The sequence below is a fragment of the Tachysurus vachellii genome, chromosome 14 (genome assembly GCF_030014155.1).
Source record: "Tachysurus vachellii isolate PV-2020 chromosome 14, HZAU_Pvac_v1, whole genome shotgun sequence".
Taxonomy (NCBI): Eukaryota; Metazoa; Chordata; class Actinopteri; order Siluriformes; family Bagridae; genus Tachysurus; species Tachysurus vachellii.
Genome location: NC_083473.1, coordinates 22,337,407 through 22,464,817, shown reverse-complemented (window position 1 = coordinate 22,464,817; position 127,411 = coordinate 22,337,407). Strand labels below are relative to the sequence as shown.

Here is a 127,411-nt window from a genome sequence, read left to right as displayed (position 1 = left end):
CATTGTTGAATATTAATTATATCTAAAATATTTAGAATATAAATTAAAATTCGAGGTTGACGCAAGCAGAAATGCTACCATTCGCATGCTTGCTAAAAAAAAATAACCTTCGATGTTTCACTACGCATTGCATTTTCTGACATTCTCCCATAAACCAATACATTGCTCTAATTGCCAAACAGTTTAGAGCACAAACCTCTGACCATTACAATTTTTTCAGTGATACGTGAGTGAGTGATCGAAGGCAAGTTTTCTTACACTATTTTTCCACCGAACACAGAAATGCAAATGATTTCTTTCCTGACATGAGCAGGAAACTCATATATCATATATGTATGTATATATATATTTATATGTATGTATAAACTCATACTTTATATAAGAGTTGTTTTGCTTTTAGAATTTTATACAAAACTACTATTTTGAAGGTAACTTGTGTGTACACGTCTTCACGAGGATCGCTAAGCTGGAGTTTACCCGCTGTACGCCTTCGTTATGGTGATCCGGACAACTAGAACACGAGCTCTGTCGTTTATTTTCATCAATGATTTATTTTTATATTGTTTAGACATGTTTAGATACACACACACAGACACACACATACACACACAGACACACACACATACACATCCACATACACACATACACACACAGACACACACACAGACACACACACACACGCACAGAGACACACACAGACACACACACAGACACACACAGACACACACACAGACACGCACACGGACACACACACGGACACACACACACGCACACAGACACACACACACACGCACACAGACACACACACAGACACAGGCACACATACAGTACGCACACACTTGCACACACATGCACGCACACACACAGGCACACACACAGACACACACACTTGCACGCACACGCACGCACACACACAGACACACACACACGCACACAGACACACACACACTTGCACACAGACACACATGCACACACACACATACAAACACAAACACACACGCACATATACACACCACACACAAACACACACACACCAGCTAATCTGGTATCTGAAAGAAACCTTCAAGTGCCTTTTATTTTTGCTTCACCTCTGTAAACTTAAAAACCATCATGTGTAAAAATCCTGTAAAAAAGATAAGAAGTCTCTAAAATACACAAACCAGCCCATATTCCACAAATAACCATAACATGGTCAAAGTCACTGAGATCACAATTTTCCTTGTTGTGATATTTTCTATGTTCCTGATTAAGTTGTAGGTGAAAACTACAGACTCAAATTTGGCTCATCAAATAATGTTAAAAGAAATATGTTAAAACACTATAAATGTGGTATGATGATATAATTATCAGTTATAACGGAGGTGCTTTTGCTGTAACTTTTAGTCCATGCGCTTTTCCTCTCCATCAATTACAGGTCTTCATGGAGCTTGTGCTTGAGTTGGATTCTGCCTCAACTGTATATGTATGTTTAAGATTTTATATAAGAAAAATCACACACACACACACACACACACACACACACACACACACACACACACACACACACACACACACACATATACACAGCATCAATGTTAAAGAACCTGTTCAGCATCAATGTTACAGCATCAATGTTAAATAACTTCAGTGAGATGTCATGTTGTGATCATGCAGCTATGATACAGCGCCCCTGGAGCAGGGAGGGTTGAGGGCCTTGCTCAAGGGCCCAGCAGTGGCAGCTTGGCTGTGCTGGGCCTTGAACCCCGATCAACAACCCAGAGCCTTAAACAGTTGAGCCACCACTACCCATGTGAATTCGCATCATGATACGGTGCTGCGTGTTTATTTCTTGATATTATTAAGGATGTGATGTCAGGAATACGTGGTTTAACAGTTAGCGCGAACAAAGTGATGTGAACGTCAGTAGGTTGCGCTTACTTTGTTCTTGAGTCTTAAAAACTAATAAAACAATCGAAAGGTAGAACAGAACTGGAATGAAAACACATACACACCGTACTAATGTAATAAAACAGAATTTCAGTAGTGTTTGTTGAATTTTAGTTTTAGTTAGACTTTAACGTGCTCTAAAATACTTAAATGAGCCTAATTTTATTATATGAAATGCTACTAATATTCCGAAATACCACAACAAGAAAGACTTTTGAATATGAATGTAACACTACATCTAATAATAATTCCTGGAAATTATTAATATTCCTTTGAAAGACACTCCCATTGTACTCCAAGAACCACTTGTGCCTTTCTCCTCCTCCTCCTCCTCCTCCTCCTCCTCCGTCGTCTCACGCACCGTCTCCGTGGCAACGGCTCAGTTCGTCACAGCCTCGTAGGCCCGAGGCTCTTATTCTCCTGCTGGTCACCCGATATCCAGGAAACCTGCTTACAGCATATTGAAGTAGCTCTCTTTCTTCACTGTGATTTCTCTAATGATGTTAACTGTTGCTCAAACATGAACGAGTCCCTGTTTCCTTCAGTAAGCACATTAGTGAAATTTTACTCTATTGCAAGCACAGATCCCATCTACTACAATCACATCACCTTGAAGAACAGGCTACCGATCAATCCACTGCTAACGCTTGTGTATTTTAAAATGAACTCGCTTCGAGTCACTCAGGTTATTGCAGGTCATGTCTGAGAGATGGCCAAATGCTCAAGCTGTTTGGAGAGAAGAAAAGCTGCAAGAGCGGGTGAGTAACTTTTTGTTCGTAGTTTCTCTGTTTTGACAGAACAAGTAAAATTGTGTATGTGTGTAAGTGTGTGTGTGTGTGTGTGAGAGCAGGTGGTACAGTAAATGAAAAAAGATATTATATAGTGTATGTATGGTGAAGTGCTTTTCCACCAGCGACGGAGCACAACATGGCCTTTATCCCAAATAAATCTTAGCTCTATATTAAACCTTCCCAGCTCTGATTGGTCAATCGACTCGTTCGTCCACTGACACCACCGCAGGACATCCTTCAATCCCAAACTGCAATATTCACTTTTCTTGTGCCCTACAAAGGGTACAACATAATGGATCTGAATAGATTATGGATCTCTAGTGCAAAGAAACATCGCTTACGTTATGTCATTTATAGCGTAGGACATCGGTTAAGCCTCAGCATTAACTTAACACATGCTCCTTGTATTATTATTGGATTTCAATAACAATGTGTGAAAGATTTATGATATACCTGACCGTATTAATTTATTCAGATATTTAACATCCAAGATTTTAAAAATGACCACGAATTTACGTTTAAAAGCACGTTCGCCTCACACCTCCAGGGTTGGAGGTTCCATTCCCACCTCCGCCTTGTGTGTGTGTGGAGTTTGCATGTTCTCCCCGTGCCTCGGGGGTTTCCTCCGGGTACTCCGGTTTCCTCCCCTGGTCCAAAGACATGCATGGTAGGTTGATTGGCATCTCTGGAAAATTGTCCGTAGTGTGTGATTGTGTGAGTGAAAGGGAGTGTGTGTGTGTGCCCTGTGATGGGTTGGCACTCTGTCCAGGGTGTATCCTGCCTTGATGCCCGATGACGCCTGAGATAGGCACAGGCTCCCCGTGACCCGAGGTAGTTCGAATACTGTAAGCGGTAGAAAATGAATGAATGAATGAAACTTTCTTATAAAAGCGAAATACAGCAGAGGCCCATGATCAGCTTACATGGTTGTGTAACCAAATAAACACCTTAAATTTTTAGATCCTTATGAACAAACACTTGAAGCATCTCAGAGAGCAGAAATTTGCTTGATTTCAACATATCGTCGCTGTCGGGCGAAAACCTCGTATCTCCAAAACCGTTATTTTTCAGGAAATAAAAAAAACGCCGTACCTTATCTGCAGTACACAGGGTTTAGTCCGCGTTGCAGTGGATTGTCTTGCGCTAAGTTCCTGTCCTCAGACGAGCACCAGAACTAGCGGGGGTCAAGATTTTTTTTTCTTTGAGCCCAGTGTTTTGAAGACATTTACCTCAGAAGACGTGTTGATTCGTTGCGACTCTTCTTGAGGAGAAATATGCCGTGAAGCTCTCCCACGGAGTGAGGAAGAGGTGGACAGTTGAAGTGTCCAATGGAGTTATGAGATTTGTGCTCAAGCTATTTTCAAGACTTTAGATTGGTTAATAACTTGTAAAAATAACAGACCCACGTGGGGACTGACCAATAGCATCGATATGTGAAAAAATATGAAATTGACCAAATTTGGACATACGAGGTTTCCGCCCGACAGCGACGATTTACTTTGAGGATAACTTAACATTTCTGTGAAAATATCGTCCCAAGTAGGTTAGGTAAAAAAAAAAAAAAATTAGTATAATACTTATGTACTAATGTACTATAAAACTACAAATTCTTAATTAAAGATCTCTACTTTCATACGAGGCATTAATCTGAAAATTCAATGCTGAACACGAACACGACCAAAACAGGTGGAAATCGAATTGTTTTGGCAACAGGTAGAGAGTTCTCAGATCTCTGGTCTAACATCTCAACATACCGTATGTTTGATTCAACACAGGTTGTTAAATCGTCAAACATCACAGAAAAACGTTGAACCTTCTCTTTGTCCTGAGATGCTGAACATTTAGAGTCTCTAACGTCTGAGCTTAAAAGCTTCTCAAGCAAAGGCGGAGTAATCGGTTCTAAAAAGCTGTATCAGGACATTAACTATCTGCCAGACTGCACAAAGTCTAATTAGAAAATTAATACAGCTTCCTGCGTGCAGCCGTCGTGCAACATTTCCTGAGATAAATATGGCACTTGAAAGGGGATGAATCAAATTGTTAGGAGCCTGAAAGCACAGATTTCACTGAAACGAAGCAGAAGCGCGGACACACAAGCGCTACATCCGTCATCCAGAGTTTATAGCTTGTTAGTTTGATTTACAAAAATATTCTTTACTGAAATCCAACCTGGAACCTTGGAGAATGATCTAGAACCCGTATACGAGGCCTTATAATAAATAAAACTTTAAACATTTCTTCAAATCACGTTCCTGTTACTATGATACGGTGACGTCATAGAAGTAATTTAAAATAAAAAAAACAACAACAAACTTTTTACCAGGGCATTCATATGTAAAAATATGACCATGTTGATGGTGTTTATCACATTTTATTGTATTAATATCGACCATTTACATTCCGTTAAAACATTTACTTTGCTTTTAAATGTATTTACAACTTCATAACACTCAGTATGTACATTTACATTTATTCAGTCGCCTTTTTTTTTTTTTTTGTATTTTTTTTTTTTAAATCTCAAACGAGAGAGAGAGAGAAAATACAGTCCAGGTCTCTAGCTGAGCAGGTGAGGGTTAACGGGCACAGCAGTGAGTGAGCTTTGAAAAGTGGACGAAGACAATGATGCTCCAAAAATAACTGAACTAAAATTGAATAAAAGTACAGATGAGGCAGAGCTACAGGAGTGATTGTCTCATAAAAAGATTTATTTTCTGCCTAAATGTACAAAGGCAAGTTAGAATATTGTATAAAAAAAAGACAATGTGGCAATGTACACTTTACATACGACAATCCCAGGAAAAAAAAAAAAAAAGAGTGAGGGACAGAAGGTAGAGAAAGAATGATGAAGAGACAGAGGAACAGGGACAGACAGGATTACAAGAGAAATGCATCCGAAACACAGAAAATGAACAAAAGCTGTAAACATCTTTCTTTCAAGTACCGATAACTGAGAAACGGAGGGGGTTACCATGGGAACGATAATCCGTAGGGACCGAATATACCAGGAAGTTAAAACAGGGAGCGGAGGATAGAGCGTCGTGACGTCGAGGACCGGGCATCGTAGCACCTTATGAGACACGTGTGAACATCTGCGAAAGCTTCGAAACAAAAAGCGACCGACTCGACTCGACTCGCTCGGGTTCGACAAGTACTGAAATCGCCTCAGAAATAACTTATCACAAGCGCTTTTTTTCACCAGACAGCACGTTAACTGGTTATTAAAGATAAAACAGTTTACTACTACTTATGTAAAATCGGTCCCTATTTCCCCCCCCAAGGATTCTTCTTTCGTGTAAATCAGCACAGTTTGGATTTGGATACGAGGAAAAACAGTCATACCTCAGCTTAAAAAAAAAAAAAAAAGAAAGAAAAAAAACGAGTGTTTAGGGTGAAAAATTTGTGTTGGAATTTTGTGTCGGTGTGATGTGTTCAGGAACCCGAGAGAAAACCATGATTCTCCTGATTCATGAGGAAACGGGAAGTTCGAACGCGGCTCCGGTTCTAAAGCTGCAGGTCTGTTAGTGTTTAAACTGGGACTATAGAGTGATGATGTGCAGGTCGGACGATTCAGTCAGTCAGGGGTGTGATACGTGTGATATGTTCACCTTTTGTGTTTAGTGTTGAATAAACCTCCTACTGAATCAATGGCTTTTTTTTTTTAATTTTTTTTTTTTATTTAGAAACCTCATGTGAATAATATGGAAGCGGATAAATGTCATACAGGGAAGTAAAGGGAGCTGGTTTTACCCTTGAAACTTATCAGCAGACCACATTTAAATTTCCTCACTCATCTTTCCTGTTTAGTCATAAATCATACGCTTTAAGGGGAAATAACTCACCGACACGTTAAGACGTGAAGGGATTCACCGTACCGCCCCTGACGGCACGGGTAAAATAAAATGGCGCAAGGGCGAATTTGACGGGAGCGAGAAAACTAACCTGTATTAATTTATTTATTTATCGTACGTTAGCACAAATCCGTCAGGACAAAGTCTTTTAATACAATCTCACCACAGTTGCTGGCATTCATATATTACGTAAACAACCGTGGACAACTAAAACTGAACACTGAAGTTGTGACATGCTTAGCAAACATGAGATCGCGAAAAAGAAAAAGAAAAAGAAAAGAAAAAAAAAAAAAACGGGTAGAAGGAGAGGGGCAAGCTGAAAATTTAATATATATTTATATATATATATAACACTTCAATTATAAAGCCGTTACACCAGCTACGTATTCATATCAACAATAGTAGAAAAAATGCTAACAGACCAAAAAAAAAATAAAGGAAAAAAAAAAAAAAAAAAAGTAGGAAAATCCAATAGCATCCAACAAACTCTTTAAAATAATTCCTCTGTACAATATATACAGAAAGCACATCTTGAGTGCATGTGTGAGAGAGTGGGGGAGGGGGCAACAGGAAGTGAGGCAAACAAACGTGTACAGTGTAGGATGATATTTTTTCTAGTGCTATGCTACACCACGGAGATACACGTGACAGAGCGGGAAGGAAGGAAGGAAGGAAGGAGATGGACCTGGGGGCTTCTCCGGGGGAAAAAAAAACCCGTCTCCGAACACGGGGGGGAAAAAAAAAAAGCACATGTACTCCACTGTCAGGTATACAGTAACTCTGCACATCGGCGTATTCGGAGAAATCCGTGTACAGTACCGATCCGACTACGGACCTCACATAGTGGGTCTAGTGCTCCCTGTTTAGTCACAGCGCACAGACGTGAACATCCGGCACGAGACGACTTCTTTAAGCTCTCCGTGCGTTCGTGAAGGCGCGTCCCCCCCCCCAGGTAAGACACTCTGGTCATGCAGTTTGGCATGAGACTCTCGAGCAGCAGCATCGTGAACAACAGAGACGCTTTACAACCAGGCCGGAAAAAAAAAAACGTCTGGTCAAATCCCATGTCACGCGGGCACACGTGACCTCGTCGCAGAAAGACCGGCTCGGTTAGAAAAGCCTGGACATGGAGAAGAAAAAGAGTATGAATGCCTTCCTCCTAAGCAGGGCTGCTCAGAGGTGCTGGTTGTGCTGCCACAAAGGAAGGAAGGCACTACTCCAGGTACAGGCTCCTAGTGGCCCCCCCTCCCACTCCCCCTCCTTTACATATGGAGTCCTTTGCAGCATGTTTGAGCACCTTATCTAAAGCAGCCAAAGGTCAGTAGTCCCAAACTGTTGATTTGAATACAGAGCAGATGCACTGGAGTATTGTGGAGCCCTAGAAGGAAAAAAAAAAAAACTACTACTGGCAGCCAGTCTAGCATTCGAGCATAGCAAACGGGCAAAGATTTGTTCATCTCCTTAAAAGAAATACGTGATCAACACAGGCTGATTTAGAAGAGAGTGGTGTTGTAAAATGTCTTAACAAAACTACAAAAGGCTCATTTCTACGAACTCCTGTTAGCTGACATAAAACTTTCCCCTAACAGGAACGGTATTATATCCCCTGAATCTAAACTGGATGAGAGAAGTGAGCATCGATTGCTTGCATAGAGTCCAGCCGGTGTTTGTGTCTGGACAGGAAACGAGAGAAGAGACGGTTGTTAGAGGACGATGATTGTTCTTTTTCAAAAAAGGACGCGGAAAACGCAAAAGAAAAGGAATATCCGTCGATTCGTGTGTCCTTGGGGCACTTGAGGAACAGATCCATCGAGTTTTTTTGAATCTCCAAGGCCCAGGCTAGTAAACAAAGCAAAGTAGTCACACGGTATTTCCATACTGTCCGTTTCCTGCTCCTTCTGCCCCCCCCGTGTTCCTCAAAGGTACGTTTTTTTTTTTAAGAGCTACAGTACAGTACCACATCATGACTCTGTGCAGAAGGCACCGTGTCTCATCCTTCATAAGAACCTCATTAGTGTGACAGAAGGGACGTGTGACAGAGCTCTTCCAAATGGCCATAGGCAAACCCCCCCCCTTATCCGTCTCCATTGATTGGGGGGGAGGTCAATGATACCGGGATATCCAGGAAGAACAAACAAACCGGGAGGAAAAAAAAAAAAAAAAAAATTCAGGAACACCATTGAACTGATGTCATAAAATCCAAAGTCTTTCCTCATGTGATCTCTTCACATGGCTGCAGGGAAGCTTAAGGTTCACAAGTCACCATCTGGAGGTGCCGGAGCAAAATTCAGGTGACAGGACTGACGTTGTCAAGTGTGCCTACAAGTAAGACGAGAAAGAGAATTTCCTGTTACAGCGAGCAATAAAATAAACAAAAAAAATAAAAATAAAAAGCTCTTAAACGGTTCTGATATATTGTACTCCACTAGAGGGCAACACAGACTGCATACTACAACCATTACTCGTAAACTGTATACACTGACATTTTATAAAGCACCCAACAGAATATCTTACCATTCTCACCTCCGTGCAGGGGGGTACAGTGAAGGGCCAGAGGCTTGCTGACTCGCAACAATGGCTGAAGATGAGACACATGCATGAAAAAAGGAGCACATTTGTCAGGATTCATATTAACTTAACATTAACATAAATCACACTAAATAAACATAGCCAGTACGTCACCTGCAACATGTTCTAAAGACCCGTTAAACTTTCTGTACTGACCTGCAAATTTCTCACTGTGGTTTCGCAAAGAAACGTGATGAAACAACAGAAAAACACCCAGCAATTTCGCTGCTTGTCAAGAAATCCCCATTCTATGAATATGCAAATGAGAAATTCTCTAATCCCTACAGCTCTGTTTGTGATGTTTGCATAGCCGACATTTGCATATTGTCACTTTAGCAAAGGATGTAAATACAAACTTCAACGAGATCTTCGGCTTCCCGCGTTTCTCGTAAAATGCGTTAACCTTTTGTACGCTACCATAAGGACTTGTCCGTGCAAAACATTAGTAACGTTTCAAAACGCTATTGTTATGGAGCGATTTTCTAAACCGATTGTTAACGTCTCTTTTCCACCTTCTTTTCTACTAAGCAGACAGAACAGCAAACCTGTACACAAGCAAATTCTTTACTCACTCACCAGGGGCATAAGACAAATCATACTGTCCAGAGATAAGAGAATAACTCAGGTGGTGATGTGAAGGCATTATTCTCTGTGACGGAGAGGATCGTGGTCGATCACCTTCACGCTCTCTTTCGCCTCCACCTCGCTCTCGGTCGTGAGACGCTTTGTCACCCACTGTGGGCGATTTGCTTTTGTACTGGTTTGCATGCTGATGCAGAATATCCAAGGCTTTGGAATCCGGAGCCGATTTGCCGGTAACCGTCGGACTGGCACGAGCTTTGTCACCTTCGTCGCCCGGTGAAATCTTAGTGCTGTACGGTGAGAATGAGTAACCTGCTGGCAGGTAAGACCCTGTAAAGTACATCCAACATAAACGGCGGAAAGAAAGAAGAGGATAATTGTTACCTGAAGATTACGAAAGGTAAACATTTAAATAAGAATACAAAAAAAAAAAAAAAAATCTGTTTTCACTAGTATCACTAGTATCTTACCTGCATAGTTCTGCATCATGACAGACGGCATCCCTCTGTATCCTGGGTGACCTGTGTCATAGCCCTGGCTGTAGGGGTATCCGTGCATGTATGGCATATAAGACTGGTGTTGAGGCAAAGCTGAAGAGAACTGCATATGGGCTCTGGGGTCTTTACTGATCCCTCTATGCTCCTCAGAGGCTGTTGAGGTTCGTGGCTCGAGCCCATCCTTGCCATCATCTTTAGGAGTATCTTTGGGACGAGGTCTCTCCTCTTTACTTTTCCTGTCTCTCTCTCGATCTCTATCCCTGTCTCGATCTCTTTCGCGATCTCGTTCTCGTTCGCGCTCTCGATCTCGCTCTCGCTCTCGCTCTCGTTCTCGCTCTCGTTCTCGCTCTTCCTTCCACCTCTCCTCATCTAGCTGTTTCTGTGTTTCGGCGTACTTGCTGGGATAAACATACGGCCATAATCGGGAATCGGGCTCCTGGAAGGAAAAAAAGGTACTTTAGAATTTCTTTTCAAGAAAACACAAAGAAAATAAATTATACCGATTGTGCCGTTTTACCATCAAATCCGAAACGTCGGAATTCGGCACAGTATTTTGACATATATTATTTGTATTTGACTATAAAAACGAACGAAAAACACAAAATTTCCCTAACCTGTCTGTACATGTACATGGCCTGTTCCATAGCTGATGGCCTTCCGGAGTCAATGCTGAGTTTCTGGTCCTCTTTTCCATGGTGTCCACCATCAGTCATTTTCATCTTTAGCCCTTCTGGTGGCTGGGCCGGTGGCTTCCCATCTTCCGCCTTTGGGATGATGACGGATTTGGACGTCTCCGAGGTCAGCTCTTTGGGCTTGCTCTGGGGTGAAGGCTTACCGAGGTCAGAGATGCTTGGTGCTTTAGACAAAGTCGGAGGAACTGATGGTTTTTGTTTCCACTCCTCTGACTTCACAGAAACATCCCTGTCCTTCTGAACAGCCTCAGATTTCTTCTCTCCCACTCTATGTTGCTCGGCAGCCTGCCTCTGCCGTTCCTCGCACTGCTGCCTGTAGGCTGGATTAGTGTTCATCAAATGATTATGATAAGCCTGGTCAGGTGAATAACCATAGGCATAGGTGTACTGATTATAGTAGAGAGGCTGCATATACATATTAGACCGCTGCTGGATAACAGATGGCTGTTGTTGCTGTTGATTAGACGTGCTAATGTCTGTCTTGCGATCTTCAGGCTGCTCTAATTTGCCTTTTTCTTCCCCTATGTCACTCTCTTCCTCTTTTTTTACCTTCACAGGGCTATCCTGCAAATGAACACCGGTATTTGAAACCCCTGGGCTGGGATTTGGATTGGCATAGTTAGGCGAGTAGTAGGACTCATAGTTGGGATAGTAGGGAGACTCTTTGTTTGGAGGCTGTGAGGCAAAAAGAGCCTTTTTAGCACCTTCTCTGGGTGCCTGATCCTCAGACTTTACCTTCATACCTTCTACTTTGCCCTCCCCATCTTCACCAGCATCTGAAATGTCAGAGTAAGCTGGGCTGTTGGTTTTCACTGAGGAGTTATCTGCTCCATTTTGAGTGACTACATGGAGTGGGGTGAGAGGTTGAGGCATACCGCCACTATCTATCCGACTGGCTACGCCAATTGATGGACTGGGAGCGTTATCAGTGAAGCTATAGATTTTATCAGCTTCAGCCTTGATACTGGCCAAGCGACTCTGGTGGGGATCTGTTGAACCATTGAGAAGACAATCACTCTTACTGCCTGGGTCTGAGGATTCAGAGTAAGGACTTTTTCCTTCCTCTGACTTCCCGCCCTTTCCAAGGGCTTTGGGACTGTCACCATCCTTTACACCTTCTTTCTTTTTCTTGTCTTTCTTCTTTTTGTCCTTGGAACCACTTAAAGCCGGGTTCATGGAAGGGTCTCCGCTTACTACAGGCTTAGGCTGGATGGCTTTCAGCTGTGGGCTTTTGGGAACTGACTGTACCACCGTGCTCATGCTCATAGACGAACTAGAGTTGGGCGCGGGGAAGCTTGATGCTTGCAAGCCATAGAGCTGTTGTGGTGGCATGGATGGTACAATTGGTCTTGCAGACTTGACAGACTTCTGAGACAGCTTATCTGCTTTGGAACCAGATTTCTTAGCCTTGTCTAAACTTTTCTTGTCATCAATGCCATCGTTGCTAGCCTCATCTGTCAGGCACGGGCCATCTTCACAGCCATCTAAATGCACTCCAGAATCGTGGTCAGCCTCAGCCTTCTTTTTGCTGGACTGTTTGGAGGCATACTTGCCCGATGAAGGCGATGGGCTCTGAGCATCAAAACCCCTGCCTTTAGGGGTAACCGATCGAGCCGGAGAGACGCAGCCTTTCTGCGAAATCGAGGCTCCATTGCAGCTGCCTGGTTCCGGATGCAATGTAGAATCCTCCCCGTATTCACTGTCCCCATCCATTTCCAGTTTGATATCATCATCATTGTGGGCACGAGCCTGGTGGTACTTCAGGCCATTTATGTGCTTGTATTTCTTGTTGCAGTTGGGATGAGGGCAGTCAATAAACACTGGAGAGGGGCAACTGCGATCTAGTGAAGGAGGCAGTGGCTCTGCTTTGATAATGGGAATGGGAAGGACAGAATGAGGCATTCCACTGTTTGAGCTGGTGCGCATACGCTTGTTACCTTTTGTGTCCTCTGAGCTAGAATTTGGCTCCATGTCCGAAGCCGGCTTGCTCTTGCGTTTGTTTATAGATGATGGGCTGGCCTTGATGTCCTCCGTATTACTATTGGGTGGTGTACGGCGCTCTGACGAGTTTTGACTGCCCCGCCTTCCTTTGTTGTTGGATGCCGCCCGTGTCTTGCTGCTATTGCTCCCCTTGTTGTCAGACGAGTTGCTATTCTCGTTAACCGGAGTGTTGCTGTTGGGTCTCATTCTTTTCCCTCTGCCTCGGCCATTTTTTATCTCCATATCGCTGGTGGGTGATTCACAAAATCTGTGAGAACAAGAAGAGAAATGATTAGCTTGGCGGAAACGTCACTTGGACAACGGAGCCAGCAAGAATTGCTATAATTGACACATCAAACCAACCGGACACAGCAGACCTGCTGGAAGGAAGGCCCTTTAGAGTATGCTAAATTCTCTGACTAAATCTTCATGTACCGTACAGGACACTAACAGTACTAGGAATACACTCGGTGGAATGGCATCTTCTCTGAATCATCTCCATTTTGTGTCAGGAAGTGGCACTTTGGCAGCCTCAGGAGAGATGGGCAGAGATTTTTTTTTAGCCTCTTGTTATCCCTGATCTTGACAGCAGCGCTTGTTCTGACGGACGGCTTGCTGCAGCACACTGCTATAGGATTAGGTTGGAGTGACCTGTCCACCGATTAAGATGTGTGATGATAATCCTGTAATAGACAGGGCACGGGCTTGGGCAACGCCAAAGAGCTCATATAAATAGCATGCCTCATTCTTTTTTGGTGGCTCAGAAAAACAAACAGACGAGTGAGAGAATACCCACGAACTTGTACGGTTTTGCTTAATCAGAAATATCGACACTCCGACTTATAACCAGAGCTCGACCGAGTTAAAAATAAAAATTATTTTATGATAAGTTTTTTTGGTAAATGCAGTGAGAATCATAGTCTGAGGAATAACTTCATCAAAAACTTTGATATGCTGTTACACCCTGCTGCTATGAACCTGAAAAGTAGGTCAAACCTAAATGTGCAAAGCACTTGGACTGAACAATGGCAGGATCAAACAGTGAAATCCTAACATGGTGAAAGCTTCAGCTTTTGATGCTTTGGATCAATGAAGAGGAGAAAGAAAAGAAAAGGGAAAAAAAAAAAAAAAAAAAATCAATTCCACCCTGATGATGCATTCCAAAAGCGCATAGTTCTGAGACAACAACCACTGACAGAATGCTGAAAGGACAGTCTACCACATGCTGTTATTGCTTGCTCTCTCTTTCAGTCGAATCAGTACACACTGATTTGGAACGTATTAAGTATATATATGATAAATGATCTGTTCAGGGGGGGGCACGGAGGCTTAGTGGTTAGCACGTTCGCCTCACACCTACAGGGTTGGGGGTTCGATTCCTGCCTCTGCCTTGTGTGTGTGAGTTTGCATGTTCTCCCTGTGCCTCGGGGGTTTCCTCCGGGTACTCCGGTTTCCTCCCCCGGTCCAAAGACGTGCATGGTAGGTTGATTGGCATCTCTGGAAAATTGTCCATAGTGTGTGATTGTGTGAGTGAATGAGAGTGTGTGTGTGCCCTGCGATGGGTTGGCAGTCCGTCCAGGGTGTATCCTGCCTTGATGCCCGATGACGCCTGAGACAGGCACAGGCTCCCCGTGACCCGAGGTAGTTCGGATAAGCGGTAGAAGATGTGAGTGAGTGTAACTGGTGTTATATGACGTACGCATCACGGTAGATGATTTTTTTTGTCATGCTGGTAATTTTTCTCCTTGCTGGTAATTCTATTACAGAATGTGTTTTGTTACCGTGGAGGAGCCCAGTCATGCCTGGTGCAGTCCAGAAGAGTTCCCACATAGGTTTTATTCCTCCAGGTGACATTCACAACCAGCATACCTGCAACACAAACACACAAAAAAAAAATACAATTAAAAATCACGGTGCAGGAAAACCTTTAAAACTCGGTTCTTCAATACGAGCTCCTCCGTTCCACTCTTTTGTTAAAGCCTATTATTCCAAGAAAAAAGATTCTCTTGTGCAAATTTGGAATCTTAAAATGTCTGCCACGTTATTTTGTATTCAGGATGTGCGCATGATTGTCTCAGTATGAGAAGCACATACTCCACTCAGGTCCATTTCTCATTTAGCACTGAGCAGCTACCCGGAATACGCTAGCAGGAAAAAAAAAACCCAACCAGCCATTAGTATGCTAGCAAGAGTGGGAGTGAGAGAGAGAGAGAGAGAGAGAGAGAGAGAGAGAGAGAGAAAACACTGGTGGGTAAATGTCCTTCACCTGACATTGCTGCAGCTCAGAAAAAGCCTGATTTTTGCATTAGGCAGGAAACACCTGAAGCATGTAAAAGAGTTCTCCCTGTTCTCGAGTGCCTGAGCGCAAATAGTCTCTCCGGTGATTTGTACATCGTACCGTTGACACCGGTGTTTGCACACAGCATAAGTGACTGCGAAAAGTCTTGGAGAAAAGAAGAAGAATTTACAAATGTAAAAAAAAAAAAATAAAATAAAATAATAAGGAGATAGAAAGAGAAAACTGGATGTGCAAGTCATGTTTACCCCCTGCATACTTAACACAAGGGGGCAGCAGCCATCACCGTTACGTGTCAATTTCCAAACATTTGGGTCCTATTGCTTGTAATCATTTCATTCCTGACACGAACAGAACCTAAAGGAAAAAAAAATCTGTGCGTTTTAAAAGACCTTGCTCCAACCTCAAATTTCTTCCTTCCTCGTTGCTTGTCAGTGATTTATATTATAGAAGTAGCAATGCATGCTTGAGATAACTGCTTTAACTGCTAAAGCAGCAAGGTGCACCATAAAAAGGCACAAACAGGCTGCTTTTGAACAGCTTATCTAAAGTGTGCCAGCAAACAGAATCGCTTTGCTCTCACAAGCGTTGGACCAATTCATCCCCTGTTTGGCTCAGCCTTTCATACCATGTTTCCTTGACAACCAGAAATGTCTGAGCCATTCCGATGAACCTCGCTCCATTTCGGCGAAAACGAGTGGGTAAATTGAACAGAACAGAACGCTCGAATCACGCATGCGGAAAAAAGGAAGCCGTCGTTAATTTGACTGCATGGAGCGGACGCGTACAGAGAGAACACGTTACATCTGCAAACAATTAGCATGACATCAGATGTTGCTGGAACGGTAACTGTTAGTACTGAAATAATACACGGGACCACCGACCAGGCAAGGTGCAGGGGCGGGGGTGTCGTGTGTGTGTGTGTGTGGGGTGGGGGATGTGTCGGAAGCAGCCTGCCAATTCTGTGTCATTTCCGAAAGCTCGGTGGTATTTACAGTGGGACGCGAGTCATGAGCTGAAACTTCATGGCTCATAAAGGAAGTCAAAATCTGAGCCAAAGCATTTTAGAGTTTTTAGGACTCAAGTCCATTTCAAAGCCCATTAAAAGCCACTCAAATTGTTCCAAAAGAATCCGGTACCATAAAGACGGGGAAAAGACCGTGTACTTCCAGGAAAAAAAACATGCAATGGACTGCTGCATTGACGTATGGTCTGAAGACGGCGGCGTTAGTTAGCATTAACCATTGAGCAACATTATTTCATTAACTAGCTTTCACAGACCTTGACCTCGGTGTCAGCCGAACCCTTAGGGCTAACCAGAATTCAAGTCATCTGCTCTGACATGACATTTGCACTACAGAGCAGAAGTGCTGCATCCTGCAGCAGACTAATTCATAAGTCAAGAGGGAGCACAACAGGCCTCTCAGCTTTCCTGCCAGAAAACACCACCCTCCTCTCTCTCTCTCTCTCTCTCTCTCTCTCTCACACACACTCATCCATGCAGAGAAGAGCAGAAGCTTTGCTATTGTGCTGCAGTGCTGTTAAATCGCTTTCCCCTTAGCTTTGATTTCCACAGTGAATAGTGCCGAATCTCGACATGATCAAACCAGCTGTGCCCTCGTGTCTGTTTTGTTCTTTTTTTTTTTTTATATGTATATATATATACACATATATACTCAAGCCACAGTTTGTATCACAAAGAAAATGAGATCCTAATGCATAATACAGGAAATCCATCCAATCCGATAAAGCGTCGCTTCCATAATAAACCATGCTCTCTCTGGTCTTTATGCATTTTCTGGCTGTCAGCGTTAACCTATCCGTCGGATACGTTTCCGTACAGGCTTAGACACATTAGGAGTGTTTTCTTCATGGAGGTGATGGTGACAACAAGGTGGGGATTGGGGGCGTTGGCTGCTGGCAGCGTGCAAGATAGTGAGATATAAACCAAAGCTTGCTTCCATCTGCTCAGGAGGCAGGCTTGTACTCTGCTCGAAAAATTGCCCCATCATTAACAAAGCTTCCTTTTCCCCCTGGGGCGTTAAAGAAAATGTTACACACTTCCAGTGGTCTTTGCAAAACTTAAAGCCATCTGTAAGTGAGGAAACGATACGCCATGAGGGCTATTTAGCTATTTTATAAACACAGAAATAGAAACTAATACATTACACTCACTATTAAAAAATCGGCGATTTCGTTGCTGGTTCTGATTTCGGTTAAACAATTGTTCGGCTCCGTTCGTGTGAATTTCACAAATCACGTGACGGAAATTTTTTTTCCCAAAACTACAAAATTTATGAATCTCAGCCTCATTTCAATCTTTTTTTTTTTAATGAAACGGGCTAACACACTTGCTTAGTAAATCCCAGAGTAGCTCATTGTGCTAGTGTCGGCTGTTTTTCATGCTTGCGGTGTGGGACTCTCCACGGCTGTTTTGCATACCTCTATGCAGCCTGGCTGCCAAGAACAGCAAATTGGTGCAGCAGACAAGCCCAAACGTAGACAAAGCTTAGGCACAGGGCTCAAAGAAGAACTAAGCAGCACACAGCATTTGGCAGCAAGCTTTTCTCATCTCCTTTCCTTCAAAACGACACGTAGCGTTGCTTCGCTTCTAACACAAGTGTTATACAAGTGTTTTACGTATTCTCGTTAAACAAAGTCAAAGGCGTTTTTCATACACAAAGTCACATATACTGTAATTCTACTATTACTTTAATTATTGATAAAGCTTAAAAGAGAAAATAAGGAGTTTGGATGTTAACAAAATGCCTGTTGTTAAGCCCTCTTGAAACCGGTCACACTTGTCACAACTAGTGACTCATGCTGGAAAATAAAAGAATCCATCCGTACGCCGGCGTATTAGACCAGCCATCTCACAGCCCTAATATTCCACCCACTGCCCTTGCACCTCTGAGTAACAAAGAGGGCCACCTCAATCGCCATGGGGCCTTTAGTTCATCTTTCCCCCGAACCCCATCAAAGAATACCTTAATGGCAACAAAGGCCTGACAACTGACAAGCACCATAGAAAACGGGGGCAGGTGCCTCCCTCCCTGCCTGGGTCACCAGTTCAGTTTTCACCACTGAAGAGCTGCATTAATGGGCAAGCAAACCCTCTTTAATCTTCCCCCTGGGGGACGAGTCCCGCAGGACTAAGGGGGCCCCAGACATTGACCTTGCGTCTCAAGAGCATTCTCATTTAACTTGTCTTTTCTCGCACAGACATTCAATCAGGATAAAGGATAAGATAATTAGGACTTGTTTACAAATCACCTCGATACACAGGCTTTCAATATTATGCATTCTAGGATTATGGAAATACATAGACTTATTCTTAAATTCTACATAAACGATTTCCTACAGTACAGTATTTCCTACAGTATTTCCTACTGTTGCCGTTCTGTTCTTTCGGCTGCTCCGTCTTCGGAGTCGCGACGTCGGATCAGAACATTTGTTTTGGCACAGGTTTTATACCTGATGCCTTTCCTGACACAACCCTCCCCTTTTATCTGGGCTCGGGGCTGGCACTGAGAGCTAATCTCTCGGTGGCCGTGTTAGTTCCCCTGCCTGGGAATCAAACCCATGCTACAGCATCGAGAGTGTGGAATCCTGCCGCTGGCCCCAAGAAGGACAAAAACTATTTCATAATAGTAAGTTATTTAAAAGTCATTTCAGTTTTAATCCCTTGCTTGTATACAGACTGCCCTGTATGGTCATTATAGGAGAAAAAAAAAACAAAACAAAGAGAAAACTGGTGGTTAGAGATATGAATTTTATGGGACTCGATCTTCCAACCTGCTCACTCTGGTGGCCGCCTCTTCTGATTATACGGGTCACGCAACCAAGGTGAGGACGTCCTCTGGGAACGAGAGGGGACGGGAAGGAAAGGGAAGGGAGGTAGAAGGCTTCTAGTTTGTAATAACCACACTGGTGATTTAGCACAGCTGAGTACATCATGGTCAATGGAAGAGGTGACATACTGTATGCACCCCAACCCCCAGGCCATTTTCTTTCGATTTCTAGTGGAAGTGTTATGGCAGGAGGAGTCAGGCACATAAACCCGAACGTGTGGTGAGAAAGTTTGAATATTCTTTAGAATATTCACACAAAAATAAAGTCGTGTTAGCCTATAAAGAAAAAAGAGAGACGGATGGGTGGACTGGAAGTGAGCTGGAGCAGCAGCTTAAATGAGGATCGATGAAGCTGAAATGGCTTAATAAAAATTCGTTAATAAAAATCGGTGAAATAACGATGACTTCAAACACGCGTTCTCTGAGCAAGTGCCATCGATGTTTACCGGCTGTACTTCACATTTTCGCTGGAAATGCACCAGAAAAACATGTGTTCACACCGCAGCGTATATTTCACACAAATCTATTGCTGCACTGTTGCTTAAATTCTACTCTAGTAGATGTTCTCGAGACATACAGTATGTTTGTGCACTGAATCACATCAGGCGGATTACCCGAAGGTGTCCGTGTCCGCGATACGCCGTGCTGAACTTCGATGGTTTTGCAAATCAGATTTTTTTTTTTTTGTATTTGCCAGTTAGATTTTGTGTCGCTAAAAGAACCTGTGACATTCACAGGGAAATCAGTTGGACTGAAACTGCACTACAATCTTCATGCACTTGAAGCTCGTGGACTAAAAACCGTACAGATGATGTAGAATGGACGGAGTATCTCAGGGCTCCTATTACTACTGAGATAATATCTATCTTAACTCATTTCTCAAAAGGATGAAAAACTTGAACGGCTGTATTTATTTCTTCTTGATAATTGCTAATCTTTCTGAATAAGGTATATGTGAGATTAAGGTTTTTTTTTTAGGAATTGGCTACAGGATTAAAGGTGGGGTCTCCGTCGTTTGGGAAATGCTTCAGAAAACTGCGTTGGGGCGCCAAACAAAACAAAAACAAAACTAACGTGTAGCCAATGAGCAGAAAGGGGCGTGTCTTGACAATATGCGGCGGAGAGAGTGTTCAGTGCGCATGTGTGACATTAGCAGAAAGCGGTTTTAACATTGACATGGAGGGTAAAAACAAAGAAAGAAAGTGAAGAAAGGCTTACGATAAGGTAAGAAGTAGGACGTGTTAATATAGGATCAGCTTTCCAGCGCTGGAGAGAACTGAAGGAGCAGGAAGGCCTGCGATGGGACGCCGAGGTGCTTTTTTCCTTCTCGATAGGTGAGTAACGTTGGTTTTGCTTTGTTACACAGAACTAATATATGCCTTTGTCCTTTACATGATTATGCTTGTGTGTCATTTTTGCTTGTTTGTTTATCTACAATCGTATTGTTCTTCCCTTCAGCTATGATAAAGACACGTTTCTTTCCATTAGTTGCCTGGGTTACGTACGTATGTGTGGGCGGAGCTATCAATACAGGGGTGGGACCCATTTGGGTTAGGGGCGTGTTTGTTTTGGTGATTTCAAATGTCGACATTGGCTTTCAAACAACGGAGACCCCACCTTTAAGGCCAAAAATCAAAGAAACTGTAGATAGACTGAGACTCTGATCTGTTGTAAAGACAAGAAATCAAGGACTCTGTTCCTCATCTAGTAAAATTCTATTGAGTATTTGGAAAGAAAACAAACAATTATGAATTATGAATGAACAACTGGCGTGGCTATGCTATTATTAGTAGTAATAGTTTTATTACTATTAAAGCACAACATTACAGACATCACAGCAGCTTGTGAGTGACAGCCAGAACAAAATGGACACTCGTGATTCTTCACCAGAAAGCAATTTTGATCCACATTCGCTTTGCCTCAAAACAAAAGGAGTCTAAAAGCAGCCTTTGCTTGAGCAGGTCTTTCATCAGGGCGCTGGCACAAAAAAAGCGTTGGCACGGCCTTCACCGTCTCAGCCAGGGAGCATCGCGCCAGCCTGCAATGGGGAAGGATTTTCTGGGGCGACACTTCAGCAGCAATAAACTTTCAGAGGATTTGGAGCTGACATTTCCAACTGTCAGCATGTGGTGCCTGTGAGAGCTGAGGCTCTGCTGGCCCAACCCCAGGGTCACTGCAGTATCACCGACGAGAGATTTGTGTCCTTATGCCACCTTCAAAATACCACTTTCCAAATGTATCTCGCTTTTCTTTAACGCCGCTCTCGAATCGAAGTCTCTTTCTCCGTCTTGTCATCCTTCAGCTTCTCAGTCCTGCTCCTTTCAACAAATCCTCTCGTCACTATTGTGGCTCCCAGTGTGAGCATGGGGAGCTGTCAGGCGTCCTGGGCTACTGATTGAAAGAGGTCATAGATGGTAGGTCACGATTTCCTCTCCCCCCCACTCTTTGCACTTCACTGTGATGGCCCAGCATGAGGGCGCTCATTGATCCACACATCTCTCTAAATACTCCGTGGCGAAAGGTCAGCATTTGGTAGTCAAATTCTGCAGTGAAAGGTTGCTCAGCCTTTGGGTGAAGATGAACATGACTTCAATTAAGGAGAAAAGAACATGAGGTGGCGAGCTGCGTTCTAGAAATGGACCGTATCTCCAACTTGTTAGTGATCTGTGAAATGATAACCTCAAAGCATTTCATGTATCGAATCGTCGGTTACAAAAATGACGTGGATTTTCACGCAATTGCAGTTATGACGCGTTTAATTTATTATTACGCAGCAGGCCACGGTTTATAGTAAATAAATAAATAAATCAGTAATCCTTTCTCTACCGTATTCATCGTTTCTATTAAGTCACCATATATCTCAGTGCATCCATTTAGCTGTTTTGTAAAATGTGCCGTTCGTTATACGTTTACGCTGCGAGTGCCAGGACCGGTTAACCGTCTAGCATCGACTCATTATATAACCCTCGACGAGAGTCGAAGCTAAGATGGTTTCAGCGTCCCTGACAGCCCCGTCTCGAGCAGCCCCGTAATTCCAGCAATGAAATGCCACTGACAGCACCAACACACTCTCTGGCTATTGCTCATCTCTTCAGTGCTCTCCGGAGGCAGCTTTAGACTTTTCTCTGGCTTATTTTCCACATTTGTCAAGCGGAGGTTGCTGCGCCATGATGAGACCTCTGGGGCTCAGGCACTGCTAACACTGCATGAGAGGTACTGAAGTGCTAGAAACGAGGTGGTGAATCACCAAGGGGATGCCGAGCAGAGTCCTAGAGCAGTGGAACCAACTGGCAGAAGATGGAGAAAGCAAAGTAGTCGTACATCCTCGCTGTCCTCCTGTCGGGTTAGCCCAGAGAGACTGAAACGTAGCGGCGCACTGCGGTTAATGGGATGCGTGGGAGCCGTCGAGTACGTGGGTTGGCTCGTGTTTGAAATTGCTGCAATTTTGAATACTGCACTGCAATTTAATCAGTCATTAGTGGGATTCGAAATACAAATTTGAGGAAAAGATTTGATGGTAAACAGCACCACGGTTTACGTAGGTCACCGTAATTAGATTGTTTTTTCCTTGGCAAACGGTCGACTGGATGACAGTAGGTAAAAAATTTTCGCCGCTTGATATCCAGAACCGCTGCCTTCGAGGTTGACTGTAAACAAAAGGTGTTTACGCTTTTCTTTATCGGTAGCGCTCGTCTCAGACTCTCACGGAGTTGAAACAAATTAACACCCCTGCGGTGGATTCGTGCCTCAGCATGCACATGTGACACAAAAGCCAGCTTTATTGCCAGCTACCTAACAGCATCAAATCGAGGATAAAACAGCAGTCGTTTCGAGGTTTACTGGACGTTTTGAAGCATTTTCGTCCGGACGCTTACTTTTTTTTACCTATAATAGAAACTAATGAAATGCAAATGCCCTTAAATACAGAAAAAACAGCATTCGTTCCAGAGCTATTTCTGAGCTGGCGGCGCAGCAACCGTCCGCCTCGCCCCAGACAAATCATACTCTGTTACGGAAAGATGAAAACGGGCTGTGTGACAAACTGATATTATTTTTGTAAACCTGTGCGTTCTCTGCGCTCCTGCCAAGTTACTGAACTACACTGATCTACCAAATAGATTTGTGCGTGTGTGTGGTGAAAATCATTCCCTTAGTAACAAATTGTAGATTTTTTATAACAAGGTCTGTTTAAAAAGTCTCAAGAGAGGAAAAAATAAATAGGGAAAAATTCCATTCTATCTGCAGCATCGCAGACATTCTGACAGCCGGGAAATCTGATTACGAACGGAACTGAATGCTTTGTTTCATCAAAAAAAAACATAAAAAAATAAAAAGATCAATGTGTATGAGAAAATGATCAGAGGTGGGAGTAAGTCACACGTGTGCAAGTCACAAGTCATGAATGTCAAGTCAAAGTCGAGTCTTTTTTTTAATATTTGTCAAGCAAGTCTCAAGTCTCAAATTTGCGTCTTAAGTCTGACTCGAGTCAAGTCGAGTCCCCCATCTCTGAGTCATTTAACTCAAGTCACAAGTAAATCTCAAGTCATGAATGTCAAGTCAAAGTCAAGTCGAGTCTTTTTTTTTAAATATTTGTCAAGCCAGAATTCAGGCAGAATGATATCCAAAGGGTTTTCTCCAACCGCCACACATTTCCTATATATTCAAGTAGGTCAATAAATAAATAAATAAATAAATAAATTAAACGAAGCCTGAACGACTCGAAGTGTTCTCTGAATTTTCTTACCATCTTCTGTTTCTTGCCATACGATGCCTTCCAGATTGACGCTGGTGCCAGGCTCACAGGGGCCCAGACACTCTGGCTCTGTGGCAAGAGCTACGTCGGTCGTATTGACGGCGACTGAGCGCGTGCGGACCATGATCTGTTCACATGGAGAGGAGATATCGGTGCTGCCAACTGGAGCGAGGAGATGAAGAGGTGGTGGGGCCGGCGTCGACACCGGGGAATCCATCTGTACAAAGACAGAAGGGGAAACAAGCTGGATTAAGCTTTGGGAAAGAAAGAAAGAAAGAAAGAAAGAAAGAAAGAAAGAAAGAAAGAAAGAAAGAAAGAAAAACAGGCAATAAAACACAGTCAGAGCCTGCTACTGCACACACACACATTAGTAACCAGAGAGGAGAGGAGAGGAGGAGGAAGAGGAAGAGGAAATGGAAATGAGGAAGAGGAAAAGAGTAAGGGAAAAGAAGGGGAAGGAGGAAAGAAAGAAAGAAAGAAAGAAAGAAAGAAAGAAAGAAAGAAAGAAGGAAAGAAGAGAAACAGGCAATAAAACACAGCCAGAGCCTGCTACTGCACACACACTTATACACACACACACACACACACATTAGTAACCAGAGAGGAGAGGAGAGGAGAGGAGAGGAGAGGAGAGGAGAGGAGAGGAAGAGGAATGGAAATGAGGAAGAGGAAAAGAGGAAAGGAAAGTGTAGGAATGAAGGAAAGAAAGAAAGAAAGAAAGAAAGAAAGAAAGAAAGAAAGAAAAGAAATCGATTTTGAAATTGATTGGAAAAAAAAAAATCAACAAAATGACTTGAAATCTTAGCAGTTCATTTGCGCTCGGTGACAAAGTGAGTATAATAATCGACAAAGCACATACATGTGAGGTACAAACGCATAGCCGTTGTTTGCTAATAGCGTATTAGAAACTGTACACGCGAGTCCCTGTAGTGCAGAAATGATTATTAAAAACACCTTTTCACAAAAGTCACTCAAAGAAAGAAAGAAAAAAAAAAGGTTGCATTCTGACGGCATCGTTAACGCTCTGTAATTATAACTGAATTGTACAGCATGATTAGCGTGTAATCCAAACGCTCCGTGTTTTTTTATTCTGCACTCGCACACAGTTTGATCATCTGATTAGAGGTTAATGACCTTAAAATGAGATTTCTTTAGCTGAAGAATTGATGAAACAGCACAACCTTAGCCTGAGGGAAAGAAATGTCACATCATCTACATCATCATCATCGTTTTATTGTGAAATTCCTCAAGAAAAAAGGAAGAAAAAATAATAATAAAATAAAAGATAAAGTCATCTTTAAAAAGGTAAAAAAGATAGAAGCCTTTGGAGGCTGGAGGCTCTGAAAGACCAGAGCACAAGGTCATGATACAGCATCACTAGAGCAGTAAGAGTTAACCAACAACCCAGAGCTTGAGCCACCACTTGCCCCAAATAGACACCATGCCATGAGACCTTGTTGCGTGGTAAATCGAGGCACTTGCCCAATTCGGGAGAAACCGGTTTACTTTACGTCACTTAAGCGCAAAAGCTGTCGGAGATGTTCATTGTATTTCTATGGTGTTGCTTTACAGAAGTCTGCATTACACACATCCCATGGGGAAAGACACTGAACCACATAAATTAGGATATAAAAAAAAAGGGGGGGGGGGTGTTAACAACACTGAAAGAGAGGAATTTAATTTAACAAGACACGATGGAAGAGATGTTGAAACGATTGCGCTGTAGGGAACACAACGGTTTGAGAGCCGCGATGCTAAAAGATGGTCGGAAAGCAAACCAGATGTAGGGACGAGACCACACGTTATGATGACGTTAGATTAGAAGGAATACGTAGCAAACGTGGCATGAGAGACGTCTCCAGGAGGGTTTCTATAGAGTGAAGCCTTTATTAGTGATCGGCAGTGGTTAAAGGAGTTGGAATTGAAAGTCATGAGTTCACCACCAAGGAAGGGCCACCAACTTGCCACTCCTGGGTCCCTGAGGAAGGCCCTTAACTCTCAACTGATTGGCTCTGTAAATGGGATAAATCTGCAGAATGGTGTGTGCCAAATAGATAGTTGGGCAAAATTGATACAGCACCCCCTGGAGGAGACAGGGTTAAGGTCCCAACAGTTTGGCAGCCTTGTATACTAACCCTTGAGCTACCACTGCCTCTAGGCCATACCTCAGATCACCTAAATATTACAATAGGACACATTTAAGAGTGACCTGCCTCTGAGTCTAAGCTCTGTACAAGAAGAATTGACTATCAATTGCCCCTTTTTCCACCAAAAAGAACCGGGTGCTGCTTCAGAGCTAGTGCTGGTTCAAAGTTGGTTCCACTGGCGAACATGTCACGTTACACAGCAACGTTAGCGCAGCAGCGGCAAACACAAACACAACATCAACGATGGCGGATGTTGCTTTATTGTTAATGCTCATGGCTTTGTGAACCTACATTAACACCCAAACGCAGCGAAGCCGACGTCTACGTGCAGCTCCATGTAATCTGTATAAACGGAGGTTGTTATCGAGAAAGTACATAACGTTATTTTATCATTAATAAAGTTAGCCTTAGCATGTAGCTACCTACTATCATGTGTGCTGATAATGTATCATATTGCGGTAAAGTAAAAGTGTATTAAACATTAGTATATTTAAGGTACATTATCAAATGCACTAACAGTAGCCCCACCCACAGCCCCTGACACAAGCGGTTCTTAAGTCTAGACCAGCAACGTTTTGGTGCTACTTAAGAACAACTTTTCCTGGTTCAGAGCCGGTGCTTTGGCTGTCGAAAAAGAAAGAACTGGTTCTAAATTAGGCTCCGAACCTGCACTCAAACTGCCTCGGTGGAAAAAGGGGCAAATATGTACCGCAACATGAGTAGTGTGTTGTGGCAGGTGCCGTCAAACGCAGAGCAGCACTCAGGGAAACAGTCAGCAGCAAAGGGTCATTAATTATCCCCAAGTGAACAATCTCACTAGCATGGAACAGATAAAAAGGAGCCACAGGGACTGGTCACACCACAGGAGGACATTTTTCTTGCCGCACAGATTCGTTTTGTCTCTTTCATGACAGTGTGGAAAGCCAGAAAAAACAAAACGTATTCATTTAACATTACAATTCAGGGTCACGTACCTGATCGGTGTCAGTGACACCGGCGTCAGAAAACATCCGGACACGTGTAGCCTTTTTTCCGCCCGCTAAATGAATGTACATTTTAATTTAACGCAATTTAGCATTCGTCTCAGCATCGAGTCACCGACACCAATTCCATGCTCTGACTGACTGTACGTGTAAAAACTATTCGTAACTCGCTTTTAAAAGTGTGCTGTTTGAACGTTTCAAGGAAAGAAGAAATCCTGGGAAATGAGCATCAGTCTGTTTTACCTGATTGTAATTTCAGGCCATTTTATTAGCCTAAATGTTGCTAAGCCACAAAATAGACTTATATATAATAAACAGTGTGGCATAAATCTCTTAAAGGTCTCAAACTGTCTATACTGTTATACATTTCTCTCAGAAGATACAACCAACGAGTGCATTCGCTAATCCGTTACTCTCTTTGTAAACAGACAGCTATATTTCCGCAGCCTGTCTATACTTACTAATCGAGCGAAACGCTATCGTAAAATAAACCCGCCGTTTTTTTTTTTTAAAGCTCATGGAGGAGAATCATTTCAGAGGCTAAACCACCATCTGTTAAATGGAAAACCAGGCAGACGTCACGAGCAAACGAGCAAATCAATATTCAATAACAAATGCTAGTGTAAACCTGAGCAGGACGCGCGACTACATGCTCGTTGTTTCCGACACAGATTGAGGAGTTTCTATAGATAATCAAAGCGTCTATAGCGTGGCATTTCCTGCCTACAGCACTGATCTGAGCAGATGTGGGATTGGGAATATCTACATGCATTAACATCTGTGAAGAATTCTTTGGTGCTGCAGAATCCGGCATTAGCCTTAGCTAAAGTTTGCCGATCCGATACCCAGGGAGATCTTTCCTGTTTACTAACGCATGTCAAAATTAGCTAGTCAGTGTTTCTGATGGCTTGCAACAGAGCGCTGGGTTTGAATGTCTTTATATAAGACATCATGTTGTGCGCCATCAGTACTCAAATAACAGCAATGAGGATTAGTAACATCAACCGTTTCCCCGTGAAATAGTGAACCCTCTCGTCTTTCAGCCGTCTTGATAACGTCACATGAGCATCAATCCAAATTTTTAAGAAAGCAATCCAATCTTGGGGAACGATCGAAGAAACTAGAACCTCAATTGTTTCCTTGTGTGTGTGAGTGTGTGTGGACTACAGAACCCTATCCAGAGACCTAGCTAGCAGCTGCGCAAACCGCTCCAAGGTCAGAAATTGGACATCCATAGCTTTTTCTGATCGAGACTTCTGTGCTAATACTTTTGTGCACCATTGCCACGTACCACCAAACTGTCATCAAAGTGTGTCTAAAAACTTCCTGTTTTTTTTGTTTTTTTTTCTCTCTTCAAGAGTTGAAAAAAGGAACAACATTCTCATGAATGTTAATCCGAGTCATAACGTAAGGTATCGTTCGGAAATCGCGCAGTTGGATCCTGCCGACGTGACAAACCGTACTGGTCACTGTTATGACAGCAAAACAGCACTGCGGCAATTTGACGCTCGTTTGCTCGCCACAGCCGGTGAACACATTTCAGTAAGAGAACAGAGGGGGGTGGCATTAATGAGCCATGCAGGAAGAGGAGCGCCGGCTTTTTCCAGTTTTGCGTCTGGGTGCTTCTTCACCAGAAGCAACAAGCTCCCAGCTGTATTGAGATGAGAGAAGAAGCCTATAATTGAAGAGGCAGCTGGTGCACTCGGCAGACGGAGGATTTCTGAGAACACCTCATGAGGATCTTACTGTCAAAGATATTATTGAGCCCACAGTGCCAGAACAGATGTCTGCACTTGCAGGAGGAGAAGTAGTTTATTCGCAGAATATGAAGTGAAATTAACCGGTCCGTTTCAGTAGCTTACATGAGAACGTCAAACGCTTTATTGAAATGCTAAACACTTACCCCAAAACAGTCTTCACATACAATCTTCGGTTCTCGGAGGCACCGCGAGATGTGTGAGGGTCAAACACTTTAATTTTAGCCACATCTTGCCAGTAAGCCTTGCAGGACTGCTTTATTACATAAAAGGACAAGGGTTTCTTTGGGGCTATGGAATGTTAATCCTGTTGAACAGCAGCAGGCAGCAGTCATTCTTCAGCAGCTTTTTATGAGCACAGTGTGCTGGACGGCTGGGACGTGGAAGTGCATTCCGAGCTAAGTTCCTTTTTAGACACGCTGGCATGCTGTTAGCTGGCCTTAATTCATTGGCCACACTTGTCACTTAATTCTGTCCGGCAACAAGAAACCAAGCAAACTACCGGTATAAATCAGCATCCGCTTTGTCTCCATTGTTTGGGCAAAATCAAAGCATTCCAAAGCAACAGAGAAATAAAAAGCAGAATATCGACAGATCAGAAAAGACCCAGCAGAATAAACATATTAAGTGAGCTAAGTATTTATTGAGGCTCAAACAGCTGGACACTGAATAACTAAGTGCTAATTTTTACATTTCATGGAGTTTCCTGAATCACCTTCATTCCTATAAAGAGCATCAGGAATAAAAAAGAAACTAAACGAATGAATTATACACAGAGATATTAGATATCATGTACGATGCAATCCCAGTCTTTAAAATTTAGTCTATAAACAAAACAGGAAATGATCTAGAACGATGCACAACAAGGACTTCGGTAACCATTAAAAAATCCGCACGATGCTAAAGATTTCGATGTTCCGCTGTCGAAGACGTCAGAACTTACGCTCGACTCAACGTGTGCTGACGAATGTAATGTAACCGCCAACGGGTCTGACGGGGGGGCGTGGCTAATCTCATCATGCCGGTCACGAGTATGATGGAGGAGAAGCTACTTGTACTTGAAGCTTTTGTTCTAGGGCTCACGTTCAGCATTCCGCTCACGACTTACAGAACCACGCGGGTCTATCGAGCGAACAAGATACGTGTATTTCCCCCAAATTGTTCCCCGCCCTCGAACACGCTCACGACGCACCAGCAGCAGAAACGTTGCGTTACCGTACTGAGGTTCTCAGAACTCTAAAGCAGTCAGTCAGAAGCAGAATAAACTAGGACATGATGACGATGAAACATTATTATTAGAGGATATCTGAGGTATCATAGCTAATTTTTGGCTAAACAGCAATTTCAAATTTGAAATGTGAACCACTTTTTTTCTGTTTTTTTTTTTTTAGTTGTAATCCATTTCTTTTTCACAAAATTGAGTGTATAAAGTTTTTTTTTTAAATGCTTAAATGCTGTTTTGCTGCCAGTAAGTTTGCAAGCCCAAACATGCCGTGTGTGTAATGATTGCTATGATAATACTGCACACACATAGACCGTAGATACTGATATATACATTGTGTATTAACAGGAACATGAATCTAACACACAAAACAAATAGAAAAAAAAAGGGGGGGGGGGGGGTGTTAACATCAGTCAGGGAAATGGGCTGACACCTCTGCACTCAGCTACCTGTCTCTTGGCACACTTCTTTTAAGTAGTGTTTGCACAGGCACCTTTTCAAGCGCTTTCAATATTACAGGGCAGCGAAAGGTCACGTCAAGTACTCGGTACAAGGAAAGGCATAAAAATTGCACGGAGCTGCTGAACCCATTTAGCAGTTATGTGATACGCTACATTTAATAGCCAGGAAAAATGGACCTGTGAACAGTAACAACACAGACCTCCCTCAATCAAAAACATGGTGCGTCCAGACCAGCGAGTAAACGGCTCCAAACCAAAAACCAATGCTTACGACTCCAAGGCAAGACCACCAAACGTTAACCATAAGCAACTGTGTTCTGGAAGGGACACGCCACCGCAACCCGAGCTCACTTCATGTTTAAGAGACGCAGAGCCAAAGGTAGTGAAGGGAGGTGCAGCTGGAGAACAGGCACTGGAAACAAGACCAAAATTAATATGGAACCGTAGCGGGAGCGACAGCAGCGTTCAATAAAAACAAAGTCCGCTTCCTGGCTCAGTTTCTCTTTTGTGGTTTTAAACACACCATTAGTGGTTCAGAGCTAGTTTTTCTTCAAGCAGGCTTGCTTCTGCCAAGTTTGCGTACACTGGCCCTGCACTCGGTCCACACCCTGGCTCTCTAAATCCTGCTTTTGTGGTTAACATACAATTAAGATTTTCAAACAACTGACATTCTAAGTCAAAAGATGGCTTAGCTGGCTTATAATCCAGACTGATGACAAGCTTTAAGAGTAGCCACCAATAAGCAACTCGTACAGCTTTGCTTAAGTGCAACAATAACTCATTCAAAAACGAGCTACTACTACAAAATATTTCTAGCGTTAGTACAATCCGGCAGGATTTACCTTTATTTGACTTGCGGCTTGACGTGTAGAAACACACCGTCGGTTTGACAGCATGAATCATTGCTGGTAAAACAATTTCCAAATACTCTATCACAGGGTTGGACTAGCATAAGCTTGAGCTAGGAATGAATGTGCGGAATAAGTTTTGAGCTTGGAATGTTGGGAAATTCATTGAATTAATAAATTGCTTAACCCGTCAATCAAACCTGCTATACTGTGGTTTGTGTGTGACGAGGTATCACGAGGTAACCTCTAGCTTTTTCAGGTTAATCCCTGAAAAATGTTCAGGAGCAGAAAACCTGACGACACGCTTTTAACACAGATTTTGTGGAACTTTCTTGCTCGTGATAGAACGAGTCATCTCTGAGTCTTCCACGCTTGAGGCTTGTTTAACAGTGAGCTTTTCTTTAGACCCGGGTGACTGTGGAACCCTAAACAACTTGGATAGACAGAGATGGTACAGTGAGAGTCCTAAAAATACTATACACAAAAAAAAAAAAAATGTATAGTGGCTATAAAAAGTGGCTATTAAAAGTTCTGTTTCAACTGAGAACAAACATCTTTATCAATGGGAAACACACATGACGCATTATCTCACCCACGACGGCATGGATTCGCTGACTTATTGCCAGACGGTGAAGGGTAGGAGCTTTGAAAACGGTCATTTGACCCCGTCTGAGAGTCTGAGTCAGGGCTTGGTCAGGAGGGGGGTGGAAAAAGAGGTCAGGTCAGGTCAAATCTTGCTGCTAAACCACTGCACAAACCCCAAGGGTGGAAAAAGTACATCTGCTCAACAAGTCTTTAATGTTCACCAGAGAAACCACATGTCTGTGTTTTTATTACAATAAAACAGTAAAGGGGGAGGAAAAAGGGAAATAAAAACAGATGACGAGTGACCAAATAGCTGGAATGCTGTCTGTAGTGATAGGAAGTGTGGTGATGGGTTGAGTGGGGGAGGGATAGATATCGATTGGGGGATTGAGTGGGGGATGGGCAGCACTATAGCTCTGTGTGTTCTCTCAGTGGAGAAAAACAAAAAAGTGTGTAGAAGCTTCCAGTTTCTACAGATGAGACAGATTCGAGACAGACACGTGACAGACTACTTGTGACAGACTACTTGTGACAGACTACTCGCGACAGACTACTCGCCAGACTACTTGCGACAGACTCGCGACAAATTCGTGACAGACTTGCGACAAATTTGAGACAGACACGTGACAGACTCGTGAAAGATTCGTGACAGATTCGTGACAGACGACTCGTGACAGACGACTCGTGACAGACGACTCGTGACAGACGACTCGTGACAGACGACTCGTGACAGATTCAAGACAGACTCGCGACAGACTCGAGACAAATTTGCGACAGACGCAAGACAGATTCGAGACAGATTCGAGTCAGACTCCAGACAGACTCGAGACAGACTTGAGACAGACGCGTGACAGACTCGTGACAGACTCGAGACAAATTCGTGACAGATTTGTGACAGACTCGAGACAGACTGCTTGTGACAGACTCGTGACAGACTCAAATCTGATTAACCGAGGTTTAAGGATTCCTTTTCTGTAATAGCAGCTCTGACAGAATAACGGTGAAAAACCAAAGAGCAGGTTTACAGAATTCAAATACAATTTACACGTACACAAGACCACACAGCACGGCATGTCATGACCATTTTATTTGTGTGTTTGATTTGATAAACTGCACCGTCACCAGATCTGAACGAGGACTGCAGCACTTTGGAGTGTTTTTAAAGAACTGAGTCAGGAAACTGGTCCATACAAAATCATACACGGTATTCATCTGCTCTTTATGACTGTCCGAATTACAGTTATTATAAATTAAATAGGGTAAAAAAAAAAGGAGTATTTGAAAAATGAGGAAAATGCAATGCAATAAAATGAAAAAATAAAAATGAGAAAATAAAATGCTGTGCAAAGTAAAGTAGCAAATGAAATAAGGTTGCATAAGCAGTACAGTGGAAAAGAAAAAAAGGAAAAAGGCAGCATAGGAAACAGTACATTTGCTGATTAAACACACACACACACACACTACACAGTGGGAGAAAGACAGGCAGACAGACAGATAGATGGAGCTCATTTACTGACGTATAGACAGCATATCGTCGCTGTCAGGCGGAAACCTCGTATGTCCAAATTTGGTCAATTTCATATTTTTTCACATATCGATGCTATTGGTCAGTCCCCACGTGGGTCTGTTATTTTTACAAGTTATTAACCAATCTAAAGTCTTGAAAATAGCTTGAGCGCAAATCTCATAACTCCATTGGACACTTCAACTGTCCACCTCTTCCTCACTCCGCGGGAGAGCTTCACGTCATATTTCTCCTCAAGAAGAGTCGCAACGAATCAACACGTCTTCTGAGGTAAATGTCTTCAAAACACTGGGCTCAAAGAAAAAAAAATCTTGACCCCCGAGAGTTCTGGTGCTCGTCTGAGGACAGGAATTTAGCGCAAGACAATCCACTGCAACGCGGACTAAACCCTGTGCACTGCAGATAAGGTACGGCGTTTTTTTAATTTCCTAAAAAATAACGGTTTTGGAGATACGAGGATTCCGCCTGACAGCGACGATATAAGTATATACTTTAAACGTCAACTATAAATAGAATTTCAATAGAATTTAACTACACAGGTTGGAAAAGGGAAAATAAATTAACTTTTTTTTTAAATTTATATATAATCACAGATTGGAGGTGGAAGAGTCTGACTACTGAAACTAAATAGCACTAAAAGGTGTTTAATTTTAGAGTCCTCGTTCTAAATATGCTAACTTTCATTTCAGCCCATTCTCTGAGAGATCTACAGCAGATGCTCCACACAACCAAAGCCTATTGAAAAGTGAACGGCTCTTTATCCGTGTCTAAGAAATACAATTTTAATTTGTTAAAAATATCAATTTGGTTTTACGTCAATTGAACATTTTTTGTGTTAAAGGTGCGGTGCATGATGTTTGAAAGCCAATGTTGACATTTGAAATCACCAAAACAAACACGCCCCTAACCCAAATGGGCGTCACCCCTGTTTTGATAGCTCCGCCCCACACGTACATACGTAACCCAGGCAACTATTACGGCGGAACCTGCTGGGGCGGCTGGACGAGGGGATATTTTTATCAGTAAATGAACACAATGACTAATACTATGGTAATACAAGTGTGTTTTTGTAGTACTGTGTGTTGTAGCGTGAAAGGTTTAGCTCCGTTTCACGCCGAAGACGACGTTCGACACCTAGAACCCGAGGCAGAGGTAACGGCAGGTATCCGCCATGTCAGTGTTTCAATCGCTTTCTGCTAATGTCACACATGCGCACTGAACACTCTCTCCGCCGCATATTGACAAGACACGCCCCTTTCTGCTCATTGGCTACACGTTTGTTTTGTTAGTCGGCCCGACTCGGTTTTCTGAAGCGTTTCTCAAACATCGTGCACCGCACCTTTAAGGAGTCTACAGTCGCAGTGTTCTGGCGTATTCATGAGAGGCTTTTTCTGTTTTTCTTTCAATTTTTTTTGGTGTCTGTATTTTACAAATAAAAAGAAGAAAGGATGCCGAGCGAGAAGGGATGCCTGTTTCTAAGCAGTTATACCGTAAGTGATTAGGAACTAGATTAACTTATCGTATTTTCTACGGATATAAAAAAAAAACAAAAAACAAAACTTGTACAGTATTTGCAGGTAAGAGACAAATAAAAGACTTCAGGATGTGCTGTAAACGTACCAGTCGTATCAGGACACGGAGTTCGATTCTCAGCTTGTTCTGTAACAACAATATGCCTTGTTATAGTGTTTACCTGAAACACAACGGTGGTTCAGTGAACAGGTCTGTGAGCAGGTTTTCCAGACACAGCTCTATTCCAATAAAGAATTGAAACTCGATCTCTTTCTGTCGGTCATGACGAACATTATAAAGCAATGGCTTCCGTCTAGAAAACAGGTTCACAGCCAACCCAAAAAAAAAACAAAACAACTACAACAAGAACATGATTTAGCAGGACAGCAGACCTGCTCAAGCAAAGTGGATCCCGATCAATCTAGTTTTTAACTTAACCCCGATGGTGTTGACACGGTTTAACTAACGTCAGGCTATGTTTAAAAAGACTACACTCTAAACACTCTTCCAGGTTAACGTCATTAATCTGAGCTACATAAACAAAGCACAGCTAAAGGGTTCTTTTTTAATAGATGGACTGACAGAGAGAGAGAGAGAGAGAGAGAGAGAGAGAGAGTAAGAGAGAGAGAGAGAGAGTAAGAGGGAGGGGAAAAAAAGAGGGCCTAAGTGTTTAAAAGTCTTTAAACGTCGTCGTGTCAAACTCTCATCCTGAACAGAAAAAAAGTCATCGAGGTCGACAGCGAGGATGAAGGCGGCGGAGACGTCGCTTTGCTTCTCTTCCAACATTCCAGCACATGAGAAAACAACGTCTGAAAGGCAAACGACTGCTGGAAAACAAACAAAGAACAGAGCAAACCACATATTTGGCCATTAAACAGAAACACTTATACACAGCTAGCCAAAACACACAGCTTTAGACTGGGGCTTTTTTTTTTTCCCCTTCCTCCCCAAACCTGATTTTCTCTGATAAAAAAAACCGGAACAGCACAAGGTGTAAAGTACACGACGTGATCTGCTGACGTTCCAAAACAAAACGAGATAAACGCCGCGATTCAGGCTGGATCGCTGCAAAGGCTTTCTTAGGTCAGAGGCACAATGAGAAGAACATTGCTGTAGTAACACTCTTGAAATCAACACCGCAGAAATCTAAGGAGACTTAATCACAAGCGATGAAAAGAACATCACGCAACATGTTTCGGATATTAATCCGAGAGATCGTTTTCTCGTTCCTTTCCGTAGTCGCTCGCGTAAAGCTCGAGCTGGCTACAGCCCAGAATATAGCAATACCTCCAAGTCATAAAACAAATCGGGCAACACACGGCCCTGACCTATAATTAGAGAGCAGGAGTCACTGAAAATCTGATTCATGGAAACCAAAAGCTCTCTGTAATTTGAGTTTAGCTTGGCCTCTGGAGGCTGCCCTGCTGACCACATTCGAGGTGCTAAATCTGTAGGTGTGGAGATGCCAAAGCCCCGAGTCTGACGGTTGGAAAGGCAGGTCGAAATGCAGCGTGCGATTCGCGCCAGACTACTAAGTGACATGCTGCAATATCAGCCCAAAACACACACACACACAAAAAGAAACACACAAACACAACCACACAACTGTCACAAAGATTACATGACTGTTAACCACAAGCCTTCTGCAACCCAAGCCTTTTGATTTCAGTCTTACACTAGAAACAAGCTCGAGAGCACGACGGAAACTCCCCGCTGAGTCTGAAAGTAACACCTCAGGGGAAAAATAGCAAGGAAACATTATATGCATGAGCCAAATAAATTCATCAAGGAACCTTTAAATCTATAATGAATGACAGTAGGAGCAAAAAAAAAAAAAAAAAGCTTAAGCGATAACAAAGAGGAAGCATAAGTTATGTATAATGGATAGTGAGCAAATAAGGTCAGGCCTGTTCACTTTCATCCGCCACTTTGTACCCTACATTCACAAGAGCCCCATTATTCACAACAGCTCATTAAATGTGCAGAGTATGTTTTTAAAAAAAAAAAAAAAAAAAAAAGCACCGTTAGAGCTCCAAAGTGCCTGTCTGGCTCTTACATAAAGAGCGGCACAATTACACGAGGCTTCTTCTCTCGAAAGGGGCAGAGATGCAATCCGCGATGCCGCCGAAAGCGTGTCATTCAATATGCAAAACGATAGCTGATTCGAGTCGTCTCACCTTTCACACTCGAAAACGACTGCTCTCGTTGTCGTAGCATGACGGCTTTAAAAAAAAAAGGGAGAATTTTCCACCTGACTTCTTCACAGCTACCGGATCCCTGCAGATTTCCTGTTAGGGTCTTGTCAAGATGAAGAGTGGAAGTGGCCTTTTGTACGCGGCTCACCCGCAGCCGGCTTTCAGTCGTTACAGAGCGAGCGCTCTCTCGCAATCTGAAAGCGTGGGAGCCTGCTATGGATGACGAGAGTCACACGGGCAAACAGGTGAACAGAAAAAGCGGTGGGCCGGAAGAGCCCGTCTAGGTGATTTACATACCACAGCGTAACCAACTAACACCAACTAATATGCAGAGTGGGTGTGCAAGAAGTCTCAGGGTGATGCAATTAGCGTGAGCGGCGTATCCGTTTAAAAACAGAGCGCCGTATGTTACAGTCAGTAAAGATTTCAACTTAAAATAAAACATTCTGAGACCTTCGTTTAAGATTTTCATCATTTTCAACATTTCTCAAACCAGTATTGTCGTTACGGATTAAACCACGAGCTTTGAATTTAATACACGTTACAGATTAGTCCCTGCCGTACTAAATTAAATTATGAGCCAATGATAAGTTCGGTGCCAAACATCGCTTGGCAGCCTGCGAGTTTTGGCTCCCTATTGTTCAGCAGCAGAATTAAGCGTTTCAGGCCAAGCACAGGGCCTTATGGGAAAGAAGAGGGGAAGGGTTGTGAAGGCAATGGGGGAGGGAGGCAGAAGGTGGGGGCTCTCAGCAGGGTGTTTCCCTAAGCTTCCCCTACCCTTAAGTACAGCCGCAGGGAATCCGATCGCCTGCTGCTGAGACGAAAGACAGCCACACGTACTGATATCACAAAGAAACCAGATCTAGATGGAAGTCATTAATCAGGCTTTACACAACGGCAGAAGCGCTCCTGGTCTCAGGACAAAAATCCACACGTTTAACACTTCCAACCAAGCATTTACCTGTTAGAGAGAGAGAGAGAGAGAGAGAGAGAGAGAGAGAGAGAGAGAAGCATGGAAAATGAACAGTCTAGCAGGAAAAAGGTGTGGCGTCCTCACCGACACCTGCGCTCTCTGTTGCTAGCAACCACAAGTCTGCTCTCTGCAAACCAACAGAGGCTTAAAGGGCTAATTTTGGTCCCCGACTGAAAAGAACCTACTAAAAGAGACACTATACCTCTTTCTCTTACACACCAATTCAGTTTTGGCGAGAGAGAAAAAAATAAATAAATAAAAATCTTGAATCCCTTCTACCCAAGAAAATGAAATGAAATGCTGTTCGATTCCCTTTTTATATAACGGCCGTCTATTCGAGTTAATATTTCCTTAAATCTCTTCTGGCAGCCGTTACCATCAGTGATCCACCGGGATAAACCGCAAGGTTGCGCAAAAAAAAAAAAATTCCCAGGCCAGTTGAGGCCCCTGTAACAAACGGCATTACTGAGCTCTTGTCATGGGTTCTCAAAGGGATTAAGGTTTGGACTCTGACTGGAGCACTCAAGCCCAGTTTATTTCTGCTGGCTCGGTGCTTCAGAGAGCTGCAGGCTTTTATCATGGACTTCACTGTAACGTGCATCACTTCCAGTTCAAACTAACAAGCTTGCTCATCCGTTGCTGCTGAAATCTCCATAGCGTGTGGTTTCGCAGTTGATCTCGCAGTAGTTTCCTCTAGCTGTCTGGCACGAAACACGACAAAGCTGCACCGAAGGATGTTCAGGGAGCTTTGAAGTGGTTTTTTAGAACTCGTTTTTTTTGTTTAGAGAAACGTTCTTCTCTTTCCATTTCGAATTAGTGCCTATAAACGAAGAAGCAAATTCAGAAGTGACCCTAGTAAAATTCAAAGCAGGAATTCCAGAGAGATGAAAGCTTATGATTAAGGTTATTGTGCGACGGTGTTACAAACGAAGCTTTAAACCGATCGACGTGAAGGTGCTTTTATTCTCGCTCTTGTAGTGTTTTATGTTTTTGTATCGGTGCCAAAAAATGCTAATTACCCTACTTCAGAATCTGAACAAGATTTCTGCCATGTCTACGAGAGGGGGAAGACAGAGAGAGAGAGAGAGAGAGAAGGAAGAGGAGTGGGAGAGAGACAGAGACAGAGAAAGAGAGAAAGGGAGGGGGGTAGAGGGAGAGAGGGGGGAGAGAGACAGGCAGAGAGAGAGAGGCAGAGAGAGAGACACACAGAGGCAGAGAGAGAGAGAGAGAGAGAGAGAGAGGGGCAGAGAGACACACAGAGGCAGAGAGAGAGAGAGAGAGAGAGAGGGGCAGAGAGATGTGGGCAGAGAGAGACACAGAGGCAGAGAGTGAGAGAGAGAAAGGGGGTAGCAAGAGATGGGCAGAGAGAGACACAGAGGCAGAGAGAAAGGGAGAGAGAGAAGAGAGAGAGAGAGAGAGAGAGAGAGAGAGAGAGAGAGAGAGAGAGAGAGAGAGAGAGAGAGGGGGAGGCAGAGAGATGTGGGCAGAGAGAGACACAGAGGCAGAGAGAAAGGGGGGGTAGCAAGAGATGGGCAGAGAGAGAGACAGAGGCAGAGAGAAAGGGAGAGAGAGAGAGAGAGAGAGAGAGAGAGAGAGAGAGAGAGAGAGAGAGAGCGAGAGACAGAGAGAGAGACACACAGAGGCAGAGAGAGAGAGAGAGAGAGAGAGAGAGAGAGAGAGAGAGACAGAGAGAGAGACACACAGAGGCAGAGAGAGAGAGAGAGAGAGAGCGAGAGACAGAGAGAGAGACACACAGAGGCAGAGAGAGAGAGAGAGAGAGAGAGAGAGAGAGAGAGAGAGAGAGACATAGGAGGAAACCACATGTTCTTTCAAAAACAAAAGTCCAGGGAGTGTGTTAAGGCAAAACAGAAAAGTGCCGAAGGGCAGAAACCTATTAGTTACTGGAGCAGCTCTGTGGTTGACGTTTCAATAATAGGCTACAGATTTTGCTTTTCTTATATGAAAGAAAGAAAGAAAGAATGAGAGAGTAAAAGAGGAGGGAGAGTGTGTAATGAGGATTTATTGGGGGAAGGGCATTTAAAAAAAATATTAATATATAAAATTAGCTAAGAACACAGTCAAGGCAAGTCTGTTATATCTGACCTCAGTGTGAGAAGCAGCAGAGACACAAACACCAACAGCATCATATTAAAGATGCCACTGGTTCAGTACCAACACTCAATGACAGAGAGATACAGCAGAGGCTAACAAATCACGTTCGCTAGCTAACACACGAGTCCGGTCACGTGACTCAGATGCCGGGAAACTGCCTCAACTAGCGAAAGCACTCTGCAAGCATTCTTCAAGCTGAATCACAATCCACAATGATATCAAGACTGATAATCTGCTGAACCGAAAGTGCAAATAAATAAATGTAAATAAATAAGTGACTGACAAACGAGCAAGGATTTAATATGCTCCGTGTTTAAACATTCATTCATTCATTCATTCATTCATCTTCTACCGCTTATCCGAACTACCTCGGGTCACGGGGAGCCTGTGCCTATCTCAGGCGTCATCGGGCATCGAGGCAGGATACACCCTGGACGGAGTGCCAACCCATCACAGGACACACACACACTCTCATTCACTCACGCAATCACACACTACGGACAATTTCCCAGAGATCCCAATCAACCTACCATGCATGTCTTTGGACCGGGGGAGGAAACCGGAGTACCCGGAGGAAACCCCCGAGGCACGGGGAGAACATGCAAACTCCACACACACAAGGTGGAGGCGGGAATCGAACCCCCAACCCTGGAGGTGTGAGGCGAACGTGCTAACCACTAAGCCACCGTGCCCCCCTCGTGTTTAAACACTGAACACATTACTGTATATATTAATCTGGGTTGGATCTACATTTACATTTCATGTTGAATCCAGCAATTTCCTTTAAAGTGCACCAACTCCTCCATACTGTCAGCCATGCTACTGTGTTAGAACACAAACAAACCGGGAAGGAAACATGATCATCATAAGCATCGTCGTTATCCGTTTGGTTGTGTATCTGTCAAGGAGAACATGATGTCTCGTGACTTTTCAGTTGATTAGTATCATGACATACATGATGAAAACAAATCTGGGAGGAGTTGTTGTTCTGTTGGTCGCTCCCTGTTCAGGGTCACCATAGTGGATCATCTGGTCCGTATATTTGATTTGGCACTGGTTTTATGCCAAATGCCCTCCCTGACGCAACCCTCACATTTTTATCCAGGCTTGAGGCCAGCACTGAGAGTTAGCTCTTCAGTGGCTGGATTTACTCCTTGCTCATGAATCAAACCCAGGCAGTGGCAATGAGATCCTGATATGGTGTGGTGTGGTGTGGTGTAGTGTGGTGTAGTGTAGTGTGGTATGGTGTAGTGTGGTGAGGTGTGGTGTGGTGTGTTGTGGTGTGGTGTAGTGTAGTGTAGTGTGTTGTGGTGTGGTATAGTGTAGTGTGGTATGGTGTAGTGTGGTGTGGTGTGTTGTGGTGTAGTGTAGTGTGGTGTAGTGTAGTGTAGTGTGTTGTGGTGTGGTATAGTGTGGTGTGGTGTAGTGTAGTGTAATGTGTTGTGGTGTGGTGTGGTGTGGTGTGGTGTGGTGTGGTGTGGTGTAGTGTGTTGTGGTGTGGTGTAGTGTGGTGTGGTGTGGTGTGGTGTGGTGTGTTGTGTTGTAGTGTGGTGTGGTGTGGTGTGTTGTGGTGTGTTGTGGTGTGGTGTGTTGTGGTGTGGTGTGGTGTGGTGTGTTGTGGTGTGGTGTAGTGTGTTGTGGTGTAGTGTGGTGTAGTGTAGTGTAGTGTAGTGTAGTGTGTTGTGGTGTGGTGTGGTGTGGTGTGGTGTGGTGTGGTGTGGTGTGGTGTGGTGTGGTGTGCTGTGGTGTAGTGTGCTGTGGTGTAGTGTAATGTAGTGTAGTGTAGTGTAGTGTAGTGTAGTGTGTTGTGGTGTGGTGTGTTGTGGTGTGGTGTAGTGTAATGTGGGGTGGTGTAGTGTAGTATGGTGTGGTTTCATTCTGCGTGTCAGTATTCCCACAATCCTGCTTATTCCTGTTGCTCTATACAGAAGGAATATCTGTTGTCTAGGCAACACAATACATTGTGAGGTATATTGGACATATTTTTTCCCATAATACTTTTATCTAAACACATTAACACACTACAATACAATACAGATCTACGACAGCATTGGCGTGCGTTCAGACACCTTAATGGACACTACGGAGCAAAACAAAGCCAAGATCGCGGCCGGATCGAGTCAGAAAACGAGCTTCTACGGCAGAGCGAGTGGAACGTCGTGCGTCCGTGAGCTCTAGTGAACTGACTGTTTATCACTAGCAGGAGTGAATTTCTTTTAACACCTTGTCACATCGTGCTTCTGCCTACAGGACATCCTACACCTCTGTTTATCAGAGGAGGCTTTGTGTGAAGCAGCCATGAGGAATGCAGCTAAGCTCGGGGACAATGACGCCAATGAATTTGTGAGTGCAGGAAAAATCTCATGTGTAAAAAAGCTTCGCATTCTTCGAGTGTTAGAGCAGAAGCGTGACCATTCAGATTGCTCCGAATTTCACTCCTGTCCCCTGGAAGAAGAGCGTGTTACTGCTCCGTTACGGTAAACCAGCGTGGAAAAAAAGTGATCTTCCAGCTCACTAAAAAAAAAAATAAATAAAAAAAATAATAATAATAAAAAAAATAATAATAATAAAAAAAAAAAAATCAGACTAACAGTTCTGTCGTCATGACAACAGCAATATCGGTCACTGGGTATGAAGTGAGAGACCGGCTCGTGTCCTGAAATACTAAGATTTTTTTTTCCTACTAGCGAGTGGAGGTTAAGCCGAGGGAAAGAAATCCATTCTGGAAAATAACATCAACTTTCCCTTACTCCAGTATAACTTCCTTACAACGTTCGCACCTCTCAGGCTTCTTCTCCTCCTCCCATGTATCTCCACCCGTTTCCTCCGTGCCTCATGTCTAACCCATGACTCACTCTAGCAGAGCAGCGTTCATTTTTTTGCAATAGGAATTAAGGTCAGTGTTGGGAGCGGGAGCAAGTGCAAGAGCAGGAGCAGCATGGGAGGGAAGGGAAGTGAAGTGAAGGGTAAATAGTGAGAAGATAAAGAGATAAGAAATGCTCAATAACAGAGGGCAGATTTCCTGTTCAGCTCCTTTGCAGTAACTCTCTCTCATTCACTCATTTTCTACCGTTTATCCGAACTACCTCGGGTCACGGGGAGCCTGTGCCTATCTCAGGCGTCATCGGGCATCAAGGCAGGATACACCCTGGACGGAGTGCCAACCCATCGCAGGGCACACACACACACACACACTCTCATTCACTCACGCAATCACACACTACGGACAATTTTCCAGAGATGCCAATCAACCTACCATGCATGTCTTTGGACCGGGGGAGGAAACCGGAGTACCCGGAGGAAACCCCCGAGGCACGGGGAGAAAATGCAAACTCCACACACAAGGCGGAGGCAGGAATCGAACCCCCAACCCTGAACGTGCTAACCACTAAGCCAACCTGCCCCCCATTTGCAGTAACAGTTTAAAAAAAATAAATAAATAAATTTTATATTGTAAAAAAAAAAAAAAAAAAGGTACAATTTTGGTGACGGTGATTACGTAGGTATGAATTTAAACAAATTAGCATATCGTGACGTCACTGACCGGGTCTTCAACCCGTGCCTTCGGGCGCATCGTCGCAAACCTTATTTTGACGCGGGCTACTGTATATAGACCACAAACAAATTTGTTTGAACGGTGACCGTGAACATTTTGTTTACTGCAGCCGCAGCCATCGTTACCGAGCGTGAACCGTCGACTCTGACAGTGAACGAGAGGACGAGACGAAGCGAACGCACAGTTTGTAGTGTGACATCGTTAACCGATAGTGTAAACATAGATGACGTCACGGGTTTTTATTTAAAAGAAAGAACGTAGCCTTCGTTTGTATGTAGGCCTGGGAAATTTATATATTTACAATTCTTACTAAAATATAATTAATGTTATTTTATTGCTTTTGTATTAGTTGTTTGAAGAGTAAAAAAAAAAACGGTCGGTCTTAACGCAAATTTACAACCGGCAAGTCGGTCGGAATTAAAGCAAAAAAAAATTGAGTCTGTCCTAAATTGAGGGTCGGTCTGGTTACGGCAAACAAGAATATTTTTAAGGATGGCCTGATGTGAGCGGATCAGAGCTAAGACTATTACGCAGTGAGGAGTGTTTTCACACTATAGTGATATACACTATAATAATATCTATAAACCGCTGTGGCTTTAGATTGAGTTTTTTTTTTTTTTAAATAAAAGTCTAGATATTACGCATTTCACTCACTACCACACGACGGAAAGGCTTTTTAGTCACGAAACGGATGTAACCATGGAGAACAAAGTGTTTATCCCGTCAGTGTATTAAGACCAAGTATAAGGTGCTTTTCATACTAGGCAATTCTACTGATGTCCGAATAAGAGTCTGATTATCCCGTGTCCAACCTCAGCATCGGTCTGGTTTTACTTGATTATCAAGTCAGTTCTGTCACCTGTTCTGTTTCTTGTAACGTTCTCCTGTGTTGTGGAAACTACTGTGATGCATCATCCATTAACATGTTGCTTTACTTCCTGAACAAGTGCAGAGCTGATAACGTTTATATTCACGGTTCCGGTGCAATCGCACCACATCCTGTAGGGTCCGATTCTGCGGCGTGCTTCCTGGTCCGAACGACAGCATTCACAATATCAATTAATTTTCTATCCACGACATGTTTAGAAAGAAAAGGCTTTCTTTTCACACACCGCTTCTTCTTTCTGGACCTGCCTGACCCATCTGGTTGGAGTCTCGTCACTTGGTGGTGCACATTTCTGGGGATGGACCTGTGACTCATGGGATTGCTGTGGATAGAACCACTTCGAGGCTATCACAAAGTCTTTGAACTGCCATTGCATCGGTCATCTTTGTGCTCTGGTTTTCATCATTGAACGTCTGAAGACTTCAGCAGGAAGTAATTAGTGTTAAGTCTGTAATGAGCTCAGAAATGACCCTGACCTGTCGGTTCCTCAGGAGCTCTCGGTTCCACACTTCCACTGGACTATTAACTGTTGTAGAAAGGACGTTATTCACATTGACATCATTTCCTGTCCAGTGTCACCTAAATGAGGACAAGGTTCACTTCTGAATCTGGTTCCTCTCAAGGTTTCTTCCTCGTATCATCTCAGGGAGTTTTTCCTCACTACCGTCACCTCAGGCTTGATCATTAGGGGAAAATATTAGAGATATATCGTAACTTAAATTAGCACAGTAGCATTTAATGTTGTAATTCCAGTTGAACTCAAACGTCACGCACTTAAAAAAAATATATATATAAATGATCTAAACACAAAAAAACGGTCTTGTACTGCGATCCGTCTTGCGTTGTTGATAACACAGCGATCGCAGCCTCTATTAGGCTTTTCTCAGTGTCACTTATCCCAATTACCTCCTCCATCAGACATGAACACTGGAGGTGGGCTGTGTGAACATCAGTGTTATTAGTCATTACACGCAAGACTGCTTGCTACATTTCCATTTCCTCTGCAAAACGTCACAGCTGGAACGTCGCGCGAGTCTGCCGTACTTTCGCGTCTTTATCCTGCCTTTATATTGCGAGTCGATCTAAACGAGCTGCCGTTATGGAGAATAGGCGGCTTCTTAGTGTTTCTAAGGAAAAAGACGCAGGATTGGTCAGAGATGGATGGAGATGATAAACGGACTGGATTCGACGGTATGGTGCATTATGGTTACGGTAGAGTTGAGGAAAAAATGAGAGAGAGAAAGAGAGAGAAAGAAAGAAAGAACAAAGACTTAAATTACTTAAGAAAGCTCATTAAAATGATCAGTAAGACAGTGGCACGTTGTTGCTTGCGTTGCTAGAGCGGAACGTCCTGTTTTCTACGTTTTATTCCTGGGATAAAACCGCAATCTCCTCCCACCTCTACATGCTCCGCTGGCCTCCTGAAGGTTTGTGCTATAAACTCCTTCATGGCCTCGATTCCATATGCAGCACGTACTGTATACACCGAAAGTGTCTAACATGAGCTGCCCATTACATCAGTCTAGCACAACTATGTGATGCTTATTTCCCTCTTATTTCCCTTCCTCCTGCTTCCCAAACAAAAAACCTTCTCTCTATATAAATCCTTAAAAACGCCACACTATTTATGATCACATACTGAAGGAACAGAGTCAGTCATTGCTTGTTCACCCAAGGGCAAAAGAAAAATGCCCGCGCTTTATACGGTGTTGGATGCATAGAATCCAGTTCCAGTGCTTGAAGTTAATCTTTATCTTTAGCACAGCAGAGCTGCATGGTTCAACAGAGCTGAATCCAAGTGCCAGGGAGGAAGAGGCACTGCGTAATCAGGGAGTTGGCTGTCCCTTGAGCTCTGGGGGGAGGAGAAGGAGGGGAAAGAGCGAGAGCGTGACACGGACAGACAGAAGCCTATTTATAGTGGCTTAGAGGCTTTGGGCTTCCTCTTACTGATCAACAATCCAGATGGGAGAGAGGTCGAGCTCAGTGAGAGAGAGAGAGAGCGCCCACCACAACCCCCTTCACCATCATTCAAACAGACGGCCTGACAGCTTACATTCTCTGACCACTGGGGACTCAGAAACATGGCCACCAATCAAGTTGTGGAGATGATGGAGGTGGAGTTTAGAGCAGGAAAAAGAAGCACCATGGACAAAATAACACCAGTGACTAATAGCCACTGCTAGGAAGGAAAAAAGCACGAGGTTTCGACGTGTAACAGGACCAGGCTCGTCCGAGTGAGCGGCTTTACGTTTAGTGCACCGCTGGATTATCAGCGGAGAAGAAATGATGCAAGTCCGTTGTCATTCGTTAGTCTGGGAAACGAGGGTCGTAGGTCTGGCTGCACACAGATGGACCGATTACAGACCATAATTCTGAGACATTAAAGGTGGGGTCTCTGTTGTTTGAGAAATGCTTCAGAAAACTGCGTTGGGCCACCAAACAAAACAAAAATCAAAACTAACGTGTAGCCAATGAGCAGAAGCCGAGTCAATAACTCCTGAGCTAAACGCTGTTACTACACAAATAACACCTCTTTTCTATCGTAGTAATGTAGAGACGCAGCTACAACCGCGTTTTGTGTAGTAACAGCGTTTAGCTCAGGAGTTATTGACTCGGGAAACTCCAATCTGTGAATATGTGACCAACTTCCTGCTCCTTCAGTTCTCTCCAGCGCTGGAAAGCTGATCCTATATTAACACGTCCTACTTCTTACCTTATCGTAAGCCTTTCTTCTCTTTCTTTCTTTGTTTTTATCCTTCATGTCAATGTTAAAACCGCTTTCTGCTAATGTCACACATGCGCACTGAACACTCTCTCCGCCCATATCGACAAGAGACGCCCCTTTCTGCTCATTGGCCACACGTTTGGTTTGATTTTTATTTAGCTTGTCGTCCCGACTCAGTTTTCTGAAGCATTTCTCAAATATCGGAGACCCCACCTTTAATTCAGACATGATTTTACAAACATAAGTATAATTTTATAAAAACCTTCCATTAGGTTTAGTGCACACTTCTGCGTTTAGCGTAAACAAGCATGAAGAATGCTAGCAAGAATTAACAACGCGTAACTAGCTAGTTAAACAGGTTGTATAATCGTTCGTATAAGCATCGAGATTATAAACCATGACATCCGATCGCTGACCGTTCAAGTAAAACTTGTCTAGGTGTTGAAAACAGCGGTTTGTCTAGGTGTTGAAAGATTCTGCAAATTCAAAGATGCTTGAAACCCAAAATCGAAATACAACAAACACCACAAGGCTTTTATATCTTGTTGGGTGTTCTAAGCAATTTTTAGGTACAAATCAAAGCGCCATCAATACACAGATCGTTATGGATGAAACCGATGTGAGTCACAAAGAAGAAGGAAACATGACAGGAAATGTGTCCAGTTTGGTTCCAATGCAAATAGTAACTAGATTTGTAAAGTTTGTCGCGACAAACTTTGATGTTGGCTTTGAGGAGGCCGGTGCTTTTTGCAGGCGAGTGGACATAAGGGTTAGTGTTACATTTGGATGCAAGTGGACATAAAACGTGAAACCTAGTGGAGCGCTAGGATGCAAAAACATTTGGATGCAAGAGGAGACAAGCATGTGACGTCATCAGAATACCTGTGAGGGAGTTCCCCTCATTGTTCTGAGTGTTTTGATATGTCACATGTCCATGTTGTAAAAAGTTTTTTGATTTTGCATATTTTGGGGGCGGGGCTGTGGGACAACCGAAAGGCCAGTCGGTACACCAATTTAAAAGTTTGTTCAGAGTATCACCCTAAAGGAGACACCAGAGTATCACCCTAAAGGAGACACCAGAGTATCACCCTAAAGGAGACACCAGAGTATCACCCTAAAGGAGACACCAGAGTATCACCCTAAAGGAGACACCAGAGTATCACCCTAAAGGAGACACCAGAGTATCACCGTAAAGGAGACACCAGAGTATCACCCTAAAGGAGACACCAGAGTATCACCGTAAAGGAGACACCAGAGTATCACCCTAAAGGAGACACCAGAGTATCACCGTAAAGGAACTGGCCGAGTTTGGTGTAGATAGTTCGAAAGCTTGCCGAGTTATAAACCTCCAAAGTTTATAATGGGAGTCTATGGAAAAAAAGGCCAGTTTGAGACCCGGTACCGGAAGTACAGGTACTCGGATCGCTTAGAAAAGTCTTAGCAACAAACTTCAGACCAGGGTCTACAACATATCCGAATTTGGTGCATGTGGCTCGAAAGCCCTAGGAGGAGTTACTCTTGATAAATTTTTGTCTAAGCTTAAATAGGAAAACAGAATGTTGGCTTCTACAAAGCTACATAATGATAAAAGGAAAAAAAAATAAAATAAATATATATATATATATCCAATTAGTTCGCTGAACCTTAAAACACTGATGCACAGGATGTATGAATTTAAAAAAAATGGTGATTATAAGCAAATCAATAAACACGGAAATCACTTCAGGACTGCGCTTGTGACAAAAAACGTCAACGTTTGTCAGCACTTCTAAACCGCTAGGCTTCATCAAATTCTTCACAGAACACTACACAGGCACTCCTGATATTACTCGTCATGCTCCCGGCGTCAAGAAGAGAATTGTGCGAATTGCGGCAGGCTTTTAATGTCAAACGCTCCAAAGACACCTCAAGACACATGGAAGAGCCAAAAGGAATTTTTGGTCCTGCTTTAGTGAAGCCTTCATTAATCAGCGAAATGAAAGCAAGCAAACCAGCAGGAGAGAGAAAGAAAAAAACTCCCACACCTCAAGACGCACGGTCTCATTAAAGCTTGCGCTGAGTTATAACACCACTTTCCGTTTACAATTGGTTTGACAGATGGTTATTATCCGAAACGACTCACGGGTGAAGGCAGAATACAGAGCAGTAACACCTAGCTGCTGAAAAAGCTGCTGGAGGATGAAGACTTCACCGGGCGACTAACGACGAGCGCAAACGCACAGCAGAAAGCACGAAGGCGAGCGGAATTCAACGCGGTGTGAACGCTACGTTCTGAACAATGCGGTAGCTTGATATAGAAAATAATACAAAATTAAAAATAATCAGTACCGTGCAATTATTTACAATATCAGCAAGAACAATAGTCTAAGAATTGTTGTTGTGTTTATAACACGGTGCTGCTGGATTCTCGAGCTGATCATGTAATCGCTAGGAACATTGAACATGGAAGGAGTCTCCGGTGTCAGCGCTTTGTTACAGTTACGTTAAAGCTGCTCCTTTGACTGTTCCGACTCCTGAATTCTCAACATTTCCACTGTATAAAACTTCCAGTTCAGAAAGTTTAACTACCCAAAAGTCAGGTTTAACAAAAATATACTTAAAAAATCAAAGCAAAAGCACCGGCTCTGAACCAGGAAAAGTGGTTCTTAAGTAGCACCAAAACGTTGCTGGTCTAGACTTAAGAACCGCCTGCGTCAGGAGCTGTGGGCGGGGCTACTGTTAGCGCATTTGATAATGTACCTTAAGTATACTAATGTTTAATACATTTTTACTTTACCTCAATATGATCAATTATCAACACACATGATGGTAAGTAGCTACATGCTAAGGCTAACTTTTTTCTGTGTTAATGATAAAATAACGTTATGTACTTTCTCGATTACAACCTCCGTTTATACAGATTACATGGAGCTGCACGTACACGTCGGATTCGCGTTTGGGTGTTAATGTAGGTTCACAAAGCCATGAGCATTAACAGTAAAGCAACATCCGCCATTGTTGATGTTGTGTTTGCCGCTGCTGCGCTAACGTTGCTGTGTAACGTGACACGTATACAGTGACGTCAGACTCGGCTCTGTGATGCTCTCTAACCAATGGAAAGGCAAACCGGTTCTTAGAAGGTTCGCCAGTGGAACCAACTTTGAACCAGTACCAGTGCGAGCTCTGAACCAGCACCCGGTTCTTTTTGGTGTTAAAGGGGTACCAGAGTTTCAAGCCTGGATTCTATAAGCACTGCTCGACTGCTCCCACCATCTCTCAGGCAAAGAGGCAGATATACATCAAGATCCTTCTGTACTGGCACCGAGGTGGTGGACTGAACTTCCCCTAGATGTCCGAACACCCGGGTTACTGACGATCTTTATTTCCTTGTTTGTTTTATGTGTACAAGGTTTTAGGTTGAAGGTATCCTATAATTCTGTAATCTAGTGAACCGTTATTAATGTATTTATCGATAGACACTTCAAAGCATTTTTGTACGTCGCTCTACAAAAGATGATCCTCTGCCTTGACCCTGAACAGGGAGCAGCCAGAAGAACAAAAACGACGACATTAACTAAAAGTAAAAATGGACAACTAGTGGCAACAGTTACTCTGCTTCCCACCAGGCTGCATTACATGAACACTTTGATTGAACGTTGTTCTGTAACAGCACAGTGTTTCACTCAGTAAGAACTGAGGAAGTTCCTCTTGGGAGAACTCGGTCTTCGGGGGTTTCTTAAAGAGTTGTAAGGAACGTAAGGAACGCGAATCGACCCTCTGCAGCTGTCCTGGCTTTTGTCAATTACGGATAACCGTGTTCTAATTTTATCTCTAAGCGTATTTGACTGGTTTGCACACACAACATAAGTTACCCGAGTATGAAAAACGATCTCTCACCAGAATGTAGGAGAAAAATGAGAAGAATTTAACTGTGAGGGTAAAAAATTTGCATGGATTTGACTCTGGGGTATTTTGACAGGTTTGTCACAGTCTGGAGCCTCAATCATCATGGTGAACAGCTCGGGAATATCCGGTTAGCATCGAGCAAGAAAGATTTTGTGCTTGTTCAAGCACCTCAAATTGGTATCTAAGCACCGGAGTCACGTCAAACTACGCAGATATACATGAATAAAACGATCGCTCAAACAGAGACAAACGTCTGAAATCATGCGCCTAATAACTGTGCGCTGCGGATGCCCTCGATTATGCCATTACGGCTGATTCTGTATCTTATAAATAAACCGAATCATTAATTGAAAGCTTTTCCTCGGCGAAACGGAGCCGAGAACAATTTCCGCTTCGTTATCTGCCGCTGTGCGTTAATGTAGCGCAAAGTGGCATTGAAACAAACAAGCTTTCGAAACGGAATAAAACGATGTGACAAGACGGCTGAACGTGACAGGAGCTTTTGATATAATACGCACATAACTGCTAGCTGTGATGAATTCGGTACATAAGGCGGTTTTTAATGATCGTTATTAATCATTGTTGCTTTGGAACAGAGAAACGATTGTGTTTTGTATCAGAATGTCGCTACCGTTATACGAGGCATTCCATGCGTGGCTGTGAACCAAGATTTGCCCTCTCCTTTTTTGGGGGTGTGGGTGTGTTTCAGTTCACTTGTTGACGTTGTGAGGTTGTGAGCTTACACAAGATTACCAGCTATTAGACGTATAGCGAATAAAGTGAACGTCATGAGAAGATATAATAATAATGGTGCAGAAAATGTCATCATCTACATCATCTAGAAGAGCATTGCTCCAGAAGCTGTAGATGGTTTAATATTTTGCTGAAACAACACGGCGGCATTGGATTAGTAACAGACCACAGTACTGGAGTGAAGACTCCAGAAGCGAGAGAGGCTGTCAGAGATAAATAAACACCGCCAACATTACCTCATACACAAGCGTCTGATTCGTGCTCGGCGATGTGACCCACTGATACGCCTCTGATTAAAAACCTAAAAGCTCAAATGAGAACCGAGTAAAGAGTTGGACAGCATCAATGGACAGCTGAGAGTAAATGTTCACCCCATCAAGGATCTATAAGCCAATTATTTTCATTATCATGATGTTATTTGGTGTGTTGGGGCAGTGGAGGCTCAACTAGTTAAGGCTCTGGGTTGTTGATCGGAGGATCGGGGTTCAAGGCCCAGCACTGCCATCCTGCCACTGCTGGGCCCTTGAGCAAGGCCCTCAACCCTCCCTGCTCCAGGGGTGCTGTATCATAGCTGCCCCTGCACTCTGACCCCAACCTCCTCAGTTGGGGTATGTGAAGAAAAGAATTCCACTGTGCTGTAATGTATATGTGGTGATAATAAAGGCTTCTATGCCCCCGTTCTATTCTATTCTATTCTAAATAGTTCTGGTTTGTTTCTGGTAGAAACACGATCACGAATCTAACGTTCTGCACTTTTACCCAGCAGCCTGTGCTTCATTTTAATTCCAGTGTTTCAGAACACTGAGCTATTCTAACGTTTGGGAACGATAAATGTTTCTGGTTTATTTATAATTCACCCTATTCACCCTTATTGATCTCAGGTTATTAACCTTCAAAGCCCAGACTGTTGTACTAAAGATAGCTGATGTAATTACTTCCCAATGCCCAAAGGTAGGGGGAAAGTGTACCCTTTTAACCCAGGTTATATTCATATGACATAGGATTAAAGCAGCAGGAATAACAAATGAGACTGACTTTCTTCAGGGTCGTGTCAATGTGAGCCTGTACTACTATTATATCGTCTACGTGACATAAGGTTGTGTAGGTAGAAGCCTTTATTTTGTCACACATACATTACAGCACAGTGAAATTCTTTCATCCCAACTTTAGAACGGGTCAGAGCGCAGGGTCAGCCATGATACAGCAACCCTGAAGCAGGGAGGGTTAAGGGCCTTGCTCCCAGGGGCTGGAACCCTGAACCTCCAAGCAACAACCCAGAGCCTTAACCGCTTGAGCCGCCACCGCACTCCGTTAGCTTTCGAAAGAGTTCCATGGTATTTAGAGCTTTAAACGTCTGACGTCACTGTACACGTGTCGCGTTACACAGCAACGTTAGTGCAGCAGCAGCAAACACAAACACAACATCAACGATGGCGGATGTTGCTTTACTGTTAATGCTCATGGCTTTGTGAACCTACATTGGCATCCAAACGCGGCGAATCCGACGTGTTCGTGCAGCTCCATGTAATCTGTATAAACGGAGGTTGTTATCGAGAAAGTACATAACGTTATTTTATCATTAACACAGAAAAAGTTAGCCTTAGCATGTAGCTACCTACTATCGTGTGCTGATAATGTATCATATTGCGGTAAAGTAAAAGTGTATTAAACATTTGTATACTTAAGGTACATGATCAAATGTGCTAACAGTAGCCCCGCCCACAGCCCCGCCCACAGCCCCTGACACAAGCGGTTCTTAAGTCTAGACCAGCAACGTTTTGGTGCTACTTAAGAACCACTTTTCCTGGTTCAGACCCGGTGCTTTGGCTGTCGAAAAAGAAAGAACTGGTTCTAAATTAAGCTCCGAACCAGCACTCAAACTCAAACTGCCCCGGTGGAAAAAGGGGCACTAGAGAGGAACCAGACTTTAAAGGGAACCTCATTTGTATATTGTCAATAATTTCCTTTCCATAACCATAGTGCAATCGTGTAACCAGGACGATCAAACGTGATTATCATGTTATATCAGCTGTGGCTACGTTGGGGTGGGAATAAAACCAAACAATGCAGAAGAAACAGCAGTGATATCCACACCACTGATTTTCACCTCCTGACTGTAATCACAAATGAACAAGCTGTCAGCCAACTGGCAGAGCAGGCCATCTCTGTAATGATCATCATTTGTGCAAATTGTTTGCTCATTTCAGCACTGCTGCAGTGACGGGCTGACTAACAACTAGGGTTTCCTTCTCCACGCATTTCTTAACAACATTTGTTGGTCTTGATTCCTTAATAACATTCATGTTCTGGAGGACTTCAAAACACCACCGGTTTTGACAGTTTTAACTCAAAAAGTTAAGGGTTGTTTTTTTTTAAGAAGGTTGGGGTTCAAGCTGCCACTGTTGGGCCCTTGAGCAAGGCCCTTAACCTCTCTGCTCCAGGGTTGCTGTATCCTGGCTGACCCTGTGCTCTGACCCCAACTTCCAAACCTGGTATACATGAAGAAAGAATTTCACTGTGCGGCAATCTTGAGCTTGGTGACTTTCTGTCTCAGACAACTCAGTTCAGTTCAGTTCAGTTCAGTTCAGTTCAGTGTATGAATCCATGAATTCCTAACTAAATAATATTATACTTGGTGGCATCAGCTATCTTTACTAGCGGTGTCCAAATTCTTAGTGAGCAACCGTATAGACACAATGCACAGCTTCCATCTGTTTTAAAATTCATTGAGTTGTCCATACAGTAAGTACCAGACCAGTTAAAGGTAGGGTCTCCGATATTTGAGAAATGCTTCAGAAAACTGAGTCGGGACGACAAACAAAACAAAAATCAAAACAAACGTGTGGCCAATGAGCGGAAAGGGGCGTGTCTTGTCAATATGGGCAGAGAGAGTGTTCAGTGCGCATGTGTGACATGCGAAGAATTAGCAGAAAAGAACTGGTGCTGGTTCAAGAATTTAGCAGAAAGCGGTTTTAACAATGACATGGAGGATAAAAACAAAGAAAGAAAGAGAAGAAAGACTTACGATAAGGTAAGAAGTAGGACGTGTTAATATAGGATCAGCTTTCCAGCGCTGGAGAGAACTGAAGGAGCAGGAAGTTGGTCACATATTCACAGATTGGAGTTTCCCGAGTCAATAACTCCTGAGCTAAACGCTGTTACTACACAAAACACGGTTGTAGCTGCGTCTCTACATTACTACGACAGAAAAGAGGTGTTATTTGTGTAGTAACAGCGTTTAGCTCAGGGGTTATTGATTCGGGAAACTCCAATCTGTGAATATGCGCACATGCATACAAATATCAGAGACCCCACCTTTAAGTCAGACTAAAGCAAGCCAAGATACCACAGGCTTAATACAGAAAGTCCAGTTTGATGCTTGACCTTCCTACTTGCAAGCAGTGACTAATTGTAATAGCAGGTCATGATGGTAGGTTTCGGCTGCAATCTGCACCTATTTACGGTCAAAAAGTCTGTCCATGCATGTGTCCGGTCTTCAATAACTTGGATCTGGAGCATATTCTGGAGACGACGTTTGCTTGTAAGGAACACAGCCTGGATGGATGTCAGTCTGTTGCAGGACACAATGCACACAGACACACAAATTCACACCAAGGGGCAATTTAGCCAATCAAGTATCCAGTCTACCTCCTGGCATGTTTTGAGAGATGTAAGGAAACCGAAGATCCTGGAAAAAACTCGCATTGACACACCGAAGCCACTCTAGCGTAGTCTTTAGTAGACCGGGACTGAGTGAGTTAGGGAGCCGTTTAAAACAACAGCTCCAGGTTTTGCAGGAAAATCACCACTCTGCCTGACTCTAGGGCTCCGAACTCATGCCCTCCTGTTCAGCCTTTTCATCCGATGCCAAAGGATCCGTTTTCAGGGAGCAGAGACAAAAAAAGAAGAAGAAGGCGGCAAACTTACAGCTTGAATACAGACAGCAGTTAGAAAAAATGGACAAACCGACTTGGGAATGAATTTCTCATGTAACCGTGTGGTAAAAGGTTTACTGGATGCCGCACGCTGTTGCTATTTTCAACTGTTTGCACACTGCTCCATAAATAAATAAATAAATAAAAACCTCACATCCCAGACTACTTATCACTGTCACTGGAATCCAAACACTAACTGCACTCGGGCTAATTTAAGGATTCTGCAGGGACTGAAGAGCCGATTCACAGAGTTTGGCCCGGAGAGACCGCTCTAAAATTGGTTTGCTGGTAAAGAATTTTTAATAACAAGACATGAAATACTTTAAATCAACCTCCTGCCAAAATTTTTGTTACGACGAAACAGGAATAATAATTTACTGGCTCGACTCGACACCTATTATTTAACACTGAATAATTATATGTATATTTTTCCCTTTAAAGGTGGGGTCTCCGTTGTTTGAGAAATGTTTCAGAAAACTGCGTCGGGACGCCAAACAAAACAAAAACAAAACTAACGTGTAGCCAATGAGCAGAAAGGGGCGTGTCTTGTCAATATGCGGCGGAGAGAGTGTTCAGAAAGCGGTTTTAACATTGACATGAAGGATAAAAACAAAGAAAGAAAGAGAAGAAAGGCTTACGATAAGGTAAGAAGTAGGACGTGTTAATATAGGATCAGCTTTCCAGCGCTGGAGAGAACTGAAGGAGCAGGAAGGCCTGTGATGGGACGCCGAGGCGCTTTTTTCCTTCTCGATAGGTGAGTAACGTTGGTTTTGTATTACCATAGTATTACTCATTGAGTTCATTTATGAATAAAAATATCCCCTCGGCCAGCCGCCCCAACAGGTTCCGCCATAATACTTGTCTGGGTTATACTTGGGTTATATTTATCTGGTGTACGTGTGGGGGCGGAGCTATCAATACAGGGGTGACACCCATTTGGGTTAGGGGCGTGTTTGTTTTGGTGATTTCAAATGTCAACATTGGCTTTCAAACAACGGAGACCCCACCTTTAATTTTACTTTCGTCAACTAATCCAAAAGTCTTCATTTTTCTATACATTGTTTTATGTTTTAATCAAATACAGTTAAACATAATCTAATTCCGTTTCCGTTTAATTGATGTTTCTTTGTGATTAGCCTACAGTACTGAAACTGATAGGTACGTTCTGTCAGCGTGGCTCCGCTGACAGCTTAACGATCCGCTGCTCCTGTCACTGTGCTTACCAGGTTTGTGCCATTAAACATTTAATTACGGCAATTAAACATTAAAGGCACGTTGTCTTCTCGAAACAATAATACGGGTTAAAGAGAAATGTCTCTTCTGAAGGAACAAAAGCAATTTATGAAAGGCCTCGGGGAGTATCGGTGCTGTCGTTGCTGTCAAATAATCATCGTAAGCCAAAGGACAATATGACTTTTAACACTGGGAAGATAAATCTCCAGAACATGGTGATGACAGAAGCTCACAAGTGAAAACAAGCTCTTCTCTTGTCAGGTTATACCTTTCTACCGTCTTAGAAAAAGAGTGCAGGAATGCTACTTCTGTAGAACTGAGTGGCTTTTGACAGGTAGCAAAGTCTAGCTGAGTATGAACAGGTCAGGAGGGGTGTGTGTGTGTGTGTGTGTGTGTGTGTGTGTGTACATGTGTATGTATGTACGAATGCATGCGGATTTCTGTATGTGCGTATTCATGTATGTGTGTGTATTTGTGTATATGTGTGCGTAAAGGTGTGTGTGTGGGTATATGTGTGTATGTATGTATTTGTGTGTGTGTGTTTGTGTGTTGTGTGTATATATGTGTGTATGTATGTCTGTATTTGTGTGTGTGTTTGTGTGTATGTATATGTCTGTATTTGTGTGTGTGTGTGTATGTTTGTATTTGTGTGTGAATGTTTGTGTGTATATATGCCTGTATTTGTGTGCACATGCACGTGTATGTATGTATTTATGCATGCATATTTGTGTATGTGTGTATGCATGTATGTATGTCTCTATGTGTATATATGTATGTATGTCTGTGTGTATATTTGTGTTTATGTGTATATGTGTGTGTATGTATTTGTGTGTGTGTATGTCTGTATTTGTGTATGTGTGTATGTGTGTGTATGTATTTGTGTGTGTGTGTGTATGTCTGTCTGTATTTGTGTGTGTGTGTATGTATGTATTCGTGTGTGTGTGTGTGTATGTATGTATTTGTGTGTGTATGTATGTATTTGTGTGTGTATGTATGTATTTGTGTGTGTGTGTATGTCTGTATTTGTGTGTGTGTATGTATGTATTTGTGTGTATGTGTGTATGTATTTGTGTGTGTGTATGTATGTATTTGTGTGTGTGTATGTCTGTATTTGTGTGTGTGTGTGTGTGTGTGTGTGTATGTATGTCTGTATTTGTGTGTGTATTTGTGTGTATATATGCCTGTATTTGTGTGCACGTGTAGGTATGTATTTATGCATGTATATTTGTGTATGTGTGTGTGTGCATGTATGTATGTCTCTATTCATGAGTGTGTATTTGTGTATATGTGTGTAAAGGTGTGTGTGCATGTTTGTGTGTGCATATATGTATTTATGTATGTGTAACTGTGTGGGGGGAATATTTGTGTGTGTGTGGGGATATATGTGTGCGTGTATGTGTGTGTACTTGTGTGTATGACCATTTCTCTGTGTGTGTGTGTATGACTATTTGTGTGTGTGTGTATTTCACATGTCAATTAATACCACTCTGAATGATGTGTGTACAGAGATTAGGGCATTGCCATAAAACGCACATGAACACCTCGTAGCTCTGAAAGTGAGCTGGACCACGAGAACAGACAAGCACGCGACAAGACGCCGATTATTACGGATGAACGTAGGAATGAATTGGAAGAGGGAAAGATTTTCCAGGAGTGCTTTCCATTAGGTTCCGCTCCAGATTTCAGGAGGAGGTGGTGCGGGGTGGGGGGGAGCTGTGATCTGACCTACTCTCATGGAAAACAGTGGTAGGAACGCCTGCTATGTAGCTCTGAGACCGTATTAAAAGAAAAACCGAAGAGCCGCGACACTGCGCTTTTCCTCTTTACATCCAGCGCATTCAATACAATTCAACAATTAACAGCTGTGATCCAAACTGAACACTTCTGTGGACCTTGTGGAGTTTGGTGAAGTTTGGGGAATTGAGTTGGAAATATGCTGAAATTATAACGAACTAAAGTAGTGACTAGGGTTGGGTATCAAAAGAAATGTTCCGGTTCCTATTCCGGTTCCAGTTCTGCCTTACGATTCCCGGTTCTGATTCCGATTCCATAATAAAAGAAATATGAAAAATAATACACAATACTTAAACAACTCCATTTGTGTTTATTAATCACTCTTTAAATATTATAAACAGAGCATTTCAATTCGTATCAATTTAAATTGAAATAAATCCAACATCAAATTTAACATCCAGAATTACAACTTAGCAAAACAGTTAGCAATTTTTCTGAAGAAACATTAACATGTCTGCTTTCTCTGGGAGAAGACAAGACCTTTCCTGGCTTATTGTATCTCCAGCTGTGGAAGAAAACCCTCTCAGATGGAAGAGATTTGCTTCATTGTTGTAGCTTTGGAAATGATTCCACACTTTAGACTTTTTTTTAGACGTGTTTAACACACAGCGTACCTCAGCACAGCAGAGCGAGTGACTGATTTCTGTGGTAAGCTGCGTTAATTTGGTTGCGTGACTGTAAACATTTTAAACGATTAATATTCATGAGGTAAGACACGGCTATTTAAAGTGAAAGCTCCCAGCGCTTTGCCCGTCATTGCATCGGAACCGCGTTTGGAACAGAAACTTGAAAATTCCGCGCGGTTCCAGGTTCCTGTTAAAAAACAGAACCGGTTCTGAATAAGAACCGGTTCTCGGTTCCCAACCCTAGTAGTGACACATGTATAGTATGACAGGATTAACCACAAACACTCGAGTTATGTAATAAGGACCGATGAGATTTACAAACGCCACCGACGAGGTAAAAGGTGTGTGAAGAGCTCCACAAAGACATGTTTGGTCTCATGTCAGGATCGAGGCGCAACGTCGCTCCGGTTCCCCCGATGTTCCTCCAAAACGTTACTATTAGAAGCACTATTAAAAGCAGGTGTTTCCAAATGCACAGAGTAAAATAACAACACTTCCCAAAAAAATCAATTCTACTCAAAGTTAAACCCTTCGATGTCTTCACACAGACATCGATTTCATTAGATGATAACGAAATCTTTGTGACGGCGTTACGGTCGTTTTTTTCTGCTGCTTGAAAGCACGCGCGTTAGCATTGGCGACGCTTACGTCGTCGTAGCTGCCATTCGTTTCTTCCTCAGACCTCAGAGTCACGGTTGTAATATTTCAGTTCTGTAAATTTTATTTAACCGTTTTAACGACGTTCAAGCCTCCCGATCGTTCGTGTCTTATTTTAACGACACCATGTTGTTGTCATGGTGACAACATGGTTCTTGGTTCCTGGACAGCAGCCTTTTTTTTTTTTCCCCTTTGGTGGAACAGATTCGATTCAGTTAAGTATAGCCTCTTTTATAGTGGAGAAAAGGCTACGAGGTTGGCAAAACAAGGCAGAGACAAAATACAAGCGGCGGCTTTTCTGATCCGACGAGCCTGCGTTCCACAACAACATAAGAGTTCATTCCCATCCTTCACTTAGAGGTCTCCAGAAGTGGAGGATATTTTAAACCGTCTTCAACCGTCCCCTGAAGACTTGCTTTCGAAACATAATGCTAAGCAGAACACAGCTGAGTCCTGGTGCTAGAGGCTGCTCCTGCATGGTGCTTGAATTCCATTTAATCATGAGTGGATTTTTTTATTTTTTTTTCCTCTCAAACAAACAATGGGCTGATGGAGCTGCTACAGATGGACGGCTGAATATACGCTGCGGTGCTGCAAGCGGAGCAGTTTGGCTGGCGGCTTCCAGGAAACAGAATCGCAGGGCTGGATGCCAGAAGCTCTCTCAGGAATGCCAGCAGGTTCCTTAGTGCAGAACACAAGGTCCAGTGTGTGTCCCCTGATCTGCTACAGATTGGTGGTGAAAGCAGGGTCCGTGGCCCTCTCTAAGGACAAATGAGAGCGTTTTAAGTTTAAGTTCTCTCCGAGGTCTAATCCTAAACCGAAAAAAAAAAACCTCTCGAGGGGGAATTTAAAAAGAGGCGCAGACGTTTTCAGGCAGCCGAGCTCTGAATCCGAGTCAACGACACCGAGAGACAGACTGTCTACCTTCCCTGCTCTAAAGTAAACAGATTTATACGGTACACACACACACACCTACTGTACGATTTCATTCGAATCGCTGTGCGTATTTTTTTTATCCGACAGTTACTAATAGTCCTAAAAATCCGAGCGAACAAGAAACCTCTGTGTAAAAGTCCAAACTCTTACATGGTGCCGTTCGGTGTTTTGCGAGAGGGTGGAAATAGATCGAGTCTGTCAGGGTTTATCCAGGCGACGACAGAACCGTGCGTCCCTGCAGAACAGCAAGGCATTAAAGGCAGCTGGTTTAGGTGAAGAGTGGCAGTGCAGGAACAAGCAGGTCTGTGAAGGCCCTGACCTACAGGACAGATTAAAACCCTGAACTGAAGACACATTCCACATCGTAGCAGTCACAAGGAGCAACTGCTCGAGCACAAAAGCGGTTCACAGCCAGCCGGAGACATTCAAAAAATGCACAGAGTGACTGAATGAGAGGCCACGGGGACTTTAAACCAACACCTCATAAATCTCAACCCTCCTGCTTGGCTTTTTAAAGCTCTGTTTGCGCAATTAGTCAGACCTGCACAACAGGCAGAAGGAGCAAAAGAGCAAAAGCCGGCAGTTATCAATCAGAACACAGCGCTGTTATGATCGTCACGAGAGTCCTTGCTTTTTTTTTTTTTTGCTTTCTGACACAAAACGCAACAAGGCGATCGGCCGATCGGCCACCTAAACCAGACAAAACAGAAACCTGCGGAATACAAAACACGGGACACTTCTAAAGTAGAGAAAGTAAAACGAGTCACAACAGAGAGATTAAAATAAACAACAACAAGGAGAAGAAAAAGAACGCTAGTTTATGTTATCGGGTTAATATTCCCAGAGAGAAGTCTATAGAACAATCAGATCAGAGAGCAAGGCTTGAGCAATGTGACAGATGATCCCACCATGAGAGAGAGAGAGAGAGAGAGAGAGAGAGAGAGAGAGAAAAACAGAGCTGTACTATGTTACACTGCAGGGAAAAAGCCAAAGCTGATGAATTTACCATTTGCTCTAAATGTACTTGGCTTGTCAGCTTTTCCATGGGCACTTTGTCAAATGCCAAGAACTTAAATCTGAAACACGCTGCCAAATTTAGCTTAGTGCTTTTAAAGCGCAAACACTTAGACTGTCAATTTGTCATCCTGTTGAAACTCAAACAGCCCGCTACACGGAGGATACGAAGAAAAGCGACTGTCCGACATGGCTGGAAAAGGGAAAAAACAAGCAGAAATAATAAAGCTAGATAACCAGGGAGAGTGAAGTAAGAGTTTCTTCTCACACCTTGCTGAACTTTTGCGACGCGCTAAAGTTTCAGTCTCGTCACTGCCTGCAGTGTAGAGATAGGAGACGCCGCGAGCCTTCACGAAGCCTAATCGGAGATGGCACCTGGTTTTAAACATTTATACCTAATGCATTTTTAACTCCCAATATAAAATAGGCATGACTTCCTTGTTTTCTCACTACCCTCATCCAACATGACAAAAAATGCACACACATATCCACATAACCTGTGATGGCTGAGACCTGTAATCCTGTACAACTTACAGGAGGCTTCATGCTTTCCCTGTCACTTATGCTAAAACCGGAAAGCGCACCTGTCACAGAAAAGCCGTTCCCAAAGATCCATGCTCTCCTTTCTCTCGGCGCCGTTCGTTCCGTCTCCGCCTACGCCGTCGGTTTCCCACAGTGCAATACCCTCATTAAACGAGCCACCCACACTGACCTCAGCAGACTGACACAAGGTGACCAAACAAGATACCTGCCGACCTGTGCCCTCGGGCTGTCTGTTCGTTTATTCTGTAAACGATATGACCAAAACTATGTGGACGCAAGATCGTCGTTGTGCGGTTTTTCCTCAAACGGTCGGAGCAAATCTCAGAAGCACACGATCGTACAGAATGTGTTTGTATGCTGTAGCGCTTCACTGGAACCGAGAGGCATGAACATAATAGCATAATAATAATAATGCCCCGGAAAACTCAAGCGAGCGCCATGAAGACATGCTTTGCCATGGTTGATGAACATCTGCACAGACCCCTGACTCAAATGCCCCTTTTCCACCGAGGCAGTTTGAGTGCTGGTTCGGAGCCTAATTTAGAACCAGTTCTTTCTTTTTCGACAGCCAAAGCACCGGCTCTGAACCAGGAAAAGTGGTTCTTAAGTAGCACCAAAACGTTGTTGGTCTAGACTTAAGAACCACTTACGTCAAGAGCTGTGGGCGGGGCTGTGGGCGGGGCTGTGGGCGGGGCTACTGTTAGCGCATTTGATAATGTACCTTAAGTATACTAATGTTTAATACACTTTTACTTTACCACGATATGATACATTATCAGCACACATGATAGTAAGTAGCTACATGCTAAGGCTAACTTTTGTCTGTGTTAATAATAAAATAACGTTATGTACTTTCTCGATCACAACCTCCGTTTATACAGATTACATGGAGCTGCACGTACATGTCGGATTCGCCACGTTTGGGTGTTAATGTAGGTTCACAAAGCCATGAGCATTAACAGTAAAGCAACATCCGCCATTGTTGATGTTGTGTTTGTGTTTGCCGCTGCTGTGCTAAAGTTGCTGTGTAACGTGACACGTATACAGTGACGTCAGACTCGGCTCTGTGATGCTCTCTAACCGATGGAAAGACAAACCGGTTCTTAGAAGGTTCACCAGTGGAACCAACTTTGAACCAGCACCAGCGCGGGCTCTGAACAAGCACCCGGTTCTTTCTGGTGGAAAAAGGGGTATAACTCAACCCCATTAAATGCCATTGGGATAAACTGGAACATCAACTGCACCCCAGACATCACACATCAGTGTCTGATCTCATCAGTGGTCTTATAGCTAAATGATCACAAACCCGATCATACAGCCACACTCCAACATCAATTGGAGCTTATTTTTATATCAATTAGTCCAAAATAAACATCGATCAACTATTATATATTGTCCAATATGAGCATTTATTACATTCTTGTATCAAACTGTGGACATTTCATTTTCCTAGTAGAGGTCTGAGGTTGTCGGTCTAAGTCCTGAATTCCTACTTTATCAAACTACACGCTGAGTAAGGTATAAAACAGCATCGTAATATCATGCTGAGAGTTCAGTGTGTGCCAGAGTTATAAGGAAGCGCATATAGCCGCGTAACGTATACGTGTATATGTGCGTATACGCTCCTGTACATCCGCTGGGAGATTCCGAGCTTTCTGATGACGTTTCTGTGCGTTTATCCGGGCGGAGTCACGCGGTACGTCGTCCACGCTCGTCGTTCGCAGTAAATAAAGGGAAATCGTCGTGCTCTCGTGATTCACGTAATTCACCTCCAAAAAAAAAAACCCACATTTTGCTGTTGTCTATAATCAGATCTTTTGCGAATTCCCTCCCAATAAAGAACCGGTGCTGTTAGTACCGATTTGTAAGGGTTTTAACCGCATAAAAGAAAGACAGCGCTCAAGAACAACATGACATATGATCTAGATCTACATCTAGATCTACGCAGGATGCTTCTCTCAATTCAATCCAGCCATTATGCATCCTCTCACCAGTCAAGTATGTACTGTATCTTGGCACCGACTCCTGACCGAATTCCCATTTCTGGACTCAAAATAGCAAAAGATTTTCGGACATACAGCATGCGGTGGCTGCTAATGTTATAACAATCTGTGGTTTGTTTGGTTGTGTGGTTATCCGGTAAGTTGAGCTAATCATCCAACTCTTTATTAGCCTAAATTATATGTTTTGAAGGGTTGAAAGTTATGACCAGGAACACTCATTAATTATCCTCCGGCAGAAACGCGAGTATAAAGCCGCTGCCTTAAACGCTTTACCGGATTATTTGACGGAAAGTATTAAACGTCACGTCACATCGCTTTGGAGTCTATATTCTACATATAAAGCATCGCTTTGCTGTCTTTGGATCTTGGAACGGTGCCACTTTCATAAAGCGATTTTTAAGCCTAAATGGAAAGTCATTTTATTTCCTTTTCTATTTACTCGTTTTGACCTTTGATTTTATGTTTAATTATCATTAATGTCGTAGCCCAAACACACACACACCCCCACACACACACACACACACACACACACACCCCACTTCTTTTTAATACAGCATGTGTGTGTTTAAAGCAGCGATGAGAAAAGTAACTCTGGAGAAGGATGCTGAGCAGGAAAGACATTAAAGCGTCTATATGTAAAATGAAGAGAAGAGAAGAGAAGAGAAGAGAAGAGAAGAGAAGAGAAGAGAAGAGAAGAGAAGAGACGAGAAGAGACGAGAAGAGACGAGAAAGATAAGGAGAAGAGAAACAAAGAGATGGTGTAGAGAAGGAGAAGTGAAGAGAAACAAAGAGAAGAGAAGAGAAAGATAAGGAGAAGAGAAACAAAGAGATGGTGTAGAAAAGGAGACGTGAAGAGAAACAAAGAGAAGAGAAGAGACGATAAGAGAAGAGAAGAAGAGAAAGATAAGGAGAAGAGAAACAAAGAGATGGTGTAGAGAAGGAGAAGTGAAGAGAAACAAAGAAGAGAAGAGAAACGAAGAGAAGAGAAGAAGAGAAAGATAAGGAGAAGAGAAACAAAGAGATGGTGTAGAGAAGGAGAAGTGAAGAGAAACAAAGAGAAGAGAAGGATAAGAAGAAGAGAAACAAAGAGATGGTGTAGATAAGGAGAAGTGAAGAGAGAAGGAGAAGTGAAGAGAAACAAAGAAGAGAAGAGAAAGATAAGGAGAAGTGAAGAGAAACGAAGAGAAGAGAAGGAGAAACAAAACGAAGGAGAAGAAAAACAAAGAGGCGTAGAGAAGAAAAAGAGAAGAAGAGAATCGACCACTTCTGCTAAAAACTAAAGACATTTACGCCACTTGGCAAACATTTTTATCTCATTTTATATAACTGAGCAATTAAGGGCCTTGATCAGTTGTAATCCAACGCCTTCCCAACGACAGAGCTACCGCATCCCTCGAGAAATGAACTCAGAAGCTAACACAGCACAGATATCAGATGAAGGTCCAACCAGAGAGCGACTATTAACACTGCAGGGCTGCTTGGGGAAAAAAAGATCCGTTTTTTGTTCTATTTGTCTCGGTATAAAAAGCAACAAGGTCTAAATCTTGCCTACCTAAAAGGCTTGCTTGTCTAAAAGACTCGGTTTTCAAAGCCCTTGTCGGCCTGGCCTTCATGTCGCACCCTGGTGGGAGTCTTCGCCCTGGGCTACGGCGACTGCGATCTCGATGGGAACGTGGTGAATAAATGTAAATAGTAACCCTGGAAACCGTGTCTATATGTACAGATAACACACACCAGCTACTTCACAATATACACCCGAGTTCAGCGTTCCTTTCGTCTCGGACATCAGGCACCGTTTCTTCTGAACAACAAGACTACAGGAGTTCACGCTCCAGCAAAAAGTACATTTCCAAACGTCTTCCGTTCTGAACGAAAGCTATTTCTGAACACGTTTAACGAACGAGTCTGCAGTGTTATTAGGGACGTGTGAATTTAACTGACTAAACGAGTCCGGTAAAAAATACAGCGTGTGTGTTTAAAGCAGCGATGAGAAAAGTAACTCAGGAAAGACATTAAAGCGTCTATATGTAAAACGAAACACGTGGCCAGCGCCCATTTTTCTGGTACTTCGAACATCTATAACCCTTCATACACCGGGAATAGAAAATTCATTCACTCATCTTCTACCGCTTATCCGAACTACCTCGGGTCACGGGGAGCCTATCTCAGGCGTCATGGGGCATCAAGGCAGGATACACCCTGGACGGAGTGCCAACCCATCACAGGGCACACACACTCTCATTCACTCACACACTACGGACAATTTTCCAGAGATGCCAATCAACCTACCATGCATGTATTTGGACCGGGGGAGGAAACCGGAGTACCCGGAGGAAACCCCCGAGGCACGGAGAGAACATGCAAACTCCACACACACAAGGCGGAGGCGGGAATAGAAAATTTAAATCAGTAAAAACAAATGAATGATTTCATCACCTCAGGTATGATCTAAAACGAGCCAGGACTCCGTTGGCTCTCAGCGTGAGACGTGCGTTTTTCTCTGTGTTCTGAACCTTACGGTGAATTTTAGCGGTTGGAGATAAACACCTTCAGATTTTACCCGCTTACGAACAAACACTCGGAGCATCTCACGGAGCAGAAATGGGTTTGAAACCAACATTTTATTAGAAATAAAACTAACCGTTTTTGTTTTTAAGGAAAATTTCTATGAACGTATTGCAGAGATGGAGATGGAGAAGGTTAGACGGACAGATTGATAACAGAAATACTATAAGCGTCTACTTTATTAGGAGTCATTTAGAGCTGAACATAATAAAAGAACACAATAAAGCAGGCTTGTGTGTGTGTGTGTTTGTGATGCAAAGCGGCTTTATGTATTATCGAACTGCGTATGTAGCGTTTATACGTCGATCGACAGGCCTGGACTCTACGACGACCGCGTTCGCTCCTGAAATACACATCGTTTATTGTGTACCTGGCTAATGCCTGCCGTGGGAGATGTAAGGATTCTTTGTCTCCTGTCTAGTCAGCGATCGAACACGTCGGCTCCGTCTCGTTTCAGCCACGGCCAGGACATCATGGGCGTTCCCGAGTCTGCCTGCTGAGCTTAAAATACCCCGAGGCTGCATTCAGAGTGTGTTCGGGGAGCAAGTTTAACAGTCTGTCCGTTCTGACTATAGCACTGTGCCCATGTCACGTTGGGCAGGTGGGAGGGGGATGGGGATGGGGTGAGGGTGAGGGGGTGATGTAATGTGAGAAAGAATGAAAAGGATAAAAAAGAGAGGGTTCGGAGGTTAGACGGATTGATTCGTGCGAACAACGGTGAAGATTAATGGTGTATGGTGGAGAGTAAAAAGATTGGTGTGTTTGGGAATGAGCGATGGAAAAAAATAGGGGCATGGAGGTCTGAGGGCTGAACAAGTACAGCCTCGGTAGAGTGAGGGAGAGAAGGGAAGAGAAGAGAAGAGAAGAGAAGAGAAGAGAAAACAAAGAAGAGAAGAGAAATAAAGAGAAGAGAAGGAAAAAAGAAGGAAAAGAGAAGAAGAAAAAACGATGGAGAAGAAAAACAAAGGAGTAGAGAAGGAGAAGAGAACCACAAGAAGAGGAGTGTAACAAAGAGAGAAGAGAAGAATGAGAAGAGAAGAGAAGAGAAGAGAAGAGAAGAGAAGAGAAGAGAAGAGAAGAGAAGAGAAGAGAAGAGAAGAGAGAAGGGAAGGTGAAGGAGAAGGGAAGAAGAAAAACAAAGAGAAGGAGTAGAGAAGAAGAGAAGAGAAACTAAGGAAAGGAGAAGAGAAGAGAAACAAAGAGAAGAGAAGGAAAAAATAAGGAAAAGAGAAGAAGAAAAAACGATGGAGAAGAAAAACAAAGAGGAGTAGAGAAGGAGAAGAGAAGCACAAGAAGAGGAGTGTAACAAAGAGAGAAGAGAAGAATGAGAAGAGAGAGAGAAGGAGAAGTAGAATAGCATGAGAAAAGAAGAGAAGAGAAGGGAAGGATAGGAGAGAAACAAAGAAGGGAAGAAGAAGGAGAAACAAAACAAAGAGATGGAGTAGAGGAGGAGAAGTGAAGAGAAACAAAGAAAACAAAGAAGAGAAGAGAAACAAATAGAAGAGAAGAGAAGAGAAGAGAAGAGAAGAGAAGAGAAGAGAAGAGAAGAGAAACTAAGGAAAGGAGAAGAGAAAAAGAAAAGAAGGAAAAAAGAAGGAAAAGAGAAGAAGAAAAAATGATGGAGAAGTAAAACAAAGAGGAGTGGAGAAGGAGAAGAGAAGAGAAGCACAAGAAGGAGTGTAACAAAGAGAGAAGAGAAGAATCAGAAGAGAGAGAGAAGGAGAAATAGAATAGCATGAGAAGAGAAGGAGAAAGAGAAACAAAACAAAGAGATATAGTAGAGAAGGAGAAGTGAAGAGAAGAGAGAAGGGAAGGTGAAGGAGAAGGGAAGAAGAAAAACAAAGAGAAGGAGTAGAGAAGAAGAGAAGAGAAACTAAGGAAAGGAGAAGAAGAAAAAACGATGGAGAAGAAAAACAAAGAGGAGTAGAGAAGGAGAAGAGAAGCACAAGAAGAGGAGTGTAACAAAGAGAGAAGAGAAGAATGAGAAGAGAGAGAGAAGGAGAAGTAGAATAGCATGAGAAAAGAAGAGAAGAGAAGGGAAGGATAGGAGAGAAACAAAGAAGGGAAGAAGAAGGAGAAACAAAACAAAGAGATGGAGTAGAGGAGGAGAAGTGAAGAGAAACAAAGAAAACAAAGAAGAGAAGAGAAACAAATAGAAGAGAAGAGAAGAGAAGAGAAGAGAAGAGAAGAGAAGAGAAGAGAAGAGAAGAGAAGAGAAGAGAAACTAAGGAAAGGAGAAGAGAAACAAAGAAAAGAAGGAAAAAAGAAGGAAAAGAGAAGAAGAAAAAATGATGGAGAAGTAAAACAAAGAGATATAGTAGAGAAGGAGAAGTGAAGAGAAGCACAAGAAGGAGTGTAACAAAGAGAGAAGAGAAGAATCAGAAGAGAGAGAGAAGGAGAAATAGAATAGCATGAGAAGAGAAGGAGAAAGAGAAACAAAACAAAGAGATATAGTAGAGAAGGAGAAGTGAAGAGAAACAAAGAAGAGAACAGAAGAGAAACAAATAGAAGAGAAGAGAAGAGAAGAGAAGAGAAGAGAAGAGAAGAGAAGAGAAGAGAATGAAAAGAGAAGGAGAAACAAAACGGAGGAGAAGAAAAACAAAGAGTAGAGAATGAGAAGAGAAGCACAAGAAGAAGAGTGTAACAAAGAGAGGAGAGAGAGAGAGAGAGAGAGAGAGAGAGAGAGAGAGAGAGAGAGAGAGAGAGAGAGAGAGAGAGAAGGAGAAGTAGAATAGCATGAGAAGAGGAGAGAAACAAAGAGAAAGAGAAGGAGAAGAGCATGAGTGCATGTATGAGTGAGACACATTCCAGTAAAGGTTCAGCTCCCCCTCCTCCTAACTGGGACAGCTTTGTTCTAATGGACCACAGGCTTCTGGCCTCGCTGAACTCTGGAGTGATTTCGCCGGGGAAAAGAGAGAAAGCTAAACTGCTTGGTGTTGATTAGCAACCAGGGCTGTGGGATTGGTGGTGTAATAGGAGTCATGACTCTCGAGCTAAGAACTCAGGAACTCGGGAGGTGAATCTTTGACCGATCCACTTATTAAACTCTACTGTTACCGTAGAGCAAAGCGACAGATCCGCTTTAATAGCAGAAGTTCCTGAACGTCTGCTTTGTGAACGACTCGCTCACGTTTACGCCACGACGAGCGAACTCCCAGCCGTCTAAAAGACACAGGCTCAGAAGCTTCTCAGCAGCCGAATTAATCATCTTTTAAACCAAGACTCGACTTTAATCTGATTCGATGCTATAAAAAGATTCGGTGTGAAGACGCCGTCCGCCCGTTTAACGAGACCGAGACACCTTCGTGTCCTTCGCACGGATAGTCGATATACTCAGTGTTGTATAAAGTACTAGACAGCAATACTTGAGTAAAAGTACAAGTATCGTACTAGAAAAAGACTTCGGTAGAAGTGAAAGTTACCTTTTAGAATATTACTCAAGTAAAAGTCTTAAAGTATCTGATATTTACTGTACTTAAGTATCAAAAGTCATTTTCTGATATTTAATGTACTTAAGTATTTGAAGTAAAAGTAAAATTTCAGTGATTTTCTGTAGGCATAAGATCAGGGGCGGTTCTAGGGTCTCATCTTTAGGGGGTTTTAGTCCTCAGTGAGAATTTAAAACAAGAAGAGTTTTATATTATATACTAGAACGTACATTTCCTGAAGAAAATGTGGTTTCCCTCATGTGACGTGACCAGAATACACGTGAGGCAGTTCCCCTCATTTGATATGTCACATGTCCATGTTGTAAAAAGTTTTTTGATTTTGCATATTTGGGGGCGGGGCTGCGGCACAACCGGAAGGCCAGTCGGTACACCGATTTAAACTTTGTTCAGAGTATCACCCTAAAGGAGACACCAGAGTATCACCCTAAAGGAGACACCAGAGTATCACCCTAAAGGAGACACCAGAGTATCACCCTAAAGGAGACACCAGAGTCTCACCCTAAAGGAGACACCAGAGTATCACCCTAAAGGAGACACCAGAGTATCACCCTAAAGGAGACACCAGAGTATCACCCTAAAGGAGACACCAGAGTATCACCCTAAAGGAGACACCAGAGTATCACCCTAAAGGAGACACCAGAGTATCACCCTAAAGGAGACACCAGAGTATCACCGTAAAGGAGACACCAGAGTATCACCCTAAAGGAGACACCAGAGTATCACCCTAAAGGAGACACCAGCGTCTCACCCTAAAGGAGACACCAGAGTATCACCGTAAAGGAACTGGCCGAGTTTGGTGTAGTTAGTTCGAAAGTTTGCCGAGTTATAAACCTCCAAAGTTTATAATGGGAGTCTATGGGAAAAAAGGCCACTTTGAGACCCGGTACTGGAAGTACCGGTACTCGGATCGCTTATAAAAATAATAGCATTCATGGGTCTAGGACAAAAGCTGCGGGACAAGTTACGCGCCGAAGTTTTGTCCGGAAGAGTATGCAGGATAGTAAGAATGTTGCTTTGCAAGCACCATTAATTATATGACTACATAGTAAGCCAAAAGTTACGGTATTATTTAAAATGGCAAAAGTGGACACCAAAATTTTATGCATGATGTAATGATGTCGGTCTCGAATCAGATCAGTTCATGTATGTGTGCATTCTCTACAAACAGTGTGTCCAATGAATGCAGTCATTAATAAATAAATATTCACAAGACAAAGACCAAATCAATAAATGTTATTTTTATTTAGTATTGAATGGATTGTTTGCATTAATATTTTGTTTGTGCTACAACTCTGGTAATAAGAATAGTGACATTTCACCGCTTTTGGTTGGCGTCTTTGCGTCTTTCCGCAGATTAACGTTATAGATAAACGCCTCCAGCTCTGACTGCGCGTGCACGCTGAGCGTCCCTGTGCTTCTCCGTAGAGCGTGCGGAGCGTAATGTAATCTAGGAGCAGTGATTCACCAAACCTCCCTTATTGCAGTCACACACATTTCTTCTGATTTTATTTTGTAGTAACGAGTAACGAAGACGCTTAGTGGAAATATAACGGAGTAAAAGTAGACATTTTATCTAGGAAATGTAGTGGAGTAAAAGTGAAAGTTGACATAAATTTAAATAGCGAAGTAAAGTACAGATACGTGACATTTCTACTTAAGTACGGTAACAAAGTACTTGTACTCCGTTACATTACAACACTGCTTATACTCAGTGAGCTGTTTCTATTTAAATCCTATTCGAATCTCATTCGATTCATTTCCATTTTTTTTTTTCGACATTTTTCCCGGTAAAAGTCATGATTCGCGTTATCTTTAACTAAACCACCCCCCCCCCCCTTCTTATGGTAACACTTTTTTTTTCTCTTTAAAAAAATGCACAATTTTTTCTCACCACCATTAAGTGTCTGGTGACTAATTCGCACGACACATGCAAGTTTTTTTCCCCTTTGCACAGTGTGAGCTTTTCATGTGTGTGACACACACACTGAGGGAGGCCCGTGCAGCTATCACTCTCTCGCTTTCTCGTTCTCTCGCTCTTTTCTTCCGAATCGTACATTTGGTCACCGTCGGTTTTCGAAACCTTGGGTTTAATATTCAGTACATTATAATAAACATTTGTTTCTTTGCACTACAACAGGAGATTCGGGCCATTTAATTAAATTGACTCACAGCTTTCTAACATTGTTCCTCCTCTCCTTCTCCTCTTCCTCGTAGTGTGTGTTCATTAGTCCCAGTGAAACGTGGGGTTAAAGGTAAAGCTTATTTTTATTTTTTTTTCCCCTCAGAATTTTGTGCCACATTATTATCGACCTAGATAGCGTTCAGTCTCTCGTTTAACTTCTCAGTTGTTTTTGTTTCGGTTTTCTTTATTTTAAATGTTAGTCTTTAAGACTCGTGTGTGTTAGTTTAGGAAGCTGAACATCAAGAACGGTTCTCTGAAGAAACCGTGTTGTTCTTCAAATATCTCAAACTCTTCATGCCCTTAAACTGTCCTTCCACTCATCTTCCATATCGTACGTGCACTCACACTCACTCACACTCACTCACTCACTCACTCACTCACTCACTCACTCACTCACTCACTCACTCACTCACTCACTCACTCGCTCGCTCGCTCACTCGCTCACACTCACTCACTCACTCACTCACTCGCTCACACGCACTCTCACTCGCTCACACGCACTCTCACACGCACTCTCACTCGCTCACACGCACTCTCACACGCACTCACTCACTCGCTCACACGCACTCTCACTCGCTCACACGCACTCTCACTCGCTCACACGCACTCTCACTCGCTCACACGCACTCTCACTCGCTCACACGCACTCTCACTCACACACACACGCACTCTCACTCACACACACACGCACTCTTTCACTCACACACACACGCACTCTTTCACTCACACACACACGCACTCTTTCACTCACACACACACGCACTCTCTCACTCACACACACGCACTCTCTCACTCACACACACGCACTCTCTCACTCACACACACGCACTCTCTCACTCACACACACGCACTCTCTCACTCACACACACGCACTCTCTCACTCACACACACGCACTCTCTCACTCACACACACGCACTCTCTCACTCACACACACGCACTCTCTCACTCACACACACGCACTCTCTCACTCACACACACGCACACACACACTCACTCTCACTCTCACACACACACTCACTCTCACTCTCACACACTCTCACTCACACACACAGTCTCACTCACAGACACACTCTCACTCTCACACACACTCTCACTCACACACACACTCTCACTCACACACACACTCTCACTCACACACACTCTCACTCACACACACACTCTCACTCACACACACACTCTCACTCACACACACACTCTCACTCACACACACTCTCACTCACACACACACTCTCACTCTCTCTCTCTCTCTCAGTGCCATTACAACAGTAATGACAAAGTAGAGAAAAAAAATTCCCAGCCCATCTTTTTCCATCACAGGCCCATGGTGTAGAATAGCACACTGCCGTCGGTCCCATCTTACCCTCCCCTCATTTCTCCTCTCTTCCTGCAGTGCTGGTGGTGTGTGCCTCTTTTCTCCTGTCCTCCCTCCCCCACTCTTCTGCTTTTCTCTCACTACTTGCGCACTGAGAGGCGAAAAAAAGGAGGCTCGCTGGAAACGTACTGGCTGACAATGAAGCACAGCTGCTCGGATGGCGAACGGGGCTTTCATGGGTCGTATTAACGGTGCAAGCTAGCTCCCCACCCCCCACCTTTCTCCTCTTCCCTTTACTCTCTCTCTCTCTTCTCTACCCTCCCCCACCCATGAACTCAACAGCCATTCACACACCAAGCTTACAGCGAGTGCTGAAAGAGAGAGAGAGAGAGAGAGGGAGAAGGAAAAGAAATAGGAAGGCAGAGGGAGGGGAAACCGAGGCAGCCATGAAAGGGCTTTGTTTCTCAGTCCTGTGATCGCTTTTATAGGCCTATCAGCCATGCCCCATGTCCTCACCATTCATCAGAGCCATGCTGGAATCTGCCCTTTTATGCCCATGCACAAGTGGCTTTGCCCTGCCCAACTCCTCAATCCTCAAAAGAGCTCAGAGAAAGAAAATAAATAGCATTACACCATGAACGATAACAGATCCTCGACTAGATTTAAGACCATCACGACCGACACACCATCCGCCGTACGGCATGCGGAGGGAAGGAAACGGACAGAAACTCGCCGTCGTACAGGGCCGTCTTCACCTTCCCTTTCTTCCTCTGCTCGTTTTAATTCGGTGTGGCTTCGTGTGATTGTGTACGCAGAACAAGTCCACCCTAAATCTGAGCTAGAGAAACCAAGAGAGTCATCAATCCTCCTCCTCTGCCATGCCACCAAACTAAAAACCTCACCAGCTCACACACACACACGCACACACACACAAACATGCACACACACACACAAACACGCACACACAAATACGCACACACAAACACACACGCACGCGCACACACACACGTACACACACACGTACACACACACACACACACAAACTCACACACACAAACACACACACAAACACACACACACACAAACTCACACACAGACACACACATACACACAGACACACACACGCAAAAACACACACACATACACACACACAAACATGCACAAACACACGCAAACATGCACAAACACACACACGCACAAACACACACAAATATATACACACACACACACACAAATACACACACACACAAATACACACACACACAAACACACACAAATACACACAAATACACACACACACTACCTCATTTGTACTCTTTACTCCTGGGCGATCTCATCAATCACACACGGGCCAACGCGTTACATTACACACACCGATGCAGAAGCTAATACATCACACCATTTAACAACAGAAGATTATTACATAACGCTGAATTTTTACTTAATAAACCAGATTAATCGCACAAATTCGTTCTCTACGACGTAATCGGTGACTTCGCCCTACATAACGCGCTACATGTGATGCAGAGCATTTGATATTCAAGCTAAAAAAGGGGAGGGAGGGGGGAACAGAAAGATTTACCAATAACACGAAGGTCAAAGTACGTCTCCGTCTTTACGTGTTTACTCGAGGAAGATTAAACAGTAATCCGTATTAAAACTGCTCCGATAAGTACTTAAAAATAATGAAAAATCCAGTCTGCTCCATAAGGAACATCAGATTAAGTTGTGTTGTTGGACACTTGAACCGACAACACAATCGTATCAGACACATTTTTAGGTCATGAAGGTGAAGGACCTTGCGGGACATCCCTGGGATTTAAACTCACAACCTTCTGATCTTTGATCTAATGATGTTCTAGATCCCCAGAAAGAGATTAATCGAGTTACTCGGCACAAAAGTTGACCAGTTCGACGCCACGCTTCAGACGCCGCCGTAACCGCCGAAGTCTAGTCCTTCTTGTTGTTATTACTGCTATCTGCACAGCTGAAATAGCCTTCAAATTTACTTCACACATGAGAGACGCCTTTAAAGAACCGTCGTGAAATCGCACGAGGACGTCGGCGCTGATGGGAACTACGGTACGACTATAGTATAAACGTAGGTAATTAAAACATCTTGTTTTATTTTGATCCAGGGTTTTAAATCTAATCTAAATCTGATCTAATCAAGTGTAAAACTCGGTGTTAGCGTTCCTCAGTCCCATCGCGTCGAACTGACGGACCCGTTTGGATTCGGTAAATAAATTCAACGTGCTTTTGTTCAGTGTGTCTTTGTGGATTCACTCCAAAGTCGATTAAGTGCTGATCGGGAAGAACGTGGACGCGGACGACCGTTAATACGGCGAAAGATCTCGGACGGCCGTTAATACGGCGAAAGATCTCGGACGGCCGTTAATACGGAATTTGGTTCCTGTAGGTGACGTGTCTGCCGCCAGCGAAGGAGAACCGAAAGCCTTCACCAGCCACCAATAAATAATATCTAATATCTAAATATCTGGGATGTGGAAGCCTAGTGGTTAAAGTGTTGGACAACTGATGGGAAGGTTATAAGATCAAATCCCAGGTCCACCAAGCTGCCACCTTGCCACCTTTAACCCTAAATTAACTGCTCAGGAAAAACAAGGGGTTCGTGAAGAACTACCGCTGATGATCCAGGCAACGCCACACGATAATAAGAATCGAGTTTAAAGGTTTAAAGAAACTGGAACATTTTAATGAAGGATGATTTAGAAGCAGAAGAAACCAGGACTCAGACCTGCTGTATCTAGGCTCCCAAACCACGCCATGATAAATAGAAACCTAATCTTGTTGCCACACGTCAGCCAGGATTACGCCAAGCTACCGTTATACGGAGCCTCGGGAACACGCGTGAAGTGCGGCTTACCCTCGAGAACCGCTTTCGCCAAATAATTAAGTCTTAAGTCTTAAGGAAATATGAAAAAAACAGAATCAAAGCTTCTGAGTCCACGAGGACAAGCTGAAGAGGTTAAAAAAAAACAAAAAGAACGAGTCGGAGGTATCAGTTATCTGGTTCCATTTAAGATAAAGGAAAAGCACGTCCAGGCCTGTTTGAGACTCCTGGAGCAAAGCAAAATACTGGACGTTTTGTACCGACAACAATACTTTTGTTTGTTTTTTAAGGCGGGTTACTAAAACGATCTGCCCGAGCGACGACAAACTAACGGCTAATGATTCGCCAAAACGGTTAAACACTTTCTTTTAATTGTGTGGAAGCAGGCCGTAGTAATCCCGAACACAATACAACAATACCAGCAAAAGATATCAGAAGCACAAGACGGCGAATCTCAGGCATTATAGCAGTCCCGGACCTTTCAGTCGGCTTAATCCGGTAAGACATTATTCACTGGCACTTGGCAAATCCACTGGGCTGTGCACAATGGCAGCTAATTCCCCATTTGAGCTAGCAACGAGGACTAGCGGGGTGTGGATTAGCTGCACGCCAGCTCGCTTTAGGGTCAAGCAGAGAGCCAGATGTTGGACAGTTATACATTTCCACACACAGCGTAACCGTCAGTGCTTTGACAAGAGTTTCCTGGACCGCCGTCCAGCTTCGTTGCAAAGCTAGCGACGCCCGTCCGTCCGTCAGCGCTACGAGTATGAGCTCATGGCTCGGTTTGTTTTGTGCTTCGTGGTTTATGTCCGGCGTGAACTGCTGACGGAAAAACTACGTTCAGCAAAGGTTTAGGCACCTTGGAGAAGTGTTCGCTTTGTTAACGTATAACAAAAACATACATGAGGTTTTCAAGCATTCTGAATCGAATTGGACTTCGGGATGAGCTTAAAAAAAATGACGCAATCCAAAGCCAATGCCAAAAAAAAAAATTCTTTCTGCTCCGTAAGACGAAGGAAGATTTGTTTTAAGCGAGTGAACTGAAGCGAGCCTTCCAAACAAAACGAAAATCCCCAATGAAATTTATACTAAACGCTGGATAAAATGACCCAATAACTTGGATGCATACAGACATCAATCTCCCTGACAAAAGCCTAGCGTTTTTTGTCGTCGTCCCCCCCCCCTCCCCTCAGGATACATTATTAGCTGTTAGTTTTATTACCCAACTTTACACTTCCTCACGCGGATCCATGTGTCCAAATAAAAATCCCAGAACTTCCTCTGACTAGATCAGTGGACGACTTTAGAGTATCTTTTAGAAAGTAACCCACAAACTACATTCAGATGTGGCTTTTCAAACTCGACCGAAGCGGTTTATAATAATCCGAACGCCGTGATCCAGACGGTACTGACGGAGACGGTAAACGTAAGAAGGGGAAAAAAAAAATAACCTGCCAGATTCCCTGAACTATTCATCCATGCTCTCAATTACCTACCAGCTCGTTTCAAAGGAAGCAGCTACCACTTAAAGAATCGCACGCACTTCAATGGCTCCCATTCAGAACGGAGCGAAGCCGGCGACCACAATGGAGGCTTGTTTACTCTGTGGAATCCCTGCTGCATTAGTTTGCAATCCGAGAAGACAAATGGAAACGTCTACGACACACGGATAAAACGGCACAAGTCTGTCATTTCCTGACACGTTCTAGATTCATCTGTTCTTGATTTAGTTCTCGATACAAACTCTGTATCTACGGAAGACGTGGAAAAAGGAAAGGTTTGGATGAACTGCCTCGAAACTGACGCATAAAACCCTCAGCAAATTAAAATGAAAATGCCATTACCTCAAACACGATATCTGCCTTTGGAAAGGGACAAAAAAACAAAAAGCTTTCTATTGTTTTTAACCTCATTTAGAAGCACTGCATCGCCATTCAATTCCAGGCTGTGTTCTGAAGAAGAAACAGAACCGTGTCTGAAAGTAGCCAGTGTTATTCTGACTGGAAAATGTGTGCGTGTGCCATGTTTACAGATGCCAGTCTGGCAGAGAAGCCCAGCGTGACCCAACAGTCTCACGTTCCAGCGTGAGCCCGAGCGAGAGTGACGTTTCTGTGGGAAGAGAAAGCAGCCTTTCCGACAGCCCGCTCCGATCTGGCTGCGCCGTGGGACACGGAAACCGTAAACCACTTTAGAGAGGGTTGAAAAGCAGGTCTGGTTCCTCGGTCATCTGATAGCATCCGCTCGCACCTCCACTCGGGTGTGTTTCTGTCAGGGAGCATGACACGGGGAAGAAATTTCATGTTTGGATTTCTTCTGCTTTCACGCTACCTTCGATTCCCCGAACAAAACCACCGCTTCTGCAAGAAATGCTTTAGACCGAAGCGAACGGTGGCGGCGGCGGTCTGAGACGGCTGCGAACGGAGAATATCGAGAAACTGTGATTTACTCAAGAGAAAGGTTTTCCTCTCTGTCGACCATTCAGCTGGACCTTTGGCATTGCTTTAAGAAGACAGTTAACACCAGACTCCTCAATCATAAGCAACCTATATTTAGGCTCTCGGGTCTTGCATCAGGCCATCCTTAAAAATATTCTTGATTGACGTAACCCGACCGAACCTGTCAATTTAGGACCGACTCACATTTTTTATTTATTTTTTTGCTTTAATTCCGACCAACTTGCCGGTAGTAAATTTGCGTTAAGACCGACCAATTTTTTTTTACTACGTTCTTTCTTTTAAATAAAAACCCGTGACGTTATCTATGTTTACAGTATCGGTTACCGGATGTCACACTACGGCCTGTGCGTTCGCTTCGTCTCGTCCTCTCGTTCACTGTCAGAGTCGACGGTTCACGCTCGGTAATGATGGCTGCGGCTGCAGTAAACAAAATGTTCGCGGTCACCGTTCAAACAAATTTGTTTGTGGTCTATATAGCCCGTGTCAAAATACGGTTTGCGACGATGCGCCCCAAGGCACGGGTTGAAGACCCGGTCAGTGACGTCACGATATGCTAATTTGTTAAATTCATACCTACGTAATCACCGTCACCAAAATTGTACTTTTTTTTTTGCATTGAAACTTGAAAAAAAAAATATATAGACCTACCTACTGACCCTGTTTTTTTTTTTTTTTTTTTTTTTTTTTTTTTACTGTTACTGCAAACTATTTTTAAGGATGGCCTTATTAGACAGCACAGCTTCAGGTTGTCAAGACCTGGCACACAGAGGAGTCACGTCGGTATTAAACTAGCAATGAAAAGCTCCAAATAAAACTAAACTAAACACGGCACGGAAAAGTCAAACAAACCGAGGCACCGGCCGGATCCTCGACCGAGGGAATATTTTGTTTAACGAACGATCGAACAAGCTTTTGTTAAGGCGGTAAATTTCTCTTTACACCTTATTTGGCTCGTCAGTGAAAAGCAAACAGAGCAGAAGAACCGAAAGATTACGTTTCAGCGATTCTCATAAAGAAGAAGGATTGGTAGCCAAAAGCAAATCCAGGCTTAACTGCTGATCATACACCGAGAAGCCTTGGCTAGCGTTCCAGATCGTGTGAATTCCCTTAATAAACAAAACTTCAAACCTGGCACCGGTTTCACAGCAAATCACTAAAGCTTTGTAGAGTGTGACTAGAAAAAAACAACAGTAAAAAATTCATACAGGGATTTTTTTGTGTGTTTTTAGTAAATGGCTCCATGTTGCACAATTAACTGGTTTTAACACGAGCGCAGCATGGAACATGGCCGGCGGATTAAGTTTTACTATAAATTGTCGAGTGCTACTCCGCAGATGAAGAACAGCTGGCGTTCTTACTGAAAGACTTCAGAAGCTTGTCCTTGTTTTAGCGTGCGCTTTTATTGTTTGGGATCCATCATCGTTTGGGAAATTTAGTGAAGAATTTATTTTCACTTCATTATGACTGCGAATGTGAGGAAAAGGGGCTGCGTGGGACCTTCTGGGATGACGGACACGCAGCAGGAGCCACTGCAACTGTGCAGATAGAAGTGTGTTCAGTTATATGGGAAAAGTGACAGAAAACCAAGCAGCGAATCAGAGAATCTGGTGAATATTTTGTAGATTTTAGAGAGAGAGAGAGAGAGAGAGAGAGAGAGAGAGACAGAGACAGAGAGAGAGACAGAGAGAGAGAGAGAGAGAGAGAGAGAGAGAGAGAGGAAGCAAGAGAAAGAGTGAGAGAGAGAGAGGGAGGGAGAGAGAGAGAGAGAGAGACAGAGAGAGAGAGAGAGAGAGAGAGAGTCAGAGAGAGAGAGAGAGAGAGAGAGAGAGAGAGAGAAAGAGAGGCAGGGAGAGTGGCAGAGAGAGAGAGAAGGAGAGAGAGAGAAAGAGGGAGAGAGAGAGAGAGAGTTGAGAGGGATTTTTTTATTTAAATTAAATTGAATTTAATTAAACTTTTAATTTTTTTTTTTTCTTCAGAAAGCTCAAAACACATTTTCACTCAGTTCCACCATTATTGGTGGGCGCCGACATTTTATATATATATATATATATATATATATATATATATATATATATATATATATATATATATATATATATATATATATATGTGTGTGTGTGGTGGATATTTGTTTAAACATTATTTCGTTAAACATAATTTCCAAGATTTCCTTGAATTTTCTTTCCAGAACTTTCCTACTGCAGCTCATTGAAGATAAATAACACTACAAAAAAAGATTAGGCCCATTACAAATCTGTGGTTTCTTTAAATGCATCCAGTCACGATTCGATCTTACGATGTCGCTCAGCCTCATCACACGCTGTTGCTCACATTATACTCCGTATCCGATCGGGTCGGATTTTCTGTTCGATAACCACATGTGACATGTGAAATCACCAAAACAAACACGCCCCTAACCCAAATGGGTGTCACCCCTGTATTGATAGCTCCGCCCCACACGTACATGTACCTACACGTACCCAGGCAACTATTATGGCGGAACCTGCTGGGGCGGCTGGCCGAGGGGATATTTTTATCAGTAAATGAACACAATGAGTAATACTATGGTAATACAAATGTGTTTTTGTAGTACTGTGTGTTGTAGCGTGAAAGGTTTAGCTCCGTTTCACGCCGAAGACGACGTTCGACACCTAGAACCCGAGGCAGAGGTAACGGCAGGTATCCGCCATGTCAGTGTTTCAATCGCTTTCTGCTAATGTCACACATGAGCACTGAACACACTCTCCGCCTCATATTGACAAGACACGCCCCTTTATGCTCACTGGCTACACGTTTGTTTTGTTTGTCGGCCTGAATCGGTTTTCTGAAGCCTTTTTCAAACATCGCGCACCGCACCTTTAATCGCTATTAATACGCATGAATAACAGCAGGGTGTTTTGTTATACACAAGGCAACTGTGAACAATTTAAACAGCATATAAAAAATAATAACGCTCATCTTAGCGGTTCTAAACCTGGGAACGCTTTGCGCTGGCACGTGATGAAGACCGGCAATCCGTTTACCCAAATTTATGCTAACAATTGAATCTGTGTCATGAGTGGAGACACGTTAAGTAGATCTCTACAACGGCTCAGCGACAAGGCTAGAACAGAACCTATGTTGGACTCGACCCTGAGTATAATATGCCTGAGGTCATTAGTTTATTAGTACAGTGTGAAGGGAACCTCGGTACTCTTTGTTAATCACGAACTTGCGATCGACAAACTCCGAACCCCAGAGTACTCACCTTTTCACTTTTTACTTTCTTCAAATTCCTACAGTCGGTGTTCTCCATCTCTTCGGGCTCACTTTTAATAGTCAAAGGAGGAACTATTCCAGCAGCATCGATGGCAATATTCCCAATTTGTTCAGCACAGGTTAGGTCTGAGTTTTGCCTTACTTCGTACGGGTTATTGCGCGACGATCCCAGAGTTAAAACCGGAGCTGCTGTGTCCTTTTCTGTAGTCACATTTCCAGTCGCTACTCCTTCGGATTTGTCCTTTTTATTTTTCCCGGTTCCTCCGTCTTTGTCCTTCTTCCCACTGGAAACGTTGCGGGAAGTCTTGTTACTTTTATCTGCACCTTTGCCGGTGCTGACTATGGCTCCTGTAGCTGTGCCCGTAGCAGGGCCTGTACCCTCGCTCTGGGTCCGTGCCTGTGACTCTTTCTTAGCCCCGTCTTGGGTTGAGGACTTGTTAGAATCCTTTGAGTTTTTATTACGCTTAGACTTAGACTTACCATCCTTGCCCTGAGCAGACACAGGACTTACGAATTTGATATTGTCTGGCAAAGCTGCTACTGCGCTGGGGGGTGCAGCCATTCCGCCCCCGTCCTTAGTGGCAGACATCTCGAGCTTGTCCTTCTCTAGATCGGCGTCAAGGTCGATGATCAGATTGCCAACTCCAATGTCCCATTCATCTCCGCTGTCGTAAGTGTCCACCGCATTCGAGTCCACACCTTTCCCGCCTGCAGTGCCACTACTTAGGGACATCTTATTGCCAACGGCCCAAGCGTGCCGGAGTGGGGTCTGATCCTCTCAGACGATCTGGGGCAGTAAGAAACGCTGTTACCGTAGCCTTAGGGGTGTCTCGGTTTCCATTTCCCAAATGCCCACATTTTTGCCCTGGAAAAAAAAAAAAAAAAAAAACATTGCAGGATCGAATTAGTTACAGTCGAAATATAAGCATGTATACATTTACACGGATTCTTCGTTTGAAAAATAACTTCAAAATTCATTTCTTCTCATTGTAAAAGTTAGCAAACAGACATCAAATCAAAAATTCACTTCGTTTCGGCTCTTCTGGGGTTTTTTACGGAAACTCCAAGACTGTTTAATGAAAGGAGGATGATTCAGAAATCTATTGCAGATAAAAACAAACAATCTGATGTAATCGCCGACTGAAACGAACACGTACACTCCGAGCACATGGCGCAGTCTGTGACTCACGATGCAGTCAAAGTCTCAGATAAGGCTCGTCAGGCTGGGACACGAACATTAGTATTAAACCGTATTCGAAGCATTAATGCTTGTTGTATCGATATTATTTAATATGACAGGGCTGAAAATTTCAATCACCGCCAACAGCTCGTGATTCCAGCTAGTAATATACAGAGAGATGGGAACTATGGGGAGGTCTGAAGGGGCGGGATTACTGACATGACTCAAACAGGAATAAAGATTCATCTGATGAATGGGATCAAACCCTCAATTTACCGGAAACTGAACACAAAAATAAGGCTGGAATCAGGAAGTGTGATGTGATGCTATGTACTAGAGAGGAGTTTTGAAGGAAAGCTTGGACAACATCTGACTTCCTGTTTCATTACCACGCACAGGAAGTTCTTGTGTTCTGTGAGTGTGAGCAAAGGTTTATAGGTCAATTTTCAGAGAAATTATAGTAAATTGGTTAGAGAGAGAGGGGGGAGAGACAGAAAGAGAGAGGGGGGGGAGAGGGGGGAGAGGGAGAGAGAGAGAGAGAGAGAGAAAGTGAGAGAGAGAGGGACAGAGAGAGAATGAGAGAGAGGGACAGAGAGAGAGAGAAAGAGAGTGAGAGGGACAGAGAGAAAATGGGAGAGAGGGACAGAGGGGGGGAGAGGGAGAGAGAGACAGAGAGAGAAAGGGACAGAGAGAGAGAAAGAGAAAGAGAGAGAGGGGGGAGGGACAGAGAGAGAATGAGAGAGAGGGACAGAGAGAGAGAAAGAGAGAGAGGGGGGGGAGAGAGGGATTGAGAGAGAGAGGGGTAGATAGAGAGAGAAAGTGAGAGAGAGAGGAACAGAGAGAGAGAGAGAAAGAGAAAGAGAGAGGGGGGGGAGAGAAAGATAGAGAGAGGGGGGGCAGAGAGAGAGAGAAAGTGAGAGAGAGGGACAGAGAGAGAGAGGGACAGAGAGAGAGAGAGAGAATTTTTTTATTTTACACAAACACACACGGACTAAAAAGTGTGGGAGAAAATTGTTTTTTTTTTTTTACACAGACTTGAGAGGGATTTTTTTTATTTCAACTAAATTGGATTTAATTCAACTTTTAATTTTATTTCTTTTTCTTTTCCTTCAGAAAGCTCAAAACACAAAAACAAAAAGAAAATCGAACTGCGGTAAAAAAGTAATAAGTAAAAAAGCCGCAAACAATTTCACTCTGCACTTCTCCACTCTTCTGCTTCCAAACAAAATCCCCTTCATCAGACATTTTGATTGTAATAAAGCGGCACGTCGCCATAGAAACCGACGCGAGGTCAAGTACGAAGCCTTTATCTCCTTTCAGACTCGTTATAATAATTGAGCTGTAAAGAGAACACGTCTCCTCTCCTGAGCTCAGACTCTCTGCTCTGGACTTCACTTCGCTGTAAGTGAATCACATCCGTCTGCTGCTGAACGCTGGATTGGGAGCAACGTGAGATGATCAATATTAAATAATATCAAAACGCAACGTGGTGCCAAAATTCAATTCCAAGGAGAGAAAATGACTTTAATCCGTGTTTAATAATGCAAAGGCTTTATAATGGAAACGACTGCTCTGTGTTGTGGGGGCTTATAATAGGACACGCTGCAGACTGACAAATACCCCTTTACCACCAAAAAGACCCGGGTGCTGGTTCAGAGCTCGCACTGATGCTGGATCAAAGTTGGTTCCACTGGCGAACCTCCTAAGAACCGGTTTGCCTTTCCCTCGGTTAGAGAGCCGTCACAGAGCCGAGTCTGACATCACTGTATACGTGTCACGTTACACAGCAACGTTAGCGCAGCAGCGGCAAACACAAACACAACATCAACAATGGCGGATGTTGCTTTACTGTTAATGCTCATGTCTTTGTGAACCTACATTAACATCCAAACGCGGCGAATCCAACGTGTACGTGCAGCTCCATGTAATCTGTATAAACGGAGGTTGTTATCGAGAAAGTACATAACGTTATTTTATCATTAACACAGAAAAAAGTTAGCCTTAGCATGTAGCTACCTACTATCATGTGTGCTGATAATGTATCATATCGCGGTAAAGTAAAAGTGTATTAAACATTAGTATACTTAAGGTACATTATCAAATGCGCTAACAGTAGCCCCGCCTACAGCCCCGCCCACAGCCCCTGACGCAAGCGGTTCTTAAGTCTAGACCAGCAACGTTTTGGTGCTACTTAAGAACCACTTTTCCTGGTTCAGAGCCGGTGCTTTGGCTGTCGAAATAGAAAGAACTGGTTCTAAATTAGGCTCCGAACCAGCACTCAAACTGCCCCGGTGGAAAAAGGGCAGAAGAGTCCGGTCCTGGAGACAAACTTCTACAAGGCTTTACTGAGGTCCACTCGAGAAACAGGAAGAGCTCTCGAGTTTTGTTCCCCTGATATTCTAGCACTATGTCATAGGAATGTGGCAGTGCGTAAGGTGTTGGACCGATGACCGGATGGTCGTGAGCTCGAATCCTAGGTCCGCTGATGTTGGGCCCTTGACTCCAAGTTGTACAAAAAATACACAGATAAAACTCGACACGTTTATTTATACTCCCTTAAGCGTATATACTTATGGTGGAGTCGGAGATTAATTATGCAGAAATAGAGATTCTGTAATCTCATGAGTTTGAGTAGCTTTTTCTTTCGTTCTCTTTCGCTCTTCCCCCATCATTATCTTTTCTCTCTCTATTTCTCCCCTCTTACCCGCTCCCACTCTCCCACAGACAGACCTGAGGTAATGTGAAACCCACTCCATTAGCACCCACAGCCTGAGGGTGGAACTGCAGCTCCCCAGAAAGGAGGCCATCGTTTCATTACTGACTGTGATATTGAATCAGCCGCGTCCAAGGAAGTGAGACACAAAATATCACAGAGGACAAGAACGACACCTTAAATCACATCCAGGCGTTTAATAAAGGACCAGAAAGGGAAAGAAAAGAAAAGAAAAAAGACAGACAGACAGACAGACAGACAGACAGACAGACAGACAGACAGAAAGAAAGAAAGAAAGAAAGAAAGAAAGAAAGAAAGAAAGAAAGAAAGAAAGAAAGAAAGAAAGAAAGAACAACAATAGACAGACAGAACAACAGAAAGAACAAAAGAACAGACAGACTGAAAGAAAGGATGAAAGCACAGACAGAACAACAGACAGAATGACAAAGATAAATAAAAAAATGAAGAACAGACAGACGAACTGAAAGAAAGACAGATAGAAAAAAGAAACAAAGAAGAAAAGAAAGAAAAATAGAATAAAAAGAAACAACAGACAGACAGACAGACAAACAGACAAACAGAAAGAAAGAAAGAAAGAAAGAAAGAAAGAAAGAAAGAAAGAAAGAAAGAAAGAAAGAAAGAAAAACAACAAAAGACAGAACAACTAGAAAACTAAAGAACAAAAGAACAAAGACTGAAAGAAAGGACGAAAGAACAGACAGAATGACAAAGATAAATAGAAAAAAACGAAGAACAGACAGACAAACTGAAAGAAAGACAGATAGAAAAAAGAAACAAATGAGGAAAGAACAAAAAAATGAAAGAAAGAACAGACAGACTGAAAGAAAGAAAGAACAACAATAGACAGACAGAACAACAGAAACAACAAAAGAACAAACAGACTTAAAGAACGGATGAAAGAACAGACAGAACAACAGACAGAATGACAAAGATAAATAGAAAAAATTAAGAACAGACAGACGAACTGAAAGAAAGACAGATAGAAAAAAACAAAGAAGAAAAGAAAGAAAGAAAGAACAGACATACTGAATAACAGACAGAAAGAAGAATAGAATAAGAAGAAACAACAGACAGACAGACAGACAGACAGACACACAGACAGACAGCACTGTACTGTACAGTGTTAAACTCGCTCATGGTGTTGAAATATGATCCAGGAACAAAAGCCCCAGTGTTCTTTACTGCACCATCAGGAACGAGGTCCGTATTAAAACTTCTCACAAACACATTCATCTGAACAATTTTCACCCGCCGCTTACGAACAAAGAGGAAGTCAATTGAATTGTATTTCCTGTCTAGGGGACTGACTCATTAGTCATTGTTAATATTAGCTCATAAATCCTCCTGCACTTTATTGAAACAGCACTCATCAGTGCTCAGGGCAGCAACTTTCTACATAATTAAGGTCCCTGAGGTGCTTAAGCTTGTTATTGACATTAATACGCTTTCCAAAAAACAAAACAAAACAAAACAAAACAAACACGGACGAGGAATCGACGCCGTCCGTCTGTCCGTCCGCTCGGGAACGACGTCGGTCCGTCTGTAACGGCGACATATATATATATATATATATATATATATATATATATATATATATATACATACCTGCTTCGCAGTCACAGATCAATACACACACACACACACACACCCCTGACTACGGCAACATTTCAATAGATCTGGAACAGGTCGTCCTCTTCATTACAGACACGCACACAAACGCCATCTGCTCAGCGTGCAGCTACTGGTGCCCTTCCAGGAGCTGTAAATAACGGCTCCAAACTAATTTAGCTCTCGGTGCCACATGCCAGCGAATGCTGGGAGAGCTCACACAGGAGAAGCAGCAAAGAAGCTGCTCGGCAAACTGTCTTTCTCTTCTCCAGCCTCTCGCGACACGACATGGGCCTAATTAACACGGGCATCGGCCGGCGACCCTGCCGAGGGAAAGGACGTGGGCAGAATAGTTAAAAAAAAATCAAAAGAAAGAAAGAAAAATTTGATTTATTTATTTTTTTTTTATTTAAAGCGGGATTTGCAAACACCTTGCAGAGATGAAAGAGCGAACCATCACTGTACGGCTGGCTGCAGATTATAATTATTTAAATAAATAAATAATAATTATAATGGGGGAAAAAACGACAGGAAAGGAGATGCAGAAAGAAAAAAAAAGGGTTCAATTAAAAAGCAGGCCACTTGATTACAGAGCTGTTATTTCCCTGCATTCAATGCCTGAGCAGCTGCCTTTTATACATAATACCCCCTGCACTGCAGAGTAAATGATGATCGCTAATGAACGGGTTTCGAAGCCTGACGACAGATCGGCAAAGCGACAGGACTTTCCGTGTGAATCATTTCACGCTGAAGGAGAGGCAGAAAACGAGAAACGTCCCCCGGTTAGATCAGACAGCGCGTCAGATCAAAGTGCCGCCGCTCTGCGTTTTCCGTCGTCTCTTCTTTCACGCCGCACGACTTTTGATTCGCGTCGAGGACAGAGATGTGAGAGCAGACACGAGTGAACGTGGAGCCTTTCGGACGCCGTCTCTCCTGTCACCTCTACGTTACCTTACGCTCACAGTGCAGCAGGTTGCTCGCGTGACTCGTAGCTTGGCGATTTTCTGGCCTGCTACCGATGTGGCTTGTCGGTGTGCACGTTCCAGAGAAACAGATGCAACCTGCACCTGCACTCAACCCTACGACTGTAACACAGCGCCTCTGTTTAAAATAAACATAACATCGCAGCTTGGCTTCAGACGTTCTTAATCGGAAGACTAGCAAAGCAAGCGAACCGTACTAGCTTCATATGGTATACCAGCAAAAAAAATTATAAATCTCTGCTACTTCCTTCCGAGCTAAAACGTTTCCACTGACATCTCTATATACGTTCGGCATGCTCGTATACGACCGTATAAGACAAGCACGAGGCGATACGCAAAAGCCGACTTCGGTAGAGGACACGGACACAAATAAAACATTTCAACAAACCAAACCACAGTGTGCCGATACAAATGAGAAACAAAATGCTTTTAGAACATATTTTCTCATCTTTCTTAAATGAGGTTGCGGTTACGTCAGTCAGCACAACACACACCCTACTGAAACGGTTTTAGACGCGAGTGTGACTTACATCAAGTGCAGCAGAACCCGGGGTGCGTTACGAATCGGCTGCGAATTGGAGTCGTGTGTAAATGTTGAGCGGTAGCGTGTTAAGTACGGCGTGTTAGGTTCCCGAACGACACGCGAGTTCAAATCCCAGGTCCACCAAACTACCACTTCTGGGTCCTTGAGCAAGGCTCTTAACTCTGAATTGCTCAGATGTATATAAAACGAGATTAAAGGTAAGGGCACCTGCCGAATGTCTACTGTAGTGTGTAGAACATCTGAGTCGCTGGCGGTCTTCAGCCAATACTTTAAATCTTCAAAGCGTCCTTTTCTTGCTGTATTTCCTCCCGGCAGAGTTTCCAGACTGACGATCTACTTTATCCGTGTTCTAGTGAACCGTCATCGAGACGTATTTATCGTATAGAGTCGTTCCGGATGCGCCGAATACGTTACGTAAACGTAAATCCGTCATCCTGGCTTGTAGACGCCGTGACTAGCAGATTAGGGGTCACGTTAGCGAAGGCGTAAAGAGATGTTGGATGAGAAGGTAGAAGTGAGGAAGCAGCTGTGCAGGGGCTGGGCGGAAACTCAAGCGTGGTTGACTTGACCTGCTGTGCTTCCCTCTATCGCTAATAGCAGAGTAAGGGCTTTTTCCCCCCAACAGGCTCACTTCAACTGACAAATAAATAACAGCTTTCGGGCACTGCATTTATTCAGACAATAGCAGACATTATGAGGTGGGAAAGCGCTAGATTTTCATTCCAGCTACGCGTTTTTTTCAACAGCGGCTCTCGGAGGATTTCTTCCGTCGGTCCGTAACGTGCTCGAATGCCCACTTCATTTTGAAAGAAATGCGCTAGTTACGAGGAGAATGATTCCTTGCAGCACAAACGGTGGAAGAACATTAGGCATGGAGAAACGTACAAGGCATTAATCTCTGTTTTTCTGTCGATTTGGCTCGGTAGGGGAGAAGCACTGCTTCCATAATCACCAGCAGTGTTTTGCGAGCAAGCCACAGCTTATCTGATCATGAACAGCTCCTAAACAGCACACCACTCCCACTGGGAGTTCTCAGAGTAGCACTGATGAGGAGACTGTGACTAATCTTCTGTTATAAGACACGCCTCAATCACGGCAAGCTGCCATCAATTTCCTAGGGAAGATGTGTATCGAGATCATACGCGGGCTTCGTGCGAGCGATTTCTCTTAAGTCCGTCGTCGTTCGCCACAGCGCGGCCGGCGTACACGTAGGATTCGATTCCAGTGGGCTGAATAAGAACCGCTTCTGTAATTACACAGAATGTCCTTGCTTATTATTTAGACTTCTACACAAAATGGCATGAAAACATCTTGTTCCAGTCTTGTTTGACTTGTATCGATTCCTAACGGGTTCCTGTCAAGGTTTCTTCTTCCTGCTGCGGTCGGCGGCGGCTTTGTCCCTGGGTCTATTGTTAAAACTGGTACACAAATAAATTTCATTTTTATGCGTGTTTTATCCATCCTGAAGCATCCAGAGATTATACAAGCTCTAGTTGTGTTCTGCATCATGAAGATTTCAGACATTGAAAGAGAAGATGCCGACTCCATGTGGTCTCTGAGGACAACGACCTCCTAACAAATACACAATTATCAGACCGTATCTGACTGTAGAAAGGACATGATTCATAACAACACTCTCTGGTGTTTATAACAGTTTATAATCACACCCTCCAGTGTCACCTAATTTAGGATGAGGTTCACTTTTCAGTCTGGTTCCTCTCAAGGTTTCTTCCTCTTCCATCAGAGGGAGTTTTTCCTCACTACAGTTACCTCAGACTTGTTCATTGGAGATAAATACAAACACATTTAAATTTAAGTCTAACCTTAAAGGTGCGGTGTACGATGTTTGCAAGCCAATATTGACATCTGAAATCACCAAAACAAACACGCCCCTAACCCAAATGGGTGTCACCCCTGTTATGATAGCTCTGCCCCACACATACATACGTAACCCAGGCAACTATTATGGCGGAACCTGCTGGGGCGGCTGGCCGAGGGGATATTTTTATCAGTAAATGAACACAATGAGTAATACTATGGTAATACAAATGTGTTTTTGTAGTACTGTGTGTTGTAGCGTGAAAGGTTTAGCTCCGTTTCAGGCCGAAGACGACGTTCGACACCTAGAACCCGAGGCAGAGGTAACGGCAGGTATCCATCATGTCAGTGTTTCAATCGCTTTCTGCTAATGTCACACATGAGCACTGAACTCTCTCTCCGCCGCATATTGACAAGACACGCCCCTTTATGCTCATTGGCTACACGTTTGTTTCGTTAGTCGGCCCGACTCGGTTTTCTGAAGCGTTTCTCAAACAACGTTCACCCCACCTTTAACATTTAACTTTTTATACTATATTCCTTATGTTCTGTGAAGCTGCTTTGAGACGACGTCCGTTGATAAACGCGCTATACGAGTAAAATTTTATTCAATTGTATATATGCGTATAAGCTGTTTTCCTACTTGAGCTGTTCTCTGAGGAAAAAGAAAAAAGAAAAGAAATCTAGCCTCGAAAAGTTTACATTTATGTAAAATGATGGAAATTCAAACTGAAGCAATTTAAAAGGTTTTAAGTAAAAGTTTTAATACATAAAATTTCATATAAACAAAAAAAAAAGGGAAGGAAAGGAGAGTTTCTAGGCTATAGAGTGGCTCTAAGGGCCACCATTAGACACTTTCAGAAAGGGAAAAATAGCGATTCTCTGAGGCCCTTAATTACAGAAGCAGAACTTTTTTTTAACAAGTTATTTCCGAGATGCAGCGTGGCGGCGAGCGACGCATCGCTTCGTCGCTCTGTACGGCGAGCCGCACGAGGTTCGTTCGGGTAATTGGATTGTGTGCTTGAGCTGTTGACTTAAATAGAAATGCGCTGGGAGGTCCGAGTGATTGGAATCGAGACGAAGTCAGCTAGGCTCCGTCTCAGGAAAATGTCAGGGGCAGGGTGCGCTCGGGGACGTGGGGGAAGAAAAAAAACAACATTAACGGCAGGCGTGTGCGTATTCGTGACAGCAGTCCGGCCTTTTACCTGCTGTCAATTACATCGGAGAGACTTTTTGTGGACATGCAATCAGCAAGGCCGGGAAGCTGAGAAGTGAGTGCACTTTGATTTTGTCCTTGTGCCTACAGATAAGAAGCAGACAGAAATGAAACATTTCCTACTTCTTTCATTTCAATTCCCATGATGCACATCTGAATAAAGCAAGCTGGCAACTCGAGTCATATTTAACCGTGAGAGAGAGAGAGAGAGAGAGAGAGAGAGAGGGGGCAAATGAAAGGCATTGGAAGGCAAGATGACGGTCTCGGCAGGACACAAATTTCTCTGAGAGGAAGCGAGATAGGGGGCAGAAGCTTTTATAGCTTTCATGTCACAGATCATTTCCAGCCTATTCATAGAAAGTGACGAAATAGCTCTTGCAGCACCTATAGAACAAGACTGCAATTTCACAAGGCAAACAAGGTCCCAGATTCGTTCTGCAGACTTGCAGTAAAGAGCAAACCGGGCAACCAGACCTTCTGCCCTTATACCACCTTCTATATGCCTTTATGTTCTCAAAGCATTTCCAAAATCATTACAACAGTAATTTTCTCAACAGTACGTTTCTCAACCAACCGTAATTGTGTTACTTATAATAAACTTAAAGGTGGGGTCTCCGATGTTTGAGAAATGCTTCAGAAACCCGAGTCGGGACGGCAAACAAAACAAAAATCAAAACAAACGTGTAGCCAATGAGCAGAAAGGGGTGTGTCTTGTCAATATGGGCGGAGAGAGTGTTCAGTGCGCATGTGTGACATTAGCAGAAAGCGGTTTTAACATTGACATGGAGGATAAAAACAAAGAAAGAAAGTGAAGAAAGGCTTACGATAAGGTAAGAAGTAGGACGTGTTAATATAGGATCAGCTTTCCAGCGCTGGAGAGAACTGAAGGAGCAGGAAGTTGGTCACATATTCACAGATTGGAGTTTCCTGAGTCAATAACTCCTGAGCTAAACGCTGTTACTACACAAATAACACCTCTTTTCTATCGTAGTAATGTAGAGACGCAGCTACAACCGTGTTTTGTGTAGTAACAGTGTTTAGCTCAGGAGTTATTGACTCGGGAAACTCCAATCTGTGAATATGTGACCAACTTTACTTAAGACGCCGAGGCGCTTTTTTCCTTCTCGATAGGTGAGTAACGTTGGTTTTGCTTTGTTACACAGAACTAATATATGCCTTTGTCCTTTACATGATTATGCTTGTGTGTCATTTTTGCTTGTTTGTTTATCTGCAATCGTATCGTTCTTCCCTTCAGCTATGACAAAGACACATTACTTTCCATCAGTTGCCTTGGTTACATATGTATGTGTGGGCGGAGCTATCAGTACAGGGGTGGGACCCGTTTGGGTTAGGGGCGTGTTTGTTTTTGTGTTTTTATATGTCAACATTGGCTTTGAAACATCGGAGACCCAAACTTTAATTTAAACAAGTTTCTAAAGATAATTGAATAATGCAGTTTTGTGAAGTAATGATGTTGGTGCTGATGGAAATACAGTCGAACTATAGTATTAAACAGCGTTAATTTTTTTCTGTTTTTCGCTCCTTTATTGTCGCCATCCTCATCTTCCAACAACTAAGTTAACGTAGCATCACCGACCAAACGTTGTTCAAGTACACAGACGTCAGACAATCTCGTTGAGTGCTGTACGATACGATACGATGCGATACTTTAACACATGTATGATACGTAGCTTTAGCGATTTCATGTTAGGGTTAAGTACATTGTTAAAGTTTTTACAGCAGATAGGATTTTTTACTGAACAAACTTTCTATTAGATTGAATTAGCTAACTGTACTGTAATTTGTTCAGTTATTAACACCTTACAATACACTACCTCATACTGATCACCATTCTTTAAGACTCCTGGATAGGTCGGATAGGTCACTGTGATCTTCGACTTGTGATCTTTTCTAGTTACGACGGCGTCGTCGAAACGCATCTCCGTCATTTACCCACAAACTAATCCGTGCGTGCAATTATTTCGAGCGGTCACTTTTTCTTGGCCAGGATGGTTTCAATGCCATATTTGTTTACATTTTAGAACAATACAAGGCGGTTAGGAAGCGTCGAAGGCGGGTTTGACACGCCTGAGCTTCACGCTAGGTCAAGAGCGTCTACGGAAGTGGCAGGAAGTGGAATTTAGTGGAACGGTCCTACAGGATACATCAAGTCTAGAATCGAAAATTTTATCTAGGAAACTAGAAACTGGACTTAACTGAAAGAAAATCCTACACACCTCCATGGAGGTTTATTATACATTTAGCAAACGCTTTTATCCTGAGAGACTTACAGATGAAAAAGGAACCAAGAAGTACTTATTCTGAGGGACTTGCTGAAAATAAATCTCATTTATACAACTGAGCAGTTAAGGGCTTTGCTCAAGGGCCAACCATCCGATGATTAGACCAACATCGTAACCAATGTGCCACCAATACAGGATGTTTAACCAAGCAGAATCTTTAACAGAGAACTAGAAGAGCAGGAACTAGACTAGATCTGGCCTCGATTTCATAAGGTTTCTAGGAATGATCTCAGAGAGCTACTAATTCAGCCTTAAAAAAAAAATCTAACTAGGAATCTTATCTTCAGAGAGAATCAGGCACGATCTCAGAAATACGACGACGTTTATCTTAGAGAGGGGGCGGAGCTAAACCCGTTACTAGGTATGTCATTCTTTTGAAGACTGTGATTAGTTGTCCAATAAAAAACAGCTCTATTATAAACCTTCACTTTGTCTCTATGTTAAGATATTTGAGGTTATATGGTGTAAGGATTACAATCGTGATCGATCGTATCAGAGATGTTCTAACATCTGTATGTTATAAATGTAATAAATATAATGTAAATGTAAACGTCTCCGACAAAGAGCAGAAATGTCATAAAGACAAATGATATTGTTTCTGCTTAAAATATGATAAGATAAATAGATGGTATAGACAGGATGTGACTCGGATGCACAACCTTCGGGTTTCGAGTCAGACTCTCTAACCATTAGGCCACAACTAATGACCCTGTGATCACTTCTCTCGTCACGGACGTCACAGGAGGAGATACGACTCGCCGATCCTTAAAGTATAGCGACTAAAGTCAACGATACCGTTCTTGGTCCTTAGCAGATTATATCGGCTTACATTAACGCCGTTATATTTGACTGCTGATTAAACCAAAATGAACAGCGTCATGATTGAAATCTATGAACTCATGACAACCGGATCATTTATCATCATTTCCCTCCGAGGGCTGAAGCTCTTTTTTATTTTATTCTTACCTCTTTTTTACTTTCTACACATCAATCTCTATGGGCTTTTTTACACCTGGTCACTTCACGTGTTTTCTCTGATCCGATAGCTATCTGATTTGTTAAAACTGTTCCATTTACATTAGGCCACATAAATGTGTCTCGGCGAATCGGATATCGATCCGATCTTTCTACTCCCGCCCAAAATGCTAATATATTTTACCTCATTTCCGGGGTAATTGAAATGAAACACTCTTTGGTGTATGCGGTTGCTACAAAAAACAGCAATTACTGTTTGCTGCATTTTCTCTGGCAGCAGCAGTGCATTTTAAGACCCAACGAGACGCCTGGGTGAAAGATCGGAGCCAGCGCTGGTGGGAAAACATTTATTTCTGGCGCGATGCACGACTCGTGAGTCACCTGTGAGTGACGTACTTCCGTTTGGGAGGAGTATAGCGCTGATGTATGTGGCTTGAACAACCACATTCATTTACACCTGTCCAGTTTCATCTGAAATGCGTCCCAGACCAACTGGACAGGTTGTTCAAGCCACATACGTCAGCACTATACTCCTCCCAAACAGAAGTACGTCACTCGCAGGTGATCTTTCACCCAGGCGTCTCGTCGGGTCTTAAAATGCGCTGCTGCTGCCAGCGAAAACGCAGCAAACAGTAAACGCTGTTTTTTTGTAGCATAACCGTCGTAACGAGTTTTTTCGTCTTCTTTTTGATCGCGTTCTGAAAACCGTACACACCAAAGCGTGTTCCATTTCAATTACCCCGGAAATGAGGTATAATATATTAGCATTTTGGGTGGGAGTAGAAAGATCGGATCGATATCGGATTCGCCGAGACGCGTTTATGTGGCCTAATGTAAATGGAACAGTTTTAACAAATCAGATAGCTATCGGATCAGAGACAACACGTGAAGTGACCAGGTGTAAAAAGGTCCTATCAGTAACAACAGAGGTTTCTTACGGTTCTGCAAAAAATAAAAAAAAAAAAGGATTCTACCGGACGAGGTAACGGCCAATATACGGCGTGCGATTCCTCTGCTCCTGTTTCACTATAAATCACACGAACGCTGTGAGCAGAAGCAGCAATTACACAGCAAAGTATTGTTTTAAAAAAAATCTGGCTATCCTTCAGACGTTCCTAACAATTTACGCCAATATACAGATAATTAAAGCCGAACAGGCAGACGGAAGTGTAATGAGAATGTGTTTAAGGTAGAGACTCAGCGAGTGTGCTACTCTGAGCACGTGAAGCCAGAGCGCTACCTTTTTTACAGCTTTTTTTTTTTTTACAACATAACTCGGTCTCAGACGCTTGTTGGAGAACATATGGGACATAAAAGATTCACTTACTGGAAATATAACAAGAGTTTTCAACTCAACTATAAACTACTGCGATGATCATTTTTATCTGTAAGGTTTTAGAGAGTGTATTTTATCTATGTTCGATATTTAACGGCTAACGGTATGAGACTGAAATGGACCGGGTTTTAACCGAGAGGAAGGATCAGTGGAGTGTAGTAGTAATAGTGCAGTGGGGCGGAGCTAGGTGTATGGGAAAGGGGCGGGACTAGGTGAGAGATTTGTCAATGGTTAGGGTTTAGTTAGATTTAATGCTGTGGAATGAACAACAGACAAGTTTGTTCCTGTTCTCCCTTATGTTCTAGTCACGATAAACATTCAGTCATTCCCTCAGACATTCCTCTCTGTCTCCCCTCTCTTAATCTCTGCCTCTCTGGCCGTCCGTCCGTCCGTCTCGCAACGCTCGCCATCCGTCTGTCTGTCTCACTCTCGCCGTCCGTCAGTCTGTCTCACACTCGCTGTCGTCTGTCTGTCTCACACTCGCTGTCGTCTGTCTGTCTCACACTCGCCGTCCGTCTGTCTGTCTCACGCTCGCAGTCCGTCTGTCTGTCTCACGCTTGCGTTCCGTCTGTCTGTCTCACACTCGCTGTCCGTCTGTCTGTCTCACACTCGCCGTCCGTCTGTCTGTCTCACGCTCGCAGTCCGTCTGTCTGTCTCACACTCGCGTTCCGTCTGTCTGTCTCACACTCGCTGTCCGTCTGTCTGTCTCACACTCGCTGTCCGTCTGTCTGTCTCACACTCGCCGTCTGTCTTTTGATCAGATTTACTGTGTTGAACAACATGATTTTAAATCCATTTATTTTCAGTCTATGGTTCTATAGAGTTTATGTACCTTATTGGTACCTGTATATGAGCTGTTACTATAGAAACAATGTATTAGAACAAGCTCATTAATACTAACCCATCATTAACGTTGAAGCCAGAACTACTTTCCGGGCCGCACTGTTGTACAAATATAACGCATCACTCCGGAACAATTAGACTGGAGCATTCGGGCGCGTTGTGCTCCAAGACATTTCAGTAAAACAAGTAAAAGCTTCTTGAACTTTAACGAGCCATTTCATTTTTTTGCCCTTCAAAAGCTCGGCACAGACGATTTATCAATTAAAGTCTTAAGTGAAGTCGAGAGCCACCGACCCTCAGACCTTCAGGGACTGGATTCATCAAACAAGCACAAGTTCATAAACCCTCTTCCAAACCGGCTCATCCCCCACACACCAGATGTTACTGCAGGGAAGACATGGGGCTCTGATCGAGCGGGAAAAGCCTGACATTTACTAGGCAGGTCACACCCGAGAGAGAGAGAGGCACACAGAGAGAGAGAGAGAGAGAGAGAGAGAGGCACACACAGAGAGAGAGAGAGAGAGAGAGAGAGAGAAAGAGAGACCAAGAGAGAGAGAGAGAAAGAGAGAGAGAGAGAGAGAGAGAGCAAGAAAGACAGAGAGAGAGAGCAAGAAAGACAGAGAGAGAGAGAGAGCAAGAAAGACAGAGAGAGAGAGAGAGAGAGAGAGAGAGAGAGAGAGAGAGAGCAAGAAAGACAGAGAGAGAGAGAGAGAGCAAGAGAGAGAGAGAGAGAGAGAGAGAGAGAGAGAGACAGAGAGACAGAGAGAAAGAGAGAGCAAGAGAGAGACAGAGAGAAAGAGAGAGACAGAGAGAGCAAGAGAGATAGACAGAGAGAGAGAAAGAGAGACAGAGAGAGAGAGACAGACCAAGAGCGAGACAGACAGAGGAAAGACAGACAGAGCAAGAAAGAGAGACATAGAGAGAGAGACATAGAGAGAGAGAGAGAGAGAGAGAGGAGAGCAAGAAAGACAGAGAGAGAGAGAGAGACAGAGAGAGCAAGAGAGATAGACAGAGAGAGAAAGAGAGACAGAGAGAGAGACAGACAGACAGAGGAAAGACAGAGAGCAAGAGAGAGAGAGAGAGAGAGAGAGAGAGAGAGAGAGAGAGAGAGAGAGAGAGAGAGAGCAAGAAAGACAGACAGTGAGAGAGAGCAAGAAAGAGAGAAAGAGAGACAGAGAGAGAGCGCAAGAAAGAGAGAGAGAAACTGACAGAGAGGAAGAAAGAGAGAGAGAGAGAGAGAGAGAGAGACAGAAAGCGAGCGAGGGAAAGAAAGAAAGAGAGAGAGAGAGACACAGAGACTGATATTCAAATGTGGTTGCTGGTGAAATTTGTGCCGCTGAAGACGACCGCAAACACAAACCAAAACCACTACCTTGTGTTTTGACTGGGACGGAGCATTATTTACGCTGTCATGCATAATTAAGAGATGAATAGCACAAGAGCTTGAACAGGCCAAGATTAAGTATCAAAGTGCACATTAGTCAGCGTGGGAATCCCAGCAGTGCTCCTGACTAAAACCTGCTTCACCCACGTGTGCGTCAATGACCCAGAGTTTTCAGGAAGAACAAAAACAAAACAGAAAACCTGCTGAGGTTTTAACACCTTTTATCGTTCTACTGAGTCCGTAAGACATCCCACTGGGTCTGCATCCGAGCCGAAGCCTGAGATATCATCAGTAGCCAAAGTACTGCCTTTAATTACAGAGGAGGGGAATCACATGCATCTGTTCTGTTTTTACAGATGTTAGTAAGGCCACATTCACACTGCAGGTAAAAGTGCCCCAAATCTGATTTTTTTGGGGTCAAGTGACCAGGTCAGTCTTCTTCAGGAGTAGTGTGAACACTCAAATCTAGCCCAGATCTGATTATTTCAAATCAGATTCAGACCACTTCCATATGTGGTCCTGAATCAGACCCAAATCTGATTTTTTTCCAATGAGGCCGCAGTGTGAACAGCCAAGGCGGATTTGATGGGACTTTTACATCAATCTACATCGACATTCGTCACTGCCATTACACAAACATTTAGAAAGAAAAGCAAACATGCTTACTTCCTCCATAACTTCGCCAACTTTAGCGCAATGGCGTGCTGCGTGTGACGTCATTGTTATTGTTCGTTTGTGCATGCGGGTCAGTTCGAAACAGCAAACAGTTCACACTGGTATCTGATATAGGCCACATTTTAAAAGGTAATGTGAACAGCCAAACAAAAAAATCAGATCTGAGCAAAATATCCGAGTTGAGCATTAAGACTTGCAGTGTGAATGTGGCCTATGTAAGCAACAGAAACAAAGGCCACGTTCACACTGCAGGTAAAAGTGGCCCAAATCTGTGGCCCAAAAAAAAATTTTTTTGGGGGGTTCAAGTGACCAGGCCAGACTTCTTCAGGAGTAGTGTGAACACTCAAATCTAGCCCAGATCTGATTATTTCAAATCAGATTCAGACCACTTCCATATGTGGTCCTGAATCAGACCCAAATCTGATTTTTTTCCAATGTGGCCGCAGTGTGAACAGCCAAGGCGGATTTGATGCGACTTTTACGTCAATCTACATCGACATTCGTCACAATTATGCGCCGGCGAGTTCGCACACAAACGTGACTACGCCTACAAAATAGATCAAATAATAAAAAGTTGACCTCGACATCCGAAAATTTTCAAAACACTGCGTCTCTGTGCTGCCATTACACAAACATTTAGAAAGAAAAGCAAACATGCTTACTTCCTCCATAACTTCGCCAACTTTAGCGCGACGGCGTGCTGCGTGTGACGTCATTGTTATTGTTCGTTTGCGCATGCGGGTCAGTTCGAAACAGCAAACAGTTCACACTGGTATCTGATATAGGCCACATTTTAAAAGGTAATGTGAACAGCCAAACAAAAAATCAGATCTGAGCAAAATATCCGAATTGAGCATTAAGACTTGCAGTGTGAACGCGGCTAAACCGGTGTACTGTATTAGAAAAATGATCCATGACGAAGCAGTGAGATACAAACTGCGAGTTCACGGTTTAGACACACAGGAGAAAGAGGCACGTCGTACCACGTGGCCACCATGAGGCAAGACGCCTGGAACAGGCTCCAGGGTCCAAAAGTCTTGTGCGTTTCGATCAACTTCAACCGGATTCTTGAGTGAAACGTTCATCGACCCGGTAACCAGGAACGAGGGGAAGAATAAATAAATAAATAAATATCTTCCTGGGTATATTCACAGGTTGCAGGATCTTTATATATTTAATTATAATCAATTATACAGCAATCTATCAGAAGCACAGCACGTTAATGAAGTGCACCAGGCGCTTAAACCAGCAAAGGCAAGAACCTGACATTCATTATTTACATAACCGGTGCTCGGGGATTTTTATGCAGTCACAACTGATGCAATCAAAAGTCAAGGTTTTCTAATATCAGGCTCCGAGTCGAGTTTCCCAGCAGCCCTTTTATTATATATTATTTTAATTCCCTTCTCACATAAAATTGTACAAATGCCATTTCATGCCTTGTAGAGTAATGAATGATTATATGTAATGATGGTCAATTAAAGGAGACGTACGTCGAAGCCAGAGCGGGACAAAAGCAAAGCGGCTTTTTTTCTTTCTTTTTCCGCTTGACCGATTTTCTTTACACTCTGGTTATATTTCTGTTTTCTGAAACTGAAGCCTGGGGGGACGGTGGCTTAGTGGTTAGCACGTTTGCCTCACACCTACAGGGTTGGGGGTTCGATTCCCGCCTACACCCTGTGTGTGTGGAGTTTGCATGTTCTCCCCGTGCCTCTGGGGTTTCCTCCGGATACTCCGGTTTCCTCCCCCGGTCCAAAGACATGCATGGTAGGTTGATTGGCATCTCTGGAAAAATTGTCCGTAGTGTGTGATTGCGTGAGTGAATGAGAGTGTGTGTGTCCTGTGATGGGTTGGCACTCCGTCCAGGGTGTATCCTGCCTTGATGCCCGATGATGCCTGAGATAGGCACAGGCTCCCCGTGACCCGAGGTAGTTCGGATAAGTGGTAGAAAATGAGTGAGTGAGTGAGTGAGAGAAACTGAAGCAACCCAACTTTCTATTCTAATTCTAATAAGCTGAAGTGTTATAGCAATGCTTTAGAAGTATAACGAGTAACGAGTGTTAACGAGCGAACGAGCCTGATTTATTCGACGTGCCTCGATATGTCGTAGAACTCGGTTCTAGGCTGCAGGGAAAGATCTGAATCATGGTCACATAGTAAGAACTTCAGATACTAAGACTGAAAGCACGACCTGAATACAAAATGTTGCCAGGAACAGAGACTCGGGCTGAATTATTGAAAGCGTGATAGGTAGAGAGGTGAAAACTGCCCCGAGTCAAGCCTTCTTTAATTATAGAGCACAAAGCAGCGGGCGAAGGAATAACGTGTGCCTGTTTTTGGGGTGAAAATGTTTCCTTCTCACGTCATGTCTCACACTACGGTGCTGCTTTTTGGTCCGTACGAAAGTAAACACTAAGATCTTCAGATTAAACGTCGATATCGAAACCCGTCGCTTCTCTCCGAGACGCCCCGAGCGCTTGTTCATAAGCAACAATCGTTTGAAGGCGTTATCTTCAACCCCTAAAAGAAAAAGTCTCAGAATGAGTCCTGACTCATTTTATATCAGACTTGAGGTGATAAAAGAATTCTATTGATTGAAAAAAGTCTGATGAGTCGATGGAATGTTACGGTACACAAATTTCTGTCAAATTTTAAACATTGTGTGATAAAAAAAAAAGTATGTCGTTATGTAATAAATACAAAATTGTTAGCGTCGCCAAACGCCTGTAGACGATTAGTATAAAACACTCTGGGACGTGCAGGTAGAAGAAAACAATCGACGTCGAAGGTAAAACGACGACATCGTGCTGTTGACGCTTTTTACTTTAACAGCTAGCGCGGCCGTTTTTTTTTATTCCTTACTTAAAGCGCTAGGAGTCGAATAAGGAGTCGAATAAGGAGTCGAATAAGGACAAACCACAGGCTCCATACGCAGGATCACGCAGGACGGAAATATAAATCGTATGCATTAATACGGACCCGAACGGCCAGGAAATGTCATATCTCTGACATGATAAAGGCTTTGCTAAGTGTGGAATTAAACAAAAACAAAAGAAAAAAACCCAAGTAAAAACAAAACATAAAACGAGACAAAACATTAAAGCAAAACCCTCGAACTCTCACTTTAAAGATGATTTCCCAAAAACATTAGCATATGAGATGGGCAACAAAATGGTAGAATTCTTCTAGAAATGTTCGGATTCGCAGCAAGACGGCGGTGTGTCATTTGGCGCCGTAGTATCCATATTACTGCCGCATGCTCGGCCGAGGTGAACGACGCACGTTCGATTCGATTCATTCGATTTGATTTGATCCGTCTAACCGTAGACGTTGCCGCAAAGCAGCTTTACAGCTTCAGGAATATATAAATTCAGGGTATAATAATTTTAAACATTATTTTATAGAGACGTGCCTTCAGGGGTATTTATTAACAGGTTTTTGTTAGCATGAATATCGTCTAAGGTTGTCGTCGTACTGGTGAAGATAGAAACGACACAATTGGTGGAACGGTTACGGTCATATTGCGCAGCCTAATATTCTAAACGGTCGTCCGCTCGTACTTTATCAACTGACGCACTCACAATGTATTTGGCGGTGTTCTAAAATCGGCGGTGGCGGTTCTCGGTGTCCGTTCATCACCTTTCGGCGGCTTGACTCGTGACGCGAGAGGAGAAGGTCGCGACCGTGTGAGAAAGCACACACAAGCTTTCCTAGAAACTCGAGAGCATTCTACCGGTCTGCTTGGCAGCTTCCCGTGCAACTTAATCTCGACAGTGCTGCGAGAAAAATCACAAGACGACACCACTATCACCAGAGATAGAGTCGCTCGGCGCTATCGCTCCGACATGAAGCGCTTCCCCTACCGGATGAAAGCAACGTGCTTTTTTTTTTTTTTTTTTTTTTTAAACCGTCTTCACAGCAAAATCTCATTTTCAAAAAAAAGTTTAAGGGAAAATGTCTTGAAATATTCATGCAGGTCTGCCATGTCAAAAAAATACGCTTTAAATAGAAAAAAAAGGGTGAAAAGGGAAAAAAAAAAGAAGAAGAAGAGATCAGGAAACTGATTTATGAGCCTATTACAGACCAGCAGGAACCTAATCATTAATCATAGAGATGGCTTTTCAGGAGTCTGTGAACTGGTGCTGGAATGAACTGAAGCACATTTTCCTGGCTGACAACAAGACTGCTGAGTTTATTTGCTGACAAAAATATCAGACACGCATGCCGGACATGTGCGGATCAATGATACGCACTCAGAGATCAGATGATACGATAACGTTAACGAACGAGACTCGAGACCGGATCTTTTAACCCTTAGAGCTTTCTTTAAATTACTTTACTAGCAGATAAAATTAGGATGGGTTCGGTGTCGGAGCATCGGCGTCGGACGAAGAGTCTCGAACCGCACCGACGCCACATGCAACACCGCAAAGCACAGCCACTTGATTCATCTTTGTGACTCCGCTGATAAACGTATGACTTAAAATGGACTTAGTGATATTAATGTATAAAATACACCAAGACACAATGGTGAATATCTCACAAAGTTCCTCAAGGTTTATTCCCAGCAAAAGCAGGGAGGAAACAAACCCAGCCACTGAACTGGTAGAGCGAAAGCTGAGAAGTTTCCCAAGACGAAACGTGGTTTGTTTCTTCTGAGTAAAGCTATTCAAATGGCAGCGGATGGAACATTATATGACTTCAAAAAAAATCTGGAGCTCCCACTCACTGCATTCTCAGGCGTCACCGGAATTTAAGCTCAAGACCCTCGATAATGAGGTGAAATGAGACTCTTCTTATACAGGTGTGTGTTTGTGTAGAACAGACCGAGCCGTTCTCACCATGATGCCATCACAATGGCTACCAAGATGGATCCTTGGATGTTTTGAAGAAAGCATGTGGCATAGCTATAAGATTAACAAAAAATAGTGTTGACAGTCAGACAGTCATGCAGACAGACAGACAGACAGACAAAGGCAGGCACCTGGATGGGTAAATAAATAGATAGACAGACAAATAGACAGACAGGCAGGCAGGCAGACAGACAGAGACAGACAGACAGACAAAGGCAGGCAGATGGATGGGTACTGTAAATAAATAGATAGACATACAAATAGACAGATAGACAGGCAGACAGTTAGGCAGGCAGACAGACAGACAAATAGATAGATAGACAGACAGACAGACAGACAAACAGAGAGACAGACAGACAGACAAAGGCAGGCAGATGGATGGGTAAATAAATAGATAGACATACAAATAGACAGACAGACAGACAGACAGACAGACAGACAGAGAGACAGAGAGACAGACATTCAGGCAGGCAGGCAGGCAGGCAGGCAGACAGACAGACAGACAGACAGACAGACAGACAGACAGATAGATAGATAGATAGATAGATAGATAGATAGATAGACAGACAGACAGACAGACAGACAGACAGACAGACAGACAGGCAGATGGATGGGTAGATAAATAGGTAGACATACAAAATACAGACAGACAAACATTTAGACAGACTGAGAGGGATGGACAGACAGGCATATAAACAGACAGACAAATCAATAAATAGGTAGACAGACATTCAGGCAGACAGACAGACAGACCGGCAGACAAATCTATAAATAAGTAGATAGACATTCAGGCAGACAGACAGGGACAGACGTTCAGGCAGACAGACAGACAGATCGATAGACAGACATCAAAACAAACAGCGTTTTGATTTACATGCTGTTTGTCAGTACAACATTAGTTCAAAAAGAATTGCCACGTATTTGTGGACAACTAAAATGATTGTTAGTCTCTTATATATCAGTTGTTCCCCAGTACCTATAAAGGCAGGGCTTTCTCTGCTAGATGAAAAGTGCATACCTGGATATCAGCCACCCAAAAGTGCCACACTTACGCTCAGCTCTTTTGTCTTTGTACGGCACTTTTAAAAAAAAAAAGCAGCTTCACAGGAATAAAACATTTCAGAAATTTGTCAATAAAAACTTCTCTCTAGGGAGCAAGCCAGAGGCGACAGCGGTGAGGAAAAACTCCCAGAGAAGAAACCTCGAGAGGAACCAGATTCAGAAGTGACACCAGAGAGTGCGATCATAAATCATCTGCTTTCTTTTACTGTACACTGTATAAACAAGGGGGGGGGGGGGGGATTCCCGCCTCCGCCTTGTGTGTGTGGAGTTTGCATGTTCTCCCCGTGCCTCGGGGGTTTCCTCCGGGTACTCCGGTTTCCTCCCCCGGTCCAAAGACATGCATGGTAGGTTAATTGTCCGTAGTGTGTGATTGTGTGAGTGAACGAGAGTGTGTGTGTGTGTGCCCTGCGATCAGTTGGCACTCCGTCCAGGGTGTATCCTGCCTTGATGCCCAATGACGCCTGAGATTGGCACAGGCTCCCCGTGACCCGAGGTAGTTCGGATAAGCGGTAGAAAATGAGTGAGTGAGTGAGAGAGTATAAACAAGCGCAATTGTCGTAACCATTGGGATAGATACAGAAATTCTAGCAATGTGTTCAACTGGACAGAACTGATGTGTCTAGCCAGACACAAGGAAAGTGTCTTTCACTGTAGAAAATCTTTAAAGGTGGGGTCTCCGTTGTTTGAAAGCCAATGATGACATTTAAAATCATCAAAACAAACAAATGGGTCAAACAAACAAACAACCCTAACCCAAATGGGTCCCACCCCTGTTTTGATAGCTCCGCCCCACACATACATACGTAACCCAGGCAACTATTATGGCGGAACCTTCTGCTAATATCACACATGCGCACTGAACACTCTCTCCGCCCACATTGACAAGACACGCCCCTTTCTGCTTATTGGCTACACGTTAGTTTTGTTTTTTGTTTTGTTTGGCAGCCCAACTCGGTTTTCTGAAGCATTTCTCAAACAACGGAGACCCCACCTTTAATATGTAAAATTTAAACGAGAAAAAAATTATTTTTGTAGGACTTGAGTAAAACGTATCTGCTTTACGGAGTCACAGGATATTACAGAGATTCGGTTTCCGAGCAGGATGATTTCTCTCAAAACTGTTAAATATATATTCCAGGCACATAGAAGTGAAGAACTGGGCCACATCTCTCTAATTTAAGGGCTACCAATCTGCAAATAATGAATCTGTTTTATCCCAAGTGCTTTTGCTTGACCTGGGTCACGACACTGATTCTGTTTAAAATAATACTTCCAGCTTTTTCATTAAGGTGACAAGCCTTGAACTCGGCGACAGCACGAGGAAACCCATCAATGACCAACAAGATAAAGACGCCTGGGTTTTACTGATGGCCTCCCGCTAGGCGTTGTTTAAATTGCACTGCCCTTGCCTCACCATGACCCACTTGTGAGGAAATATGTAATTGTCTATCCCGTTGGGAATTTGCCAGAGGAAGAGAAAGCCTGTCCGCATGAATAAGCGACTGAAGCTGAAACATCAGTCAAGATTCGCGCTACTGAGAAAAGGCTATCGATTCCACAATGTCAATGTAAGGGCAGGGACGAATACGTACGAATAAGACTTACTGAAGCTAAACCCGACACTGGTGAATAAAAGTGCATTAACATAAAAAAACGAAAACAAAAAAAAGCCACGGCTTACGATTCACGGCATGTCAGGGAACGAGAACGACTGTATCATTTATTTACATACAGCATGTGAGCGTCTCGGTGGCGGCGGCGGCAGGCCGGGATCCGGACAGGTTTGGGCATCTCTGGAAAATTGTCCGTAGTGTGTGAGTGCGTGAGTGAATGAGAGTGTGTGTGTGCCCTGCGATGGGTTGGCACGCCGTCCAGGGTGTATCCTGCCTTGATGCCCGATGACGCCTGAGATAGGCACAGGCTCCCCGTGACCCGAGGTAGTTCGGATAAACGGTAGAAAATGAATGAATGAATGAAAGTAAAAAATCTCCATGGCAACAAAAACAATAATATTATAGGTCTGGAGAGGTTACATGCATCTGTCTGATATCTCTTTATTCAAAAAGAAGTGCGGTCAGTCAGATTTCAGAAATTCTAAACAAAAATAAACAAAAGCTGATTTTCTTTATATATATTTATTTTATTTTACTAGCTTGAATGATGTAGAGCAACCAGTTACATTATGGAATCTCATGAGGATGTTGGTGCTGATGGGAAACACAGTCTAAATTACGGTATTAAAGTAGGCGATTAAATCGCGAACGACGCAGCGGAAACGTAGCGGTGTCGTGGGTTCTCAGCTCAGGGGTTTGGAAAATAATTCATCATGTTAATCATATATTGTTTTGTTAGGTAATAAAACGTGAAGGTTTTCTTCATATCCATCAGCAGCGGAGAAGAGCACCACCGATCCGGAGCCTGGGACATAAAGGTGACGTTGACATGGTCAGGAATAAATGGTCAGGAATAGATTTAGACATTAGAATTTCTCTCCAGACCAGAGGAGCATCATAAGAAGAATTATTAGGTTCAGTTTCATGTGGGAATTATTTTCTCTTCCACTTTGCCTCAACTGGCTCTTCTCTATACCACATTCTTAAGGGTGGAACGAGGAAGAAAAAACACACCACCACACTGATGAGTGATTTGTGTCGCTACACTAACACCTGATCTCCAGTGCAATCCTAAATTTGACATAAGACTGAAATTTAGCCTTAATATATTTTGGGCGTCTGCGTGGCCTTTAATCCGTCCTCAACATGACGGGAATCGGTCTACGGAGATTTCTCCTGGACAACTTTGAGAATATTGTTTTAAAATACTTGCTAACCGTTTTTTATAGTTAGCAATGCTAGCTGGACTCATTAGTCTCAGCCTCAAAGGTCACATCCACGAACAGTCAGTTTGAACGTTTGGCACTAAAAATTAGAAACACTTGGAAACAGGAATCGCGAAGTCGTCATCCGATTGGTTGGATTCTACAGGATTTTTGGGGGACGTGTGCGCCGCGTTTTTTTAACGGTTTGCCTGAAAACAAAGCCGTCGTAATGTTAGAATTCCCCCAGGAAAGAAGGAAGACGTCTTGATTACAAGTGCGACAACGATCACTTATGAGGCTAAACGCTGGATTTTCCAAATGAGGTGAAGTTCACCGTATAGACTCTTTAATTTGTTTGAATTTCTTTAAACATAAAACTTAAGACGGTGGCAATCCTTTCTGTTTTTGTAGTGACATCGAGGTACATGTCAGTCAGACATAGGGCTGGGCGATATGGCTGAAAACTGTATCACGATATCAGTGTTTCATATCGGTCGATATCGATAATTATTGATATTTTTTATGACCCATTTAAAATAAGGACCAGGAGAAAAATATATTACACCTAAAAAATTTTATTTTAAACTTATAATATCCAAAAAACTGCCATACTGGTGAGCTGACTTTTCCTCTTTACAATTTCCTCGCTCGCTGCGGCTCATTTTCTGCTTATCGGTCGCCGGTTACTGAAGAGGAATCCAGCAGACCAGCACGAGACAACGATATGGCGCAACCAAACGTGCTACTGTTACGCGATTGGCTGTTAGCGTGTCACTCCCTACGTTGCTAGGTTACCGGAGAGCGAGTGCCTTTGTTAATAATGCAACCAAACTTGTTTTCTTCCGACGGATAAAAAATATCGAACATTTTATCGAACACGTTTTTTTATTGATATCAATCACGTGTCTATCACGATACATATCATTATCGTTTTATCGCCCAGCCCTAGTCAGACACCAACTCTTCGTCCGATAAAAAGCTGCCGGAGTCCAGACCTTCGGCGGTCCTTGTGAATATCTGGCTAGACGAGACTAGATAACATAGACTAAAGCATCCAAACAAGTAGGTGAATTACTGTGGAGAAGATAACTTTAGCTAGCTAAAGTCCTTGTAGTCTAAGATCTGGCTGCGAGTTCCGTCCTGGCGTTGCAGGTAAAAAAATTAAATAAACGTATCTTTCCTCAGACATTACCCAATAGAATTAAATAAATAAACAGCCCAAGACTTCGGCCGCAAGACTTCGGCCGCAAGACTTCGGCCGCAAGACTTCGGCCGCAAGACTTCGGCCGCAAGACTTCGGCCGCAAGACTTCGGCCGCAAGACTTCAGGCGTCCTGTGGCTCAGGAGTTATGAGAATGTTTCTCAGAAATGTTTTTCTGTACCCAAGCCAAAAGCCTTTACGTATGATGGCAGGCTGTTTTAATGTCGCTATAGTGACTATTGGCGATTTTGTCAAGGTGCGCTGTAGAGGTCAACAGACGTAGAAGACTTCACGCTTGGTTAATGTCACGTGGAAGACAAACTTCTTTTCTGTCTGCAAGCGTTCCATTCCGACGTTAAACTTTCCAACATAACGAGGACATCCTTCGGTCCGTTTTAATCCTCCTTCTTCTTCTCCTGCTGCTTTTCCTGAATGTATAAATATTGGAATGATTGTTATTCCCTCTCAGGAGAACACGCAGAACGAGCAGAAGATCTCCGAAGAACCAGAGAAGAATCCTCACCCAGTAATGTAAGAGCTTTAGAAACTCCAGCACCTTAAAACGCATATTATATATTACATATACACATAAATACTGTGTACACACGCAAAATTATTGCTAAATTATTACACACGAGGGCTAAAAAAAGTGAGAGGGAATTAACGCTAATCCGTTTTCTCACAAAGGTTATTACACGAGCCGACAGCACGACATTATTCATTTCCGCATAACTTGTAAAAAAAAAAAAAAAACCCAGCAAAAGGAAATAATCTCTCTTACCCAACCATTAGACGCCGAAAGACAAACACCCCGGACGTGTCGACACTTTTACTCAGGTAACGAGCCACAGCATCGTTAAAACGCTAACTCTACTTAGCGTTTATTAAATTAGCATTAAAAAAAATTTAATAAATAAATAAATAAATAAGACAGATAAAGGGTTAGTCTTTATTAGTTTACAATGTCGTGTGTCATCTGTCAGGTTTCTTTTTTACACACCAGGTAACCCATTCAGGTAAAAACTAATCTTGGTTCAAAAATCTTAAAGGAATAAACTACTGTAACGTCAATATTTATACTATAAAATGAGAGTCTGAGAGGATTATACTCGCTTTATTCGTATCATATATCATATCATCGCACTGCTTCCAACACTAATGCTGGATCCGTGGTGCTTTGAAAGCGCTCATGCTGTTTGTACGCCGCGTTCGGGTCATGTCTTACGATTTAACGCCACCAGGAAGCGAAGGAACACACCTGATGTGCATTTGTTCTTCATTTTCTAGAAGTAGTGATAAAAAAATTCTATTTCTATTCTACTTCTCTGGAGGTAAAGGTGCGGTGCACGATGTTTGAAAGCCAATGTTGACATTTGAAATCACCAAAACAAACACGCCCCTAACCAAAATGGGTGTCACCCCTGTTTTGATAGCTCCGCCCCCACACATACATACGTAACCCAGGCAACTATTATGGCGGAACCTGCTGGGGCGGCTGGCCGAGGGGATATTTTTATCAGTAAATGAACACAATGAGTAATACTATGGTAATACAAGTGTGTTTTTGTAGTACTGTGTGTTGTAGCGTGAAAGGTTTAGCTCCGTTTCACGCCGAAGACGACGTTCGACACCTAGAACCCGAGATAGAGGTAATGGCAGGTATCCGCCATGTCAGTGTTTCAATCGCTTTCTGCTAATGTCACACATGCGCACTGAACACTCTCTCCGCCGCATATTGAAAAGACACGCCCCTTTATGCTAATGTCAGACGTGCACTGAACGCTTTCTCCGCCGCATATTGACAAGACACGCCCCTTTCTGCTCATTGGCTACACGTGTGTTTTGTTAATCGACCCAGATCGGTTTTCTGAAGCGTTTCTTAAACATCGTGCATCGCACCTTTAATTCAAAGAAAGAGCACCTCCTTGGCGTCGTAATTACGACTTCCCAACTCGTAAAACACAAACTTCCCAGGCTGATGTGAACACAGAGACCGAGGTTCGGACTACAATATTTACAGCAGTGCTTCGAAATGAAACTACAGGATTTTCAAAAACTTCTCAGCCACAAGACATGTCTGTGTTAATCATTAATAAATATACAGCCACCTTGAAGTGGAGAGCAGTGAAGAACTTCTCAGTAAAACAGCCTGGATTCTCCATTCACGCAAAAAAAAAAAAATGAAGCTAAATTGAAAACTTTGAGAACGAAGTTGTTATAAATCTCCAGAAATGTCGATATCTCTGGAAAGGTGGATTCGAAACGTTATTCTTATGAGATCCTGTGTGGTTATATATAAGGTTACATCTACGCCTGAAGCGACACTTTAATAAGCGAAGCATTAGCGGATATATATATATATATATATATATATATATATATATATATATATATATATATATATATATATATATATATATATATATACGTAGTCCTACATAAACCGCTTGGTCACAGCTTTCCAAGCCACGTGATTTAGTTGCACGTGAACGTCAACGCTTTAACTGCGACCTTTTGCTTAAACGAACCGGTTGCTCGTGTCAAAAAAATCTTCTGCATATCAACCCGCGTTTAACCGCGCAGCTAAATTGTTTTCCGCTTGTCTGTCTTTTGTTCTGTCCCACCCCGAAGTCTTGAGATAAAACCTGATTACTTGTCTCAACAGCTCAGATTTCTTCCTCTTGTCTCGCCGACGTCTACGCGAGTCAAAACACGGGAACGTCGACAAGGTGCATTGCGACGAACGTATCAAGATTAGTCGGCGGGGACAAAGAAAAAAACGAGCGTCGTATCAAAAAACGCACGCTTGTAAAGCTACTCCGTATGACCACACCTTTAACGAAAGCTTAACACTACGTTAAACAGGAGGCATACGAGGAGGGAAAAAAAAATATATATTACTGCCCTTTTTACTACGCCTTCTAACCGTGTATAAAACGTCCTTTATTGCTCAAAAAGTACTCATACATGTTTAGCAGCGATGACTGAAACCAAATGTTTCCAGTGATTATAGACTTCTCACTGGCAGGAATTTTGGGGCTTATTTCTCCATACAGAAAAGCGCCAAAAGGTTTCCAAACTGTTTATTTCAAGATTTAAAGGTTTACCACAGGAGCTCAAAAGCGTCCAGCGTCCAATAAACCGTTCGGGTTGATTTTTTTTTTTTTCTTTCACAAAACTACGTCTCTTCTCTCTGTTCGACAATGACGTCTTTATGATTCTGAAAGCGTTTAAAAGCACAGAATGACCGGTCAAAAAAAAAAAAAAAAAAAAAAAAGGTGGCAAACTGAGGAAAAAAAAAAACACCTCAGATAGATACAGCGTGAGCGCGAGCGCGAGAGCGAGAACTACTTCACGGTCTGCATAGAGGGTATTTGTTTGTTTCAAAAACAAAAACACAAAAAAAAAACCCAGACATTACAACTCCTGTGCACTAAAAAAGACCTCTCAACAGTGTCAAAACTTAGCGTTTTTGCAGTAGAGCCAGTGAGTGAGTCTTGAAAGAGGAGTGCAGTCTTCCGCCCTCCTTCCTCCGCTGCACCAAAATCCACTTGGGTGCCAGCCAGATAGCAGCAGGATAACAAAATGTCAGTGTGAGCGCCAGTGACTTAGCAGACCTTATCCTCACATCACCTTGCTGCACTCAACAGCAGAACAGAAATCTGCACCAAGCAATTTATCTTCTGGAAGCTTCGCTGGCTAAAATACGAGCCGTAATGCCGCCGCGTGCCAAAACGAGTTAATTGACCCATCAAAGCGAGGAAGCGACTGCTGCGAATGTTTTGTGCTTCGAAATGCTTTAATACACGAGAGGCGCTTTCTCAAAGCAGTGTGGGAACGCTTTCGAAAGCCAGGCTGTTTATTTTACACGTTTTATTTTTTCGTTAGTTATAGACGAAAGAATACATAAATCACGAATAAAGGGTCCTCAGGAAGTATTAGCGCCCTTCGTAAAATCGCTCGTACACGCAAAAAAAATAATCGCTGCATAAAGTGAACGTTAGATACGATATAAGAACATTAGAACGGAATTAATATTTAGAACAACTTTAAATCATAATAGTATCTCATCGTATTGTATCTTAACCACAAAGATGAATGTGTGGTCAAAAGTATGTGGACACCCGACCGTCACGTCCATGCGGTTCGTCCCCAAACTGCACAGAGAAAATTTCCCAAACGCGTCATGTTCCAGCATGACAATGTTCCTGTGCACAAAGCACAGAGCTCCATGAAGACGTAGTGCATCAAGGACAGAGTGGACGAACTGGAGTGTCCTGCACAGAGCCCTGACTCACTGAACACCTTTAGGATGAACATCAGCGTCTGATATCAATAATGCTCTTGTATCTGAATGTGAATTTGATTGCTAGGCGGTAACCCTGCGGCATTAGCAGTCAGTTTCTGTACAGGCTTGGTCTGTCTGAGGAGATCCTAATATCGGCATGCTCTCATTTTCCGCGCACTTAGTGAAGCACATGACGATATCCATCAATGCTCGTTGGTAAGAGGACAGTGCGCTGGAATAAATGAAGGTTCCTTATAAAAGAGGAACATGCACCGATCTACCTCAGTGGCGTATTCAACAAAATAGTTGCTTTTGATAGTTCACACTTATCGAGCGCGTGATCGTGGCCGTTGTCCTCGCCGACTGTCTAGATCAATCGACGGCTTTAATGCCATACGGTAATATTATGTTACGCCTCTGTGTGAGCGCAGCGAGTTCATATGTTTTATTTTAATATCACCGCTATGCTAACGACACCCAAATCATGCTCTCCTTTCCTCCCTCGGACGCCCGTGTCTCTGCCAGGACCTCGGAACGTCTGTTCGACATCTCGACACGGACGGCGTCTCGTCAGAAGAAACTAAACACCGGCAAGAATCTTCTAGAGGTGCGAATCTTTAGAGATGTCAAGATCTTGTGATCTCTGTGGAGAATTTACGGCTCACGCTTTCTGACGATACCATGGAGGCCACTCAGGAGGCTCGTTCTGTCCCTCGTCATCTCAGGGTCGGGCTACGGCAACTTGCTCCTTGGAGGGATTCCTCTATGCACCATCCATCTTTGCGTCTAGTCTTAATCTCCACACGTTCTCCCGGTTCATTCCACTGATGAGGTAGTTCTTGCCGCAAGCTTTCGTGGAGTTGCCCAGCTCAGGTTTAAAACACAAAAGCTTGCCTATAAATCTAAAAACTGACCTTCTGAAGGCACTTTTCAAACATCGCTCCGCACCACGTTGCCTCGGAGCCTCCGAGACATCTCGGCTGTAATTTAAAAACAGATCTTATCCACTTTATGCTGCTGTACCAGCTCCTCGCTAACAGGGTTTCCGCTTGATAGCGTTATTAGACCCTGGCCTATTTTATTTGGCATAATAATACATGTGAAAGAAGCTACGAAGCACTTCTGAAAATCACCCTGGCAATTACTCTAAACTCAGGACTCTCTGTACTGCCTCTGCAAAAAGCATACACACGAAAGGAGAATTCGTTTTCTGAAGTTGTTGAGTAATCGACTAACAAACTATTATCGTATAATTGCTTTAATCAGTCAAACATTACTGTGAAATGAAGACAGAAAGCACAACAAGGAAGCTCCGTATGACCATGTCAGCCAGGGTAATTCACTAATATCACAAAATACGAGATCACACGCTTGTTAATGTACTATTACATACCGCACTTGGATGAAGATGCACTATATATTTCCTAAACCCTTGGCTCTTTAGCCTCATGACAATTTTTTCTTTAAACCACTTAGTATGAATGACTCTCGTCAGAGCCCGAGGTGGACGTGTAATTCACGATTATCACACAGAGACACTTCCCTGTCAGGAAGCTGTGTAGATAAATAACCTAATATTACTAATAAATAAATAAATAAATAAACAAGCTACATCTACTATTCAAGCTGCACAGTTACAGTTTCCAGATATTGCATTTCACCCAACATTATTAACTCGCATATCAATAAAAGTGTACTTATGAGGCACAGTAGAAATTGTGTCCCTGACCTAATGGATGCAATTTGCTTATTAGATTCTGCAGTAAATTAAAAAAAACTCGGAACATTAATTTCCTGAACCGTTATAAGGTTGACTTTTACGCTGAGGATCTGAAAAAAGACCTGAATGCTGGATTGATGCTTAGGACACGAATTGTAAGCAAATTTAAACCAGTCAGGATTCAACATAGAAATGATATGTTTCTGTTGTGTTCTGGATCAACAGATAGATCTAGAACAAATAGAGAAAATGAGGTTCTTCATTGGTGCAACATTTAAAAGGGGGGGGGGTTTCACCCTTTTATAAGTGGATTACGAGACTGAAAACCTGGCAACGCCACAGCCGCCAGTGGCAGAGAGTCTAACAGAGCAAAAACACTGAGCGTATCCCGAGAACACTGAAATACACCACGGATGAGATGCCAGTCCTACATTGCAGAAGACCATGTATACAGATTTACACCTAGGGGCAATTAAGACCAGCAATTCCACCTAATGTTATGTGTTTAGGAGCAAACTGGAAGCCCAAGAGGAAAGAACAAACACCGAAACCGCCAGATATACAGAGAAAACAATGCAAATATTAACACAGTACTCTGACCGAATAATAATACACATTTCTAACTAATTGCGCTGCAACACCGGCGACAGCCGCTCGTTAAAGCAAAGAGCTTTTAAATCAGCTCTCTGGCATCTTTAACATCGTTAACGGGAAGTCTTTCGTATTAATTAAGGCTGTGGAACCTCTGAAATTGTTTTTAAAGATACCGCAGTTTGTGGAGCATGAAGTGATGATGTGATGAAGAATCCTGGATCTACAACACATGGGAGCGTCAAGTCAATAAACGTTCTGATTTAGTCTGAGAGAGAGAGACACAGAGAGAGAGAGAGAGAAAGAGACAGAGAGATACAGAGAGAGAAAGAAAGAAAGAAAGAAAGAAAGAAAGAAAGAAAGAAAGAAAGAAAGAGATAGACAGAGAGAGAAAGAGACAGAGAGATACAGAGAGAAAGAAAGAAAGAAAGAAAGAGAGAGAGAGAGAGAGACAGACAGAGAGAGAGACAGAGAGATACAGAGATACAGAGAGAAAGAAAGAAAGAAAGAAAGAAAGAAAGAAAGAAAGAAAGAAAGAAAGAGAGAGAGACAGAGAGACAGAGAAAGAGACAGAGAGATACAGAGAGAAAGAAAGAAAGAAAGAGAGAGAGAGAGAGAGAGAGAGAGAGAGAGAGAGAGAGAGAGATACAGAAAGAAAGAAAGAAAGAAAGAAAGAAAGAAAGAAAGAAAGAAAGAGACAGACAGACAGACAGAGAGATTGAGATACAGAGAGAGTGAGATACAGAGAGAGAAAGAGAGAGAGAGAGAAAGAGAGAGAGAGGAGGGAAAAAAAATCAATGTATTGGACGAAGCATTTACATTTACATTGAGCAGACACCCTTATCCAGAGTGACTTATTATAGCAAATGAGCAAAATTGAGGGTTAAGGGCCTTGCTCAGGGGCCCAGCAGTGGAAAATAGGGGGGGGAAAACGGTGGGATTCGAACCCATGACCTTCTAACCCACAGTCGAACGCCTTAACCACTGAGCTACTATATCACACCATTTAACCAGCTATTACTGCTTGTTTAGACGCAGACAATTCTCCCTGAGGTGCTTTATAAGAGACGAGGCTTTGCTCTGTGGCCCTTGTTAACTCTCCTGACTCTATAGAGCACATTAGTTAGCTGCCTAAAGCTCAGTGAACAGGAGCAGCTTTAAGTGACTGGGGTCAATTCAACAAAAAAACTAAAAGTTGTGTTTGTGCTTTTAGGGTTTCGTGTGAATCCGAAGGGAAAAGACGACTTTCAGTGCATAATAATAATAGTTTGATGACTAGACGTGCAGTTATAGAGCAGGAGCTCCTGCTTAGCAAAGCTAGCTGGCTAACGCAAGTCCTACAGCAAGGGTTAGCTAAAGTGTTATTATATAAAGTGTGGTGTCTCTCTCTCTCTCTCTCTCTCTCTCTCTCTCTGCAGACAGATAACCAGATAAACCACAAACACACACATGCAGCGACATTAAACACGTCCGACAAAACAAATAGCATTCGGACAGCACAAGAAGTCAGAACTACTGCGCATGCGCACAAACAGAGCTGTTTATTTATTTATTTGTTTGTTTATTTATTAATTAATTTTTAAAAAAAAAAAAAAATGGGGGGGGGGGGTAAATTTAAAAAAACTTACAAGTTTCCTTCCCAGGAACAGAAAGAAATGAAGCCGCTGTAAGAAGTGTGTTGTTGAGGACAGCTAAGCTGCTACAGAGCTAATCTGTGTTAGCACGTTAGCCGACTGCAGCTAGGCACAAACACCCGCACGAGACGTTATTAAACATTGCTGCTTACCCCAGTGACGTGTCCTGGGTCACACCGGTGCTCACGTGCACTCCATAGATCCCGAATGGCAGCGACAACACGGGGGGAACCGAGCCGGGGATGGCTGGGATACACGCGCACACGCACACACACACACACACACGAAATCAGTGTGCTCCACACACACACAAACACACTATCAATGTGCTCCACACATGCACATGCATACACACACTCTCTCTCTCTCTCACACACACACACACACACACTCGCTCTCTCTCAATCACTCACACACACTCGCTCTCTCTCAATCACTCACACACACTCACACACAAACACTCACATACACACTAACACACACACACACACACACACTCAGCGGATCGCGGACATGACGCTCCCAGTCCCCGCTGTTAGAGCAGCGCAGCGCCGCCCGGATGTTTCACTTCATTCCTCCGAGTCCTGAGTCCCAAAAACCTGCAGCTTCTCCCGTCCTTACTGTTCGAAGCCGATATATTCCGCCGATCGGTAGTTTTTCATGTCGCTCCTCTAAGTGTGGTGTTTAACGATGGGGGTTTTTACAGACACGCAAAGCGAAGCGCAAAGCCGACTACAGATTGTTATAATAATGTCACCAGCAAGGAGCTGCTACAAAACCCGGACTGAACCTCCTCCTCTCGGACTGAACTCTCTCTCTCTCTGTGTGTGTGAGAGAGTCTCTCTCTCTCTCTTTCTCTCTCTCTTTCTCTCTCTCTCACACACACACACACTCAGATTCAAGTAGTTTTATTAGCACAGTTAAAAGGCTTTATATTGCAAAGAGCTGGTAACATTAAATTACAGACATACACAGTTACACACAATTCGTAAAAAAAAAATCGACAAAATAATAATAGCAATAAGAGAAAAGTGTGTGTGTGTGTGTGTGTGTGTGTGTGTTACCCAGCAAAGGTTGGAATAACCAACTGTCCACAAGTAGTAGTGTTGTCGGTGTGTGTGTGTGTGTGTGGAGGGGGGTGTCAGGGTGTTTTAGTGTTTTTTTTTTTTAGTTTATCGTGGTTTATTTTTATAATTACATTTTTTTTTATTTAGTGGACATAAATATTTGAGACATGTGAAGCTTTGGCTATGTTGTAAATACAGCATTCTTTATTTACATTAATAATTCTGTCAGTGGAAGACCTTACAAGGGTAGTAAGACCTTAGTGTGTGTGTGTGTGTGTGTGTGTGTGTGTGTGTGTGTGTGTGCATAAAATGAATGCAACGGATAATAATAATAATAATAATAATAATAATAATAATAATAATAATAATAATAATATTAAATGTCAAAACAATCACCAATTTCCTTCATAATAAGCTTGATAACATAAGTACAGTGTGGTAATGTTTTCTGCATCCCAAATCACACGTGATAGCATAGACTGTCATTTTCATTACCAAAAAAAACAACAACACACATTTCCACTACACATCCCCACTACATATACTGTATATCGATAAAAGTATTTATTTTATTTTATTTTATTTTAACCCTGCTTTATTTTCAGACAGCTTCTTTTGTGTACTTGACATTGAAATGCAGCGTGTATTAAAAGTATTACTGCAATCGGTCGACACTAATAGTACAAACGTCTGTATTGTACGTACAGGTTATGACTGCTGAGATATATGAGTATTAAGATAAGATTAATTAATGTGATTCTTGATAAATAATATCTTAACAATTTGGTAATTAGGACCAGGATGGCTTTAACGAATTGACTCCAACACTCATTGATGGGATCCTAAATAAAATGTCGATAATATACAAGGAGTTTTCTGATTAAATGACAAATGTATTCGATTTTAAGTTCAACCTTTACGCTATTTACCAGCTTGTGCCGGTGTCAGATTTAATACCGATATCAAGAAAGATCTAGCTAGATGACAAACACATTGTCGAGTTTTGAGAGAGCTGCTTAACTGAACGTATTCCATTCCGTGTGGTTATATTACTGTGCAAGAGCGAATGTCAGGAGGTCATTGTTCTTGTAGGTGAATACAGCCTGCAAAAGAGTCAGTCGTTATGACTAGCAAACATGTCATACTATTTGTCATACACTGGGAGAAGATAAACTCTAGTGTTTACTCTGCTTTTGTGCTGAGGAAGCTGAGGGGAATCATTCTGAACTGGTTGCCTGGGAAACCAGGGAATGCTAATGTTGATTTGGTATGAAGAGAGAGAGAGAGAATGAAAGAAATATAGAGAGAGTCTCTGTAGCATTCAGAGACCAAGAGGCCAGGGGAAACTGAATTAATGAGATAATTTTCACACTTGGAGGGTGGCAGTCAGGTCCACCACTTTATCTTCTCATTGCTTCTACACTTTCACACCGAGTTAACCACTCAATCATATAGAACCCGGTCTGTTTTCCTCTAACCGTTTTCTTACCGCATGAGCAATAAGCGTCGACGATCCGAGCAACAGACAGATAAATAAGATTCGGTCGAAGCGATCGTTCCTCGACGCACGAGTCGGAGTGAATACGCACACAGGGATCGACACAGATTAGTCGTATCGGCTACGAATATACCGTCTCAGCTCACAAACCGCGGCGTACGTCAATCAACACCGAATTCGTCCGGCGATTAGACGAATTAATCCAAGGTTAAATGACCTGCATTTGTCAGTAGCGTATGTTCACGCTGACATACGGGCTTGATTCATAGTGCCGTCGTCTCTAACCTAAGGCTCTGACACTGTCAAGCAAACAAACAGGGAGACAACATCTAATAAATCACATCTATAGAAGAAACATTCATGAAAAATCAACGATTAGGTTTCGTCATTTTTCTCCTCGGTCGTTCTGATTGCATTTTTAATTAGGGCATGTGTCATGGCCAGGCAACCGAGACACGATTTACATTTTCATTTTTATTTCCTTGGTCAGGCACTTGCTATGCTAATTAATCAGTAATTGTAATGAGCTGTAGGAGGATAAATTCAGAAAGACTAATGAAGTGGGACAAAGGGAGGGAGGGCGACAACACAGGCTCTCCCTGTCTTTTGTGCCATCTGCAAATGCATTCTCATGGTAAACCAGTTCATTTCATGCTGGACTCCTTTTCCATGGCACATATACATTGCAGATGTTCTATTCTGTCATCCCACTCCAGTATAATTTGACAGCGAAACACAACAAAAGCTGTGATGGCATATTCTGCATGTTATTTCTAAGCATAGAATACAAGAATAAAAAAAAAAAAAAAAAAAAAAAAAACAATCAAAAGGAAGCTTTGACAAACCTCCCATTACATTCAAATTACTCCCTGTGGTGCCACGCTGGGTGTGCTGACTTGAAATCATGCCATATTATATTTTAGGCACAAACAGGTGTAGTTACAGAATGTGCTGTTATATTTGTTGTGTGAATATAATTAGATTAGGTTTACTGTGTCCAGAAAAAAAAGGCTCCGTACAGAAAAGCACGAGCACTGGGTGTTAAATCATGATGACGGTTATGAAAGCAATCATTAGTGATAATTTGGGTTTTAAATGCTCGTCCTTTAGCTCTTCTCTAGTTGAAGGTTTTGTAATAGGCAATAAAATGAAATTTACATTCAAACAGATTCCCGTTAGTGGAAATTCTAAACTGTAATGATCTTTTTTTTTATCCTATATTAACTCAATAAAAGGGAATAAATCCATAATGGGGTCGTTGAAGCTACTGAAAATACCGTATCTCATATGCCATGTATCCCTGTATCCCGTAGCTAACGGACCGATTGATCTTTATCGGTTGGGTTAAGACAGTGTTTTGATTTTATTATGATGTTGTGGGACGTGGAAGCTCACTGGTTAAGGTGTTGGACCTCTGATTGGAAGGTCATCAGTTTGACTTCCAAGGGCCACCACGGGCTGCAACTCCTGGACCCCTGAGCAAGGCCCTAGATTGTTCAGCTGTATAATGTGCAGGGCTGTCAAGTGTCACGCATTGAGAGTGACAGTCATGCATTTCGGTCTTTTCTCACTCTCTCCCGCCACACATCGTATTTCTCACGCAGAAAAACATTTTGACTATTTATCATATATTTAATAAGCCGCAGCGCCCAAAATGTATCAGTCCGCACCGCTGTCTCTATGGAACCGGGCAGGAATCAAGCGCGTCTCCCCTGGAGTTCTTAGTCGAGCCTGACACTTATCAGCCAATCAAAAAAAAAAAGAGGCTACACAATAGCCAATCAGAAAATAGCACTATTGTATATGGGTAAGATTTAACGCAACAACCAATGAAAAGAAAGCATATTCATTAGCTAGGGTATTTTCGTGCTTTGGAGATGTCACGCTTGCCTGTCTTCAAAACTTGAGAGCCCTGTAAGTGAGATATGTGAGTCGCTCTGGATAAGGACGTCTGTCAAATCCTGTAAATGTAAATGTCCAGTATTCAGCTTTTCATCTATCAATCTCTATTTTTTTTTCTTCATAAATAGTAATTATTCCACTTGATGTAAATCAGCTGTAAAACAAAACCCTTGTACAGACTAATGCTACTTTATGCAATCTGTTTTGGCTCATTGTTCTGACACCACTTCACGTTCTCAATAAAAGTGGCCGATACGCGGAAAGCCTAAAGCATACAGCAGAGTAAAAAAAAACCTGAGCCGCTCCTCATTCATCATCCTTTTGTAATTGGCCTTTAATAAAAGTCCATGGAAGCTTTGGAAACGTTAAGTGCTTAAATTGAGGACTTTCTTTTTAAGCGTACGTTTTGAGGAAGGCCAGACGGCCATGCGTGTGATTTTTTTTTTTTTTAGTTCTGTGAGAAAGCAAAAAACTCTTGTAATTATGTTCTTGATTTATTCGCTTGACCTTATTAGAAATCATCTAGCTTTGGAAAGGGCAGTGGCTGATCTGGGTTCAGGTTACACATATTCACATCCTCGTCATCACTCTCATGAGGTAATGGGAAAGCGGGTGCGAGATCGTTTAATTCGTGCCGTGGTTGTTATTCGCTTTCCGAATGAAAGGTGACATGCAGTATGAGCTGTTACCCTGAGGCAGGAAGTCACTGTGAGATAAACTTCCTGTGGTATGATTGTAAGTTGTAGTCAATTGACCAGTCACCTACAACAGGCAAGAGAGGTGATGGATTAAATCACCAATATGACAAAGAGTACTAAAAAGACGAGATACACACACCACACCACACCACACACTGAATATAGGATTGTAGTTTCAGGCTTAAATCTGTCTTCCTATAAATAAGAGACACCTTTAAGGCCGTAGCATTGTTAAACTGAGACTTTCATAACTTACCTAAGCTACCTAAGCTACCACTAGGGTATGTGATAGCTTAGTGGTTAAGGTGTTGGCTTACTGATTGGAAGGTCATGAGTTCAAATCCCATGTTCACCAAGCTACCATTGCTGGGCTCCTGAGCAAGGCCCTTAACCCTCAATTGTAAAAAAAAAAAAAAAAAATTAAATAAAAAATCGGGGGGCACGGTGGCTTAGTGTTTAGCACGTTCGCCTCACACCTCCAGGGTCGGGGTTCGATTCCCGCCTCCACCTTGTGAGTGTGGAGTTTGCATGTTCTCCCCGTGCCTCGGGGGTTTCCTCCGGGTACTCCGGTTTCCTCCCCCGGTCCAAAGACATGTATGGTCGGTTGATTGGCATCTCTGGAAAATTGTCCCTAGTGTGTGAGTGCGTGAGTGAATGAGAGTGTGTGTGTGCCCTGCGATGGGTTGGCACTCCGTCCAGGGTGTATCCTGCCTTGATGCCCGATGACGCCTGAGATAGGCACAGGCTCCCCGTGACCCGAGGTAGTTCGGATAAGCGGTAGAAAATGAATGAATGAATGAATGGAAATAAAAAATCGCTCTGGATAACGATGTGTGCCAAATGGTGTAAATGTAACTTTCGATATTGGTTGTTAGGAGGATTGTTGCCCTTTGCAGCTTGTTGACCAAAGGGCAAAAGTGGTCTGAAATCTCCGTAAATAAAACCGTCGCATTGTGTACAATTCTGTACTTAACTTAAGAGAATAAACTAGAAACATTTAAACTAGAAACTTTCCCTTTAACAGCCATTAAAGATTGAACACTAATTTAATCACAGACTCATAATCCTTATATTGACAACGGCTGTGGTCAGATTTACTGTGTCCTGGTTGTAACCCTTTAGTCAATATATAAGTCATTATAATACTTCATTTTTAAATCCAGGTATAATAAAATAGAGCATTGGGAAAAGCTTTGCATTGCAGTTTTGTGGAAATTGTTGCCTTTATTTATGTTAACAAAAGAAGCACGACTGACAAGAGTAAGCTGCTACGTATATACGTACGTTATGCAAACTGTTGTTTCAATAAAATTCTTCATTTCCATTTCACAATGTGACACAATGCGGTGCTCGTGTTAATCCCCTCCAGCTTGGATTCGAGTTAACCTACATAGATGATGGACAGCCTAAAGATTCTTAGCTTCATTGTTTGTCCTAATCTTTGCATGGCAGCTTTTTTCTGAAGATGGAGAGGGAGGAAAAAGAGAGAGGGCTATTAGCTATTAGCTATTAGCGAGGGTCTGTGCTTTCTTACTAGAACAATTAAAATGAATTCTTTTTTCCCTGATTGGTTTATATACTGTAGAGTACTCCGTCTCATGGTATGGTTGCGTTGTGGCTAGAATGGCATGTAACTGCCTAGTAAAGATTTATATGAATGTTCTGAGCCAAAAAAACACAACAAAACTAGGAACCGTTACTGTAGAACTGGCTGCTTTTTAAAAAGCTTGATTATTGTGTTCCTTTTCAAGAGTGGTATTTGTGTTGGCTTTGTTAAATTAATCTCTCTCTCTCTCTCTCTCTCTCTCTCTCTCACTCTCTCTCTCATAGCCAGTCTTCTGTGGGAGAGTTGTGCTCAATTTCCATTTTTATGAACAATCAGGTTCCCTCTGTCAGTAAGAAGGATGGAAGAGCGCTGCAGGATCAATGTCAGTCTGCCTTCTGAATAGCAATGAGCTCCAGGCAGCAACGGCAGCAGCCGCAGCACTGAAATCTGTTATTGCTATTACTCTGGATAAATGAGACATCAGTAAAATAGTACATTCAATTTGATTCATTCAGGGTTCAATCCGAGAGCGATTCTGTTTTAACATCTGCTAATTCGAGCTTGTAACGATTGAACGATATGCACGAAAAGTAGCAAGCAGACATTTTGACATTAAATGTTAAACGTCAGCGAGAGACTGGAATTATAGAGACTATTATTTTTTTTGAAGCGTCGCACGGATTCACAGATATCCGTAAAAATGTCTGTCAGAACCTGATTTATGAACCAGTGCACATGTCAAACAGATGTTACCTGACAATCAGGGAGCAAAACAAGCAGCCTCGGGAAATATTTGACTTGTTTTTGTGTGTGTGTGTGTGTGTGTGTGTGTGTGTGTGTGTGTTCATATTATTGATCTGCCTTAAAAAAAAAAAAAAAACGCAGATTTTTTATTTCATATTTTCGCATTTGGATTAAAAACAAATTATACTGAAGGACATTTTTCTGTTAGTGAGAGTTAAGTATGTTATTTGCCGTGTGTCTGTGGTGGTTTGTGTTTCTATGCCATGAATAAATTTAATATTAACTATTATATATTTGAAAAACAAGAAAAAAAAAAAAAAACAAGCCAAACCGAGTTGGGCTGCCAAACAAACAAAAATCAAAACTAACGTGTAGCCAATGAGCATAAAGGGGCGGGTCTTGTCAATATGGGCGGAGAGAGTGTTCAGTGCGCATGTGTGACATTAGCAGAAAGCGGTTTTAACATTGACATGGAGGATAAAAACATAGAAAGAAAGAGAAGAAAGGCTTACGATAAGGTAAGAAGTAGGACGTGTTAATATAGGATCAGCTTTCCAGCGCTGGAGAGAACTGAAGGAGCAGGAAGGCCTGCGATGGGACGCCGAGGCGCTTTTTTCCTTCTCGATAGGTGAGTAACGTTGGTTTTGCTTTGTTACACAGAACTAATATATGTCTTTATCCTTTACATGATTATGCTTGTGTGTCATTTTTGCTTGTTTGTTTATCTGCAATCGTATTGTTCTTCACTTCAGCTATGATAAAGACACATTTCTTTCCAATAGTTGCCTGGGTTGCGTATGTGTGTGTGGGCGGAGCTATCGATACAGGGGTGGGACCCATTTGGGTTAGGGGCGTGTTTGTTTTGATGATTTCAAATGTCAACATTGGCTTTCAAACAACGGAGACCCCACCTTTAACATACAAACCTGAACCCGAACCTATCTAGTCATCCTCATCAACAATGACTTATCACAAGCAAGTGAGAAAGAAGCATGTATTTCACGAGTCCATCTTTTATTATTGTACCTTTATTACTGAATATGGCCGTACCAGAAATAGCACCTTTTGGCACTAGACACTCTTCTGTAGAACACTGTTGTGCTACATTACATAGCTGCAGCACCGGTATTTATTACATCCTTTGCATTGATCCCTGTTTAATAAAACTGTCTAACATTTCTTCCTAACTGCACTCGCTCTCTTTCAGGGTCGTTACATGACTGAAAATTCAGTGAGGAGAGAAAAACGCGAGGGGCAGAAAGCAAGTAATCGGCTTTACCTGGCAAAGTGATGCATGAATTCATTTAGACATGACGTCCGCTGAAGAAAGATGATCTCAATTACATGATTTTATTGATTTTCCCAGAAAGAGGTTCAACTCAATCTAGTTTTAGTTTTAAGAGCTTGTTGTGGGAGAAGCTTTCACTTAGTTGCTCAAAGAACAGAAACATCAGTGATTTAAT

At 42.9% G+C, this 127,411-nt stretch overlaps 1 protein-coding gene across 4 annotated transcripts; it reads right to left on the bottom strand.

Moving 5' to 3' along the window:
• Nucleotides 1–8,707: 8,707 nt before the first annotated feature.
• Nucleotides 8,708–119,262, bottom strand: znf609a (zinc finger protein 609a). 4 transcript variants are annotated; one of them, XM_060886337.1, is made up of 9 exons: nucleotides 118,646–119,262; nucleotides 82,717–83,592; nucleotides 23,776–24,001; nucleotides 14,666–14,753; nucleotides 10,827–13,152; nucleotides 10,186–10,648; nucleotides 9,710–10,045; nucleotides 9,080–9,143; nucleotides 8,708–8,884 (listed from the first exon to the last, which is right to left on the bottom strand). In XM_060886337.1, exons 2-8 carry the CDS (start codon nucleotides 83,458–83,460, stop codon nucleotides 9,085–9,087), a joined length of 4,242 nt encoding a protein of 1,413 aa, XP_060742320.1. In that variant the 5' UTR covers nucleotides 83,461–83,592; nucleotides 118,646–119,262; the 3' UTR covers nucleotides 8,708–8,884; nucleotides 9,080–9,084. The 4 variants fall into 4 exon arrangements, with proteins under 4 accessions (XP_060742320.1, XP_060742319.1, XP_060742323.1 ...); XM_060886336.1 differs by lacking the exon at nucleotides 118,646–119,262 and adding an exon at nucleotides 86,659–86,823; XM_060886340.1 differs by lacking the exons at nucleotides 82,717–83,592; nucleotides 118,646–119,262 and adding exons at nucleotides 28,818–28,924; nucleotides 34,933–34,942 and having other exon boundaries at nucleotides 8,710–8,884.
• Nucleotides 119,263–127,411: the final 8,149 nt, after the last annotated feature.

Bases quoted from the DNA above. Each gene is read 5' to 3' on its own strand.
- znf609a (XM_060886337.1), bottom strand. From the start codon at position 83,460: ATGTCCCTAAGTAGTGGCACTGCAGGCGGGAAAGGTGTGGACTCGAAT. The intron at 24,002-82,716 runs GTGAGTACTCTG...GTCTTTGTACAG, and splicing joins AGAAAGTAAAAAGTGAAAAG to ATGGATTCCCCGGTGTCGAC. The intron at 13,153-14,665 runs GTAACAAAACAC...TTGTTCTCACAG, and splicing joins CATGACTGGGCTCCTCCACG to ATTTTGTGAATCACCCACCA.